At 50.0% G+C, this 143,162-nt stretch overlaps 4 protein-coding genes and 2 long non-coding RNA genes across 17 annotated transcripts; 3 read left to right on the top strand and 3 right to left on the bottom strand.

Annotated features, from left to right (window-relative positions):
• The first annotated feature begins 24,637 nt into the window (after positions 1–24,637).
• Positions 24,638–30,658, top strand: LOC122390584. Its single transcript, XR_006258181.1, has 7 exons — positions 24,638–24,861; positions 25,011–25,059; positions 25,328–25,390; positions 25,660–25,722; positions 25,991–26,053; positions 27,690–27,771; positions 30,574–30,658. It is a non-coding gene; the product is annotated as an uncharacterized LOC122390584 (long non-coding RNA).
• A 13,306-nt stretch (positions 30,659–43,964) lies between these two features.
• Positions 43,965–54,498, bottom strand: LOC122390542 (O-phosphoseryl-tRNA(Sec) selenium transferase-like). Of its 4 annotated transcripts, none has more exons than XM_043383598.1 (11): positions 54,426–54,498; positions 49,660–49,798; positions 49,057–49,186; positions 48,306–48,449; positions 47,603–47,761; positions 47,015–47,141; positions 46,648–46,785; positions 46,283–46,404; positions 45,758–45,943; positions 45,308–45,445; positions 43,965–44,926 (listed from the first exon to the last, which is right to left on the bottom strand). In XM_043383598.1, the coding sequence occupies exons 2-11, from the start codon at positions 49,771–49,773 to the stop codon at positions 44,565–44,567; spliced, it is 1,620 nt and encodes a 539-aa protein (XP_043239533.1). In that variant the 5' UTR covers positions 49,774–49,798; positions 54,426–54,498; the 3' UTR covers positions 43,965–44,564. The 4 variants fall into 4 exon arrangements, with proteins under 4 accessions (XP_043239533.1, XP_043239542.1, XP_043239559.1 ...); XM_043383607.1 differs by having other exon boundaries at positions 54,387–54,495; XM_043383624.1 differs by having other exon boundaries at positions 54,442–54,488.
• Positions 54,499–54,914: 416 nt separating this feature from the next.
• Positions 54,915–61,006, top strand: LOC122390508 (beta-sarcoglycan-like). Of its 7 annotated transcripts, none has more exons than XM_043383586.1 (5): positions 54,915–54,951; positions 56,682–56,772; positions 58,195–58,363; positions 58,804–58,935; positions 59,333–61,006. In XM_043383586.1, the coding sequence occupies exons 2-5, from the start codon at positions 56,693–56,695 to the stop codon at positions 60,002–60,004; spliced, it is 1,053 nt and encodes a 350-aa protein (XP_043239521.1). In that variant the 5' UTR covers positions 54,915–54,951; positions 56,682–56,692; the 3' UTR covers positions 60,005–61,006. The 7 variants fall into 7 exon arrangements, with proteins under 7 accessions (XP_043239521.1, XP_043239507.1, XP_043239490.1 ...); XM_043383572.1 differs by having other exon boundaries at positions 54,940–55,053; XM_043383555.1 differs by having other exon boundaries at positions 54,941–54,964.
• Positions 60,956–68,347, bottom strand: LOC122390497 (interleukin enhancer-binding factor 2-like). Of its 2 annotated transcripts, XM_043383513.1 has the most exons (10): positions 67,329–67,346; positions 66,063–66,074; positions 64,977–65,132; positions 63,828–63,956; positions 63,481–63,649; positions 63,013–63,181; positions 62,480–62,600; positions 62,204–62,315; positions 61,864–62,016; positions 60,956–61,623 (listed from the first exon to the last, which is right to left on the bottom strand). In XM_043383513.1, exons 2-10 carry the CDS (start codon positions 66,063–66,065, stop codon positions 61,481–61,483), a joined length of 1,155 nt encoding a protein of 384 aa, XP_043239448.1. In that variant the 5' UTR covers positions 66,066–66,074; positions 67,329–67,346; the 3' UTR covers positions 60,956–61,480. The 2 variants fall into 2 exon arrangements, with proteins under 2 accessions (XP_043239448.1, XP_043239457.1); XM_043383522.1 differs by lacking the exons at positions 66,063–66,074; positions 67,329–67,346 and adding an exon at positions 68,119–68,347.
• Positions 64,840–104,244, top strand: LOC122390487 (angiopoietin-4-like). 2 transcript variants are annotated; one of them, XM_043383493.1, is made up of 9 exons: positions 64,840–64,925; positions 68,912–69,054; positions 83,371–83,572; positions 83,798–84,023; positions 84,266–85,369; positions 89,784–89,908; positions 90,201–90,287; positions 90,651–90,827; positions 103,379–104,244. In XM_043383493.1, exons 2-9 carry the CDS (start codon positions 68,937–68,939, stop codon positions 103,716–103,718), a joined length of 2,379 nt encoding a protein of 792 aa, XP_043239428.1. In that variant the 5' UTR covers positions 64,840–64,925; positions 68,912–68,936; the 3' UTR covers positions 103,719–104,244. The 2 variants fall into 2 exon arrangements, with proteins under 2 accessions (XP_043239428.1, XP_043239436.1); XM_043383501.1 differs by lacking the exon at positions 103,379–104,244 and having other exon boundaries at positions 90,659–90,811.
• A 329-nt stretch (positions 104,245–104,573) lies between these two features.
• LOC122390485 lies at positions 104,574–114,438 on the bottom strand. The gene is made up of 3 exons (XR_006258166.1): positions 113,884–114,438; positions 112,436–112,547; positions 104,574–104,707 (listed from the first exon to the last, which is right to left on the bottom strand). It is a non-coding gene; the product is annotated as an uncharacterized LOC122390485 (long non-coding RNA).
• Between the last annotated feature and the right edge of the window lie 28,724 nt (positions 114,439–143,162).

Raw genomic sequence — 143,162 nt, 5'->3', positions numbered from 1 at the left:
GTTGCAAGATGGGCTGTAGCCGAATTCTCTTCCCTGTTTAGCTGATGCTCATAATACCTGAACATTTCTAATTCCAATTTTTATAGCTGTTAACAATTGCTAAAGGCCCATGTACCTAGCCAATAATGACTTAACAGAGGAAACCCCTGGCTGTGTTTCATAGGCGCGCTGCCAGCAGCTGCCAGCGCATTCCGTGGAGCTAGCGTCAACCTCTGGTAGTGTTGGAGGCATAGGCTTGTTGATGTCTATGGAAGCCAAAAGTGGCTGGCAGAGTGCCGCGTTAAACCACCCTTATTTTTGGCACAATAATGGTGTGATAACTGTTCCTGCCAAAAAATATAAGGTGAAGTGAAGTAAAATCAGGTCAAACATTTATATATACCCAAAAGTAGCAGTGTATGGAGTACCTATATTCACATTACCAATAATATGATGCACAACAGGCCATAGAAAAACCAGTGAATGTTGAATTGTACCCCAATTTCAATATAAATATGGCACTTGGCAATAACAGTTAAACACACCGTTTTTGATGTTAAATCAACAGAGAAAACTCTTGAACATAAACAACTGATCAGAATGTAAAATAAGGATAAAAGTATAAATAAAAATCGACGAATCAGCCCATCATCGCCGTTGCACATTCACCACTCCACTCCCCATTCCACGCACAGATTGTTTACCCCTTGGTTTACCCCGTGTTCGCAGTCTCCCTGACGACGGAGATTCTATACGCCGACCGACCAATCACGTTCAAGATCAGCGGGGCTTGGCCGCAGTTCTCGAACGCCATTGGCCAGATTAAGCAGGACCTTCGTCGTCAGGAAAACTGTGAACACGGTGTTACATATTTCGCTATGGTAACAAAAGCGCCAGAATTGACTACCAGAATTGGATCCGAAGGTCAAATGGGTCACGTGACTGTCAAGTTCGGATGGACAACACCTGGAAAACGGCACAACGTACAATAACGCTCTATATATCATTGGAAAGAGCATCAAAAGTTGTATATCCTATCAACTTTTCACTTGAATATGTCTTCAAGGTACAAAGTTATTAAGCAGCAAAGACGCTCCCATTGACTTTGCATGTTAAAAAAATTCTTCTTTAAACGAGCTCAAAAAGAACAAACGAATTCTGACAGCTTAACGAAGCATAACAACATGTTCTATGGTCTTTTCTCAACAAGTCCTGAAAGTTTAAACAAAATCGTATCATATAATTTTGTACAATGAGCGAATGAAAATGCCTCTGCAAAAACGCCCATTGACTTAACATGGGGAGCGAAAAAAGTTCAACTTCAAACTCGTGCAACTCAAGTTAACGAATTCTGACGTGCAACCATTTTTCGCCAAAATGCAATTTTGCATTTTGCACGTGCAGCATTTTCGCACGTGCAACCTGGGGCCCAGCTGACCTGTGCAAGGCACCCTACTGCGCGGTCTCTAGCGGTGTGCCAAATCTGAGCACAATCGGCCCGGCCGTTCTCGAGATCTGGAAGCGTCACCCTGCACGTGCGCACGTGCAGTTGCACCCCAACCGTAGCACATGGAAAGGCATGGTCCGGCGGGTGCCTCCATCCTTGTGTGGTTTCAGCAGAATCTCCCCAGGAATTACCGTGGTATTGTCATTACAACAAAAGTGACACCTCTCCGTTTTACACGTGTCACGTGCAGTGGGGGTCACCCGCATGCATCGTGCATAGTAAACTGCTTGTAAGAAGGGTATACCCTACCCCACACAAAAAACCGCAAGTGAATCGGTCCAGTGGTTGCGGAGATATAACTCCTGCAAAAACGTCCCCACGGCGGTCGGCTGCTAATATTTAGCATTAAATCGCATCCTTCAATGAGAGGTATCCCCGTCACCTGTTCGTATACTGTCTGAGCCAAGACCATATATAGGTCTGAGGTCAAATCTCGATAGAGTCGTGCTTTTTTACTAAATTTCTCAAAAACGGCACAGCGTGCAATAACGCTCTATATATCATTGGAAAGAGCATCAAAAGTTGTATATCCTATCAACTTTTCACTTAAATATATCTTCAACGTACAAAGTTATTAAGCACCAAAGACGTTCCCATTGACTTTCCATGTTAAAAATTTTCATTTTTAAACGAGCTTAAAAAGTACAAACGAATTCTGACAGCTTAACGAAGCATAATAACATGTTCTATGGTCTCTTCTCAACAGGTCCTGAAAGTTTAAACAAAATCGTATCATATAATTTTGTACAATGAGCAAATGAAAATGTCTCTGCAAAAACGCCCATTGCCTTAACATGGGGAGCGAAAAAAAGTTCAACTTCAAAGTCGTACTACAAAAAATATCGACTTCTTACGGGTATACGGTACACGGGGGCGTGTACCTGAACGTGTCGGCCATAAAATGGTGTGCAGCAAACCATACCTTGACCTGCGATTTTTCCCGCTATTGGCGATCGCGCAAAAAGTGTCCAAAACCCCGTTGACTTAACATGGGGAAAATGGAATCGCACGTGCCACGCGCAAAAGAATTCTGAGCGAGTAGCGACCGGTGCCATCAGGTAGATCGCCTGCGGGAGCCCATACCCTGAAATTTTTACGAAGATTGAGCGATTCGTCTAGGCCCCGCTCAAGTTGTACTGATTCGCTGCCAGACTTGCAAAACATAGCCCGGAGAAGGACCGCTCCGGTTGTTTTTCAATAGAAAAACACAATTCTAACGAATAGTGTTTGTCTTTTCAAACAACCTGCGGTTACCGCCGCCAAACGAGAGGATGAGCATTGCACGTGCAGACCGGAGTCGGTGTGCTACGGACTGACGTGCACGGCACCCTATTTGCCGGTCTATAGCGGTGTGCCAAATTTGAGTGCAATCGGCCCGGCCGTTTTCGAGATCTCGAAGCGGCACCCTGCACGTGCGCACGTGCAAGCTGGGTCCCAATTGACTTTTGCACGGCACCCTTTTCGCCGGTCTCTAGCGGTGTACCGAATTTACCAGCATCTGCGATGCTGGGCTCCGCATCGCGGGACCGCAGGTTGTTTGAGCAAGCACCTTTGTAAACGCAGCAAAAACGCCCGCCACCAAACGAGAGGATGAGTCTTGCACGTGCAGACCGGAGTCGGTGTGCTACGGACTGACGTGCACGGCACCCTATTCGCCGGTCTATAGCGGTGTGCCAAATTTGAGTGCAATCGACCCGGCCGTTTTCGAGATCTGGAAGCGACACCCTGCACGTGCGCACGTGCAGCCTGGGCCCTAATTGACTTGTGCACGGCACTCTATTCGCCGGTTTCTAGCGATGTACCAAATTTAATCTGAATCGGCCCAGCCGTTTCCAAGATCGGGAAACGACCCCTACACGTGCTCACGTGCAGCTGCACCCCAACCTTGGCACATGGAAATACACACTATCTGACTTGTGCACGGCACCCTACTACCCAGTCTCTAGTGGTATTCCAAATTTGAGCACAGTCGGCCCGGCCGTTCTCGAGATATGGAAGCGTCGTCCTGCACGTGCGCACGTGCAAACTGGGTCCCATCTGACTTGTGCACGGCACCCTACTCGCCGATCCCTAACGGTGTGCCAGCGTTGATCACAATCGGCCCAGGCGTTCTCGAGATCTGGAAGCGTCACCCTGCCCGTGCGCACGTGCAGCGGCACCCCAACCGTGACACATGGAAATGCATTGCGGGGCGGGTGCCTACATCCATGCCAAGCATCAGCGCAATCGGCAAACTAACTAGAGAGTTATTAGACTTGTTACCGAACTGACATCTCTTCGTTTTGCACGTGGCACGTGCATAAGGGGTCACCCATACGCATCGAGAACAGCACACTACGTGTAAGAAGGGAAGAGGCTATCCCACACAAAAGACCGCGAGTGAATCGGTCCAGTGGTTGCAGAGATATAAGGTTTGTAAAGGCATCCCACAGGCGGCCTACTCCTAATATTTAGCAATAATCAATGTCGCATCCGCACACGGGAGGTATCCCCTAGAGCACTTCACGGATAGGCTTTTTAGGATCCGGCCCGGCCCATATCCGGCAAGTCATATCCAGATCCGCCCATTATCCGCCTTTCTTTGAATATCAGAATCCGGCCCATCCATGGCCCGTATTGCAGCCAAACTTCCAAAAAATATCCGTAATAATCCGTTTCACCAATAACTGGTTTCACCCAAAACTGGACTAACAAATTCAATCAAGGGACCAGACAGCCATACATCTCACAGACCATCATGGTTCCAAAAACCATGCTTATAAACCTAAAACCACATGAAAATCACCACATTGGTAAACTAGGTATCATCCTGCCGCTTAACACATTAGGTTAATTTTTAACTTCAATGCTGAATGTTAAAATTTTGATCCGTTTTGATCCGGGTTCAACCTTCAATTCCCAAATCCGGCCCGCCCATATCCGTTCTTTTTTAACAAATTTAGAATCCAATCCTATCCGGTCCGCGGATTTATCCGTGGATAACGGATTTATCCGGCCCATGAAGTGCTCTAGTATCCCCGTCACCTGTTCGTATACTCTAATGTGGTTGGGTTCAAGTCACAGTCGAGCCCTGATTTTTTACAGTTTTTCTTAAAAACGGCACATCGTGCAGTGACGTCCTATGCATCAGTGGAAAGAGCATCAAAAGTTGTATATTATATTAACTTTTCACCTATATATCTTACTAAAGATAAAAGTTATAGAGGAATAAAGACGCTCCCATTGACTTTCCATGTTAAAAATTTTAAATTTCAAATTAACTTTAAAAGAAAAAATGAGTTTTGCCACCTTAACGAAGCATACCAGCAAGTACTATGCTCTTTCCTCTACAAGATATAAGAGTTTGGGCGAAATCTATCTCTAAAATTTTGTACAAAGATCGAATGAAAATGTCTCTGCAAAGTCTCGACATCGCCGTCCATTGACTTAACATGGGACACAGCAAAATTCCAACTTTGACCTCGTGCAAAGACACGTTCCGAGATTCTGAGGGGTATACAGCGCACACTAGCGTGTACCCAAACGTGTTTGCCATAAAATGCTGGGAAGAAAACCACCTCCTTCTTGGCTCGTTTTCCCGCTATTGGCGATCGCACAAAAAGTGTCCAAAACCCCATTGACTTAACATGGGGAAAATGGAATCGCACGTGCCACGTGCCACGAGGTTTTAAGCGAGTAGCGACCGGTGCCATCAGGTAGATCGCCTCCGGGAGCCCATACACTGAACTTTTTACGAAGATTGTACATTTCGTCTAGGCCCCGGTCAAGATGTCTCGATTCGCTGCCAGACTTGCAAAACATAGCCCGGAGAACGACCGCTCCGGTTGTTTTTCAATAGAAAAACACAATTCTAACGAATAGTGTTTGTCTTTTCAAACAACCTGCGGTTAATCTGAATCGGCCCAGCCGTTTCCAAGATCTGGAAGCGACCCCTACACGTGCGCACGTGCAGCTGCACCCCAACCGCGGCACATGAAAATACATACTTACTGACTTGTGCAGGCACCCTACTAACCAGTCTCTAGTGGTATGCCAAATTTGAGCACAGTCGGTCCAGCCGTTCTTGAGATATGGAAGCGTCAGCCTGCACGTGCGCACGTGCCAAATGGGTCCCACCTGACTTGTGCACGGCACTCTACTCGCCGAGCCCTAACGGTGTGCCAAGTTTCATCACAATCGGCCCGGCCGTTCTCGAGATCTGGAAGCGTCACCCTGCACGTGTGCACGTGCAATAACACCCCAACCGTGACACATGGAAATGCATTGCGCGGCAGGTGCCTACAACCATGCCAAGTCTCAGTGCAATCGGCAAAGTAACTACAGAGTTATTAGACTTGTAACCGAACTGACACCTCTTCGTTTTGCACGTGGCACGTGCATTAGGGGTCACCCATACGCATCGAGAATAGCACAATACGTGTCAAAAAGGAAGAAGCTATCCCACACAAAAGACCGCGAGTGAATCGGTCCAGTGGTTGCAGAGATATAAGGTTTGTAAAGGTACCCCACAGGCGGCCTACTGCTAATATTTAGCAATAATCAGTGTCGCATCCGCACACGGGAGGTATTGCCGTCACCTGTTCGTATACTCTAATGTGGTTGGGTTCAAGTCACTGTCGAGCCCTGCTTTTTACAGCTTTTCTTAAAAACGGCACATCGTGCAGTGACGTTCTATATATTGTTGGAAAGAGCATCGAAAGTTGTATATTTTAATAACTTTTCACTTTGATACATCTGCAACGTAAAAAGTTATTAAGCAACAAAGACGCTCCCATTGACTTTCCATGTTAAAATTTTTAATTTTCAAATGAACTTTATAAGAAAAAATGAGTTTTGCCAGCTTAACGAAGCATAAAGGCATGTACTATGCTCTTTCCTCTACAAGATATAAGAGTTTGGGCGAAATCTATCTCTAAAATTTTGTACAAAGATCGAATGAAAATGTCTCTGCAAAGTCTCGGCATCGCCGTCCATTGACTTAACATGGGACACAGCAAAATTCCAACTTTGACCTCGTGCAAAGACACGTTCCGAGATTCTGAGGGGTATACAGCGCACACTGGCGTGTACCCAAACGTGTTTGCCATAAAATGCTGGGAAGAAAACCACCTCTTCCTTGGCTCGTTTTCCCGCCATTGGCGATCGCGCAAAAAGTGTCCAAAACCCCGTTGACTTTACATGGGGAAAATGGAATCGCACGTGCCACGCGCAAAAGACTTCTTAGCGAGTACCGACCGATGCCATCAGGTAGATCGCCTGCGGGAGCCCATACCCTGAAATTTTTACCAAGATTGAGCGATTCGTTTAGGCCCCGGTCAAGATGTCTCGATTCGCTGCCAGACTTGCAAAACATAGCCCGGAGAACGACCGCTCCGGTTGTTTTTCAATAGAAAAACACAATTCTAACGAATAGTGTTTGTCTTTTCAAACAACCTGCGGTTACATCTGCGATGCTGGGCTCCGCATCGCGGGACCGCAGGTTGTTTGAGCAAGCACCTCTGTGAACGCAGCAAAAACGCCCGCCGCCAAACGAGAGGACGAGCATTGCACGTGCAGACCGGGGTGGGTGTGCTACAACCTGACGTGCACGGCACCCTATTCGCCGGTCTATAGCGGTGTGCCAAATTTGAGTCAGGTCAGGTCAGGTCAAACGGTAGGGGTCGTGACGGGTATTCGTAGTACCTGTCATTCGCCTCTGACAGCTTCGTAACATGTTACGAAGGCACCAAAACTACTTCGTAAACTTTCAAATGGTTGCTACTTTCGAATTCAGCTCCAAAAACTAGTCTAGAAACATGTAAAACTCGAAAAAGTGAACCGAGGTCACCAAAGGTCAGTGACCTGACCTGACCTTCAGGTGACATTGACACCCACCCTAATAGACACCCCCTAGGAAGCAACATCATATCACATGTTTGAACGTTTGAAACCACGAAAAGCTTGCAAACGCGCGGCTAATGCGAGCCGACATAGGACGCAGAATCGCGATTACGGCCAAATATGGTCTCGGAAAAGAGGTCACAGGTCAAAGGTCATTTGGGTCAGGGTCATGAAAATTTAAGGGTAGGTGTAAAATTGATCAATGCCAGGGTACTGAAAGTTTCGTCGCGCTCGGCCGCGTTTTACGCGAGTTATTCGCGAAAAAAACCCTAGGGGGTTGCATCATCCCCCCTGTGCCGACGAGGGTTAAGGTCTCATGTCAACTAGTGACCTCTGAGGTCACGTCAATTGACCCAAGATACGGGTTTGGTTTTCGCTAAATGACTTCGCAAAAATGGCCACAGAGCCGCGTTTTCTGCACCATCGTGGTTACCTTGCTAAGGCGCGTCGAATGATATTCTTTTTATTTGGTTGAGGTCAACCTAAGGTAGACCTGACCTGCCCTTGACCTCGGGTCAAGGGCAGGTCAGAGCCCCTCATGTCATGAGGTTGGTCGAATGAGGTCATATCGCATATTATTTGATTCGGCAGGTCTTTCAGAGTCCATTGGTTGCTTTTTCGACTCTCTAGCTCAATTTTATCAGGAGTTATTGGCAGAAAACTCCTATGACCATAGTGACTTCATAAATGACGTTACGCAAGGTCAACAATCAAAAATAGAGCATTGGACCTTGCAAGGAATGCATGAAACTTTTCTGAAATAAAACTATCTCAAATGAAATAAAACTATCTCAAGCGATTTCATGCGCTTGAGATAGTTTTAGATCATTCCCAGCGCCAAAATACCAGTTTCCATATATCCCTATTGACTTATAATAGTGAGGTCACATGACCGACCTGACCTCATGTGACCTTTAAAAAATACGAATTATACAAGTTAGAGACCTTGGGAGCCTACTACGTCCTGAAGTTTCATCTTTCTGTGAAAGTTCCTCCGGTACTGAAGGGGGAGCGAAGTTGCGACCTATGAGGACAGTGCAGAGATTCACTTATGACGTCATAGGTCAGTGACCTTACCTAACCAGACAATGCGGTCGGTGTCATAAGATCCGGCTTGAATCATAGGTCAGGTTTCCCAAGTTTCAGCACTTTGTCGCCGGCGTGACTCGAGCTATCACGAAAAAACATATGGGAGGAGGCGGGTGCTGCCCCCTCTGCCGGCGAGGGTAAATCAATATTGACGCAATGGTGGCGTCACGGTCGCCGTCGACGTCACCATTCGAATCAGAGTCATTGACTTGTGCCGAATATCAAGCTTAATATTGATGCTTTAACGGATCTATATCAGCCGAAAACACCTTACATTCCTTTTTACTCGCTAGATGGCAGAAGCGTCAAACGCCTGAATGTATGCTGTGCCGCAATGCCGGTTCTATTGTATATAACCGCCTAAATGAATGGCGGAGTAATGAAGGATCCGGGAAAACCACTATCTCCTTAGAACTGATGACTCGCACGAAACTGGAACTTTTGAGGACGATTACCGAGTGTGGTAAATGCGTCTGGCATTTTAGCCAAACATTCCGTTTTACTCGCTAGATGACGCAGAAGTGTCGAACGCCTGAAAGCATGTTGCGCCGCAGTGCCGTCTCTTCCGTATGTAGCCGCATGAATGAACATTTAAGCGCAATTGGCTCAGCCGTTGTCACCGGTGTGTAGCCTACATAGAGGTCCAACCATGCCGCTGAAATTGGTCTATCATACAAAGCTTTATAACAATGCGCGTAGTAATTTTCGTAACAAACGCAAAAAAAAACTAATAGGTGTGGCTAAAAACGCCTCCACCCCACTCGGGCGGGGGTTAATGTGTTTTGGTAGCGAACTCACCGAGTGTTTCCTGGTCTAGTCTTCTACAGCAATCACAAACACATTTCGATTCGCGGCCAACCATGCAAAACATAGCCCGGTGAAGGACTGCTCCGTTTGTTTTTCAATAGAAAAACACAATTCAAACGAATAGTGTTTGACTAATGAAGAAACAACCTGCGGTTACCCGCCGCCAAACGAGAGGATGAGCCTGGCACGTGCAGACCGGAGTGGGTGTGCTACGAACTGATGAACATGACACTCTACTAACCACTCTAGCGGTGTGCAAAATTTGAGTGCAATCGGCCCGGCCGTTTTCGAGATCTTGAAGCGGCACCCTTCACGTGCGCACGTGCAAGCTGGGTCCCAACTGACTTGTGCACGGCACCCTAGTTGCCGGTCTCTAGCGGTGTACCGAATTTGAGCTAAATCGGCCCAGTCAATTTCAAGATCTGGAAGCGACCCCTGCACGCGCGCACGTGCAGTTGCAATCCAACCGTGACACATGCAAATACATACTAACTGACTTGTGCACGGCACCCTACTGATCGGTCTGTAAAGGTGTGCCGAATTTGAATGCAATCGGCCCAGCCGTTTGTGAGATCTGGAGGCGTCACCCTGCACGTGCGCACGTGCAACCTGGGGCCCAGCTGACCTGTGCAAGGCACCCTACTGCGCGGTCTCTAGCGGTGTGCCAAATCTGAGCAAAATCGGCCCGGCCGTTCTCGAGATCTGGAAGCGTCACCCTGCACGTGCGCACGTGCAGTTGCACCCCAACCGTGACATATGGTAACACATTGCCCGGTGGGTACCTACATCCTTGTGTAGTTTCAGCAGAATCTCCTCAGGAATTGCCGTGGTATTGTCATTACAACAAAAGTGACACCTCTCCGTTTTACACGTGTCACGTGCAGTAGGGGTCACCGGCATGCATCATCCATAGTAAACACTTCTAAGAAGGGTATACGCTACCCCACACAAAAAACCGCAAGAGTATCGGTCCCCTGCTTGCGGAGATATAAGTCGTACAAAAACGTCCCCACGGAGGCCGGCCGCTAATATTTAGCATTAAATCGCATCCTTCAATGGGAGGTATCCCCGTCACCTGTTCGTATACTGTCTGAGCAAGACCATATATAGGTCTGAGCTCAAATCTCGGTAAAGTCGTGCTTTTTTACCAAATTCCTAAAAAACGGCACAACGTGCGATAACGTTCTATATAACATTGGAAAGAGCATCAAAAGTTGTATAACCTATCAACTTTTCACTTAAATATATCTTTAACGTAAAAAGTTATTAAGCAGCAAAGACGCTCCCATTGACTTTCCATGTTAAAATTTTTCATTTTTAAACGAGCTTAAAAAGAACAAACGAATTCTGACAGCTTAAAGAAGCATAACAACATGTTCTATGGTCTTTTCTCAACAAGTCCTGAAGGTTTAAACAAAATCGTATCATATAATTTTGTACAATGAGCGAATGTAAATGTCTCTGCAAAAACGCCCATTGACTTAACATGGGGAGCGAAAAAAGTTCAACTTTGACCTCGTGCAAAGACACGTTACGAAGTTCTGACGTTTATACCGCGCACACTGGCGTGTACCGGAACGTGTTTGCCATAAAATGCTGGGAAGAAAACAACCTCTTCCTTGGCTCGTTTTTCCGCTATTGGCGATCGCGCAAAAAGTGTCCAAAACCCCGTTGACTTAACATGGGGAAAATGGAATCGCACGTGCCACGTGCCACGAGGTTTTAAGCGAGTAGCGACCGGTGCCATCAGGTAGATCGCCTCCGGGAGCCCATACCCTGAACTTTTTACGAAGATTGAGCGATTCGTCTAGGCCCCAACCAAGTTGCCCCAATTCGCGGCCAGACTTGCAAAACATAGCCCGGAGAACGACCGCTCCGGTTGTTTTTCAATAGAAAAACACAATTCTACCGGCATCTGCGATGCCGGGCTCCGCATCGCGGGACCGCAGGTTGTTTGAGCAAGCACCTTTGTAAACGCAGCAAAAACGCCCGCCACCAAACGAGAGGATGAGCCTTGCACGTGCAGACCGGAGTCGGTGTGCTACGGACTGACGTGCACGGCACCCTATTCGTCGGTCTATAGCGGTGTGCCAAATTTGAGTGCAATCGACCCGGCCGTTTTCGAGATCTGGAAGCGATACCCTGCACGTGCGCACGTGCAGCCTAGGCCCCAATTGACTTGTGCAAGGCACTCTATTCGCCGGTTTCTAGCGGTGTACCAAATTGGAGCTCAATCGGCCCCTTCAATTTCAAGATCTGGAAGCGACCCCTACACGTGCGCTCGTGGAGCTGCACCCCAACCGTGGCACATGAAAATACATACTAACTGACTTGTGCACGGCACCCTACTAACCAGTCTCTAGCGGTATACCAAATTTGAGCACAGTCGGCCCCGCCGTTCTTGAGATCTGGAAGCGTCAGCCTGCACGTGCGCACGTGCATAACGGGTCCCATCTGACTTGTGCACGGCACCCTACTTACCAGCCTCTAGCGGTGTGCCAACTTTGATCACAATCGGCCCAGCCGTTCTCGAGATCTGGAAGCGTCACCCTGCCCGTGTGCACGTGCAGCGGCACCCCAACCGTGACACATGGAAATGCATTGCGCGGCAGGTGCCTACAACCATGCCAAGTATCAGCGCAATCGGCAAACTAACTAACCGAACTGACACCTCTTCGTTTTGCACGTGGCACGTGCATTAGGGGTCACCCATACGCATCGAGAACAGCACACTACGTGTAAGAAAGGAAGAAGCTATCCCACACAAAAGACCGCGAGTGAATCGGTCCAGTGGTTGCAGAGATATAAGGTTTGTAAAGGCACCCCACAGGCGGCCTACTGCTAATATTTAGCAATAATCAGTGTCGCATCCGCACACGGGAGGTATCGCCGTTACCTGTTCGTATACTCTAATGTGGTTGGGTTCAAGTCACAGTCGAGCCCTGATTTTTTACAGCTTTTCTTAAAAACGGCACATCGTGCAGTGACGTGCTATGCATCAGTGGAAAGAGCATCAAAAGTTGTATATTATATTAACTTTTCACCTATATATCTTACTAAAGCTAAAAGTTATAGAGGAATAAAGACGCTCCCATTGACTTTCCATGTTAAAAAATTTAAATTTCAAATTAACTTTAAAAGAAAAAATGAGTTTTGCCACCTTAACGAAGCATACCAGCAAGTACTATGCTCTTTCCTCTACAAGATATATGAGTTTGGGCGAAATCTATCTCTAAAATTTTGTACAAAGATCGAATGAAAATGTCTCTGCAAAGTCTCGGCATCGCCGTCCATTGACTTAACATGGGACACAGCAAAATTCCAACTTTGATCTCGTGCAAAGACACGTCCCGAGATTCTGAGGGGTACACAGCGCACACAGGCGTGTACCCAAACGTGTTTGCCATAAAATGCTGGGAAGAAAACCACCTCTTCCTTGGCTCGTTTTCCCGCCATTGGCGATCGCGCAAAAAGTGTCCAAAACCCCATTGACTTAACATGGGGAAAATGGAATCGCACGTGCCACGCGCAAAAGACTTCTTAGCGAGTACCGACCGGTGCCATCAGGTAGATCGCCCCCGGGAGCCCATACCCTGAACTTTTTGCGAAGATTGAGCGATTCGTTTAGGCCCCGGTCAAGTTGTACTGATTCGCGGCCAGACTTGCAAAACATAGCCCGGACAACGACCGCTCCGGTTGTTTTTCAATAGAAAAACACAATTCTAACGAATAGTGTTTGTCTTTTCAAACAACCTGCGGTTAATCGCGGGACCGCAGGTTGTTTGAGCAAGCACCTTTGTAAACGCAGCAAAAACGCCCGCCGCCAAACGAGAGGATGAGCCTTGCACGTGCAGACCGGAGTCGATGTGCTACGGACTGACGTGCACGGCACCCTATTCGCCCGTTTCTAGCGATGTACCAAATTTAATCTGAATCGGCCCAGCCGTTTCCAAGATCTGGAAGCGACCCCTACACGTGCGCACGTGCAGCTGCACCCCGAACCGCGGCACATGAAAATACATACTTACTGACTTGTGCATGGCACCCTACTAACCAGTCTGTAGTGGTATGCCAAATTTGAGCACAGTCGGTCCAGCCGTTCTTGAGATATGGAAGCGTCAGCCTGCACGTGCGCACGTGGAAACTGGGTCCCATCTGACTTGTGCACGGCACCCTACTCGCCGTGCCCTAACGGTGTGCCAAGTTTGATCGCAATCGGCCCAGCCGTTCTCGAGATCTGGAAGCGTCACCCTGCCCGTGCGCACGTGCAGCGGCACCCCAACCGTGACACATGGAAATGCATTGCGGGGCGGGTGCCTACATCCATGCCAAGGATCAGCGCAATCGGCAAAATAACTACAGAGTTATTACACTTGCTACCGAACTGACACCTCTTCGTTTTGCACGTGGCACGTGCATTAGGGGTCACCCATACGCATCGAGAATAGCACAGTACGTGTAAGAAAGGGAGGAGCTGTCCCACACAAAAGACCGCGAGTGAATCGGTCAAACAGTTGTGGAGATATAAGCTTTGCAAAGGCGCTCCCACGACGGCCGACTGCTAATATTTAGCAATTAATCAGTGTCGCATCCGCACACGGGAGGTATCCCCGTCACCGGTTCGTATACTCTAATGTGGTTGGGTTCAAGTCACAGTCGAGCCTTGATTTTTTACAGCTTTTCTTAAAAACGGCACATCGTGCAGTGACGTTCTATGCACCAGTGGAAAGAGCATCAGAAGTTGTATATTATATTAACTTTTCATCTATATGTCTTACTAAAGATAAAAGTTACAGAGGAATAAAGACGCTCCCATTGACTTTCCATGTTAAAAATTTTCATTTTCAAACGAACTTTATTAGAAAAAACGATTTCTGCCAGCTTAACGAAGGATAACGGCATGTACTATGCTCTGTCCTCTATAAGATGTAAGAGTTTGGGCGAAATCTAACTCTAAAATTTTGTACAAAGATCGAATGAAAATGTCTCTGCAAAGTCTCGACATCGCCGTCCATTGACTTAACATGGGACACAACAAAATTCCAACTTTGACCTCGTGCAAAGACACGTTCCGAGATTCTGAGGGGTATACAGCGCACACTAGCGTGTACCGGAACGTGTTTGCCATAAAATGCTGGGAAGAAAACCACCCCTTTCTTGGCTCGTTTTCCCGCCATTGGCGATCGCGCAAAAAGTGTCCAAAACCCCGTTGATTTAACATGGGGAAAATGGAATCGCACGTGCCACGCGCAAAAGACTTCTTAGCGAGTAGCGACCGGTGCCATCAGGTAGATCGCCTCCGGGAGCCCATACACTGAACTTTTTACGAAGATTGAACGATTCGTTTAGGCCCCGCTCAAGTTGCCCCAATTCGCTGCCAGACTTGCAAAACATAGCCCGGACAACGACCGCTCCGGTTGTTTTTCAATAGAAAAACACAATTCTAACGAATAGTGTTTGTCTTTTCAAACAACCTGCGGTTAACGAATAGTGTTTGTCTTTTCAAACAACCTGCGGTTAACGCCGCAAAAACGCCCGCCGCCAAACGAGAGGATGTACACCTCTGTAACGCCGCAAAAACGCCCGCCGCCAAACGAGAGGATGAGCTTTGCACGTGCACACCGGAGTGGGTGTGCTACAAACTGACGTGCACTGCACTCTACTAACCGGTCTCTAGCGGTGTGCCAAATTTGAGTGCAATCGACTCGGCCGTTTTCGAGATCTGGAAGCGACACCCTGCACGTGCGCACGTGCAACCTGGGTCCCAATTGACTTGTGCACGGCACTCTATTCGCCGGTCTCTAGAGCCAAATCTGAGCACAATAGGCCCACCCGTTCTCGAGATCTGGACGCGTCACCCTGCACGTGCGCACGTGCAGTTGCACCCCAATCGTGGCGCATGGAAATACATACTAAATGACTGGTGCACGGCGCCCTACTGATCGGTATCAAGCGGTATGCCAAATTTGAGCACAGTCGGCCCAGCCGTTCTTGAGATCTGGAAGCGTCAGCCTGCACGTGCGCACGTGCCAAATGGGTCCCATCTGACTTGTGCACGGCACCCTACTCGCCGATCCCTAGCGGTGTGCCAACTTTGATCACAATCGGCCCAGCCGTTCTCGAGATCTGGAATCGTTACCCTGCCCGTGCGCACGTGCAGCTGCACCCCAACCGTGACACATGGAAATGCATTGCCCGGCAGTTGCCTACATCCATGCCAAGTTTCAGCGCAATCGGCAAACAAACTACAGAGTAATTAGACTTGTTACCAAACTGACGCCTCTTCGTTTTGCACGTGCCACGTGCATTTGGGGTCACCCATACGCATCGAGAGTAGCACACTACGTGTGAGAAAGGAAGAAGCTATCCCACACAAAAGACCGCGAGTGAATCGGTCAAGCAGTTGTGGAGATATAAGCTTTGCAAACATCTGACGTGTTGGATGTTTTTATTTGCGAAATTGATTTTTACATTGTGTGTCAACATCTTCATTTCCATTTTCCTGAAACTTTGACCGTCGCCGGCACTCAGCGCAATCGGCCCGGTAATTACCGTGTTATTGTAGTGTGGCGTCCGAAAAATGAGGGACCACCCTGGTAAGTACCAGCCGACCACTGCCCAAACTGGATTATGACCGTTTGTGTCAATATCAACCACCTTCTCGATATCAATTGCCGAACCACTAAAGCTTGTCATGCCGGTTACCGAGTGCGGTTAATGCGGCTGGCATCTCAGCTAAACATTCCTTTTTCCTCCCTAGATGGCAGAAGTGTCAGACGCCTGAATGCATGCTGTGCCGCATTGCCGCCTCTGACGTAAGTAGCCGCTTGAATGCATACTGTTCCGCAATACCACACACACCCAACGAAATTGCTCAGATGAAGATTGGCGTTCTTGTTTGAAAGTATTTTTGGCTAACGGTGGATGTGTCGAAAAACACACAAAGTAGAATCATGTCATGCTACCTTTCTATTCTATGGTACTGGGCTACCGTTGAGCGCTATCGGCCCAGCTGGTGTCGCTGATTGTCCCAACATTTGAGCTCAATCGGCCCAGCCAACTTCAAGATCTGGAAGCGAACCCTACACGTGCTCACGCGCAGCTGCACCCCAACCTTGGCAAATGGAAATACACACTAACTGACTTGTGCACGGCACCCTACTAACCAGTCTCTAGTGGTATGCCAAATTTGAGCACAGTCGGCCCGGCCGTTCTCGAGATCTGGAAGCGTCGTCCTGCACGTGCGCACGTGCAAAATGAGTCCCATCTGATTTGTGCACGGCACCCTACTCGCCAATCCCTAACGGTGTGCCAACTTTGATCACAATCGGCCCAGCCGTTCTCGAGATCTGGAAGCGTCACCCTGCCCGTGTGCACGTGCAGCGGCACCCCAACCGTGACACATGGAAATGCATTGCGCGGCAGGTGCCTACAACCATGCCAAGTATCAGCGCAATCGGCAAACTAACTACAGAGTTATTAGACTTGTTACCGAACTGACACCTCTTCGTTTTGCACGTGGCACGTGCATTAGGGGTCACCCATACGCATCGAGAACAGCACACTACGTGTAATAAAGGAAGAAGCTATCCCACACAAAAGACCGCGAGTGAATCGTTCCAGTGGTTGCAGAGATATAAGGTTTGTAAAGGCACCCCACAGGCGGCCTACTGCTAATATTTAGCAATAATCAGTGTCGCATCCGCACACGGGAGGTATCGCCGTCACCTGTTCGTATACTCTAATGTGGTTGGGTTCAAGTCACAGTCGAGCCCTGATTTTTTACAGCTTTTCTTAAAAACGGCATATCGTGCAGTGACGTTCTATACATTGTTGGAAAGAGCATCGAAAGTTGTATATTTTATTAACTTTTCACTTTGATACATCTGCAACGTAAAAAGTTATTAAGCAACAAAGACGCTCCCATTGACTTTCCATGTTAAAAATTTTAAATTTCAAATTAACTTTATAAGAAAAAATGAGTTATGCCAGCTTAACGAAGCATAACGGCATGTACTATGCTCTTTCCCCTACAAGATATAAGAGTTTGGGCGAAATCTATCTCTAAAATTTTGTATAAAGATCGAATGAAAATGTCTCTGCAAAATCTCGACATCGCCGTCCATTGACTTAACATGGGACACAGCAAAATTCCAACTTTGACCTCGTGCAAAGACACGTTCCGAGATTCTGAGGGGTATACAGCGCACACTAGCGTGTACCCAAACGTGTTTGCCATAAAATGCTGGGAAGAAAACAACCTCTTCCTTGGCTCGTTTTTCCGCTATTGGCGATCGCGCAAAAAGTGTCCAAAACCCCGTTCACTTAACATGGGGAAAATGGAATCGCACGTGCCACGCGCAAAAGACTTCTTAGCGAGTAGCGACCGGTGCCATCAGGTAGATCGCCTGCGGGAGCCCATACACTGAACTTTTTACGAAGATTGAGCGATTCGTTTTCGACAGGCTCAAGATGTCTCGATTCGCTGCCAGACTTGCAAAACATAGCCCGGAGAACGACCGCTCCGGTTGTTTTTCAATAGAAAAACACAATTCTAACGAATAGTGTTTGTCTTTTCAAACAACCTGCGGTTATCCGCATCGCGGGACCGCAGGTTGTTTGAGCAAGCACCTTTGAAAACGCAGCAAAAACGCCCGCCTCCAAACGAGAGGATGAGCCTTGCACGTGCAGACCGGAGTCGGTGTGCTACGGACTGGCGTGCACGGCACCCTATTCGCCGGTCTATAGCGGTGTGCCAAATTTGAGTGCAATCGACCCGGCCGTTTTCGAGATCTGGAAGCGACACCCTGCACGTGCGCACGTGCAGCGTGGGTCCCAATTGACTTTTGCACGTCACCCTTTTCGCCGGTCTCTAGCGGTGTAGCGAATTAATCTGAATCGGCCCAGCCGTTTCCAAGATCTGGAAGCGACCCCTACACGTGCGCACGTGCAACTGCACCCCAACCGCGGCACATGAAAATACATACTTACTGACTTGTGCACGGCACCCTACTAACCAGTCTCTAGTGGTATGCCAAATTTGAGCACAGTCGGTCCAGCCGTTCTTGAGATATGGAAGCGTCAGCCTGCACGTGCGCACGTGCAAACTGGGTCCCATCTGACTTGTGCACGGCACCCTACTCGCCGAGCCCTAACGGTGTGCCAACTTTGATCACAATCGGCCCAGCCGTTCTCGAGATCTGGAAGCGTCACCCTGTCCGTGCGCACGTGCAGCGGCACCCCAACCGTGACACATGGAAAGGCATTGTGGGGCGGGTGCCTACATCCATGCCAAGGATCAGCGCAATCGGCAAAATAACTACAGAGTTATTACACTTGCTACCGAACTGACACCTCCTCGTTTTGCACGTGGCATGTGCATTAGGGGTCACCCATACGCATCGAGAGTAGCACACTACGTTTGGGAAAGGAAGAAACTATCCCACACAAAAGATCGCGAGTGAATCGGTCCAGTGGTTGCAGAGATATAAGGTTTGTAAAGGCGCCCCCACGGCGGCCTACTGCTAATATTTAGCAATAATCAGTGTCGCATCCGCACACGGGAGGTGTCCCCTTCACCTGTTCGTTTACTCTAATGTGGTTGGGTTCAAGTCACAGTCGAGCCCTGCTTTTTTGCAACTTTTCTTAAAAACGGCACATCGTGCAGTGACGTGCTATACATTGTTGGAAAGAGCATCGAAAGTTGTATATTTTATTAACTTTTCACTTTGATACATCTGCAACGTAAAAAGTTATGAAGCAACAAAAACGCTCCCATTGACTTTCCATGTTAAAAATTGTAATTTTTAAACAAGCTTTTAAAGAAAAAACGATTTTGCACAGCTTAACGAAGCACAACAGCATATACTATAATCCTTTCTCAACAACTCTCGAAAGTTTGGACGAAATCGTGACACATAATTTTGTACAGTGCGCGAATGAAAATATCTCTGCAAAATTGTCCATTCACTTAACATGGGACACAGCAAAATTCCAACTTTGACCTCGTGCAAAGAAACGTTCCGAGATTCTGACGGGTATACGGCGCACACTGGCGTGTACCGGAACGTGTTTGCCATAAAATGCTGGGATGAAAACCACCCCTTTCTTGGCTCGTTTGTCCGCCATTCCGGATGGCGCAAAAAGTGTCCCAAACCGCCATTGACTTAACATGGGCGAAAATTCAAACGCACGCGCCACGCGCAAAAGAATTCTGAGCGAGTAGCGACCGGTGCCATCAGCTAGATCGCCTTCGAAAGTCTATACCCTGAGATTTTTACGAAAATCGTTGCAGAAGTTTTGGCTGGAATCAAGTTGTACTGATTCGCTGCCAAGTATGGAAAACATAGCCCGGTGAACGACTGCTCCGGTTGTTTTTCAATAGAAAAACACAATTCTAACGAATAGTGTTTGTCTTTTCAAACAACCTGCGGTTACTATCACCATTGCATTGTTTGGCCAAAGAGCGGAGAGAGACGGAGAGAGAACGGAGAGATGCCTACGGGCAGGCGTGCCACACTCGGTATCGACCCTGTGTCACGGGCAAACAGCGGTGCCACGTGCCATACTCGGTATCGCAGCTGTGCCACGTGATGGCCAAAGAGCGGAGAGAGACGGAGAGAGAACGGAGAGATGCCTACGGGCAGGCGTGCCACACTCGGTATCGACCCTGTGCCACGGGCAAACAGCGGTGCCACGTGCCATACTCGGTATCGCAGCTGTGCCACGTGATAGCCAAAGAGCGGAGAGAGACGGAGAGAGAACGGAGAGATGCCTACGGGCAGGCGTGCCACACTCGGTATCGACCCTGTGCCACGGGCAAACAGCGGTGCCACGTGCCATATATCGCAGCTGTACCACGTGATGGCCAAAGACCGGAGACAGAGAAAGAGAGAGAAAGAGGGAAAGAGAGAGAGAGAGAGAGAGAGAGAGAGAGAGAGAGAGAGAGAGAGCATGAAATAAGCTGATCTAGTGACCTTATTTAACGTTACCTAGGATCACCCTTCGTTGTGCAGAAATAAGCGATTTCGTACATAACAGCCAGATAAACCTAAAACGCGTCGGCGTCCTTCATTTCCGGCCGTCATATTGTTCAGTTCTGTGGTTATGACGGTTGGTGCGGTGGTGTTCTGGCACGGTGCGTTATGAAGGCCTCGGATTGGGATATTTCGAAGGTACGTTATCTTGTATGATATTCATATGACAATGGTCGACATTTTCTTTTTTTATATTATCCTAAGCATATATGTTGAAGCATAAATTCACTTCTTGACCGTTTTGGGTCAATGTTTCGTCTGGATTCCGACCATTGGAAAACAGGCTGTCTTTCCGCTGCTGTCAAGCGTTTTTTTTTTGCGAAATATGTAAGCTGCACCTTTCATCTCACATTGATTTATCCTATGATGAAAAAATCAGTTGCTGTGGATAATATAAGCCATCCCCACTGATATGCTTAACATCAACAGTTAATTTTCTTTTCTGTTCGCAGAGTTGGTTCAAGTTGTTGGAAACTGAGTCATAAAGGTACCGGAAGCCAGCGATATGTCCGTTGGTAAGCCTGGCCCAGAAAGAATAATTGCGTGAATCTGCAAAGCATGGAAAATATTTGGCAAACAGCACAGTCTACAATGTAGGTACCTACATGGCAGGATCACCGTGCTCACTCGCCTGCTGTTTAGTGCCGTTTCGTCGCGGAACCCGTGGAGGTGCCGGATTTGTGCCTCATGCAACCGTACTATTCTGTTACGTTATTAATGGTACCTCGAATCAGCTTCTGCACCAAAACCTGGAGTATATGATCTTCTTGTATCGTATGCTAATAAACGTAATTTGTTGTTTTGTTGTTGTTTTTGGTAACGTGGCTGGTACGTGCTGTCGTTGGCCGGGTCCTCCACCAGCCGGAGGGGCGGCTGGGGAGGGGAGGGAGAGGGGGCGACGCGATTGAGCTAGTATTACTACTGGGCAGCAGTAGCAGGCATTAGTTGGCTGGGTTACCAGGCGAGTCCTGGTAACAGCCCTAATCGGCGTACCATATGCTATAATAGTTTCGTGCTCGTTTTCAAAAGAGGCACCGAATATTGAAACGAGGGACTGACAAGGATATGCTTAGTTAATGAGGCGTGGGCTGGTCAATTTCTAAAGAAACAGGCTTGTTTATCCGCGACAACCTAAAAATCAGTCAAACTACACCAAGAGTCGCCGCTTTCGTTGAAAACGTCCGATCAGCTGATCCTGATGGTGGCGCGCTTGGGAAAAGTGATGTGCAGTTCACATTTAATTCCTCTTTCAAAATAAGCACTCTGCGTGTTGCGATTACAATGACACGTCAAACTTTGCGCGGATTTCTAGCTGAACTTGAATCGTGGCCGTTTTGGTGCACCAACGCTCTCTGATGGAGTGGCTGGAAGCTGAGGCGAAAGTGTTTGGATGTTTACTAAAATCATCAATGAATTTGAAGACTAAAAATGAAAATCAACAATGCTGATATGTTTAATGACAAATGCGTCCGAGGTTTGTCAAACGAGCGTGCTCACGTGCCAGTCGCCGCCGTCGCAGTACTATTGTCGGATACAACTATGCATAGCTCATGCTATGGCATTGGTTGAGAGGTGCTATTGAAGCCTTTCAATGAAAATGTTTGAAATGTCTTGAAATTTCTATGAAATGTTTGAGGGTAAGAAAGCAATCAGCGTGAAGAGGAGCTACCTTGATATGCATACATAGATGTATTAGGACTAAAAAAAAAAAACTTGGAAATCGACGTCAAACAGCTGCGAAAACCACCTATTGGTTGATGGTTGAAATCTACGAAGCCCACCCCTTGCTTAGAATATTTTACGACTTTTACACATGTTGGCGTATCTGCGAAACTATATGCGCATTTCGCCATTTTTCTTAAATCGTCTAAACTACTTTTTATTAAATCGTAACTTTTATGTAACAGAAACTTTAAACCCCCAAAATAAAGTCACATGCTGTTGTAAATTCCGCACTCGCCATAAACTTTTTTCAGACCTTTATGAAACAGAGTGACATAGAAAAAGTATGATTCTAACACAATTCGTAAATAATCGGGTGCCGTAAGTTTTATGCAACAGTGCTCAGGTGAGCTTATTTTGCAGCATTATTTTCCGTTGTAGAAAAACGGGCTCTTGAAGATGCATTGCCATTGTAATATTTATTTCTACATTACCTTTAAGTTTGCTGATATCTATAGATTACATCTATTTTGACGTTCCACAATAAAACCGAAATTCAAAGCACTTCAAGGGCGGGCAGCGTGGTGCATGGATGCAGCCTAAGCAAAGCCAAGAGACCTACATATATCCGCACACTAAACCTGCAACCATGTTTCCTCCATCCGGCTCCTCGTGCCGCTGCCTGGATTATTAGGCGTTGCCTAATATACCAAGAGATGGAAAATACCTTTTTAGCATGAATATCGAATAATATCAATCTTGGTCCGAGGTAGATGCTGGTAATTGATATAGGTACTGTGTGTCCACTTGACCTCACACTTCACCTACCTAACTTACCTACCGTTTCACAACACGCCACGTTCGTTGAGCTTGCCTCTCTTATCCTGCCATCTGCCCCCATTATGCATCTGTATCCCGTGCCTAGTGCTCCGAACCATTGTGAGTTGTGACATCGATGCTTAACCCGCGCCCCGTAGGGCTACCGGCGGACCCTACCACTCGTAGGGGGGGGGGGGGCGTTTCGGCCCCCCCTAAGATCTCGGAAATTTACCGGCCGATTTTCAAAATTCAAACGGCGTTCGATAGCACCACCAGGGAACTACCTTGCGACCGAATTTCATTAACCTAGGTCAAACCGATGACGTCACAGGTCAGGTCAAAGGTCAGATTTTCACCGTTCACAGGCATTTCAAGACATGTGTTGTGAAATCGAGTAAATTGGTTACTTATTGAAATCCATCGATGGTACATGGTTTGTCAAACACATACTTCGCTATCTGAGGTCACTGATACCAGGTCAGGTCACAGAGGTCAGGTCACTGGGGGTCACAATATGAAAGTGTCGTGTGATACATGTTTTATGGTCCATTTTACATGACAAATGCGATTATGTGGGTCAGGCAGCCTTTGGGGTCAGTTTAGATCATGTTCCGATGAATGTCAGGTCAAGGTCAGATCAAGGTCAGGTCAAATTAGGTCAAATTTCAAAGTTGATATTTTTGCATAAAGTGGGTACCCATTCGATGCAGCTCGTCACGGGGAGTCCAATGGTGGTCTTTGTTTTGACCTACGTGGTCTAGAATTGCCAAAAAATGAGTTTGAAAATTTGACGTCATCATTTTTGAACAGTTTGTTCGCTATAACTTGACCAAAAAAGGAGATATCGATCTGAAATTTGTTATGTAGATAGAAGATGGTGGGTACTATCACATATATTCCGGTTTTTTCGAAACTCAAAAAACTTTTGGATTTTTTGGCTAATATATCAAAAAAATTGAATTTTTAATTTTTGGGGGAAAAACTCAAAACTTTTAAAAATCCGAGATAACAGTTTTGTAGCCCTGTCAATTCTACACCTTTTATGTCTTAATTATTTTTCTGTATCTTCAAAGCTGTAGGCTTGACAGCTGCTCTCGCGAAGGTCTTTTTTCGGTCGAAAATGGCAGAACATGACGTCATTCTGACGTCATTTGTGGCCAACCTAGCATAGCCTCTGGTAAAATTTTTGGTCACAATGTGTAAAATTGATGCTCGGAGGGGTCTTGAAAGTTTGGTGGCAATATCTCCAGCCGTTTAGGAGCTATCGATGGAAAAGGACAGGGGGCCATTTCGGCCCCCCCCCCCCTACGGGGCGCGGGTTGTTGCAAACAGCAAATCGATGACGTATATTATTTTGATTGATTCCATCATCAACAACAATGAAGTCGAGCGAAAACCTACTTGAGCGACCAATCTGATATAAAGAACATTTCTATAGAAGGTTAGGCACTTAGGCATGTTCTGCACCCGTACATCCTTGAATATTATTGTAAAAAGAATGCATAGTAGCTGCCTTGGGACAACTTGTGCATATTTCCCTGGCCGTCACCGGTATGGCGTCATCAATGGTTGCCAACAGAATATTCGGCCAGAATACGACATAACGGATTGTGGTTATTTCGGTCGGTTTGTACGTCAATTTCGCGCAAGGTATAGAACAAACCATGGATAAACCGCGTTTTGTGGTTCGTGACAGCGGCAATGGTGGTGTGCTTTTCCTTCGGCAAAAACTGTAAGTATGGACAGATGTTTTAGAGAATTATATAATCATAAGTGAATTACAAGATAATTATTTTATAAGTGAATTATAAGTGAAGTCAGACTGGAAACACGCGTATAGTGTGAGATGACATACACCGCTTGCAATTCCGGCAAAATATGGTCTCGAAATATAAGTCACATTTCAAAAGTCATTTTGGGTTTCCTACACGAAAAATGCCATCTATTTAGAACATGATACCTGAAATCACGCGCTCCTATATTTTGAAGAAATTAAATATCCCGTTTCGGCAAAAACCTTCCAAACCTTGCATGTCATATCTGAAAGGGCTAACAGATCCTTTTCATTTTGCATCATATATGGTAAATGGTTGAACTATGACAAGTAAATACTTTTATGTTTTAAAATGATAAGCATTAACTATGCTGTGAGATAATACATTATCCTTTAATATTAACGTTTAAGATATAACAATGTATAAATCAATTGTAACTTGCAAATACGTTGACAGGTACTTGGACCGTTGGACGACGTCCAACCGTTGAACGACTCAGCTAACGGTAAGTAGAAACATTATATTTTGAAGAAATTTAATATCCCGTTTCGGCAAAAACCTTCCAAACCTTGCATGTCATATCTGAAAGGGCTAACAGATCCTTTTCATTTTACATCATATATGGTAAATGGTTGAACTATGACAAGTAAATACTTTTATGTTTTAAAATGATAAGCATTAACTATGCTGTGAGATAATACATTATCCTTTAATATTAACGTTTAAGATATAACAATGAATAAATCAATTGTAACTTGCAAATACGTTGACAGGTACTTGGCCCGTTGGACGACGGATTAAGGACGACGTCCAACCGTTGGACGACTCAGCCAACGGTAAGTAGAAACATTATATTTTGAAGAAATTAAATATCCCGTTTCGACAAAAAACCTTCCAAACCTTGCATGTCATATCTGAAAGGGCTAACAGATCCTTTTCATTTTGCATCATATATGGTAAATGGTTGAACTATGACAAGTAAATACTTTTATGTTTAAAAATGATAAGCATTAACTATGCTGTGAGATAATACATTATCCTTTAATATTAACGTCTAAGATATAATAACGTATAAATCAATTGTAACTTGCAAATACGTTGACAGGTACTTGGACCGTTGGACGACGGATTGAGGACGACGTCCAACCGTTGGACGACTCAGCCAACGGTAAGTAGAAACATTATATTTTGAAGAAATTAAATATCCCGTTTCGACAAAAACCTTCCAAACCTTGCATGTCATATCTGAAAGGGCTAACAGATCCTTTTCATTCTACATCATATATGGTAAATGGTTGAACTATGACAAGTAAATACTTTTATGTTTTAAAATGATAAGCATTAACTATGCTGTGAGATAATACATTATCCTTTAATATTAACGTCTAAGATATAACAACGTATAAATCAATTGTAACTTGCAAATACGTTGACAGGTACTTGGTCCGTTGGACGACAGATTGTGGACGACGTCCAACCGTTGGACGACTCAGCCAACGGTAAGTAGAAACATTATTTTACCTTACTCTGAAGTTTTACCTCGCATCATTTTTATTCGTCGCAAAAAACTGCATCGGTTAGACACCGCATTGTGTCCTAACAAATAACATGAAAACTTTACCTAAGTCGATGTGAACCTAGACCTGAGTTTCGCTAAATATTGTACATTTCCCTAACTGTGTATTCTCAATATTTTTTTGGAACAAAATCGCCCATTAAACATGCTTCGCACATATCGTATTCTACTGTTCGTCTTTCGTGTCTCGACTTGACCTTCACCCTCGCCCCGTTGGGGAAGGGGGCAATTTGGCCCTCCCTGTGGTTTTTCCTAAATAGCAAGAAAACGACGGCGCGCAGCGCCGCCAAATTTTAAGTACTTTCCCGGGCATCAATTTGACACCTTCACACAAAATTTCAAGTCTTAGGTCACCTTAGGTCAGGAGTTATTGAAGTCAAACTGAGGTCATGTTCCAGCAAAAATGAGCAAAAAACATGCAATCTTGAAACGCTCACCAAATCTACAGTTACCAAGCAATTTCAAAGTTCTTTATATGGTCATGTAGACAAAAAGCATCGCTACAAAACTGTTATCACGGATTTCCAAACTTTTGGGTTTTTGAACCCAAAAAATTCAATAAATTGTTTTTTTAGAAAACTAAAAAACCAAAGAAATCCGAATTTCGAAAAAAACGGAATATATTTGATAGTCCCTGCGCTCTTCTATATACATATCAAATTTCAGATCGATATCTCGTTTTTGGGCCAAGTTATAGCGAAAAGCTGTTCAAAAATGATGACGTCAAATTTTTTAACTCAATTTTTAGCGCTTCTAGACCACTTAGGGCAAAACAAAGACCACCATTGAACTCTTCCCGTGACGAGCTGCATCAAATCGCTACCCATTTTATGCAAAAATATCAACTTCAAAAATTTCACCTAATATAACCTGACCTTGACCTGACCTTCACCAGAACATAATAATCTAAACTGACCTCCAAGGCTGCCTGACCCACATAATCGTATTTGGCATATAAAATGGATCATAATACACGCATCACATGATATTTTCATATTGTGACCCTCAGTGACCTGACCTCTGTGACCTGACCTGGTATCAGTTACCTCAAATAGCAAAATATGTATTTGAAAAACATTTCCACATCGATGATTTTCAATGAAATGCATTTTACTCGATTTTACAACGCATTTCTTCAAATGCCTGTAAACGGTGAAAATTCGACTTTTGACCTGACCTGTGACGTCATCGGTTTGACCTAGGTCAATACAATTGGGACACAAGGTAGTTCCCTGATGGGGCTATCCGACACCGTTTGCCGCTTGTCGCTAGGTTGCATGGTTCTCGAGATCTTAGGGGGGGGGCAAATTGCCCCCCCCCCCCCAACATAGCGCGTTGCTCGGCAGAGCCCAACGGGGCGCGGTTTAACGTTGATGCCAACTTGAAACATTCTTGCAACGTTACTGTATGTAAGTTTTAGGAATTATCCAAAGCCTTGCACATTGCTCTAGATCAAGGTGCTTTTTAAATACGTTGCATCGTACTATTGCCGTTCATAATGCGACATAACTCCGGGACAAACAATCACAGCCGTGTTTAACTTGCACTTATATTTACAGGTCTCTGCCTCGGAGTCGGGATCCTTCTAGAGTCAGGAAGGACGAACCCGCCCTGAAAGACGCACAAAACATGAGGCCAATGGTAAGTATTAAGTATAAACATAGCTTAAGTTTACTCTGAAATTATAGTTCGGTACTGTGCACACTGCACAGATGTATGATAGCACAAATCAGTCGAATGTCTCCAAACTACAGAATACTATTCAACTTCGCTGCAAGGGTGGTTTCAGGCCGTAGACCATATGGCCATGTTAGTAGACTCTTAATTGTGAATCGGGCTATCCACCCACCCGTTTTGTAAGATATTTCGATATCAGTTTGATCCATGGTATTATCACAGCCGGTAGACCTCGTAAGCTTCGCTCATCGCTGGCGTTTAACCTCGAGAGAGCTGCCAACGACACCAGACAGTCAACTCAACTCCGTTTACCCCGTGTAAAAGTAAACTATGGAAAAAGGCAATTAATGTACCGTGCAGTTCAAAAGTACAAGAAATTTAGCATTTCAAAGGGGTTGTCTAGTACATCCAGGCGAACGGTGCACAACAGCACACATATTTCGATTCAGGCAGTTGCAGGGTGATAGGCACAAATGTTGTGGTTTGCAAGACTTCCGTGGGATGTGTTTTATGCTTTATCTTATCTAGGATCTATCTAATGTGCCTCGACTGAAAAGCCATTACTCGAGTGGATGTCGTTGTATATTAATTATAACAATAAACAAATAAGATTTTTCCTAAATATTCATTGCGCACATTTCAGCCAAAACACATGCCGGGTCAGGTCAGGTCAGGTCACCGGAGCGGGTTTGTTGACACCACATCATAAAAGTTTGCAATCACGTCAGAGCTGGAGTTTTTCACGGAGCAATTTCCTCTCTTCAGGTCCTCATCACAGTACCAGTATGTGTAATTTGTATACCTCAGAATTTGTATATCTGTGACCTGAGGTCAGGTCAGAGTCGTGATCTTTACATTACAAGCCTATGGGAAAATATTGAAATGTTTTCTGTTTCGAGCAAACGAGTCAAAGCCCTCCAATTCTTTCAGGATTATGACACATTATCTCATCTGCAATGACCTCAATGTACTGACAAGGGCACCGGGAAGGGTCATCTGAGGTCATGTTTAATAGTTGTAGCCAATAAAACACGATATGACGGTGCTAATGACTTGTAAATGGTATCCAACTGTTTGCCTGGTCATGACGCATTGATTGGTACCCAGCGTGACCTTCCTAGTTCAAATTTTGAAGTTAACCTATCAAGGTCATGCAAGTAACTGTTTCAAACATGAAACATCTCATTTTTGATGACCTCTGGTGACCTCAATATTGATCTGACTCAAAACAAGTTTGATAAAAAAGTTGTAAGTCTTTCAACGAACTATCTAACGCCGTTTACCGTTCGAAGCTCCGATTCGTGGTTCTCGAGATCTGAGGGGGGGGGGGGCAAACTTGGCTCTCGAGGTCAACAAATTTGTTTGGATGCGGATTTACGAGATAATTGCGACGATACTTTTAGTTTAAGTCTAGCTAGAGCCCCTTATGAATTATGGAGAGCCGCAGATTGCAAAGCCAAATAGCTCTGCTATCGGGGTAATATTCGGCAGCTTTGCAGACCTTGCAAAGCCGTATTTTTTTGTCCGTTGAAAAAAATACGGTTTTTAAAATAAAAAATACGATTTTTTCGACTTCGACAATCGACTCCGACTCTGCTCCAAATCCACTTCCGACTCCGGACATTGAGCAGTCTTATGTAGTCTTAGCAGTCCATAAAATGACAGCCAAGTTTATATCAGAGATCTTTTAATCTCTCCTGAAACCACCCTTTCCGTCCTCCAAGGCCCTGCAGTGCGAATATACTTTTTAACCATCGCCCGTCCGGCCAGTTCATGCAACCCCCCCCCCTTCCCTACAGTTTTCCGAGTACTCCTTCCCTACGCAGTATTTCTTGTTGACTATCAGGCCTTGGAAGACACAGTTAATGAAGACGGGAACTGTCAAAGAACGGGATCATTATGAGCCTCTCAGTGCACCTTATTTGCCTGGCTTCCTTACGTCTTGGGGAGTCAGTGCGCTTCCGTGGAACTCTCTCTCTCTCTAGGTCTCTGAATCGTAACAAAAATAAATCCAGCTCTGGTCACAGGTCACTAAAGAGTCAATTCTAAATGTTTCTAGGACATTTTTACCGGGGATGCTGAGTCTAGATTTTTCGGTGACTCCGACTCCGACTCCGACTTCAAAAATCGACTCCGACTCCAGCTCCGACTCCACATCCGCCTCCGACTTCGGACATATCTCTTTAGGTGGCCACATAATGAAAGTAAAGTTCATGTAGCAGATTCTTTGTCTTACCTGAATCGGCCATTTGAGCGTTCCAAGGCCTTTCATTGCAAATTTACTTTTAAATAGCTTGCAGATAGGTTTTGGCGCAGACACCTGCTTTTTTCAATCGGTTTTTTCATCTCCTTTTTTCAATGACAACGCTCGTCCAAAACAGCTGTATGGCCTTAGCTTCGAGATAATCAAATTTTGAAAGGTCATTGAGCATAATATTAGCCGTTTTCACGACGGGCTATCCGGCGAATGCACCTAATTTACACCAAATCTGCACCTTATCTCTTGTAGAGCAAATATCTTCATGTAATGAAATTATTTTGGTATTTTAATCGATGATAATGTCTCATAGTTTGACAAAGCAGGCATATAAGCAATTAGTCCAACCCTAGCTGATAGCTACTAATAAACACATTGAACCCAATTTCACCAAATCTGCATCTAATCTGCACCAAACGTGCAACAAATGTGTGCCAGATGGCCGTCGTGAAAACGGCTATTATCAAGTAAACAGGTTTATTTTCACATTCTCTTCTCCTTCGTTTCAGGTGCAGTATTGGCAACGTGGTAGAGGCACGGCGCATCGTGCGACGTGGAACCGCCGAGGAGGGGAGGGGTCGGGAAGGGAGCAAGGACGAAGGGAGGGTTTCTATACGGTGAGGGGTGGGGGGAGAGGTCGGGTGCGCAGTTGGGGTAGGGGGGTACCCGCTCAGTCGGCCGCTTCGGCTACGTCCGAAGCAGGCAACACTGTCTACACGCACCGTGTTGCCTGCTTCGGCGACAGTCATGCCCGCCGGCTGGGCGAGGTGAGCCGGCCGACGACAATGATGGTTGGCAACCTAAAGATGCGCACCGAGGCACTGACCCGCAGCACCACGCGCGGTGGCCTCGGTGCGCATCTCGAAGAAGACTGCCGCTGGTTGCTTGGTGCTGCTGTCAGCAGTCATGACAAAAAAGTATCGGCGGCGGTAGTGTCTTTCGGTGTGAATGCGGTGAAAGGTAACCTCGATGACCCTGGTCACCGCGAAAATATCTTAGTGTCATGCAAGCAAGCCGTGACCAGGGTCATCGAGGTCACCAAACTCAACAAGGACACGGTACCGATCATCCTAAGCGTCATCCCCCCCTGCTACATTTCATCCGAGGGGCTCGCGCTGTGCCGAGAGCTATCATCAACCTATGAACAGCTAGCCTCCCAGCTTGATGCCGTATTCATCAACGTGGAAACGGCACTTGGCGGCCCCTCGGATGAGGGGGATGACATCCCCCTAAGGCGTTCCGCATATAGCAGCGACATGGTCCACCTCTCCCCAGAGGCCCTGCTCCACCTCTGGGAAGAGGTGGACTGGGCGCTGGTGTCGGCAAGTCACTATGTCAGAAATGAGTAGACTTGACGACTAGAGTGACTTGACGTGCCCTGTCGTCGTCGCGTTTGCCGTGGACAGGCGCGCGCCGCCGCATGTTTCAGCTGAGCAGTTGGCCGTGTGCGGGCCGCGGAGCCTGATCGTTTATCGGTTTGTGTTGTGTATTTGTGATGCTGCGCGGGGCCGGTCGGTGGGCACTGACCGCGCGATTAGCCCAGCCGTCCAGCGCTGAGGCGGCGCTTGTGTTGCGTTAAACCCTTGCTAGGAGCTGTGGGTTGATAAGCAAAGTGGACTTGACAAATCATCGCTGTCAACCTTGCTTCTCGAGAAACATAAATGATGCTGATTATGTCAGATGATTACTATCACTATGTCAGAAATGAGTAGACTTGACGACTAGACTGACTTGACGTGCCCCATGCCGTCGTCGCGTTTGCCGTGGACAGGCGCGCGCCGCCGCATGTTTCAGTTGAGCAGTTGGCCGTGTGCGGGCCGCGGAGCCTGATCGTTTGTCGCGTTTGCCGTGGACAGGCGCGCGCCGCCGCATGTTTCAGTTGAGCAGTTGGCCGTGTGCGGGCCGCGGAGCCTGATCGTTTATCGGTTTGTGTTGTGTATTTGTGATGCTGCGCGGGCCGGTCGGTGGGCACTGATCGATCAGCCCAGCCGTCCAGAGCTGAGGCGGCGCTTGTGTTGCGTTAAGGCCTTGCTATGAACTGTGGGTTGATAATTAAAGCGGACTTGACAAATCATCGCTGTCAACCTTGCTTCTCGAGAAACATAAATGATGCTGATTTTAATGGTGTTTATGCGAGGGTACTGAAAGTTTCGTCGTGATCGGCCGCTTTTTACGCGAGTTATTCGCGAAAAACCTTAGGGGGGTTCGAAAAACCTTAGGGGATGCGTATGGGTGACCCCTATTGCACGTGCCACGTGCAAAACGAAAAGAAGTCAGTTCAGTAACAAGTCTAATAACTCTGTAGTTAGTTAACCGATTGCGCTGGTACTTGGGATGGATGTTGGCACGCACCCGGCAATGCATTTCCATGTGTCACGGTTGAGGTGCCACTGCACGTGCGCACGGGCAGGGTAACGCTTCCAGATCTCGAGAACTGCCGGGCCTTTTGCACTCAAATTTGGCACACCGCTATAGACCGGCGAATAGGGTGTCGTGCACGTCAGTTTGTAGCACACCCACTTCGGTAGAGTGCAGTGCACGTCACTTCGTAGCACACCCACTCTGGTCTGCACGTGCAAGGCTCATCCTCTCGTTTGGCGGCAGGCGTTTTTGCGGCGTTACAGAGGTGCTTGCTCAAACAACCTGCGGTCCCGCGATGCGGAGCCCAGCATCGCAGATGCTGGTAACCGCAGGTTGTTTGAAAAGACAAACACTCATCTTGTAGAACCCTCAGGAGCATACACCACAGAACTTTATGTTAAGCCATCAGCAGCCCCTATCATATTACATTTTGACTCCAGCCACCCTATGCAGACCAAAAGGAGCCTCATACACTCTCAGTCGCTTAGAGCTGTTCGTTTGGGGTCTGATAAAGCAGCACAGGACCGGGGTCTACAAAAAATAACGGACATATTCATTTCCAGCGGCTATCCGATTAAACTGATTCGTAACATACAAAACGCAATCAGATATAAAAACAAACAATCTCAAAAGAAAAAGTCTTCTCCCAATATTACCTACATATCTCTACCTTACATTGACGAAACCCTCACACGTAAAGTCAACGCAGCAGTGAAGTCCTCAGATTTGGATATTCGAGTTGCGTGGAAAAGCGGACCTACACTCTCAAATCAACTGACCTCGTCTGCACTGCAACCCCCTGATTGTCCCAGGGGGTGTCGTAAGACTTGCAGTACGTGTGAGGGTGGCCTCAAAGGTAGATGCCATACCAAAAACGTTGTGTATGAGATTAAATGTAAAATGTGTGGAGATACATACATTGGTAAAACTAGACGCATGGTGAGGACTAGATTTATGGAACACTTGGGAGACGCTAGGAACAAAAGGAAAGGTACTGACCTAGGTGATCATATACTGACAGCACACCCCACAGCACAACCGATGAACACTGACTTCGAAATTTCTATTCTTCATAGATGCAAGGACGAAGCGAACCTTTTAATAACTGAATCAATTGAGATAAGAAACAAAAAACCAGCACTTAACAAAAACACATCATCATGGCGCTTACTCCATCCAGTTCCCTACACATCATCATATGCACATTAGCGCTTGTTCCTTGGCTTGTTCTGTTGGTAGCGTTATATGACACCGATACCTACATAGTAGCAGTAGTTCCTTTCGGGTCTAACAGATGGCTCCAGTAGGCAGCGCCTGTAGATATGCTGTACCGCCGAACACAGATTATGATTGGGTATTATAGGTCATTGTTAGCTGTGATTTAGAATGATGTGTATGTATTAGTGTGTGCGTAGTACGAATTCTGAGATGGAATGATAGCGTAATTCGCGTAGTACGTATTGTGTTGTCGACTGCTAAATAGGTATACGTATTTATTAACATAGACAAATAATAGCGCGCAGTACGCACTTAGGGGTCGATCTTAAAATTATTATTCGTCTAAATCTCAAGATATCTGTTAATCCTTTCACGATATTTATTGCATGCGCATGATTTGTGTCTGAGCTTGGCCTGCATCTCTGTGTTCTATTTGTTGAATTTACCTATATGTATCCGAAGAAGCCCCGTGGGTGAAACGTAATACAACTATTCTATCAATTTTGATCCTAAATAATGAGCATCTGGCTAATAATCTTCATCATCATATGTAACACAATGCTCAGTACTAGCATCTCCATCCTCGAAAATAATGGTCCCAGGCGATTCCCCGGGTCGATATCTAGCCGCACCACCACTAACTTCACACGTGCCTCACATCCCTTATCCCTTAATCGTCCCTTAAACGACGGGGCGCGCCAAAAGTGCCTCAGGGGTTCTTCTGATCGCGAAAATAATGGTCCCAGGCGATTCCCCGGGTCGATATCTAGCCGCACCACCACTAACTTCACACGTGCCTCATATCCCTTATCCCTTAATCGTCCCTTAAATGACGGGGCGCGCCAAAAGTGCCTCAGGGGTTCTTCTGATCGCGAAAATAATGGTCCCAGGCGATTCCCCGGGTCGATATCTAGCCGCACCACCACTAACTTCACACGTGCCTCACATCCCTTATCCCTTAATCGTCCCTTAAACGACGGGGCGCGCCAAAAGTGCCTCAGGGGTTCTTCTGATCGCGAAAATAATGGTCCCAGGCGATTCCCCGGGTCGATATCTAGCCGCACCACCACTAACTTCACACGTGCCTCATATCCCTTATCCCTTAATCGTCCCTTAAATGACGGGGCGCGCCAAAAGTGCCTCAGGGGTTCTTCCGATCGCGAAAATAATGGTCCCAGGCAATTCCCCGGGTCGATATCTAGCCGCACCACCACTAACTTCACACGTGCCTCACATCCCTCATCCCTTAATCGTCCCTTAAACGACGGGGCGCGCCAAAAGTGCCTCAGGGGTTCTTCTGATCGCGAAAATAATGGTCCCAGGCGATTCCCCGGGTCGATATCTAGCCGCACCACCACTAACTTCACACGTGCCTCATATCCCTTATCCCTTAATCGTCCCTTAAATGACGGGGCGCGCCAAAAGTGCCTCAGGGGTTCTTCCGATCGCGAAAATAATGGTCCCAGGCAATTCCCCGGGTCGATATCTAGCCGCACCACCACTAACTTCACACGTGCCTCACATCCCTCATCCCTTAATCGTCCCTTAAACGACGGGGCGCGTCAAAAGTGCCTCAGGGGTTCTTCTGATCGCGAAAATAATGGTCCCAGGCGATTCCCCGGGTCGATATCTAGCCGCACCACCACTAACTTCACACGTGCCTCACATCCCTCATCCCTTAATCGTCCCTTAAATGACGGGGCGCGCCAAAAGTGCCTCAGGGGTTCTTCCGATCGCGAAAATAATGGTCCCAGGCAATTCCCCGGGTCGATATCTAGCCGCACCACCACTAACTTCACACGTGCCTCACATCCCTCATCCCTTAATCGTCCCTTAAACGACGGGGCGCGCCAAAAGTGCCTCAGGGGTTCTTCTGATCGCGAAAATAATGGTCCCAGGCGATTCCCCGGGTCGATATCTAGCCGTACCACCACTAACTTCACACGTGCCTCATATCCCTCATCCCTTAATCGTCCCTTAAATGACGGGGCGCGCCAAAAGTGCCTCAGGGGTTCTTCCGATCGCGAAAAGAATGGTCCCAGGCGATTCCCCGGGTCGATATCTAGCCGCACCACCACTAACTTCACACGTGCCTCATATCCCTCATCCCTTAATCGTCCCTTAAATGACGGGGCGCGCCAAAAGTGCCTCAGGGGTTCTTCCGATCGCGAAAAGAATGGTCCCAGGCGATTCCCCGGGTCGATATCTAGCCGCACCACCACTAACTTCACACGTGCCTCATATCCCTTATCCCTTAATCGTCCCTTAAATGACGGGGCGCGCCAAAAGTGCCTCAGGGGTTCTTCTGATCGCGAAAATAATGGTCCCAGGCGATTCCCCGGGTCGATATCTAGCCGCACCACCACTAACTTCACACGTGCCTCACATCCCTTATCCCTTAATCGTCCCTTAAACGACGGGGCGCGCCAAAAGTGCCTCAGGGGTTCTTCTGATCGCGAAAATAATGGTCCCAGGCGATTCCCCGGGTCGATATCTAGCCGCACCACCACTAACTTCACACGTGCCTCATATCCCTCATCCCTTAATCGTCCCTTAAATGACGGGGCGCGCCAAAAGTGCCTCAGGGGTTCTTCCGATCGCGAAAAGAATGGTCCCAGGCGATTCCCCGGGTCGATATCTAGCCGCACCACCACTAACTTCACACGTGCCTCATATCCCTTATCCCTTAATCGTCCCTTAAATGACGGGGCGCGCCAAAAGTGCCTCAGGGGTTCTTCTGATCGCGAAAATAATGGTCCCAGGCGATTCCCCGGGTCGATATCTAGCCGCACCACCACTAACTTCACACGTGCCTCACATCCCTTATCCCTTAATCGTCCCTTAAACGACGGGGCGCGCCAAAAGTGCCTCAGGGGTTCTTCTGATCGCGAAAATAATGGTCCCAGGCGATTCCCCGGGTCGATATCTAGCCGCACCACCACTAACTTCACACGTGCCTCATATCCCTCATCCCTTAATCGTCCCTTAAATGACGGGGCGCGCCAAAAGTGCCTCAGGGGTTCTTCCGATCGCGAAAAGAATGGTCCCAGGCGATTCCCCGGGTCGATATCTAGCCGCACCACCACTAACTTCACACGTGCCTCATATCCCTCATCCCTTAATCGTCCCTTAAATGACGGGGCGCGCCAAAAGTGCCTCAGGGGTTCTTCCGATCGCGAAAAGAATGGTCCCAGGCGATTCCCCGGGTCGATATCTAGCCGCACCACCACTAACTTCACACGTGCCTCATATCCCTTATCCCTTAATCGTCCCTTAAATGACGGGGCGCGCCAAAAGTGCCTCAGGGGTTCTTCTGATCGCGAAAATAATGGTCCCAGGCGATTCCCCGGGTCGATATCTAGCCGCACCACCACTAACTTCACACGTGCCTCACATCCCTTATCCCTTAATCGTCCCTTAAACGACGGGGCGCGCCAAAAGTGCCTCAGGGGTTCTTCTGATCGCGAAAATAATGGTCCCAGGCGATTCCCCGGGTCGATATCTAGCCGCACCACCACTAACTTCACACGTGCCTCATATCCCTCATCCCTTAATCGTCCCTTAAATGACGGGGCGCGCAAAAAGTGGGGAATCGCCTGGGACCATTATTTTCGCGATCGGAAGAACCCTTGAGGCACTTTTGGCGCGCCCCGTCATTTAAGGGACGATTAAGGGATAAGGGATATGAGGCACGTGTGAAGTTAGTGGTGGTGCGGCTAGATATCGACCCGGGGAATCGCCTGGGACCATTCTTTTCGCGATCGGAAGAACTCCTGAGGCACTTTTGTCGCGCCCCGTCATTTAAGGGACGATTAAGGGATAAGGGATATGAGGCACGTGTGAAGTTAGTGGTGGTGCGGCTAGATATCGACCCGGGGAATCGCCTGGGACCATTATTTTCGCGATCGGAAGAACCCCTGAGGCACTTTTGGCGCGCCCCGTCATTTAAGGGACGATTAAGGGATAAGGGATATGAGGCACGTGTGAAGTTAGTGGTGGTGCGGCTAGATATCGACCCGGGGAATCGCCTGGGACCATTCTTTTCGCGATCGGAAGAACCCCTGAGGCACTTTTGGCGCGCCCCGTCATTTAAGGGACGATTAAGGGATAAGGGATATGAGGCACGTGTGAAGTTAGTGGTGGTGCGGCTAGATATCGACCCGGGGAATCGCCTGGGACCATTATTTTCGCGATCGGAAGAACCCTTGAGGCACTTTTTGCGCGCCCCGTCATTTAAGGGACGATTAAGGGATAAGGGATATGAGGCACGTGTGAAGTTAGTGGTGGTGCGGCTAGATATCGACCCGGGGAATCGCCTGGGACCATTCTTTTCGCGATCGGAAGAACCCCTGAGGCACTTTTGGCGCGCCCCGTCATTTAAGGGACGATTAAGGGATAAGGGATATGAGGCACGTGTGAAGTTAGTGGTGGTGCGGCTAGATATCGACCCGGGGAATCGCCTGGGACCATTATTTTCGCGATCAGAAGAACCCCTGAGGCACTTTTGGCGCGCCCCGTCATTTAAGGGACGATTAAGGGATAAGGGATATGAGGCACGTGTGAAGTTAGTGGTGGTGCGGCTAGATATCGACCCGGGGAATCGCCTGGGACCATTCTTTTCGCGATCGGAAGAACCCCTGAGGCACTTTTGGCGCGCCCCGTCATTTAAGGGACGATTAAGGGATAAGGGATATGAGGCACGTGTGAAGTTAGTGGTGGTGCGGCTAGATATCGACCCGGGGAATCGCCTGGGACCATTATTTTCGTGATCGGAAGAGCCCCTGAGGCACTTTTGGCGCGCCCCGTCGTTTAAGGGACGATTAAGGGATAAGGGATACCTGCTAGGGCAAAATTAATGTCATATTCGTGCTCCCCGTCCCCGAATTGACCAGATATGACGTTTTCAAGTGATTCGGTACTCGACGCTGAATACGAATCCGAATCCGACGCCAACTTCACGCACATCATTTACCGCACCTTTCAAAGAAGCGGGAATGTGCGTGAAGTTGGCGTCGGATTCGGATTCGTATTCAGCGTCGAGTACCGAATCACTTGAAAACGTCATATCTGGTCAATTCGGGGACGGGGAGCACGAATATGACATTAATTTTGCCCTAGCAGGTATCCCTTATCCCTTAATCGTCCCTTAAACGACGGGGCGCGCCAAAAGTGCCTCAGGGGCTCTTCCGATCACGAAAATAATGGTCCCAGGCGATTCCCCGGGTCGATATCTAGCCGCACCACCACTAACTTCACACGTGCCTCATATCCCTCATCCCTTAATCGTCCCTTAAATGACGGGGCGCGCCAAAAGTGCCTCAGGGGTTCTTCCGATCGCGAAAAGAATGGTCCCAGGCGATTCCCCGGGTCGATATCTAGCCGCACCACCACTAACTTCACACGTGCCTCATATCCCTTATCCCTTAATCGTCCCTTAAATGACGGGGCGCGCCAAAAGTGCCTCAGGGGTTCTTCTGATCGCGAAAATAATGGTCCCAGGCGATTCCCCGGGTCGATATCTAGCCGCACCACCACTAACTTCACACGTGCCTCATATCCCTTATCCCTTAATCGTCCCTTAAATGACGGGGCGCGCCAAAAGTGCCTCAGGGGTTCTTCCGATCGCGAAAAGAATGGTCCCAGGCGATTCCCCGGGTCGATATCTAGCCGCACCACCACTAACTTCACCCGTGCCTCGCATCCCTTAACCCTTAATCGTCCCTTAAACGACTTCCCAAAAGGAAACATGAGCGTCACATGCACATGCCGGGGAATCGCCTGGGACCATTATTTTCGCGATCAGAAGAACCCCTGAGGCACTTTTGGCGCGCCCCGTCATTTAAGGGACGATTAAGGGATAAGGGATATGAGGCACGTGTGAAGTTAGTGGTGGTGCGGCTAGATATCGACCCGGGGAATCGCCTGGGACCATTCTTTTCGCGATCGGAAGAACCCCTGAGGCACTTTTGGCGCGCCCCGTCATTTAAGGGACGATTAAGGGATGAGGGATATGAGGCACGTGTGAAGTTAGTGGTGGTGCGGCTAGATATCGACCCGGGGAATCGCCTGGGACCATTATTTTCGCGATCAGAAGAACCCCTGAGGCACTTTTGGCGCGCCCCGTCGTTTAAGGGACGATTAAGGGATAAGGGATGTGAGGCACGTGTGAAGTTAGTGGTGGTGCGGCTAGATATCGACCCGGGGAATCGCCTGGGACCATTATTTTCGCGATCAGAAGAACCCCTGAGGCACTTTTGGCGCGCCCCGTCGTTTAAGGGACGATTAAGGGATGAGGGATGTGAGGCACGTGTGAAGTTAGTGGTGGTGCGGCTAGATATCGACCCGGGGAATTGCCTGGGACCATTATTTTCGCGATCGGAAGAACCCCTGAGGCACTTTTGGCGCGCCCCGTCATTTAAGGGACGATTAAGGGATGAGGGATGTGAGGCACGTGTGAAGTTAGTGGTGGTGCGGCTAGATATCGACCCGGGGAATCGCCTGGGACCATTATTTTCGCGATCAGAAGAACCCCTGAGGCACTTTTGACGCGCCCCGTCGTTTAAGGGACGATTAAGGGATGAGGGATGTGAGGCACGTGTGAAGTTAGTGGTGGTGCGGCTAGATATCGACCCGGGGAATTGCCTGGGACCATTATTTTCGCGATCGGAAGAACCCCTGAGGCACTTTTGGCGCGCCCCGTCATTTAAGGGACGATTAAGGGATAAGGGATATGAGGCACGTGTGAAGTTAGTGGTGGTGCGGCTAGATATCGACCCGGGGAATCGCCTGGGACCATTATTTTCGTGATCGGAAGAGCCCCTGAGGCACTTTTGGCGCGCCCCGTCGTTTAAGGGACGATTAAGGGATAAGGGATATGAGGCACGTGTGAAGTTAGTGGTGGTGCGGCTAGATATCGACCCGGGGAATCGCCTGGGACCATTATTTTCGTGATCGGAAGAGCCCCTGAGGCACTTTTGGCGCGCCCCGTCGTTTAAGGGACGATTAAGGGATAAGGGATATGAGGCACGTGTGAAGTTAGTGGTGGTGCGGCTAGATATCGACCCGGGGAATCGCCTGGGACCATTATTTTCGCGATCAGAAGAACCCCTGAGGCACTTTTTGCGCGCCCCGTCATTTAAGGGACGATTAAGGGATGAGGGATATGAGGCACGTGTGAAGTTAGTGGTGGTGCGGCTAGATATCGACCCGGGGAATCGCCTGGGACCATTATTTTCGCGATCAGAAGAACCCCTGAGGCACTTTTTGCGCGCCCCGTCATTTAAGGGACGATTAAGGGATGAGGGATGTGAGGCACGTGTGAAGTTAGTGGTGGTGCGGCTAGATATCGACCCGGGGAATTGCCTGGGACCATTATTTTCGCGATCGGAAGAACCCCTGAGGCACTTTTGGCGCGCCCCGTCATTTAAGGGACGATTAAGGGATAAGGGATATGCGGCACGTGTGAAGTTAGTGGTGGTGCGGCTAGATATCGACCCGGGGAATCGCCTGGGACCATTATTTTCGCGATCAGAAGAACCCCTGAGGCACTTTTTGCGCGCCCCGTCATTTAAGGGACGATTAAGGGATGAGGGATATGAGGCACGTGTGAAGTTAGTGGTGGTGCGGCTAGATATCGACCCGGGGAATCGCCTGGGACCATTATTTTCGCGATCAGAAGAACCCCTGAGGCACTTTTTGCGCGCCCCGTCATTTAAGGGACGATTAAGGGATGAGGGATGTGAGGCACGTGTGAAGTTAGTGGTGGTGCGGCTAGATATCGACCCGGGGAATTGCCTGGGACCATTATTTTCGCGATCGGAAGAACCCCTGAGGCACTTTTGGCGCGCCCCGTCATTTAAGGGACGATTAAGGGATAAGGGATATGCGGCACGTGTGAAGTTAGTGGTGGTGCGGCTAGATATCGACCCGGGGAATCGCCTGGGACCATTATTTTCGCGATCAGAAGAACCCCTGAGGCACTTTTGGCGCGCCCCGTCATTTAAGGGACGATTAAGGGATAAGGGATATGAGGCACGTGTGAAGTTAGTGGTGGTGCGGCTAGATATCGACCCGGGGAATCGCCTGGGACCATTCTTTTCGCGATCGGAAGAACCCCTGAGGCACTTTTGGCGCGCCCCGTCATTTAAGGGACGATTAAGGGATGAGGGATATGAGGCACGTGTGAAGTTAGTGGTGGTGCGGCTAGATATCGACCCGGGGAATCGCCTGGGACCATTATTTTCGCGATCAGAAGAACCCCTGAGGCACTTTTGGCGCGCCCCGTCGTTTAAGGGACGATTAAGGGATAAGGGATGTGAGGCACGTGTGAAGTTAGTGGTGGTGCGGCTAGATATCGACCCGGGGAATCGCCTGGGACCATTATTTTCGCGATCAGAAGAACCCCTGAGGCACTTTTGGCGCGCCCCGTCATTTAAGGGACGATTAAGGGATAAGGGATATGAGGCACGTGTGAAGTTAGTGGTGGTGCGGCTAGATATCGACCCGGGGAATCGCCTGGGACCATTCTTTTCGCGATCGGAAGAACCCCTGAGGCACTTTTGGCGCGCCCCGTCATTTAAGGGACGATTAAGGGATGAGGGATATGAGGCACGTGTGAAGTTAGTGGTGGTGCGGCTAGATATCGACCCGGGGAATCGCCTGGGACCATTCTTTTCGCGATCGGAAGAACCCCTGAGGCACTTTTGGCGCGCCCCGTCATTTAAGGGACGATTAAGGGATGAGGGATATGAGGCACGTGTGAAGTTAGTGGTGGTGCGGCTAGATATCGACCCGGGGAATCGCCTGGGACCATTATTTTCGCGATCAGAAGAACCCCTGAGGCACTTTTGACGCGCCCCGTCGTTTAAGGGACGATTAAGGGATGAGGGATGTGAGGCACGTGTGAAGTTAGTGGTGGTGCGGCTAGATATCGACCCGGGGAATCGCCTGGGACCATTATTTTCGCGATCAGAAGAACCCCTGAGGCACTTTTGACGCGCCCCGTCGTTTAAGGGACGATTAAGGGATGAGGGATGTGAGGCACGTGTGAAGTTAGTGGTGGTGCGGCTAGATATCGACCCGGGGAATCGCCTGGGACCATTATTTTCGCGATCAGAAGAACCCCTGAGGCACTTTTGACGCGCCCCGTCGTTTAAGGGACGATTAAGGGATGAGGGATGTGAGGCACGTGTGAAGTTAGTGGTGGTGCGGCTAGATATCGACCCGGGGAATTGCCTGGGACCATTATTTTCGCGATCGGAAGAACCCCTGAGGCACTTTTGGCGCGCCCCGTCATTTAAGGGACGATTAAGGGATAAGGGATATGAGGCACGTGTGAAGTTAGTGGTGGTGCGGCTAGATATCGACCCGGGGAATCGCCTGGGACCATTATTTTCGTGATCGGAAGAGCCCCTGAGGCACTTTTGGCGCGCCCCGTCGTTTAAGGGACGATTAAGGGATAAGGGATATGAGGCACGTGTGAAGTTAGTGGTGGTGCGGCTAGATATCGACCCGGGGAATCGCCTGGGACCATTATTTTCGCGATCAGAAGAACCCCTGAGGCACTTTTTGCGCGCCCCGTCATTTAAGGGACGATTAAGGGATGAGGGATATGAGGCACGTGTGAAGTTAGTGGTGGTGCGGCTAGATATCGACCCGGGGAATCGCCTGGGACCATTATTTTCGCGATCAGAAGAACCCCTGAGGCACTTTTTGCGCGCCCCGTCATTTAAGGGACGATTAAGGGATGAGGGATATGAGGCACGTGTGAAGTTAGTGGTGGTGCGGCTAGATATCGACCCGGGGAATCGCCTGGGACCATTATTTTCGCGATCAGAAGAACCCCTGAGGCACTTTTGGCGCGCCCCGTCATTTAAGGGACGATTAAGGGATGAGGGATGTGAGGCACGTGTGAAGTTAGTGGTGGTGCGGCTAGATATCGACCCGGGGAATTGCCTGGGACCATTATTTTCGCGATCGGAAGAACCCCTGAGGCACTTTTGGCGCGCCCCGTCATTTAAGGGACGATTAAGGGATAAGGGATATGAGGCACGTGTGAAGTTAGTGGTGGTGCGGCTAGATATCGACCCGGGGAATCGCCTGGGACCATTATTTTCGTGATCGGAAGAGCCCCTGAGGCACTTTTGGCGCGCCCCGTCGTTTAAGGGACGATTAAGGGATAAGGGATACCTGCTAGGGCAAAATTAATGTCATATTCGTGCTCCCCGTCCCCGAATTGACCAGATATGACGTTTTCAAGTGATTCGGTACTCGACGCTGAATACGAATCCGAATCCGACGCCAACTTCACGCACATGAGAAAGTCCCCTATCCGTTCCAATGGCCCCGGAAATGCATCTCCCCTGGAATTAGAGGTCGGGTCGCCGCTCGGATACCGACCGCACCCGCATCATCACCCCTGCTAGCGGAGCTAGAGAGCCAGTCACCGGCACTGGGGTCCCGACTCCCAACACTGCAGCCACAACCCTGATCACTGGTAATCACTGCCGCTACCAGCGGAACTCAGTTCCGGCGATCTTTGGTGAAATGACAATGATCAGACTGGTCATGATTATATCACTAGTTTTCCCAATCACGATCAATGATCGAAGGCGGTCTCGATCATCGATTGTAAGGCTCAGCAATCACTTATGGGTATCATCTGAGGCAGATGACAGATCACATTTGGACTGACTAAACATTCACAGTACGTTACCGCTCACAACCACTCTGCACACACCACACCACGCCAGACCTCTTCTCTTGAATGTCGTAAATAAATACGCGGGACTAGACTACCGATGACATGAAGCGAAATCTCCAAAGCAAACTATATCGTTTTCCCCGTCCCCGTCATACGAGCCCAGGCCACCCCGGTGCTGGACCCACCAGCACCTGACACGTCGCCGTCCCCACGCCCCGCCTACAGCAGGGTGACTGCCACGCTCTTCTTGCTGTTCTTCTCGGGCGGCTGCGGCGACGCGGCGCCGTTCGTCTCGCGGCCGCTGGGACCCACCACGATCACCACCTTTTTCTCGCGCGGCGGCGCCCCGTCCGTCTGGCCCACGGCGCCCGGCACCGGGGACGAGGCGCCCCCGGCCGACTGACCGTTAGTTTCCGCGGGCGCCGGTGAGGGCGCCGCCGGCGGCGGCCGGTCGCGCCGCCGGCGCGCCAGCACCTTGTCCAGCTGGCCGATGAAGCGCTCCACGTCCGTCTCGGTGATGCCGATGGCGGCGGCGGCCGTCAGGTAGGCGTGAGGGTAGCGGCTGTGGTGCGCGCCCCACCCTGCCGGCAGACACGGGGAGCGATCACCGGCACCGCCGAGGATCGACCACGCAGTTCAGACACCACCGGCCGCGACAAAATGGAAATACATACGGACCATAGATGACAACAGAACAATACAAACGACCTATTGGCGATATGACATTACTCAACATATGAAGCTTTCATATAGAATCTATGAATAAAAAATGTGGCAATGTAACTGTTGATGAAGATATCACGAATTCGTGTAAGAAATATGTATTACATGCTGATGACACATAGCAAACGCCACTCGTTCAGTAATCGATAGCGCACTGCTTAGCATTGCTTTAGCGAAAGTAGCATCTTGAACAGATCAGACCGTCCTCCCTCCAGATGCGTCCTCCCCCACCGCCTCACCATCGAACTGGTGGCCGGCGATGACCTTGGTGTCGCCGGGGGCGATGACCCGAGTGCCGGACACGCAGCGCGTGTAGAGCATTGAGCCGATCTGGGTGAGCTCGGTCCGGTCACCGCCGCGCCCGGTCAGAGTCATACCTGCCGGGCACCGCCGGAGGGGCAGCCGAGTCAGTCAGACGAGTCAGTCAGGAGGAAACAGCATACACAGGAAACCGGTAAAAGGTTACACAAAAAAGGAGCAATCCGTTATTTCATCCCCGGACCAATCATTGTGACTGCTCCGGGCGTGTCTATAAAATAGCCCCCTTCCCGACGACGGGCGCCGATTGAACATAGGCTCCCAATCTCCGCTCGGATTTGGGTTATTCTCTCATCGATGGAGATTGGGTTGTTCTCTCATCGATGGAGATTGGATTGTTTCTCATCGATGGAGATTAGATTGTTTCTCACCGATGGAGATGGGGTTGTTTCTGGTGAGCAGCAGCCGCTCGCCGTGCCGCTCTGCCAGCTGCATCATGCGCTGCTGCAGCTCGGTGTACATCCGCTTCCGCTCCTGGAGGCGCGCCTTCCAGCCCTCGGCGCCCAGCGCCAGCAGGGTGATCAGCAGGTCCACCGAGGGCGCAGCGGACGCCCGACCTGCCGGGAGGACGCGGGCAGACGTCAGTCCCTCGCTGGAGAGGGCGTTTCGAGCCTGTTTGACTTTCTCTGAGGTCGCCCGAGTAGCCGTAGGCTAGGACGGGCCCACACATCCCACCGCTTGAAAGGAACTGGCTCGGAGGGGCGGGCTTTCAGTAAATTAAAATCAACTAATAAACCACTAAAATAACAGGCGGAAGCTAACACAGAGTCCGACGCTTAAAGTATTGGAAACTTCTACTGCGAATACTGCATGCAATACAATACAGAAAACAGATATAGGCAGCGACTCAACCATCCATTCACATGGCCGACTTAACTCCACTGTCCACACTGTACCTGGGTAGTTTTTGCTGATGGACTCGACCAGGGCCTTGTCGAAACCGGCGACGATGGCGCCGCCGACGGGCACCATGAAGTTTTTGTCGGTGCTCTGTACAACGACGTCCACCCGGCCGGTCCTGCGGGTCGTGAAAGATCACTGTCACCGGGATGGAAGCGCATGTGATCAATACGATAACTGCGACCATGTTATATTTTGTAGCTTCCTATAAACGTAAAATATTAGACGCCAGTATCTTCATTGTATAAACAGATAGTTTACAATGAATGCAGGGTCCTGAGTGACGACTATCCGAGTTTATCCGAGCATTGGCTGCCAGCGAGCCTCCGCCACATTTAGCCCGCGGTGCCGCGGCACTGACCTGGCCGCCTGCTGTATCTCGTGCATGCACTTTGAGCTCTGCACCCCGTAGGCGTTGTTGATGACGTGCGGGATCGAGTGGTCTCGACACAGAGCCCCGAGCTCCTCCAGACGGTCGATGCCGCGCGGCGCGAAACAGCTGCAACGTGCCGCATGAGGGGTCAGCAGCTAACCGGTAAAACAAAGCTAGCAAATAACACGACAACAAAAGCCAATATCACGTCATATGAGGGTCGTGCTACCAGGAACTAAGCGCTCCATTTTGGACAGGTCGGAACCATCTTGGCACAGACAGAGGCTAATAAATCAAAGTGGACAGAACACCTGTGAGTACGTTTTCGATTTGTTCCCAGGTGCAGCCGGCTCACCTGGTGGTGCTGAGGACACACAGAATGTTCTCGGCGCCCTTGGCCACGATGGCACGCTGCACGTCGTCGATACCCGTCCGCAGCTCGTCCCCGTCCAGCTCGTTCTCAATGACGATCGGCTCAAAACCTGCGCGAGCCAGAGCGCCACATAAAGGAAATGGAATTTATATATATATATATATATATATATATATATATATATATATATATATATATATATATATATATATATATATATATATATATATATATATATATATATAAAATCAGGTACTGGAGATGAAAATAAAGTCACATTTGATTAATGACATAAAAGAATCAAATGATGCAAGGACAAGAGCGCCCACATCACTTCTAGCATTACCAAAGAAAACAACATTAGTACCCCGTCCTCCCCATCGGATGTCCCTATCCGATCTCCCCATCCGCTGCTTCTCAGCTCTTCCGGCCCCACCAGCCGTTCCGACCTCCCAGCTGCCCCGCACCCGCCCACCATCCCTCCCAGCTACCCAATCCCCGGGCCCGCCCCACTCTCGCAGCCAGCCCCTCGGCCGCCCCACCCTCCCATCTGCCCCGCACCGGTCCCACCTGCCGTGACGATGGCCTTGAAGCAGCTCTTCTGGTCGATGCGCGGCCAGATGACGTACCGGGCGCGTGGCCGACTGTGGCGCAGCGTCAGCAGGCACAGCGTCACCGTCATACCAGTGGCCATCGGCACCACGAAACAGGCGCGCGCCGTGCGCAGGCCTGGGGACGAGGGCGGGCAGAGGCGTCAGGCGTCAGGTCACCGCCGGCCGGCAGGGCTCGCAGCACTCCACCTCAGTGCGGTATTACAAACAACGGTAACACAGGACAGCCGAGAACGGCTGCAGCATAGCATGCTGCTTCCAGCTTTGGGACCGGCCACCATCGGACTAACGGTTATTACCACACACACCTTCCGGTAACGATGTCGGTAGCAAACATTGTAAATTGCAGCCTTTCCTACCCCGTGCCGCCTACCACATCCCGTGTACCGCTACAATCGCCTCGCACCTTTCCTTCCGGCAGCTGCCAGCCTGTGTGGCGACAAGAGCAATCCCGTCATTAGCCAGAGTGCAATATGAAACACAGCGAGAAACCTCACACCACATCTCAGCATTTTCCGCCCGATATGGCGGGAAGTGTTCCAAGGGAGGAACCCCAATCGCCCCGAATGTGTGCCGCAGTCCCCCCCCCCCCCGAATGCACATGTGCCGCCGTAGGAACCCCCGGTCGCCGGTCGCCCCCAGTGAGGTCGCCCGCCGGTCACCTGCCGCCCGCAGAGCGTCCAGCGCCAGGTCGTTGGTGAGCCGATTGATGACGCTCGAGCCGGCCGCCTTGGGCTGCGGCTCAGTCAGGTCGCCCGACCGGCCGATGCCGTGACCCAGGTGGAAGTGGCGACGCGACACCAGACCTGGGAGCGAGTTTTCCACGAGTAAGGATACACGTGTGTGCATTACGCCGTATTACACAGCGCTGGCCGCTACAGACATGACTACCGACTGCCAGCGTAGTGCGTACATCGCGAAACCAATGTCGTAATCGTCCAAACGGTAAACACGCACGTATTTGAGTTTACTGCTCAAACCTGCACACTCATCAGTGCAAACGGACGCTCGGCTCAGCCGACTACTGTAACCAGGCCAAGGTCCGCGCCCCTACACTCGAACGTGCGTCAGCGAAAACGGCGAGTCGAACACAACAAACGAATCGTCTGGCAGCCGCGTTATCCACAAAGCCCGGCAGAACCCCGTCAGTGAGATCTGATGCGTACAGAGCACGTTATTAACTCGTAGTGACTATCAACCAGGCGCGTATAGCTCATGATCAATGACTGCATATCGAAATGACTCATCAAATGAAACACCAACTCAAATAAACACTGCAGTCAGAAGCTGATCGGTCCCACATCACCCTGTATCTCGGGATCTTAAACATAAATAACCCATGTGTTCCCTTTCCCACCCCGTGCTACAGCACCTACTGCACAGCCCTGGTCTACTCTACAACTGCCGACTGACCTGACGCGAGTCGGGCCTCCCGCTCGCCGACGCCGCAGTTGGAAGGGAAGTTGTTCGAGTCCATCAGCGAGAGTTCGCCGAGGAAAGACTCGATCAGCTGCTCCGACCAGCCGTCGGCAGGCAGTTTCCGCTGTGAGTGCACCGACCGGCCGCACGGTAAACCATCGGCCGCTGGGGGGGGGGGGGGGGGCGAACAGTACCCACGGCCACCCATGCCCGGGCCCGGAGAGGAAACACTGCAGTCTGGGAGCAAAACGCAGCCCAGAGCCCCGCCATCGTGGGAAATATGTTCAGTCATAGGTATAGTCGACTACAGAATGATGTTCCACTTTTCACAGGCAATTATTTGCCTGAAGTGGTAGGCTGTGGCACATCACACGGGCTGAGTTCACAAATTATAGCTTTGTCCCAATGCTCACAATCGACACGCTTAATTGCGTGGTAAACGGCACAACTTAGCGCTCCGGTCAACTGATAGCTTCTGAAGAGTGCAACGTCATTCTGTAGTCGACTATACAATGCAAATCCAGCGGTCGATGAAATTAGCTGTAATGTAAGCAGCTGTTGCAAGGGGATCAACAAAATGGAAATGTGATGCATTACCTGTTCAAGAAGTATGCGAAACACTTTCGCTCTGCTATCTTGTGCATCATTTGCTGTTGTCAAAAATGCCCTAGGAACAAGTTTGGCTGCAGCATCTAAAGCTTCCGCATCCATTTTTCAATTGGCAAATTAATGATCACTGTAAAGCAAAATAAGCTTACAGGTTATTGCGGTTCTTTTCAACAGCAGTGTTGCCAATGCGGTGCCCGTGAACACCCCTCTGGTGTGGGTCCCTTGGAGGTGGCGTGAGGGGCCTCGCAGGTGCCGTTGTGGGGGCTTTTAGAAACACTGGTGTGGGCCGTGGGGCTATCACAGACGGGTGTGGACTGTGGAGCCATTGCAGCTGATCCCTCATTGGCCGTTACTAGGGCCCTCAGGGCTCAGAGGCCGGCAAAGTCTCTCAGAAATCGGCATTGGGCCTTTATGGAGATAAATGTGGCTACTTAGGAGCGCATAACGTGCTCTCACAAGCCCTGTGGTGTCCTTCCGAGTTGAAGTGCGGCCAGAGGGTGGCAGGCCAATTGGTGGCAGACCCTCTGCCACCAATTGGCGCCGCACGGGTTCGAAGGAACCCTAAACCCGAGAACGGGCACGTACCCCTCGCTCCCTGGCTAGGCCACTGAATCCAAGTGATCAGGGACCCTGCAGGTAATCAGGGACCTCTCAGTAAACAGGGGCCACTCAGGTAACTGCAGGAGCCCCTCAGATAACCAGGGGCCGGCAAGATCTCTCAGGTCCATTTTTGACAAGGCTGTTATTGATGTCAGTTGCGAGCCCTTTGCCCCCAGCTGAGGGCCCTTTCAAGCCTTTTGATTTTTGAGGGTCGTTTAACGTCTCTTGAGTTCCCTTTGAGGCTTCCTAAGGGTCCTTTGAGCAGTCAAGGGGCCTTTGAGGCTTTCTGAGGGTCTCTTGACACCAGCTGAGGACCGTTTGGGGCCTTCTGATGGCCATTAGACGCCAACTGAGGGCCCTCTCACCTCTGACACCAGCTAAGGGCCCGTTAAGTTTGACGCCAGCTCAGGGCCCTCTGACATCAGCTGGGGGGGCTCTGACACTAGCTCAGGGCCCTTTGACACTCTTTAAGGCCTTCTGAAGTCTGTTTGACGCCAGCTGAGGGCCCTCCGACACTAGCTAGGGGCCCTTTGACGCCAGCTAAGGACCCTTGAGGCTTGAAGGCCTTCGCAGGACCGTGTTACGCGAGCTCAGGACCCTCTGACATCAGCTGGGGGCCCTCTGATGCCAGCTCAGGGCCTTTGACGCCCTTTAAGGCCTTCTGAGGTCCATTTGACATTAGCTGAGGGCCCTTTGACACCAGATGAGGGTCATTTGATGCTAACTGAGGGCCCTTCGAGACCATCTGAGGACCCTGTGACGCCATCCGAGGGCCCTTTGAGGCCTTTTGAGGGCCATTGAAATTTCACCACAATCACCCTGACTGCACTACTGGGCATATTATGGACTCATATGGGCCTGTTGAGTGTTGGGGAGCGAGCTGGGCCCTCCCGGTCTTTTCAATCATTATTTCAGCTCATTTTTACAAGGTCTTCAACGGTCTAGGGATTAGGGGCCCCCAACTCGAATGGGGGGGGGGCGGGCCCGGGTGCCCCCCTTGTGTGCGCCCTTGAAATGGACCATAAAACATATATCACATGACACTTTCGTATTGTGACCCTCAGTAACCTGACCTCTGTGACCTGACCTGGTATTAGTGACCTCAAATAGAAAAATATGTGTTTTACAGACAATTCCAGAAATAAAATTTTCAATAATATGTATTTTTACCCAATTTTACAACACAATTCAGTCATTTCCTTCTTTTGCACTCTTTTAAAACTGAAGAAATTCACAAAACAAAATCATGAAAAGAAACAATACCTACATCCTTCTAAGGTAGAAAAGTGAGATTACACATAGATACTTATGATACATTTTACACAAAACAAGATAAGTTACAGCCAACCACTCATTGAGTCGGGTAAGGTTATGTGGTGTATAAGTAGATTTAGGTTGTAGGTTAGGTTGTAGGGTACTTTGTAGGTTGGTACTTGGTAGGTGTAGGTTGGTAGGTTGTAGGTTGGTAGGTTGTAGGTTGGTAGGTTGCAGGTGTAGGTTGGTAGGTTGCAGGTGTAGGTTGGTAGGTTGCAGGTGTAGGTTGGTAGGTTGTAGGTGTAGGTTGTAGGTTAGTAGGTAAGGTTAGGTCAGGTTAGATTAGGTTTGTTTATTTCTGCTTGTATCGTACCTGATTTTTTAGCATTAAATGATTGTATGAACAATTTTCTAGGTTAATGCATGGTTTGTGACAATATGGTGTGGTTTTTATTCAATTTTGAGACCAGGGTGCAAAAGAGGGATTTGACCCGCATTTCTTGAAATGCCTGTAAACGGCAAAAATTTGACATTTGAACTGACCTGTGATGTCATCGGTTAGACCAAGGTCAATGAAATTGGGTCACAAGGTAGTTCCCTGTTTGTGTTGGGGCTATCCACCAATGTTTGCTGCTTGTCGCTATGTTGCATGGTTCTCTGGATCTTAGAGGGGGCCAAAATGGCTCCCCATCAGGATCAGGGCGCGCTCAGACTGCTGCTCGGCAGACCCCATCAGGGTGTGGGTTAAAATAATTATTCACTCACGCTCCTTGCAAAGGCACTATGTGATATCATCAAGGAGTCTTGGCATTAGTAGAGCAGACGTCACACGAAGGTTTTCCAACCGAGGAGAGGCGCTGTAGGTTTGTAGGTTGTGGTAGGTTTGTAGGTTGTAGGTAGGTTGTAGGTTTTTAGGTTGTAGGTTGTAGGTTTTTAGGTTGTAGGTTGTAGTTTAGGTTAGGTCAGGTAAGGTTAGGTTTGTTTAGGTTTTCCTAGAAAGAAGCACCACCGGGTATGGCGCCTCTCTTTGGTTGGAAAACCTTCGTGTGACGTCTGTTCTACTAATACCGGAGTCTTAACCCGGCAGTTGCTGGGGTATTTCGCCACCCACCGTTTGCTGGGGGGGGGGGGCGTTAAACGCCCCCAGCCGATAACTCGAGAACCAATAGGCGCAGCGAAACGCACGAGGCGGCAAACGAAAGAACGCGACGTGACGCTTCAGATGAGTACTTTAAAGTTGAATTTTGAGGTCAGAGGTCGGGTCAAGGTCAGGTCAAAGTTCAAACACCTGAAATCGGGCTTTCAGTAGCATGGACTTCAGGACTTCGCTATGGGCGCATCTCGTCATAAACTCTGTCAAAACGGTGCACAATCAATCATATAAGGCCTAAAAGAGGTCAGCTCCATGTAGGGGTCAGTCAAGCATAGGTCAGGGTCAAGGTCAGGTCAACCGGGTAGGCACATATCCCCGAAAATAAAAAATGATATTTGCAGCCTGTGACAAATGTTTAATGGGTAACTTGGGGCGTAGAACACGATGGTGACATTCATTTTATCATACGTGTACGTGTTTGGCTCAAAAAGTTCAATTTAAGAAATGCATGTATCATGGTCGTGAAGTAGTCACGAGAAATTGCCAAAGTTCAGTTCAAGATTTCGGAAAATGCGGAACGATAATCAATAATCGGAGATAGCCATTTGATTGTTCATGATATTGGCAGTTTAATGGCGTTTACAGTATGTCTGTATGTCTATTCTGTGATTTTATATGATTTTTTGAACATATGCCGTTTTTGGTCGAAAACTCAGAAATCATGACGTCACTAAAACCTCGATATCTCAAAAATTTTCCGACCGATTTTTTTGAAACTTTGTCACAATAAACTTCAATCAATTCCCTACAGCAGTTGGGGAAACTACGAGGCAAAAATCAAAAAATTGATTGGTCAATAAATGGACTTTTGATGACCATATATGGGCATAAATATGCAGCCCCCGCTACTAAGGGTGAAAAACGGTATAACAAGCCGGTACTTGCGGTATCGCGTCCACTTATCGGAGAGAAAAGGCTTCCATTTTCCACTAGGAATTAGTGTGATTTGATTAAATTCGGCGAATTGACTCGAAAATGGCGATAGGAAAACAGCTTTCCTGCAGGTTCTGGGCATCACAATCAGCTGGCCATTCAATAATTGGATTGGTGTTTTGAAAGATAATTGCTAAAAAGATTTAATTTAATTACAATAAACAAAGATATTTAATGTTGAAATAATAACTTCACCACAATTAGAAAAACCATAAACAAAATAATAAAAATAATGACATTTTTAAACCTCGGTACTGCTTACATTTTTTGGCGCGTCTGTTTCAATCCGCCATATTTGCCAATCACTGATTGACCTTGTGTTGTAACTCTGCGATTTAGAGCCGCCAGTTAATTGTGCACCGAGTGAGTGTGGGCCTTGTGTGGTTAAAAAACATTCTTATGCCTTATTTTTTCATTTGAATGCTAGGATGCATTGAAAAGATGCAGTTGTCTGATTTTATGACCAAATATGGTCATCGCCCCGCCCACTCCAGCCCTTGATTGGCTAATCCAATTTTTGTTTGGCTCCTCGTAGTTTCCCCAACTGACAGGTACCCAAAATTTGGCGCGCCTGTGGCGCGCCGTTATTATGCTATGGCCCGGCGAAAAAAGTGGGGGCGTTTAACGCCCCCCCCCCCCCCCAGCAACTCGCGGGTTAACTCTTTCTGGACCCACTGATACAGATATCAATTTTGTGGAAGCATCAACTGCAAAGCTTGTCATTCAAAAAATAATAATCATAACAAATCGCTGGTCTAGCAAATATTCCTAATACCCTTTTTCTATCACACACCACACCTCAACCCCCACTCGCAAAGTAGGCAACTCAAATGCAAGAGGGCCAGGCAAGGCTATAGAACTCCGGGCCAGGCACTGAACTCTATAATGGGCCAGGCAGCCAGGCGAGACTCAAATCACGCGTGAAGCATATCGTTCATAAGGTTGTAATTTCATTGGATTCTAACAAACAAAAGTCCTTATTAGCATCCTTTCGCTTCATATGTTGCGCATCTAGGACATTGAAAAATCAAGACAAAATAGGATCAACTGGACCATCATTTTGATGACGTCAGTAGTTTATCACGCTTGGAAGAGCGTTTATGAAAAATATTTGCCGTATCATAAAAGTATTTGCAGTCTTCAAATTTTGTAATAACTATTCGTCATTTATCATCAAAATATATCTCGTTTAATGCAATATTTTTTCTTACTTGTCTTTAATTAGCATAGGAGGGAAGCATGACGCGATAGAAAACAATTCCTTACGAATTCCTTTACGAATTCGATATCCTTGATATCAAGGTTTTATATCACGGTCCTTGCACATTAGGGATTTTCAGGTGTTTTTCTGTTGTAATCTTGTGTCTTTGTCTTGGGTTTATCTAAGGCATTATATACCGGTTTATATCCCTGTGTATCAGTGTCTACATTGACGTTCTTCAGTGAGCACGAGCTCTATATTATTAGCGGGATTATGGCAGTGTGGCCAAACTGGTTTAGCGTTAAGGGGAGGATGTATAAAAAAGTCGTATGAGGATGTCACTATTTTCAAAAAACTCGTCTTCAGTGTCATTTTAGGTGCAGTTTTTACAAGTTATGTGGAAAAAACTATACCTGACGTCAAGGTCTGGTGGAAGGTAAAAAAAATCCAAATATTATCATCAAAGATGTAAAAAAAAAAAATTGCAAGCGCGACAGTACGAGTATGACGGTGCAAATCGTACATCGGAACATTTTTAGTCTTTATTCCTACACTAGGTATGCTTTCACAACAAAAACGTTGTGATGACGTAATTTTAAAATTTCTGAGGATGTCATTATACTTTTCATTGGGGGTGACTTTCCCCGCAACATCACCAATTTGGCCACACTGGATTATGGACTAGGTATCTATTGTACCTACCTACTTTGTGAATTTTCCAGTTCATGTTATTTGAGATTGACCCCGCGTTCGATGTCTCTCGGACGGCGAAGATTCTACGCCGTCCGGCCAATCACGTTCCATAACCGCAGCCGAGCCCCCGCTGACCTTGGACGGGATTGGCCGGACGACGTAGAATCTTTGTCGTCCGAGAGACACCGAACGCGGGGTGAGATAGAGGGTGCAAATGCAAAAGACTGTAGCAGCCTTATCTATAATTGATAAAGATAGTAGTCAATTGCAGGCACGTAGCCAGGATTTTGCTCAGGGAGGGGCCACAGGTCGAGGCCAAGTTTGTACCCCTCCGAAGAGGAAAGCTCCTGGGATCTGGCCCACTTTTTTTGGAGGTGTAGTGGAGCTGTTGTTATTTATTAAATTTTGTATTAGATTTATTTTATTTTCTGCCTTCAGGGGGCCGGGGGGGGGGGCATGGCCCCTGTGCCCCCCCCCCTGGGCTACCTACGTCCCTGGTCCATTGCTACATACCTACCTGTTTCAGTGACCCTTTTTTCACACTTATAATATAACCTAAATTTATTGACAGGTTTTTGTCATTTATGTTTCTGTACTGCCTTGATTCAGCTTTACCAATTGTGAATCTTAAAGCATTTACTTTTTAGGGGAAAATATTATGTCTTTTTCATGCACTAACCTTTTAACCTGTTCAACTCACCTTTTTAACAGGTTAATGAATGAGAAAATGAAAAAATGCACAGTTTTGACTTACTGGGAATTCCTTCTCTGCCTTAGTCAATCTGATATAATGCCAGTTTATTTTGTCAATGTTTCATTTTCATAGGTGTCAATTGGCATGGGCCTGCTGCCCTAGCTTACCAAATTTATGAAGTTTTAACATTCATGCAATGGTGCTAACTGCTGCATGTTAAAAATGTTTTTAGTATCCTAAATGAACCATTTGAGCCCTACCAATAAGATAGATAAAAAAGTGACACCATGCAGGTTGATAATTGTAAATATTTTAAATCACCTTATGATAGAGGTTCATCCATTTGTAATTAGGCAGGATCATCATCAGGTGTCTGATTGAAACTGCAACTAATTGAGTTGCTGGTTGGTAGAATAGAATGTGCTTAAAGTTTTGTATTTGACTCCTAGCTGGCCTGCTGGTTATTAAGTTACTTTTTTCAGGAAATTATAGGATGCAGGACTACATTGTCAGCCAGAGGAGAAGAAATAGTGCCCACCAATCAATGGGCATGTATGCCCAGCCTTCAAATGGGTAAGAAGCTGTTCAGTATGTCTGTTATCTCATTAATCCCTGTCATTTCATTAAGCAATTGTTTGATTAAGCCTGCCATCTCATTAGGCAGTTCTGAGTGGCCTAATGAATACGCCATGAGGTGTCTGCCTTCAGAACTTGATGGCAATGAGTTGCTGCAGGAGAGCAGTACACTGTCCTATAACTGTTTGTTGCTGTGCCTGCGTTAACTCTTAAGCCTGCTGGGAATAGAGATGCTTAAACTGTAATAGAAAGCAGGTACCTACCATTCTGCTATCTACCTGTGAAACCTGCCATTAGATGGAAAGCCTAAGAAATAGAAGCAGAAACCCAAACTTTTTCTACACATTTATCTTATTTACTCCTTTTTTTTGAAGAATTAAATAGGCTGTTTTCCCCAGATTTGCTCTGGTGCATTGTCAGTTTGTATCATGAACTCCTTCAAATCCAGACTACCCACTGTAGGGGCATTCAGTAGTCAGTACATCTCAGTTTTTATACATAAGTTCATAACACAATACACACCAAATGTCATGATAACTGAAGTGATTTGTTCCTACAGGATCCTGCCTCTAAATTCTGCGTAACTGTAAGGTTAGGCAATGTTGAATACATTGCCAGGTGCTTGTTTGAGAGGTCTGCTTACTACAGGGCATTTCTTGTTCAAGAACACTTATGTCCTTTGACTCCCCTAAGCAGGCATTAGGGCTGCTACCACCACTGATAATGTGCTGTGGTGGTAGCAGCCCTCTCCCCCTGTAAGTGTGGTGTGTTTAAGGTCCAGACAGTGACCCTGCCACCCCTGAACGGCCCCTGGGTGCCCTCAGGGCACGGTGAACCCTGCCGCCCCTGTCTGGTCCCTGTGTGTGCTCAGAGTTCAGTGGACCCTGACCAGCCCCTGTATACTATATACTTCAGGGTGCAGTGAAACCTGTCAACCAGGGCTGCAGAGTCGATTAATTTTTGGTGACTCAGACTCCGACTCCGACTGACAAAAAACAACTCCGACTCCATGCGAAACTGTCGACTCCGACTCCGACTCCGCAGCCCTGCCAAGTCTGTGGAGTCTATGGATTTTCGGTGACTCCGACTCCGGCTCCGGTTTCCAAAAACAACTCGGACTCCGACTACGGTCAGGACTGTCGACTCCGGCCGACTGCGACTCCGACTCCGCAGCCATGCCGTCAATACTGACCACCCCTTCCCTCCAATATACCCATGGTGCAGACAGTGAACCTCGGTCTCCTCTGTGATACACCCAGGGTGCAGACAGTGAACCCCAGTCTCCCCTCCAATACACCCAGGCTGCATTGAACCCCAGTATCTCCTCTGGTACACCCAGGGTGCAGACGGTGAACCCCGGTCTCCCCTCTGATACACCCAGGGTGCATTGAACCCCAGTATCTCCTCTGATACACCTAGGGTGCAGACGGTGGTGACTACCGAGCCACCCGAGTCGGCCGGCGGCGGCCGCTCGTACGCCTTCTGGCTGCTGGTGGCCGTCGTGCTACTGGTAGCTGTGTTCAACCTGCTCATCACGCTGACACTCATCAGCGTGCTGCGCATCTCGGTCGGCATGGAGAGCGTCCAGGTACGGCCCGGCTGGGTGGTGCCGGGCTCGGGGACTGCTTCCTCATTTTTTTGTGATTCGTTTTTAATCGCAGCAATTTATCGATAAATAGTCGGTAGACGCGTATGCTATAAATGATGGTGCAGGTGACGGGCAGAGGTATGTTTTATGGCCTTGGGCAATGGGCAGAGGCTCGCTTCTGGGACCAGGTAGGATACGATATGATTGATATATGATTCGAAGGGGTTTTCACAAAGTTTAAAGCTCATGCCTATGCCTGGCTGGGAGTTTTGGGTTATTTCCAATGGACTGCTGATTTTCAAAGCCGCTCATGGCTTGATCGAATATCACGGCTGACGCAATCGTGTTTCATGCATGCAATACCAACCATTCTCTGGTCACTGGGCAGTGCACTGTATGTGTACGTCCGGCCGCCCTCTGACATCCCCTCGCTCCGGCAGTTCGTGGACGGGGGCATGGTGCTGCCGGGCACCGTCAACCTCGACCGGCTCTACAAGCCCGACGGCAGCTTCATCGGCTTCGACGGCGACCCGATGACCGTCACCGGCGACGCGGGTCAGGTGGACCTCCTGGTGAGCCCCCGGCGCGCGCCGCGGCGCCGCCGATCGGGCGACTGCCTACACGGCTGCTCGTAATATAGGTACTCCATCGTTGGCGATAGATGTGACGTGAAAACTGAATTGATGGCACTTATTTTTGTGATCAGAAACAGATCGTTACGGTGGAGAATATAATTGCGGAATGTTACGTAGTTGGAGAATGGAGATGCTGGGTGATATTGTCCGCCACGATTGTCTTGTCTAGCGCTCTTTATCGTCTGCTGAGTGACCATGTCTAATGTCTTATGTCAGTAATGCCTTCTGTACCCGACGCCGAGTGTTTCCGGTGTCTGACAGCCCGGACACTTCCGTCGTTTATTTATCAAGTGTCTCGCAGCCCTGACAGCTCCTGTGTCTCCCGTTTCACCAGGTTTCCGACACCCCGGACGCCGGGTTCGAGCCGGCTGAGAGCCAGCGCGTGCGCCTGTCCCCGTCCACCCGGGACTCCGCCAAGGCCAGCCACGGTGTGCGCGTGGAGGGCGTGCAGCGAGCGGCCGTGTTCGCCGCCGCCCCCGGCTCCTCGACCGGCGCAGCGCCCTTCTTCAGCACCGACTTCCCCAACTTCGGCCTGCCGGACGGTGTGCGCAGCCTGCACGTGCAGAAGGTGCACACCCGGCGCGTGGTCAGTCCCGTGGACCGGTCACTCAAACTGGAGGCGTCCACTCAGGTGCACCTGAAGGGCAGCGAGGGCACCTACATCGACGGCAAGGAGATCGTCATGTCGGCCGATCAGGAGCTCCACCTGAAGAGCGTCAACGGCAGCGTGGTGCTGCGCGCCGGCGCCGGCGTGGCGCTGGACGTGCGCAGCATCCCATGGGCGCAGGGCCGCGCCGGCGCCGCCGACAGCCAGGGCTCCTACCAGCTGTGCGCGTGCGTCCACTTCCCGCAGACGAGGCCCGGGGAGGGGGCGGCCAGCGGGCCGGCCGTGATTGGCCGCCTGTTCCGGGTACACGTGCCGGCCGAGAGCGGCCAGCTGCCGACCGGTGAGCGGGTCACCTGCGGCCAGGCGGCGCTGCACGGCGACAACAACCCGTGCGTGTGAGCGGGGCCCGCCGACCGGGCTCCACAGCGACCGACACAGGGGCTTCCGAGGGAGAAAGGCGGCCAACGACTCAGAACAGGTGACCGTGCCCGGATTTTGTGTCAACCGCATCTAGTCACTAATCATTTATCATGTGATAGCTTGAGCTTAGATCTGAAATGTCCTCGGTGTGTTTGTCTTGTGGTCTTTAATGGTAGACTTGCTCCCTGTGGTGTGCCAATAACAAGGCTTGTGTTACGAGGCATCTACCCAATAATATGCGGGATTAATGATCCCAAATGTGAAACAAGAAGTGATCATTTGAATTGACCGAGTCGAGATTAGTCTTTTTGAAACCTTCTCTCCGCCGTTATACTGGTTTTCGATTGATCTACATTCTACAACTGATGTTCCCTTATGTTCTACACGTTAAATGTTGAACCTCTTATAGTCAATGTGTCACTGTCGCAGCATTCGCAGCACAATTGAATTTGGGGCGAACCCCTAGTCCCCTACATACATAGATCCCAAATATCACACCACGTCTCAGTGTCACATTATCCTCGCTTCCCAGCTACTTTGTAAGACTAACTCGTATATTTCACCAGGATAAATGCATTCATAAATGCGCGGATAGGTCACCTCGCGCAAGGAGTTAATCTGCTATAGCCAAGCTGCTCCTCATAAGACTGTGTTTGAGCGCTAGTCATGTCCCATACTGAAATCCTAGTCATGTCTGAATCGGAGACCCGTTTATCGTGTATTTTAGTTAGCTTCGTTTCGTTCATCACATATTACTATGTGATGTGCCGTCTTATACTCGTTGCCTCTGACGAAACGACGGCCAGTAGCATTGAAGCTGCTGTATCAGGGCCGCCTAGTACATCTAACGATACCAGTGTTAGCGCTGCTAGTATGCCGTATGCTGGTACTTGCATACCCGTCTTTGGTTTTGCTGCACAAGACAGTGTCTAGTCTGTATGTTTGTGACGTGATGTATTCGATAAAGATGAACGGTTTTATGACGAGCGTTTCTGGCAGAATGGAAATAAAGGCGACCCGCTGCATTCGCGCGGTGTGTACAAATGCCGAGTCACGACAGTGATTACCAGCCCCGACGCAACAGACCTACACACGACAGGCTCCCTCACATGCGCACACGCAAACGCACTGAACGGGCCGCACAACCGAAATCGGGCACCACGGACACTGATTTGCTTATAAAAGCTCATAAATTCACGCCAGCGAACACGACAACGGAAAAGAAAGTCACATTTTCGTAAAACATTTTAAACAGTTAAGCAGATAATCGGCGCATATGGTCCTAAATTGAAACACACACTTAGCCTTGCGTACCACGGTCGCAGGACATTAAAAAGAACACAATACATGCACACAAACTCGACCTGCCACGCGTCCGTCCGACCACGCGCGCCGCACAGCGATAATACACGAGTACATGCCGCCAGCCGCAGTCCCCCCAGCCCCGGCCGGCGCTCAGTTGTCGGCCATGTCCATGTCGTCGTCGTCGGCCAGTTCGTCGCCCGGCTCGCCCTCCTTCCTCTCGGGCGGCTTCTCGTAGGCCTTCTCCAGCGGCGAGACCACGATACCCTCCCAGACGGTCATGTCGGTGGCGATACCTGCCGACGCGCCGGCGGCTTCATCAGAATCGAAACCATGCTTCAATAGCTGAACGGAAGAGCAAATTTTACCCCGATCCGCATCAAACACTCAAGTGGATAACTCGACTGTGCACAAGAATCGATAAGAAATGTCCTTGCAGGACTTAACCTGACATCTTAAGCAGCAATATACTAGCTTCCGAAAATGCCAACTGACACAGACGAAGGATCGGCTCTCAGCTGTCGGGGAATACTCACTGGCGTTGCCCTCGAGTCCGATGACCTGCTTGTAGCCGCCGTGGGAGAGCGCGCGCAGCAGCGTCTGCGCCGTCAGACACACCTGGTCCTGCTGCTCCAGCGTCATGGCCGTGTGCACGCGGATGTTGCCGCCCTCGCACGGGTCGGCGATACCTACAGACATCAGGGGGACGGGCCCGGCACTCAGCGCAAGGACGCATACCAACAGCCCGCAGCCCACTTAGCCCTACGGGTGACGCAGATTTTATATTCATTTTCCAGTTCAATCTTTGTTTCCATTGATAATCAAAGAACAGACTGACGAACCGTTTCCTATATTCTATCGGCCCCGCGGCCCTACCTGCCGATCCGGGAAGGAAGAGGCCGGCAGCTAGCAGCTGCAGACAGCGCCGGTACGCCTGGTGCACCGACATGGCCTGGCGACTCGGGTTGTTCATCACAGCGTAGTGCGCCTGCACACAAACACACACGCAGTTACAAGCAAGTCGGCAATTGCATACGAAGCGAGGACCACAGAGTCTTACTAAGACTACTTGGCTAAAACGCAGCCACCAAGTCTGCTGGCTGTGTGTGATTCTGAGAACGTATACCAGTCATGTAGCTAAGCTGCACTCACCAGGAGGTCGAGCATCCAGGGAGAGAGCGGCTCGAAGCCCTCGAATCGGTTCTTGAGGTCGCGCAGCAGCCGGATCAGCACCTTGATGGAAGAGTGGTGGGCGTTCTCCTCGAACCAGCGACTGGAATACGAGCGAATTTGTCAAATTTCATTTTAAAATGATCAATAGCGTTCAATACCTAATTGAAAGTATTATTGAAATATGATTCACTGCAGTCATGACGCGCGCTGAAAAGTGAAAACAGCATAAAACATTCCTGGCAACATAATTCAAGCCCACACTTCTGCGTACAGGACTATGGAAATTCGTACGCAGGCGATGGATGGGCGGCTCAGGCTGGCGGCACACGGACGGCACGCACCAGCCGGTAGAGAGCTGGAGGATGTCCTACTGTACCGCATCGCGACATACGGTGGTGGCACACACCTGCCAGTGTAGCTGAGCCCCGCTGGTAAGTCCCCCACTTGTGCCGTATCGCCGCCAGGTGACGGCAGAGAGTAACTTCTCGGCTGATGAGGCCGAGGACACCCACCTGTGCCGTATCGCCGCCAGGTGGCTCTGCAGGATCTTCTGGTCGAGGTGCAGCTCGGGGTCCAGCTTCCGCAGGTTCTGGTGCACCGTCGTCACCAGCACCCGCACCGTCGCCTCGCTGTTGCTGATCTCGAAGCCACGGTCGTTCGGCAGCATCGCCATTACCAGCACTGTGGGAGATCACCATATTATTCAACCCGAACGTCAAAAAATCGAGATGTCGGTATCGCAAGCACTGGAGGCGATGACCCAATTAGTTAGCCTTGTGCTACGACTGGTCGAGATGCCTGTATAAAGTAACGGCTGATACTCAGGGATGGCGAAAAATAAGTCAACTGTGACATCGAATATAACGGATATGCTCACTTTTTTTTGCAATCCAGAGCCTATCTGCCCATGGAGGGTTTCGTATCGACCCGCCTCAGCTCTCACCCGTCCGCCGCCCGTCCCGCCTGCCACCCCGACCCACCGTCCGCGGGCTCCTGCTGGCGCAGCTCCTCCGTGACCTGGTTGCCCAGCGCCTCCACGGCCTCGCGCGTCGGCAGCGTCTTCAGGATCACCACCACGTCGGCCACGTTGTGGTTGGTGCGCATGGTGCCCTTCTTGTAGGAGCCCACCTGGCGGTGCTCCTCAATTTGCTGCCCCACAGACGAGCATGTCAAAATCAGCATACTATATCAGTCCTCACCAAAAGCTGAATACCAACAACAGAAAACATGCATCACAAGGCCAGCGCTGGGGCTATCTCGAGCGCGCGCACACTGAAACCAATCAGTCCGGCCCGTCCGAGTGTCCCGGGAAGGAGGCGCCACTCACACAGGCGTCGAAGGATCCGGGCGTGACGATCAGCGTGTCGAGCACGGTGGCGATCTTGGTGACCAGGTTGAGCACGGCCGTCTGCTCGGTGGGGCTCGGAGACAGGTCCGTGTTCCGCTTCAGCAGCGCCTGGCAACCACAATCGGGAACCAGAACGTAAAAAAGCATGAACACAACTGAAACATACTTACTTTTGCATGTCTTATACTTGGCAAGTTAAATGGCGATAAAATGTCAGTCACGCATCGCAAAACAAATGTGCTCGGTCGTTTACCGTGTCCTTATGCGGCTTCAATTCCACAAGATACAACTGGGGCAACGTAACGCTGTAAAAACGTTAATACATCGGTTCATTCTCCTTAGTACGGTCATTGGGAACCTCGCCGTGAATTCCGCGGACGGCCATGCATCCTGACCACTCGTCACATATCTCATATGTACGAGTTAGTGCCAGCTGGCCAATGGGACCATGCAGCGCGCCGACCCCACAGCTGCTGGGGAGAGATGAGTCAGTCGCGCGCCTGCAAACCTCCGACCGTGGTCAACACAAACAGCTACCTCCGTCAAGGAGGTAACCCGGTGACGTGTCACAAAGAGGCCCGATCTGCGGTCCGGACCGGATCCAGTCGTGCTGTAAACAAACCGCCGCAGACCCCGCACAGCTCTGCAAGACTGTCCCAGTTCCCCGCCACTGTGCCGCGCAGCCCAGGGGACCTTCGCGGCAGATGTCTGGCATATCTAGTTACACCACCGCGACAGCGTCCGGCTTGTAGGTCAAAACAGAAAACACGCCGATCATCCCTCCTGCATCCAGCCGAGCTGGACGCAGGGCGAGCTGAGCTGCAGAGTGATACGCACCCCATCTGGCGCGGCCACCGTCTACCGTCGCACGTGCTGCTGTCCGGACGGGGCGCGCAGTCTGGCCATGTTTGTGTTACGGCCGGACACCGGCTGCTAACGTAAACAGGAGCGGCGCGCCGGCTGCGGCGGCGGCGCGCACGGCGGCCAGTGACGGCGCGGCGCGCGCTGACGGCCGCCGCCGCCGCAGCCGCTGTGGACGCCCGCACCGGCTGAACCCCGCCGAGCACAGCGACTCCGGTGAGTGCACGGCCAGAGGGCCGCCGGGACGGGGGCGGGCCGACCACCCACCTGCTGCAGCGGCGTCTCGTCCGGCGCCGGCTTGGCCCGCTGGAACGCCGGCTCACACAGGTAGATGTCGAACGGCAGCCGCGGCACGAACGTCTTCATCTTGTAGCCGCCGCGGCCCATGCGCGGGCCGCCGCGCCCCCGGACACCGCCGCGCATCTGGAGCGGAGCGGAGCGGCGCACGGTCAGGTGGCGCGGCGCGGGCCGCCGACAGAGTGTCAGCAGCGGGGTGGCGGGCCGGCGCGGCCGCCCGTGCCGACAGCGGGACACTGGTAAACAGGACGGGCTCGGCCGCCGGCACGACGGACGGACCGCACCCCGCCAGTCACACAGTCCACTCAGTTTGGGAGGGGGAGGGGCGGTCCACCAAACTATCATATCCTGGTGACGATGCATCCAAATTGGTAGACATGAAACATACCTAGCGATGTGATGCTGTTTGCATATCAATTCAATATAGCATTACAAAGTTATGCTATATCATTGCTTAAACAGGAATGTCATTACTGAGCAAAATTGATCTTAATTCAAAGTGAGACTAACAGCAATACCATTGCTACAAGTAAACATCAGAGGCCTCTTGCACCAAACTACCTAGCTAGGTAAAATCGAAAAACCGGTTTCAGAATAAGCTAATCTAACGGTGGTAAATTTGTTTGCAATAGCCCAATGCATAATCCTACATGTGCTTGCTAAATTTTGCACGCAAATTGTTACATTTGAGACTTGGACTGGGTATACGATGCAAAATAATCCCACCTTTGGTGCAAGAGGATTTTGGTGCAAGAGGCCTCAGCTCATTTTTAGGGCATCAAAGTATTTATTAAAACTTTCCTTCTATTCAACAATATAACATATCACAAACTTTTGAGCAATTTCCTGTAGGTGGTGCACAAAGCGTATCATTTTGTAATTTGTTACTATCGTTTTGCATATCGCAGCATTCATCATAGTTTTATCAAGAAGTTCTATCATAATCATTACAAAACACATGAAGCCAATATCACTCATTTGAATGCATAAGACTCATCTGAATGCAGAAAGACAATAAACTAGCTAACTACCCACAACTAGCAAGCAGTAGCTTACCATGGATTGCTCCTAAGAAGTGTCAATAGACATTTGAGGCACATTATGCCTGGATAGAGGTAGCAGTAGGTAACAGAGAACTATCTTTTCACTCATCTGGGCATGTCAGATGTGATTCTTTGTTACACTGTATTTTAAGAAACCAGACCATTTATTGAAAAGATGCATTCCTTTCTGATGAATATGAGTTGGCTGTTACACCTCAACCAATTCAGTTAAGTCATACATTTTTCTATCATTTATACAGTCAAGCTGAAAGATCAGTAGTTAATAGTCAAAGATGTTTCATTTTGCTTAGTAATTACAAAACGATACACTGAAAACCTGTGGAAAAGCCAAAGGCAAAGAACCAATCCGTCAATCTAAATAGTGAAAACCTTCAGTCCTCAAATGCAACATATAGCAATTTTGACATCTTGATTGCGGGACACTCAGTCAATTGATGGCAAGGTGAGAAATTATCATGGCATGCCATGAATTTCATGTAGTGGTGTGGGCCTTAAAGGAAATAGTTCACTTTTAACAAAGGGGTTTGAACTGGAATTGGAATAGCAATTTCATAGCTTCAGCTGAGACTAGCACAAATCAAGAGCTTTTACGGCTAACGATCACCCTAGACGAAGATATTCAATTTCCTGTTGACTGTTCCGTAAAGGGTGCCTTGCAGAGGAATGCATGCCTTGCTGAGGAATGCAGCCATGTCATCGTCAGCCAATCTGCGTGCTGCTTACAGCCAGTATGTACTACACAACATGATTGGTCAACATGTAGGTAAGCTTCAGCGTCAAAAATTATTTTAGTTAGAATATAGTTCTTCCTATGTCAAAATAAAAGTTTCAGAATATTAAGGCTGATGAAGATGTTCATAAGGTGTTCAGATATGACATGATGAATGAAGTAAAGTGAAGGACGAAGGGGCTAGTTGGTTGGTTTGGGTTAAGCACCATATCTGGTGGACCAAGTGCTAACCGGAACTCTAACGTTATTCCAAGCGGTCAGGCAGCGGAAATGCCACATGCAAGACGAAGGATGCTATCACAATCACTTTGACTTAATTCGGACGACTGTGAAAACAGGGCGCCTGGGGCGATTTGATCAAGGTTCGTGAAATTTACACGTGACGTTTGGCATACAGAAGGCCCATTGAGGGGGAGGGACGCCGGTGAAAACAGGGCGCCGGAGGGCATATTAGTCACGTGACATTTGGAACTTCTCCCCCTTTCTGGGCTTTCTATATGCTAAATGTCACGTGTGAATTTCACAAACCTTGATCAAATCGCCCGAGGCGCCCTGTTTTCACCGTCGTCCAGGGGGAGAAGTTCCAAATGTCACGTGACTAATATGCCCCCCGGCGCCCTGTTTTCACCGGCGTCCCTTAAAGTGACCATCCCACCTTAACATTAGTTTTGAGTTGAGATAGCCAAATTGGTGGCCATGGCCTGCAAATACCGGTTTGGGCACTCACAACATCGAAAAATGCTTTAATTCGGAGATATGGAATTTCAAACTTGCAGTTTTCGGATTCTAAGGGGCTAATGCATTGAGATGCCCCCTTAGAATTTGTGACGTCAGTGGTGATCTAACGATTTTAAAACCTTATACTAACATCTTTGTAAAGCAGTGGTGGTATATGCTATTTGCGCGCAACATCTGCCGCGAACGCCGCACTTCCAAAATGAAGTCGCTAGGAACAGCGGAGATCCCAAAAAAGTAAACAAAAGTAAAAGTCTAATATCTTGAAAACCGGTGAATATTTTTCGGTGAAATTTGGTAGATATTCGTTTTTACTCTTTCTGAATCGAGCGACATCACTTTCATGCCAATTCATTAACTTTTTTGAAGGTGGGAGGGTCCCTTTAATTCGGACGACTGTGAAAACAGGGCGCCTGGGGCGATTTGATCAAGGTTCGTGAAATTTACACGTGACGTTTGGCATACAGAAGGCCCATTGAGGGGGAGAAGTTCCAAATGTCACGTGACTTATATGCCCCCCGGCGCCCTGTTTTCACCGGCGTCCCTTAATTCGAGCTCAAACACTGTAAACGCTTTGGCTTACCATCTGTTGGGCGTGAATAGAAACTCGACGAAATGGCTCAAAACCCTGAAGCGGTATTTGGCACCTTGGCGGCGAAAACGTGTTACGCTCCTCTACAAAGAATTACAATTTTATTACGAGTCCCCCCACCAATAAATTTATCGATTGTAGCTGTACAATTATGCCGGGGCACGAGCCAAGCACAAGCGTGCGCGTTTTCAACGTGTCGAATTATTTGCGCCATACATGTAACATGCGTCGGAAAAGGCATACAACTCGAGCTACCAACTCACCAATTGCTACCATATTGCAGTTATCCCTTTACAAGTTATCCTTTCTTCTATTTCCTAGGCTCATATGACAATAACCCGGTTTACATAGGGTTTGTTGCAAGCTTATATCTCCGTCCGTGATGTTGCAAAAGATGCCAATGGTGCTTAACAATTTACAAAATGATCCCCTCTAAATATTTGAAGACCACTGCAACGAAATTATCGCCAAATTAACGAGCTAGAGCCTCGTCAAATATGCTATGTAAACCGGGTTAATATGCGTATTGTGTATTGTGTGAGCATAGGGCATGGGCATTGCAACTTTGAATTACTGGCAAGTGGCAACAAATAAAATCGGCTATGCTTGTGTTAACCTCGGTATGATCTGTTTAGAATTCAGGTTGTCGAAATCCTTCTTCTCCCACTCCGCCATCATTTGAGTGAACTTGATGAAGCTGTCGTTTTTCGAAAGCCGAAAAGCATCCCTTGAGCATCTGACTGTCGAAGTGCTGGCAACTGCATCCCCATACGTGTGGTTTCAGACGTTCCGCTCCTCAGACCGCAGCTATGGGCTGGCTCGCTGGAGCCGCTGTCACCGGCGCCATTGTCCTGGCTCTGGCGTCGGCCAACGAGGTCACCTTCTCCACCGCAGCCTTCGAACAGCGCGTCATCCAGGAGGTCGGAGGTAAGCCGACCGTGTATTTAACCCGCGCACCGACGGGGGGCGGATATCCGCCCCCCCCCCCTGAGGTTTTTCGCAAATAGCGGGAAAACCGCGGCGCGTAGCGCCGCGATGGTACGACTATTCTCTCATCAATTTTACACATGGTGTGCAAGTTTGAACCTCCTAACTTTTAAGGTCAGGTCACCAGGTCACTTTGAATGACCCAACCTCAAGTCACTTTTTTGCAACTTTGTCACCGTGCCAGAGCTACAGTAGATGTCGGAGGCCTTTGAAAGTCGCAGGATGTTATTAGGTCATTAGAAGCTACAATTTGTTTATCTCGGAATTTTGATATCGGTGACCTAAGGTCAGGTCAATTTCTCGACCTCCCCATTATAAGTCAACGGGGGAAAATCAGCTCCCTGTTTTTACCACTAAAACGGGTCGGAATGGCCCCATATACCATACATGACTTCACATACGATCGACCTTCAATGTCCGTGAAGTTAGCGTCAGCAACAGCAACGAATACAGCGTCGGATTCAGAATCGCTTGAAAAACTCATATTAGGTCAATTGGGGGACGGGGAGCAAGAATATGACATTTATATGGCCCTAGCTCTTACCCCTTACCCCTTAATCGGCCCTTAAAGGAAGGGGCGCGTCAAAAGTGCCTCAAGGGTTCGTCTGATCGCCAAAATAAGGGTCGCAATCGATTCCTCGGGTCAATATCTAGCCGTAGCCTCGGGTTCCAGATATGTGCAACTTACCCCTTACCCCTTAATCGGCCCTTAAGGGAAGGGGCGCGTCAAAAATGCCTCAAGGGTTCGTCTGATCGCCAAAACAAGGGTCGCAATCGATTCCTCGGGTCAATATCTAGCCGCAGCCTCGGGTTCCAGATGTGTGCAACTTACCCCTTACCCCTTAATCGGCCCTTAAAGGAAGGGGCGCGTCAAAAGTGCCTCAAGGGTTCGTCTGATCGCCAAAATAACGGTCGCAATCGATTCCTCGGGTCAATATCTAACCGCAGCCTCGGGTTCTAGATGTGTGCAACTTACCCCTTACCCCTTAATCGGCCCTTAAAGGAAGGGGCGCGCCAAAAGTGCCTCAAGGGTTCGTCTGATCGCCAAAATAAGGGTCGCAATCGATTCCCCGGGTCAATATCTAGCCGCAGCCTCGGGTTCCAGATGTGTGCAACTTACCCCTTACCCCTTAATCGGCCCTTAAAGGAAGGGGCGCGTCAAAAGTGCCTCAAGGGTTCGTCTGATCGCCAAAATAAGGGTCGCAATCGATTCCTCGGGTCAATATCTAGCCGCAGCCTCGGGTTCCAGACGACACCCACCGGACACGATTTGGTAGCCGAGGTCTGTGACGTCAGCCGGGCGTGAAGTTTTCCCTTCACCATAGGCTCTACACACAAACTGGCCAAAGTTCAAGCCAGGATAGCCCGGCCTGAAAGTGCAAAAATGATTAAATTTTGCCCTCATTAGATTCAGTGCTTCATTTTATAACTAAAACCGTCCGTTATTAGGCCTCAATGAAGGTACAAAGTACTCAAAATCGAAATTCAAGAAGATGCTGTCGGAGCACAATCTGGTAGCATCACGTGACTTCTTTTCAGCAGATTATAGATAATTTCAGGATATATTCACACGATTGCTGCCTAAAACATCATAAATAATACATTTGTAGCATTTATTACTTCCATTTAAGTCATAACCTTGTAAAATGCAAAGTGTATCATGGTAGTCACGTGACCAAAGGTATAACAGGGGGTTGGGACAGACACTCAAAGGATTTCGAGTTTATTAATTAAATTATATAATTTTCATGGTGGAATTGAAAGATTCTATTTTTTCCTAATAGCATACAAATTTTCGTATGTAAAATATTTTCCTTATGGGTGAAATTCTCCATATAAGAAATATCAGTGACGTCACCAGGGCTTTACTCAAAACATCGGACCTACCTGTTTCTTATAGGTATCTTAGTTCCAGATGTGTGCAACTTACCCCTTACCCCTTAATCGGCCCTTAAAGGAAGGGGCGCGTCAAAAGTGCCTCAAGGGTTCGTCTGATCGCCAAAATAAGGGTCGCAATCGATTCCTCGGGTCAATATCTAGCCGCAGCCTTGGGTTCCAGATGTGTGCAACTTACCCCTTACCCCTTAATCGGCCCTTAAAGGAAGGGTCGCGTCAAAAGTGCCTCAAGGGTTCGTCTGATCGCCAAAATAAGGGTCCCAATCGATTCCTCGGGTCAATATCTAGCCGCAGCCTCGGGTTCCAGATGTGTGAAACTTACCCCTTACCCCTTCATCGGCCCTTAAAGGAAGGGGCGCGTCAAAAGTGCCTCAAGGGTTCGTCTGATCGCCAAAATAAGGGTCGCAATTGATTCCTCGGGTCAATATCTAGCCGCAGCCTCGGGTTCCAGATGTGTGGAACTTACCCCTTACCCCTTAATCGGCCCTTAAAGGAAGGGGCGCGTCAAAAGTGCCTCAAGGGTTCGTCTGATCGCCAAAATAAGGGTCCCAATCGATTCCTCGGGTCAATATCTAGCCGTAGCCTCGGGTTCCAGATGTGTGCAACTTACCCCTTACCCCTTAATCGGCCCTTAAAGGAAGGGGCGCGTCAAAAGTGCCTCAAGGGTTCGTCTGATCGCCAAAATAAGGGTCGCAATCGATTCCTCGGATCAATATCTAGCCGCAGCCTCGGGTTCCAGATGTGTGCAATTTACCGCTTACCCCTTAATCGGCCCTTAAAGGAAGGGGCGCGTCAAAAGTGCCTCAAGGGTTCGTCTGATCGCCAAAATAAGGGTCGCAATCGATTCCTCGGGTCAATATCTAGCCGCAACCTCGGGTTCCAGATGTGTGCAACTTACCCCTTACCCCTTAATCGGCCCTTAAAGGAAGGGGCGCGTCAAAAGTGCCTCAAGGGTTCGTCTGATCGCCAAAATAAGGGTCGCAATCGATTCCTCGGGTCAATATCTAGCCGCAGCCTCGGGTTCCAGATGTGTGCAACTTACCCCTTACCCCTTAATCGGCCCTTAAAGGAAGGGGCGCGTCAAAAGTGCCTCAAGGGTTCGTCTGATCGCCAAAATAAGGGTCGCAATCGATTCCTCGGGTCAATATCTAGCCGCAGCCGCGGGTTCCAGATGTGTGCAACTTACCCCTTACCCCTTAATCGGCCCTTAAAGGAAGGGGCGCGTCAAAAGTGCCTCAAGGGTTCGTCTGATCGCCAAAATAAGGGTCGCAATCGATTCCTCGGGTCAATATCTAGCCGCAGCCTTGGGTTCCAGATGTGTGCAACTTACCCCTTACCCCTTAATCGGCCCTTAAAGGAAGGGTCGCGTCAAAAGTGCCTCAAGGGTTCGTCTGATCGCCAAAATAAGGGTCCCAATCGATTCCTCGGGTCAATATCTAGCCGCAGCCTCGGGTTCCAGATGTGTGCAACTTACCCCTTACCCCTTCATCGGCCCTTAAAGGAAGGGGCGCGTCAAAAGTGCCTCAAGGATTCGTCTGATCGCCAAAATAAGGGTCGCAATCGATTCCTCGGGTCAATATCTAGCCGCAGCCTCGGGTTCCAGATGTGTGCAACTTACCCCTTAATCGGCCCTTAAAGGAAGGGGCGCGTCAAAAGTGCCTCAAGGGTTCGTCTGATCGCCAAAATAAGGGTCCCAATCGATTCCTCGGGTCAATATCTAGCCGCAGCCTTGGGTTCCAGATGTATGCAACTTACCCCTTACCCCTTAATCGGCCCTTAAAGGAAGGGGCGCATCAAAAGTGCCTCAAGGGTTCGTCTGATCGCCAAAATAAGGGTCCCAATCGATTCCTCGGGTCAATATCTAGCCGCAGCCTCGGGTTCCAGATGTGTGCAACTTACCCCTTACCCCTTAATCGGCCCTTAAAGGAAGGGGCGCGTCAAAAGTGCCTCAAAGATTCGTCTGATCGCCAAAATAAGGGTCGCAATCGATTCCTCGGGTCAATATCTAGCCGCAGCCTCGGGTTCCAGATGTGTGCAACTTACCCCTTACCCTTTAATCGGCCGTTAAAGGAAGGGGCGCAGCAAAAGTGCCTCAAGGGTTCGTCTGATCGCCAAAATAAGGGTCCCAATCGATTCCTCGGGTCAATATCTAGCCGCAGCCTTGGGTTCCAGATGTGTGCAACTTACCCCTTACCCCTTAATCGGCCCTTAAAGGAAGGGGCGCGTCAAAAGTGCCTCAAGGGTTCGTCTGATCGCCAAAATAAGGGTCGCAATCGATTCCTCGGGTCAATATCTAGCCGCAGCCTCGGGTTCCAGATGTGTGCAACTTACCCCTTACCCCTTAATCGGCCCTTAAAGGAAGGGGCGCGTCAAAAGTGCCTCAAGGGTTCGTCTGATCGCCAAAATAAGGGTCGCAATCGATTCCTCGGGTCAATATCTAGCCGCAGCCTCGGGTTCCAGATGTGTGCAACTTACCCCTTACCCCTTAATCGGCCCTTAAAGGAAGGGGCGCGTCAAAAGTGCCAAAAGTGCAAAAGGCTGCGGCTAGATAATGACCCGAGGAATCGATTGCGACCCTTATTTTGGCGATCAGACGAACCCTTGAGGCACTTTTGACGCGCCCCTTCCTTTAAGGGCCGATTAAGGGGTAAGGGGTAAGTTGCACACATCTGGAACCCGAGGCTGCGGCTAGATATTGACCCGAGGAATCGATTGCGACCCTTATTTTGGCGATCAGACGAACCCTTGAGGCACTTTTGACGCGCCCCTTCCTTTAAGGGCCGATTAAGGGGTAAGGGGTATATTGCACACATCTGGAACCCGAGGCTGAGGCTAGATATTGACCCGAGGAATCGATTGCGACCCTTATTTTGGCGATCAGACGAACCCTTGAGGCACTTTTGACGCGCCCCTTCCTTTAAGGGCCGATTAAGGGGTAAGGGGTAAGTTGCACACATCTGGAACCCGAGGCTGCGGCTAGATATTGACCCGAGGAATCGATTGCGACCCTTATTTTGGCGATCAGACGAACCCTTGAGGCACTTTTGACGCGCCCCTTCCTTTAAGGGCCGATTAAGGGGTAAGGGGTAAGTTCCACACATCTGGAACCCAAGGCTGCGGCTAGATATCGACCCGAGGAATCAATTGCGACCCTTATTTTGGCGATCAGACGAACCCTTGAGGCACTTTTGACGCGCCCCTTCCTTTAAGGGCCGATTAAGGGGTAAGGGGTAAATTGCACACATCTGGAACCCGAGGCTGCGGCTAGATATTGACCCGAGGAATCGATTGCGACCCTTATTTTGGCGATCAGACGAACCCTTGAGTTACTTTTGACGCGCCCCTTCCTTTAAGGGCCGATTAAGGGGTAAGGGTAAGTTGCACACATCTGGAACCCAAAGCTACGGCTAGATATTGACCCGAGGAATCGATTGCGACCCTTATTTTGGCGATCAGACGAACCCTTGAGGCACTTTTGACGCGCCCCTTCCTTTAAGGGCCGATTAAGGGGTAAGGGGTAAGTTGCACACATCTGGAACCCGAGGCTGCGGCTAGATATTGACCCGAGGAATCGATTGCGACCCTTATTTTGGCGATCAGACGAACCCTTGAGGCACTTTTGACGCGCCCCTTCCTTTAAGGGCCGATTATGGGGTAAGGGGTAAGTTGCACACATCTGGAACCCGAGGCTGCGGCTAGATATTGACCCGAGAAATCGATTGCGACCCTTATTTTGGCGATCAGACGAACCCTTGAGGCACTTTTGACGCGCCCCTTCCTTTAAGGGCCGATTAAGGGGTAAGGGGTAAGTTGCACACATCTGGAACCCGAGGCTGCGGCTAGATATTGACCCGAGGAATCGATTGGGACCCATATTTTGGCGATCAGACGAACCCTTGAGGCACTTTTGACGCGCCCCTTCCTTTAAGGGCCGATTAAGGGGTAAGGGGTAAGTTGCACACATCTGGAACCCGAGGCTGCGGCTAGATATTGACCCGAGGAATCGGTTGCGACCCTTATTTTGGCGATCAGACGAACCCTTGAGGCACTTTTGACGCGCCCCTTCCTTTAAGGGCCGATTAAGGGGTAAGGGGTAAGTTGCACACATCTGGAACCCGAGGCTGAGGCTAGATATTGACCCGAAGAATCGATTGCGACCCTTATTTTGGCGATCAGACGAACCCTTGAGGCACTTTTGACGCGCCCCTTCCTTTAAGGGCCGATTAAGGGGTAAGGGGTAAGTTGCACACATCTGGAACCCAAGGCTGCGGCTAGATATTGACCCGAGGAATCGATTGCGACCCTTATTTTGGCGATCAGACGAACCCTTGAGGCACTTTTGACGCGCCCCTTCCTTTAAGGGCCGATTAAGGGGTAAGGGGTAAGTTGCACACATCTGGAACCCAAAGCTGCGGCTAGATATTGACCCGAGGAATCGATTGCGACCCTTATTTTGGCGATCAGACGAACCCTGGAGGCACTTTTGACGCGCCCCTTCCTTTAAGGGCCGATTAAGGGGTAAGGGGTAAGTTGCACACATCTAAAACCCGAGGCTGCAGCTAGATATTGACCCGAGGAATCGATTGCGACCCTTATTTTGGCGATCAGACGAACCCTTGAGGCACTTTTGACGCGCCCCTTCCTTTAAGGGCCGATTAAGGGGTAAGGGGTAAGTTGCACACATCTGGAACCCGAGGCTGCGGCTAGATATTGACCCGAGGAATCGATTGCGACCCTTACTTTGGCGATCAGACGAACCCATGAGGCACTTTTGACGCGCCCCTTCCTTTAAGGGCCGATTAAGGGGTAAGGGGTAAGTTGCACACATCTGGAACCCGAGGCTGCGGCTAGATATTGACCCGAGGAATCGATTGCGACCCTTATTTTGGCGATCAGACGAACCCTTGAGGCACTTTTGACGCGCCCCTTCCTTTAAGGGCCGATTAAGGGGTAAGGGGTAAGTTGCACACATCTGGAACCCAAGGCTGCGGCTAGATATTGACCCGAGGAATCGATTGCGACCCTTATTTTGGCGATCAGACGAACCCTTGAGGCACTTTTGACGCGCCCCTTCCTTTAAGGGCCGATTAAGGGGTAAGGGGTAAATTGCACACATCTGGAACCCGAGGCTGCTGCTAGATATTGACCCGAGGAATCGATTGCGACCCTTATTTTGGCGATCAGACGAACCCTTGAGGCACTTTTGACGCGCCCCTTCCTTTAAGGGCCGATTAAGGGGTAAGGGGTAAGTTGCACATATCTGGAACCCGAGGCTGCGGCTAGATATTGACCCGAGGAATCGATTGCGACCCTTATTTTGGCGATCAGACGAACCCTTGAGGCACTTTTGACGCGCCCCTTCCTTTAAGGGCCGATTAAGGGGTAAGGGGTAAGTTCCACACATCTGGAACCCGAGGTTGCGGCTAGATATCGACCCGAGGAATCAATTGCGACCCTTATTTTGGCGATCAGACGAACCCTTGAGGCACTTTTGACGCGCCCCTTCCTTTAAGGGCCGATTAAGGGGTAAGGGGTAAATTGCACACATCTGGAACCCGAGGCTGCGGCTAGATATTGACCCGAGGAATCGATTGCGACCCTTATTTTGGCGATCAGACGAACCCTTGAGGCACTTTTGACGCGCCCCTTCCTTTAAGGGCCGATTAAGGGGTAAGGGGTAAGTTCCACACATCTGGAACCCAAGGCTGCGGCTAGATATCGACCCGAGGAATCAATTGCGACCCTTATTTTGGCGATCAGACGAACCCTTGAGGCACTTTTGACGCGCCCCTTCCTTTAAGGGCCGATTAAGGGGTAAGGGGTAAATTGCACACATCTGGAACCCGAGGCTGCGGCTAGATATTGACCCGAGGAATCGATTGCGACCCTTATTTTGGCGATCAGACGAACCCTTGAGTTACTTTTGACGCGCCCCTTCCTTTAAGGGCCGATTAAGGGGTAAGGGTAAGTTGCACACATCTGGAACCCAAAGCTACGGCTAGATATTGACCCGAGGAATCGATTGCGACCCTTATTTTGGCGATCAGACGAACCCTTGAGGCACTTTTGACGCGCCCCTTCCTTTAAGGGCCGATTAAGGGGTAAGGGGTAAGTTGCACACATCTGGAACCCGAGGCTGCGGCTAGATATTGACCCGAGGAATCGATTGCGACCCTTATTTTGGCGATCAGACGAACCCTTGAGGCACTTTTGACGCGCCCCTTCCTTTAAGGGCCGATTATGGGGTAAGGGGTAAGTTGCACACATCTGGAACCCGAGGCTGCGGCTAGATATTGACCCGAGGAATCGATTGCGACCCTTATTTTGGCGATCAGACGAACCCTTGAGGCACTTTTGACGCGCCCCTTCCTTTAAGGGCCGATTAAGGGGTAAGGGGTAAGTTGCACACATCTGGAACCCGAGGCTGCGGCTAGATATTGACCCGAGGAATCGATTGGGACCCATATTTTGGCGATCAGACGAACCCTTGAGGCACTTTTGACGCGCCCCTTCCTTTAAGGGCCGATTAAGGGGTAAGGGGTAAGTTGCACACATCTGGAACCCGAGGCTGCGGCTAGATATTGACCCGAGGAATCGGTTGCGACCCTTATTTTGGCGATCAGACGAACCCTTGAGGCACTTTTGACGCGCCCCTTCCTTTAAGGGCCGATTAAGGGGTAAGGGGTAAGTTGCACACATCTGGAACCCGAGGCTGAGGCTAGATATTGACCCGAAGAATCGATTGCGACCCTTATTTTGGCGATCAGACGAACCCTTGAGGCACTTTTGACGCGCCCCTTCCTTTAAGGGCCGATTAAGGGGTAAGGGGTAAGTTGCACACATCTGGAACCCGAGGCTGCGGCTAGATATTGACCCGAGGAATCGATTGCGACCCTTATTTTGGCGATCAGACGAACCCTTGAGGCACTTTTGACGCGCCCCTTCCTTTAAGGGCCGATTATGGGGTAAGGGGTAAGTTGCACACATCTGGAACCCGAGGCTGCGGCTAGATATTGACCCGAGGAATCGATTGCGACCCTTATTTTGGCGATCAGACGAACCCTTGAGGCACTTTTGACGCGCCCCTTCCTTTAAGGGCCGATTAAGGGGTAAGGGGTAAGTTGCACACATCTGGAACCCGAGGCTGCGGCTAGATATTGACCCGAGGAATCGATTGGGACCCATATTTTGGCGATCAGACGAACCCTTGAGGCACTTTTGACGCGCCCCTTCCTTTAAGGGCCGATTAAGGGGTAAGGGGTAAGTTGCACACATCTGGAACCCGAGGCTGCGGCTAGATATTGACCCGAGGAATCGGTTGCGACCCTTATTTTGGCGATCAGACGAACCCTTGAGGCACTTTTGACGCGCCCCTTCCTTTAAGGGCCGATTAAGGGGTAAGGGGTAAGTTGCACACATCTGGAACCCGAGGCTGAGGCTAGATATTGACCCGAAGAATCGATTGCGACCCTTATTTTGGCGATCAGACGAACCCTTGAGGCACTTTTGACGCGCCCCTTCCTTTAAGGGCCGATTAAGGGGTAAGGGGTAAGTTGCACACATCTGGAACCCAAGGCTGCGGCTAGATATTGACCCGAGGAATCGATTGCGACCCTTATTTTGGCGATCAGACGAACCCTTGAGGCACTTTTGACGCGCCCCTTCCTTTAAGGGCCGATTAAGGGGTAAGGGGTAAGTTGCACACATCTGGAACCCAAAGCTGCGGCTAGATATTGACCCGAGGAATCGATTGCGACCCTTATTTTGGCGATCAGACGAACCCTGGAGGCACTTTTGACGCGCCCCTTCCTTTAAGGGCCGATTAAGGGGTAAGGGGTAAGTTGCACACATCTAAAACCCGAGGCTGCAGCTAGATATTGACCCGAGGAATCGATTGCGACCCTTATTTTGGCGATCAGACGAACCCTTGAGGCACTTTTGACGCGCCCCTTCCTTTAAGGGCCGATTAAGGGGTAAGGGGTAAGTTGCACACATCTGGAACCCGAGGCTGCGGCTAGATATTGACCCGAGGAATCGATTGCGACCCTTACTTTGGCGATCAGACGAACCCATGAGGCACTTTTGACGCGCCCCTTCCTTTAAGGGCCGATTAAGGGGTAAGGGGTAAGTTGCACACATCTGGAACCCGAGGCTGCGGCTAGATATTGACCCGAGGAATCGATTGCGACCCTTATTTTGGCGATCAGACGAACCCTTGAGGCACTTTTGACGCGCCCCTTCCTTTAAGGGCCGATTAAGGGGTAAGGGGTAAGTTGCACACATCTGGAACCCAAGGCTGCGGCTAGATATTGACCCGAGGAATCGATTGCGACCCTTATTTTGACGATCAGACGAACCCTTGAGGCACTTTTGACGCGCCCCTTCCTTTAAGGGCCGATTAAGGGGTAAGGGGTAAATTGCACACATCTGGAACCCGAGGCTGCTGCTAGATATTGACCCGAGGAATCGATTGCGACCCTTATTTTGGCGATCAGACGAACCCTTGAGGCACTTTTGACGCGCCCCTTCCTTTAAGGGCCGATTAAGGGGTAAGGGGTAAGTTGCACATATCTGGAACCCGAGGCTGCGGCTAGATATTGACCCGAGGAATCGATTGCGACCCTTATTTTGGCGATCAGACGAACCCTTGAGGCACTTTTGACGCGCCCCTTCCTTTAAGGGCCGATTAAGGGGTAAGGGGTAAGTTCCACACATCTGGAACCCGAGGCTGCGGCTAGATATCGACCCGAGGAATCAATTGCGACCCTTATTTTGGCGATCAGACGAACCCTTGAGGCACTTTTGACGCGCCCCTTCCTTTAAGGGCCGATTAAGGGGTAAGGGGTAAATTGCACACATCTGGAACCCGAGACTGCGGCTAGATATTGACCCGAGGAATCGATTGCGACCCTTATTTTGGCGATCAGACGAACCCTTGAGGCACTTTTGACGCGCCCCTTCCTTTAAGGGCCGATTAAGGGGTAAGGGGTAAGTTGCACACATCTGGAACCCAAGGCTGCGGCTAGATATTGACCCGAGGAATCGATTGCGACCCTTATTTTGGCGATCAGACGAACCCTTGAGGCACTTTTGACGCGCCCCTTCCTTTAAGGGCCGATTAAGGGGTAAGGGGTAAGTTGCACACATCTGGAACCCGAGGCTGCGGCTAGATATTGACCCGAGGAATCGATTGCGACCCTTATTTTGGCGATCAGACGAACCCTTGAGGCACTTTTGACGCGCCCCTTCCTGTAAGGGCCGATTATGGGGTAAGGGGTAAGTTGCACACATCTGGAACCCGAGGCTGCGGCTAGATATTGACCCGAGGAATCGATTGCGACCCTTATTTTGGCGATCAGACGAACCCTTGAGGCACTTTTGACGCGCCCCTTCCTTTAAGGGCCGATTAAGGGGTAAGGGGTAAGTTGCACACATCTGGAACCCGAGGCTGCGGCTAGATATTGACCCGAGGAATCGATTGGGACCCTTATTTTGGCGATCAGACGAACCCTTGATGCACTTTTGACGCGCCCCTTCCTTTAAGGGCCGATTAAGGGGTAAGGGGTAAGTTGCACACATCTGGAACCCGAGGCTGCGGCTAGATATTGACCCCAGGAATCGGTTGCGACCCTTATTTTGGCGATCAGACGAACCCTTGAGGCTTTTTTGACGCGCCCCTTCCTTTAAGCGCCGATTAAGGGGTAAGGGGTAAGTTGCACACATCTGGAACCCGAGGCTGCGGCTAGATATTGACCCGAGGAATCGATTGCTACCCTTATTTTGGCGATCAGACGAACCCTTGAGGCACTTTTGACGCGCCCCTTCCTTTAAGGGCCGATTAAGGGGTACGGGGTAAGTTGCACACATCTGGAACCCAAGGCTTCGGCTAGATATTGACCCGAGGAATCGATTGCGACCCTTATTTTGGCGATCAGACGAACCCTTGAGGCACTTTTGACGCGCCCCTTCCTTTAAGGGCCGATTAAGGGGTAAGGGGTAAGTTGCACAGATCTGGAACCCGAGGCTGCGGCTAGATATTGACCCGAGGAAGCGATTGCGACCCTTATTTTGGCGATCAGACGAACCCTTGAGGCACTTTTGACGCGCCCCTTCCTTTAAGGGCCGATTAAGGGGTAAGGGGTAAGTTGCACACATCTGGAACCCGAGGCTGCGGCTAGATATTGACCCGAGGAATCGATTGCGACCCTTATTTTGGCGATCAGACGAACCCTTGAGGCACTTTTGACGCGCCCCTTCCTTTAAGGGCCGATTAAGGGGTAAGGGGTAAGTTGCACACATCTGGAACCCGAGGCTGCGGCTAGATATTGACCCCAGGAATCGATTGCGACCCTTACTTTGGCGATCAGACGAACCCTTGAGGCACTTTTGACGCGCCCCTTCCTTTAAGGGCCGATTAAGGGGTAAGGGGTAAGTTGCACACATCTGGAACCCGAGGCTGCGGCTAGATATTGACCCGAGGAATCGATTGCGACCCTTATTTTGGCGATCAGACGAACCCTTGAGGCACTTTTGACGCGCCCCTTCCTTTAAGGGCCGATTAAGGGGTAAGGGGTAAGTTGCACACATCTGGAACCCGAGGCTGCGGCTAGATATTGACCCGAGGAATCGATTGCGACCCTTATTTTGGCGATCAGACGAACCCTTGAGGCACTTTTGACGCGCCCCTTCCTTTAAGGGCCGATTAAGGGGTGAGGGGTAAATTGCACACATCTGGAACCCGAGGCTGCGGCTAGATATTGACCCGAGGAATCGATTGCGACCCTTATTTTGGCGATCAGACGAACCCTTGAGGCACTTTTGACGCGCCCCTTCCTTTAAGGGCCGATTAAGGGGTAAGGGGTAAGTTGCACACATCTGGAACCCGAGGCTGCGGCTAGATATTGACCCGAGGAATCGATTGCGACCCTTATTTTGGCGATCAGACGAACCCTTGAGGCACTTTTGACGCGCCCCTTCCTTTAAGGGCCGATTAAGGGGTAAGGGGTAAGAGCTAGGGCCATATAAATGTCATATTCTTGCTCCCCGTCCCCCAATTGACCTAATATGAGTTTTTCAAGCGATTCTGAATCCGACGCTGTATTCGTTGCTGTTGCTGACGCTAACTTCACGGACATCGACCTTCACTACCTTGAGGTCTGTTTTGTTGTTGGGCAGCTGTAAGATCATGTGACGTCATCAAAGGTCAACAAAGTTTTTTTGCTAATAACTCCGTACAGGAACAAGATAAAGCAGCGCGGATGATCTCATTGTGTTCAGCTCGTCAAAACGCATCAAATGATATACATGATGACCTCGAGGTCACGTGACCTGAGGTCAACCTTTGACCTTGACCTTTCGAGGTCAACATATATATCATTCGATGCGGATTGACAAGAGGATCACGATGATGCTCTTAGTTTTTTCCTATCTTGACTAATTCGAAAGTTATTCGAGAAAAACTCCATATCCAGCGCCGCCATTTTGACTTTGACCCCTGTGACGTCATCTTTGACCTAACCTGAAAATGACCTGCGTAAAAATTGTAGACCTTGTCCGTGCGTATCCGATGCCGTTTACCGCTTGTCGCTATCTTGCTTCGTTCTCGAGATCTCGGGGGGGGGGCGGTCATCCGCCCCCCCCCCGTCGGTTCTAAGTTGGCGCAGACCCCCGTCGGTGCGCGGGTTAAGTACGCCTACTGCAGTCTCACCCCTCTTTCTCTCTCTCTCGTTCTCTCCCTCTCTCTCTCTCTCTCTCTCTCTCTCTCTCTCTCTCTCTCCTCTCACTCATTAATTTTTTTAGTGCGCCTCTTCCACCAAGAACGCGCGGTCCCAGCTCCGTGTTTCTTTCATCTGCCACTAGATGGCACTAGCTGTAAACGCCTGAAGGTAGGCTGCACCGCACGGCTCCGCCGACTGCTGTCGCCGCGCCGGTCGGTCGGTTTATTACCGTCGCCCGTCACAACTAGGGACATGGACACAGACGGTGGCAAAGGACACGGACAGGGCCGCACGTGCCAGTACCGGTACCCTCCGCATTTATCGCCAGTAGGTATTCCTTCTCCTTTGACGTCCGTGTTTCCCGGGTCTGACAAACGTCCGTATTTTTCGCCTTTGGGTGTCCGTATTCCCATGTATGACGTCCGAGCTACCCGGATCTGACGTTCGTATTCCCGTCCGTACTTCCCGTGTCTGACGTCCGTATCCCATGACTGACATCCGTATTCCCCGTGTATATCGTCAGTATTCGCCGTGTCTGACGTTCATATTCCCCGGGTCTGACGTCCTATTTCTCCTGTGTCTGACGCGGTGACCGATGTGGGCAGCGCGGTGTCTGACCCGGTGACCGGTGCGGTGTGGGCAGCGCGGATGGAGCAGTTCGGCCAGCAGTACCTCAGCCGGATAGAGCAGCTGCAGGTGGGCACCGCGCGTACGCTCACCCGTGTCGAGGACAAGCTGGGCCAGCTGCAGGAGCGCGCGCGCGTCTGGGACACCTTCCAGTCGGTGATCACCTCGTGGACGGACCTGCTGGTCGGCACCGACCGCAAGATGGACCTCCTCAAAGAGTCAGTACCTGTCGATGCACTCACTGCTAATGCTGCTAATATGAATGCCTTACCGAGACACGAGTCATGATCCGCTAGATGAAATGACGATCAAAAAGTGTGCCGCTCCAGCATCAGGGTATTTACCACGCTGCTCTGTTATAAGGGACGCTTTTCATCAGTTATCAGGGCGTTGACCGTGCCGTTCCATCCTTAGGAGCAATGACCGTGATGTTCCATTGTCAGGGGCATTGACCGGACGGTCGAGCTGTATGAGGACATCACGCCCTACTCGGCCGTCTCGTATGCCGTCGATCAGCTGAACGCCCAGCTGGCCCGCCTGGTGGCCAAAATACCAGAGTCTTCCGGTGCCATGGTCAACGACTTCGCCATCAAAGGCGTCATGGCCACGCTCCGAGAGCTCAAGACCAAGATCGAAGGCATGAACCGACGGAGATTTGTCATCAAAAAGGTAATCACGAGATCAATTAAAACAATAGGTATAAACTAGATTGAATGAAGTAATAAATAACATAACTGTGTATAGACAATTAAAGTTACCATTCATACACGTCCTAAGTAGCGCTTTGTTTCACCAGTGCTCGCTAATGTTTTGTTTCTCGCCCGCGCCCCTGGGTACACACAACTGGCGGATTCCCGTTGCGGCCCGTGCTGTCGCCCCCTGAGCTCTGACCTGACGGTGCGCGGCCGCAGGTGGTCAACTCTGTGGAGTCGGAGCCGGGCGTGGTGTCGGCGGGCCCCGGCGCCGACATCCAGTACCGGGACATCCAGGACGAGCTGGAGGAGGCCATCAGCAGCAACAACATGCTCAACGCCATCGAGGTGAAGCTGGACAGGATCGCCGCCGTGGTGACGGAGCGCCGGCCGCCCGAGGTGCACGCCGCCCGCCGCCGAAACTCCACCGAGAGCGTGCTGCGCCAGGCACGGCCGCGGGTGCACGGCGAGCCGCGCGGCCGCCGCCGCCCGCCGCCGGGACGTCCGCCGCCCACCAGCGCCGCCGCCGCCGCTGCCGGCGTGGACAGCTCCGACGCACCGAGCTGCGACAAACTGCTCAAACAGTGGACTCAGATGGAGCTCAACTTTGACCAGTTCGAGTCGGTGCGCGAGGCCGTGGGTCGGATGGAGGACGTGCTCGACTACCGCACCTCCACCATGGAAGTGAAGCTGGACCGGCTCGAGGACGTCCTGTTCCGACAGGGCTCCAAGCAGGACAAGAGCGACCTCTCGCTGCAGCGCCACCAGGAGGACGTCGTGGCGCGTCTCAAGACCATCCGGCAGGCCGGCTCCGAGACGGTCGAGGCGTTCCGCAACGTCTCCGACACGACGGCGGCGCTGGCGGCGGGCCTGGGGCAGCACCGGGAGCGCACCGAGCAGCGGCAGGCCAACATCAGCCGGCTGCTGGCTGAGCTGCACGACCACGGCCGGCAGGCGGCGACCAACTCGTCCCAGGCGCTGCAGGCACTCACCGAGGCGGTCAACAGCACGGCCGTCACCACCATGGACCGGCTGTTCGCCGCGCTCGACCTGCTGGCCAAGCCGGCGGCGGGCGCGGAGGCGGCGACAGGCACGGCGGCGGCCGGCGGTCACCAGGCGGCCGGCGCGGGCGCGGCGCCCACCCAGCAGCCGCCGCCGCCGCCCGGGCCCGGCCTGCCCGGCCTGCGCGGCTGCGAGGACCTGGCCGAGCTCGGCATGGAGAGCGACGTGCGCTACCGGTTCGGCGACGCGTTCGGCCCGCCGGTCGGCCTCGACTTCATGGAGCGCTACTGCGACATGGACACGGACGGCGGAGGGTGGACGGTCAGTGGGACGGATGTGGGGAGGGGGACGGTCAGTGGGACGGGTGTGGGGAGGGGGACGTTCGGCTGAGCAGGGTAGGTGGACGGTCAGTGGGCATGGCGGAGGGGAGGTGGATGGTCTCAGTGAGCCGAAAGGACGGTCAGTCGGGCAGAGCTTGTACAATAAACAGTCTCTCTTGAAAGTACCGCGTAACGTTGCGGTGGATTCATCAAGCTCGACCGAGGAAGGGCTGCTAAATTTAAGTCACCAAACCAAGTGTCACCTTCATCCATTCCCCACGTCAATTGGTTCAGTGACTTTCAAATTTAGCAGCCCTTTCTCGGTCGGGGGGACTGATGAATCCAACCGCAACGATGCACGGCACTTTCAAGAGAGACTGTACTTACTCACGTTGATGGTTTGGATTAGATTGGATCTCTTGAAAGTGCCGTGCATCGTTGCGGTTGGATTCATCAGTCCCCCGACCGAGAAAGGGCTGCTAAATTTGAAAGTCGGTTTGATTACCACTTCGATGGTATTTCTCGCAAGGTTGGCAACTTTTCCAGTGGCGGTCGCAGGGGGGGGGGGGCTTTTCAGGGCATGCCCCCAAGGCAAATAAGGGGGGCCATCACATCATTTGCCCTCCCCCCCAAGCAACCGATGGGCCCCCATGAGCGCATGGGGCGCTGGCCCTTATTCGATTGTCACAAGGCTCAAGAAACCCACGCCCAGCTATGAATAGTTCCCACACCGACCTTTGAGCGTCCTACACTGATCTCTGAGGGCCCTTCAGTGGCGGTCAAGCGCCCACATTGACTGCTGAGAGCCCACATCGACCTCTGAGGGCCCTCCAATGGTCTTTAAGGGCCACTAAACCGGCCTCAGGGGGCCCCAACCGGCGTCTGAGGGTCTCACACCGGCATCTGGTGGCCTCATTTCTGTCTCTGGGATCCCAAGACTAACCTTTAGGTGCCTCTGAGGGCCCCACACTGGCTTCTGAAGACCCGATGCCGGTCGCTAAGGGTCCGCATCGGCCTCTGAGGGTCCATCTTGGCCTTTGTGTACCCTCTGCTTGCCTCTGGGGTCCAGCGCCGGCCCATGCCGATCTTTTAGGGCTCCACGCTGACCTCTGAGGGCCCCATGCTGGCCTGTAAGGACCTACATTAGCCTCTCAGGGCCCAAGTCGGTCTCTGATGGTCTCAAACTGCCCTTTACAGGCCCTGTAATGATCTCTGAGGGCCCTAAACTGGCCTCCAAGGACTCAAACCGGTCTCTAAAGGTCCCACACGGCCCACTAAGGTCCCACGCCGATGGTCCCATTTCCGTTTCTGGGACCCAAGACTGACCCTATGTGCCTCTGAAGGCCCCGTACTGGCTTCTGAAGGATCGATGCCGACTTCTGAGGACCCACGCCACGCCGGTCTTTAAGGGCCTCACACCGACGTCTGAGGCCCCACACTAGCCTCTGAAGGGCCCAAACTGGCCTCTATAGGCCCCCATGAGGTCTCTACACCGGCCACTGATGGCCCTATTATGTTCTCTGGGGGGCCCAAGACTTACCTTTGGGCGTCACGCACTTGCCTCTGAGGGCCCACATCAGCCTCTGGGGCCCCATCTGGGCCTTTGAGGCCCTTCGCTGACCCTTGGGTCCAACGCCGGCCTCTTGGGGTTTGACTTAAATTACTTACCTACCAGTTACTCACAGTTGTGCTTAAGTAAAAAAAAAAGACAAAACGAAACACATGTGATTGAACACATACCCAGCTAACAGGAAACGTTAGTACAACGTTGTCACAACGTCGTGTTTCGGTAAGTTGCGAAATTACGTTTTAATTACGTTCTAGCAACGTTCTGAACGTTGTGAAGCCATGGTTTGGTCCTAAAGTTGTGGTAAAACGTTGTGACAACGTTTTATTGGTACGTTGCAGCAACCGCACACTTGCAACATTATATTTTGATAATGCATGGTGACATATATGGCCATATAATGCATTTCCTTTGACTTCCAATGCGCATGTTCAGTTTTCATCGTTAAATTTGACATGTTTTAACACTAGGACTGTTCAGTTGTTCACGTTGTCAGCTGGTGGTCGCCAACACGTTGTTAAAACGGTTTTTCACAACCTTGACATTATAGGTACTGAATAATCAGCGGTGTTTTTACAAGTAAATTCTGATACCTCTCTCTCTCTATCTCTCTCTAACATATATATATATATATATATATATATATATATATATATATATATATATATATATATATATATATATATATATATACATATATATATGTATGTATGTATGTATGTATGTATAGCATATAGTTAAAAGGCGGGTGGGTATTAATTTGATGGTGACTCCGGTTGCCAGTCTTTGCCGTAGCGCTCCGGAGTTAGTATGGTTTCGGACCGCCAAGTCCGGCACAAATCCGGCTCCCTGCTACCCAAACAATATGCCCGGTTACATAGCATTTTTGTCGGGGCTGTTGCTCACTTCTTCTGCGATAATTTTAATGTAGTACTTTTCGTATATTTAGATGAGATCATTGTGTAAATTGCAAAGCGTCATTGGCATGTTTTGCAACATCACAGGCGGAGCTAGAGGCTTGCAACTATCCCTATGTAAACGCGGCTGTTATCCGCGGCTGCCAGCGAACCACGCCGGCAGCCAGTGTCGAGCGGAGGCGGCCGCCCTGACCTCGCCGGAGGGGCCGTGACGTCAGTGTCACCGGCCGGCGTTCAGAGCCAGCCGGCCGAGCCGCAGTCTGCGCGACCCGAGCAAGCAGTGAGGACCGGCGGCGGGCGCGGCAGAGGTAGCTGGAAGATGAAAGATAGCGCCAGTTGTCTGCGCTTGATGTGATTGTTGTTTTGACTGGTAAGTCAAAGTACCATTTACGAGTAGCATTTGCAAGATTGTGCCTTGTAATATCGTGCGGTCTAGGCTATAGTTCATTGTAGCTCTAGCCACTAAGGTGTTGACATGTTTGATCTAGCCTGTCGCACTGTTACGGGAAGTGGTGAAGGTATTTTTGTGATTTTTTTTTCATGAATTGAATATGTCTGATTTTCCCTCATGTCTTCCCGCAGACGTCCTGCAACTCGTCAGCGCGCCTTGTGGCAGGCCTACTATCGGCAATGCGGTAGCGAAGTGGCTGTCCGGAAGCTGCGACCGGAACGGGGGGCGTGCAGACCGTCTGGTCAGGCACTGCCAGCTGCCGAGGGACATCGAGGCCGCAAATGAGCCGGTGCCTAACGGTCCGCCGAGTGATCCTCCCAGCGAGGGTTAGTGAAGAAGTGAACTTCCACCAGTTCTGGCGTGCTAGCGGCTAGCGCTAGAGCCGGTAGAACCCAATTCCGTCCCACGCACCCATGGGGGCGCCCCTGGGCCCCATGCCCCATTACCGATGCCGCCGCTGTCGTTTTTTTTTTTTTTTGTAAATTGACCTGTGTGATGTATTGAAATATACACTTCTTACATGCCTTTTTTACAAGTCTAGAGAACGGGAAGAGAGCGCCGGAAACACATTCTGAGTATGTTGCGAACACGTTAAGAGGACGTTGCGAAAATGTTTAGGACGTTTACTCGGGGTCGCAGGGACGCGATACGAAGTAGCGACAACGTGGTGCGCACGTGATAAAAACGTTCAGAAACGTCGCAGAGACGTTGCCAAAGCGTTCTATTCTCGTTGTAGTCACGTTGTGGAAACGTGGTGACAACGTTCCAGAAACACTGTTGGCACGTTACAGAAAACATTTCATAACGTTGGCGGGACGTTGTGAGAACGGTTTTGGGACGTCACGGTCACGTTACCGAAACGTTGTGATGACATTTAAATGCATGGTCGGATGACGTTGTCACGCCGTTGTCTGGAGTCTACAAAATTACGTTGTCACAACGACAAATCGGAACGTTGTGGTAACCATTTGACAACGTTTAAACGACGTTGTAACAACGGCAAATTGTTAGCTGGGTACCTACTGATGACCCAATGTCAAAAGTTTTAGCGGGATGTCTTCGAAAATGGCTAAATTAGCCGCGTTTACTTTTTACGGCAGCCAATTCACAGTTGCGTGAATTATTGACATTATCAGTGCTTCAAAATGCACTTATCGATACCTGTTCGACATGGTACACTCTCAAAGTTCGCAATGAGCCCCGCTCGGGTGCCGCTCCCTACCCCCCCCCCCCCGCTTCACCGGCCATGGCTGGATTCCTGGCCCCATTCACCCCCAATGTTTCAGCCGCTCCTACGCCCATGGGCCCCTTTAAGCTAGCACCGGGCCCCCCGGGTCAACGCGGGGGCCCCTTTGCCAAGTTGACCCCCCCCCCCCAAACGCCAAGTCTGCGACCGCCCCTAAACTTCTCGCCTTTATCTTAGGTGCACTGACATGCATGTCAGTGCATGCGCGCTAACACCGAATCTCCTACCTAACAGGTAATTCAGCGACGAAATGATTTTGGAACGCCAAAGCTAAACTTCAGTCAAGCATGGAATGCCTACAAACACGGCTTCGGAGACCTGGACAAGGAGTTTTGGTTCGGAAACGAAAACATCCACAAGTAAGGATTAATATTTTCTCAGCAATGTTGGATTGGCTGGCAACTAGGCACTGAAGTAGGCTTCGTAAATAGGCTGAACAATTTACAGATATCCGTCATTCGGTACCTACAATAACATGCCGATTGCCGAACATCCCTTTTATCAAGGCCGCATATTGTTTCTCTATTTTGAAGAATCGTTTCACGGGGATTCAGGGTGATTTATCCGTTTGAGCTTCAGCACGAACTGCGAGCGGCGAGCATGTTATACTTGCAAGCTCGGCACATCTCATTTGATGTTGTTCGTCCTCAGGCTAACGCACGACCAGGATGTGACTCTTCGAGTAGATCTCGAAGACTTTGACGGAAACACCGCCTACGCCATTTACACCAAGTTTAAGTAAGTCGTGCATTTTACTAATTGTAGGTAGGTACCGTGGGTAAATACATTTCGGAACTCAGTGCAGTTATGCCAGATGGTCCACGATATACGCAATGAAAAGGTGAATAAACATTTCAACGGAACCAATGCATAACACATTTATAATCGACTAGGATACTCAGGTTACTAGTTAGACGTGCAAAGATTCATTTTGTTTTCGCTGTGAAATGTGCGAGTAAAAATTAACATGCGAGCACCTTGTTTTCGGTAGGGGTGTTTGACAAAGAGCACATATCACGTTCCTTCTTTTTAACCTTTTGTGTGTGTTTTGCTTATGACTAATGTTCGGAGTGTAGAGGCCTGGACATTGTCATTGCTCAGAGTTTCAGGCGAGGACGACGGCTATTACCTGGAGGTGGCTGGTTACCATGGGAACGCGTCTGACTCACTGACGTCACACAACCTGAGCAAGTTCTCCACGTGGGACGTGACCAACGACAAGGCGCCGCCCTGCTGTCCCTGTGCCAACGCTTACGGAGGCGGCTGGTGGTTCAACAGGTACATACGCCTCCATATCCCGGACTCGGAAGCAGTTGTGAGAAGTTCCTGTAGAGGGGATACAGGCCAGAATAGTCCCCATTGCACTCCCAACAACGATCTGACACCTATCGTTAATGACCATGAGCCACACCGAACCGGAAAGCTGGGGTGCATGGTGGCCACTAACGCTTTTATCATATATTTATTATTGAGCAATTAGCGTGCACGGTAATAAAAAATGCGGCGTCGACAGGGCCACATTGTAAATCGCTCCCCGAAACGTTCAGCATGCTCCAACACACGCTAATTGGCTGCCTGCCGCGTGCTTCAATGTCACGAGCGGGAGACTAGACAGTCGACAGCCACCGTGTGCCGTGCGGCACAGCATACCTACGGGTGTGCACTGCTAACGCCATCTATTGGTAGCTTTCTGCGTTCATTTGTATTCATAAAAAAACATCACAAATACCATTGGTAGGTCCTGGTGATGGTCGGCGGATCGTACTAAATTCGATTCGTCTGGATTGGTCGTAGCATGAGTCTCCTCTTTCAAAAAAACATCGAACACAACATTATACACTACAAGTACACACATTACAACATCGCTTTGAAGTCAGAAAGCGTCTCTATTGCGGCTAAATTTACATCAAGTTGGTTCCATTCTCGGATAGTTTTAGGAAAGAACGAATTGTGGTATGATAGTAGTCGCGATTGTATCCGCCTTATCTTTTTGGGATGATCGTTCCTCCCTATGTAGTTAGGCCTAAGAATAATATTATCAGTGTCATGTCTACTCTCGCCATGGTACAATTTGAACAAAAAACACAATCTGGCAACTTTGCGTCGTCCTTCCAGCGTGTCCCAGCCAATTGATGACAACATATCTGTGACGCTGATATCCCTACTGTAATCGTTCAAGGTAAAACGAGCTGCACGCCTCTGTATCATCTCTAAATTGTGTTTCATTCCTTCTGCGTTGGGATCCCAAACACAACTTGCATATTCTATTAATGGCCTAACTAAAGATGTATACACTGTTTCTTTTACTACTTGTGGACAGCCTTTAACCTTCCAGGCGGTGGGGGGGGGGGGGGCATTTTTTTGCCCCCCCTTTAGTTTTTTCGATATATCTCGAGAACCGCTGCGCCGATCGTCACCAAACTTTCAGTACCCTCCCGGGAGCAGCTAGCGCACATGGTGACCAAAAATGTTTCCAAAGGCTATGATAGGTTGGCCGCTAATGACGTCAGAGTGACGTAATTTTCGCCATTTTCGACCCAAAAAAAGGTTTCGCGGGAAGAGCTGTCAGGCCTACAGCTTTAGAGATACAGAAAAATGTGTCAGACATAAAAGGTGTGAAATTAAAAGGGCTACAAAACTGCTATTTCGGTTTTTCAAATTTTTTGGATTTTGACCCCAAAAATCAAAAAATAGATTTTTTGAATATAATAGCCAAAAAATCCAAAAAGTTTTTTTGAATTTCGAAAAACCGGAATATATGTGATAGCCCCTACCGCCTTCTATCTACATACCAAATTTGAGATCGATACCTCTTTTTTTTGGCCAAGTTATGGCGAAAAAACTGTTCAAAATTGATGACGTCAAATTTTCAAACTCAATTTTTAGCAATTCTAGACCTCGTAGCGCAAAACAAAGACCCCCATTAGACTCCCCGTGACGAGCTGCATCGAATCGATACCCATTTTATGCAAAAATATCAACTTTGAAATTTGACCTTTTTTGACCTGACCTTGACCTGACCTCCACCAGAAAGTGACCTAAACCGTACCTGATGGTCTTATAACCAACACCATTGAGTTGGAAATGAAAAACTGGCCATAAAACATGCATCGCATAACCTTAGTAAAGTTGGGCTCATGTGGTGACCCTTGGTGACCTTTGGTGACCTGACCTGTGACCTGACCTGGTATGACCAGTGACCTCTAATAGCAACATATGTACTAGACAACTGACGCCTTATCGCTGATTTTCGACAAAATGCGTTTTACTCGGTGTTATAGCGCTTTCCCTAGAAGCCCCGTGAACGGTGAAACATTTTATCTTTGACCTGACCTGTGACGTCATCGGTGACCCCGAGATCAATGAAATTTGGTTTCCCTCGACAAATTTGACAGGGCTATCGAACGCCGTTTGAATTTTCCGGATCCGTCCAGTAGTTTCGGAGATACGGGGGGGGGGGCAAAAAAGTGCCCCCCCCCCCCACCGCGCGGAAGGTGGCTGGTAGGCCCACCGCCTGCCGGGTTAAAATTTCTTTTCACAAATCTTAACATTTGGTTACCTCTACTAGCCACATACTGTATATGTCTTTGCCAGCTACAAGTATTCGAAATGAACACTCCTAAGTATTTGAACTCTTCTACTACTGGGATTGCTGAGTTATTGAAAAAGTACTTTGGGACTGCCGCACGCTTGTTTCTTGACATTCTCATTATAGCACATTTATTTACATTTACTGACATTTTCCAATCCTTACACCATTGCAATAATGCATCTAGGTTTGTCTGCAACTTATGAGTAGAGTCTATGTTACTTACAACATCTGTGTATAGTACAACATCATCAGCGTACATGCGTATCGAGCAATCAATTCTATCAGGCAAGTCATTTATATATAAGAGAAACAAAATTGGCCCGAGTAGGGGAAGGAGGGTGAATTGCGCCACCTTAAGGAAAAATGCTAATTGCAAGAAAACCGCTGGAGATATAAGCATGCACTGGTAACCATTTCAAAGAGGAGCTCATTGGCTACGATTTAAGAGCCTCCCGATCAATTAATAATGTTTCGTTTGCTTCTGACAGCTGTTTTTCAGAAACATGCAAAAGGGCGCATTTGCCAACAACTGCTGTAAATTGCGCCAGGGGGATGGCGCAATTAGAACCCAATCGCGCCCTATATTTTACATGGCTAAGTGAATGAGACGGAATGCATACACCCCGGCAGTCTAATGTCATTGCGGCTTACTTAAACATTTATAATGTTATTCAGGCTGGATGAATAATAAATGTAGATATAAATCGCGATGTCTTTTGCCCAGGTAGATAACTTTACATGTGTCCGTACGCTTGTAAAAGTGCAACGAAAACGTTTACTGTAACCGACTAGATATATGTGAACGTATGCGCCTATACAGTTAAATTTTCAATCGGTTCTCTCAAAATTAATAATTTTATAGTTTTGACAACTTAATGATATCAGTTTTTACTTTTTCATCATAGCTGTCACTTCTCACGCCTGAGTGCATGTTGAAAATGTCGTATTTTGTCAATTACACCACAAGTCGTAGCCTAAATGGCAGCTGCATTATAAGTTTGACGATAGAGATAATTTGCGGACTGACGACAGCGGGCTGCTCCCTTGCCTGACATAAAACTCCTTCTTTATTGCAATCAGTTAATGATGCATTCATACTGTCGTGATACAATGGCTACACCATTATTCTATTTGCGCCCCCCTGGCGCAATTGCCATGGGCGCAATTAAAATTGAGATACTTTTTGATAAAAGCATAGAAGTTATCATAAAGATGTTGCAGGAAGCTTACGGTTTCAGTGAAATACAATGAAAAAAAGGATTTTTCTTTCTAAATATCACTCTGAAAATCACACAAATATCGTAAATTTTTATAGCCAACGGTTCAAAATACTGCAAAAAAGTTAAGAAAACGCCATAACATCTTTGATGGCGTATTGAGCCTTGCTGATTGGCTTCATCGGAGTGTTTGGGCCATAAAATGAACAATCCAGTGGTGAAAATAATGTTTTCGAACACAAAATTCTAAACATGCTATTGAATCCGTGGGAATGTTGGTGGGCGCAATTGGTTAGGAGGGCGCAATACACCCACTTTCCCCTACACTTCCCTGCGGAACTCCTGACGTTACCTGTATCTCGTCAGAATGGCAATTATCTAACACAACACTTTGTTTTCTGTTACATAGGAATGCTTTAATCCAATCAATTACTTTTTTATCTAACTTGTACGTTTCAAGCTTCTTTAAGAGGTGGTAATGTGACACTTTGTCAAAAGCTTTGCTGAAGTCGATAAATGCAAGATCTACACTATGTTTTTGGTCAAGTGACGAGAAAGTATCTTGACAAAACATTATTAATTGTGACTCACACGATAAGTGCTTTCGGAATCCAAACTGAAACCGCGAAAATAGGTTTGTTTCTTCTAAATAAGTTGTGATTGCACAAGTTAAAATGCGCTCCATCAATTTACAGCAGATGCAAGTAAGGGATATTGGACGGTAATTCTCGGGCTGCTTTGAATTACCACCTTTAAAAACTGGGTGAACTGATGCCCTGCGCCAGTCTTGGGGCACATCCCCCGTACTTAAGGACTGTTCAAATATAATCTTTAAAAACATTGCAGCAACCCTGGCACAATACTTCAGAATAGCGCCAGAGATGCCGTCAGGTCCAGGGGCCTTGGTTACGTTTATGTTCTTTAATAGACCTACAACACCGTTATAGTCTATTTCTACGGGCAGCATAGACCCCATTGACTCAGTTACACGATAGTTCGATGGAACAGTTTCAGGTGCATCACTCAAGCCACAAAACACTTTTTTGTACTGCATATTTAACACATTGGCTATTCCTCTTGGATCTACCACTAGTTCACCACTTTGAGACCGAATAGAGGAGATTCCTGTTTTTTGACCGCGCATAGTTTTTACGTATTTCCAAAAGCACTTACTATTTTCTTTAATCAGGGAACCAAGCTTCCTTTTATAGTTCATTTCTGCTTGCCTATGGGCTCGTTTTACGACCCTTTTCAGTTCTTTGTATTTACGCCAAAACTCCTCTTGCCTACACGCCTTAGCCTTTTGATGTAGCTTTCGCTGTTTGTCATCAAGGCGCCTGAGTTCGGGGCTATACCACGGGGGGTCAGCACTAGTGTTGGCTTTACGACTTGGGATACATTTTTCTACTTGCTTTATAGATGCTTTAAACTCGAGCCAGTTTTCGTCTACCGTTCTTCCTGGTGCATTATCGCAGAAGCCTAGGTATAACTGATATAACTGATAATTAATCAGATCAAAATTTGCCTTATCAAACAGCTTGACCTCTCTCCTAACCTTTCGCCTTCGACAAACATCATCAACTTGGAAAAGAACTGCCAAGTGATCACTAATACCGATACAGGTTGTGATGTCACTCACTAGTTGCGGTACGTTTGTTATTACTAAATCTAATGTGGAGTTACAGTTTTCAGATATCCTGGTTGGTGCTAGAACTAACTGCTCCAATCCACAGTTATTGAGAGTGTCAAGTAAAATATTACTTTTGGCATGATACCTGCCTCCACTCCTCGACGTCATTTGGCTCCAGTTTATATCTGGGAGGTTGAAATCGCCTCCAATAATGATTCGCGTGTTTTGTTCTCGGGCCTTTTCTTCAAGGGCACACAAAAGTTGGGACAACGATAAATCACTATCACTAGGTGGGTCATAAAAACAGCAAAGTAAGTAATGCTTTTGGAACTTATCAGTTATATGACACCAAAGTGCTTCGCACTGGTCGTCATTATTGATATCTTCCCTGTAGCTGGCAATGTTATCCCTGATGCATATGAACACTCCTCCCCCTCCCTTTTCTAAGCGGTCCTTTCTGTAAGTGACATATATTTGTGGGAACACTTCAGCGTTACTAATATCCGATGACAGCCAGGATTCAGTCCCCATAATAACGTCAGGATTATGCTCCCTTACAAACATTTGAAACTCTCTTGACCTTTCTTCCGATCTAATACTTCTACAGTTCAAAACGGCTATTGTTAATGTGCTATCCTTTCTTATGCTGCGATTATGTCCATCGCTACCGTAGATGACACTTTTATTCTTTGACTGAGCTCGCATTAGCTTGCAATAACTGTCATTCTGGCTTGCGCGATTTAAATTGTCCTTGCTAGTTTGACTATCAGTGACATCTAAATCTATGCTAAAAAATCACTGACGTTGTTGACAATCGTACGGATAGTACAAGACGCACCGGCTTTGTTATAGTGCAGTCCATCTTTTGTTAGGCCATCGAAACGACACTTTTGCAGTTGTCGTCGCAAGTCAATGAACTCAATTCCTGGATTTTTATCGCAAAAGGAATGAAGTCGGTTGTTAATGCTCTCTGACCTACTGAAAATAAAGGAACCTTTATCTTTCTAGTTGAGGTTTATTTGCCATTGGGTCTACAGTGCAGGGATATTTCTATCTCGCATTCCTCTGAAATGCAAAGATAAGAATTTGTTATCTCTGCATCCCTCTGAGATGCAAAGATAAGGTCTCGAGGGTTCATAGCGAAAAATCAAGAGTTCAAGTGATGATGGGTCAATAACCGAACGACTTTGTTTATGGATGAAACTTCTCAAATAAGAACAAACTACTCTGCATCTATTTTTACATAGATGAATGCATTTAAATATAATATTTTATTAATTAAGAATAAACCTCAACATAGAAAGATATAGGATTCCTCATGGCTCACTCGTGGAAGATCGGATATCTTTTCCTCGCGTGTTACAGAAAAACCTCGCTCCTTCGTCGCTCGGTTTTTCAGTAACCCGCTTGGAAAAGATATCCTTATCTTCCACTCGGAGCCATGAAGAATCCTCTATATCTCGCCTCTGTGTTACACTGCAAATGTACACACGCTTTACCCCAGATCGAGCTTTGGCAAGCTGAGCCAGTCTAACTATGTCGGCAGCTACTGTCTCTGAACCTTTGAAAGTCAAATCATTTGTTCCTACATGTAGTACGATAGCTGGTGCGATAGACCTGTCCGGGATATCAGAAAGTTCTCGTTCTATCTGCTGAGTAGTGGCACCAGATACTGAGTGGTAAGAGACATTTACCTGACCATTGGTCTCCTTCAATCGGCGGACGTTCGAGTCCCCGACAATGTGAACGGCTCGTTTTGGGACGTGGATGTTTGATTGATCTCCGGTCCGACCTGTTCTCCGTTCCGTCCCGACGTCGGGGATAATTGGATGATCTCGTAGATTGGGATCCTCACGGTGAGGCGGTGGTGGTGATGGTCTGCAGTCATCTCTGGCTAACAGCGCATGAAGAAGGTGTCTCAGGTCTACCAGATCATCTGATATCTTATCGACCTTCATCTGCGTAAGGCGCAGTGCTTCCATGACATCCATCACGCTGGCTGATATAAATGATGGGCCAGGGGTCGCCTCAGGCTCCGAAAACGAGTGTCGTGCAGTGGCACCATCACGAGCAGTGTGTGGCTGACCAGGCTGACCAGGCGTCGAGCGGCGCTCAGGCCCAGAACAGCGCTCAGGCAAAATGCCACACTCGGGCGGATTGCCGCGCTGAGGTGGAGCGCCGCGTTCAGGTCCGGAGCAGCGCTCAGGCGGAGTACCACACTCGGGCGGAGTGTCGCGCTGAGGTGGAGCGCCGCGCTCAGGTCCGGAGCAGCGCTCAGGCGGAGTACCACGCTCGGGCGAAGTGTCGCGCTGAGGTGGAGCGCCGCGCTCAGGTCCGGAGCAGCGCTCAGGCGGAGTACCACACTCGGGCGGAGTGCCGCGCTGAGGTGGAGCGCCGCGCTCAGGTCCGGAGCAGCGCTCAGGCGGAGTACCACCCTCGGGCGGAGTGTCGCGCTGAGGTGGAGCGCCGCGCTCAGGTCCAGAGCAGCGCTCAGGCGGAATACCACACTCGGGCGGAGTGCCGCGCTGAGGTGGTGTGCAGCGCTCAGGTCCAGAGCAGCGTTCAAGCCCAGAACAGTCTTCAGGCTTAGAGCAGTTCTCTGGTGAAATGCCGCGCTGGGGTGGAGTGCCGCGATCAGGCAGGGAGCAGTGCTCAGGCCCAGAGCAACATCCAGCCCCAGAGCAGCGCTCTTGTTGATTGACTGAGCTGTCGCATGTCCGCATCAATGATCCTGTAGGCTGGTGCTGCGCAGGGGTGTCCTCACGGGCAGTGTGTGCAGGCTGATCAGGCGAGGACCGACGCTCAGGCGAGGATTGGTCGCCGCGCTTCTGCGTCAGCGGTCCCGTCGTAGGCGGATGTAGTGCGGGGATGCAGCTACGATGGGTGGGCTGGGCAGGCAGAGAGCAGTGCTGTCCATCGCCATGACAGCCGCAGTTCCATGAGGTCTTGCTATTGTCTTGTCTCTCGTTGAGGCAGTGGAGGTGTGCGTGCTTCAAGCAGTCGGCTACAGAACATTTTACTAGCGTGGGTGTCACGACACGGGATCTCAGTAGTAGAGGTTCGGCTGGCTCCTTGCACACCATGCAGCTCGACCCGATTACATCGTCATCTCCTGCCCCGAGGTGACTGAGGTCTGTGACTGAGGGCTCCTTCTGCACTGCACTAGGCCCCGGGTTCAGCTCTATATCTCCGGCCAGAAGCAATAGGAGGACCAGGTATAGCCTCTTGTTGTTGTGCTTTCGGCTATGTCTTGTACACGGAGCCGAGCGCGGGAGAATGATTGTGAGCTGAGCCGGTACTTTGCAACTACTTCCTGGTGAGTATTCAACAGTGTCTTCCACTCGGGTCACCGCTGTCCAAAATACTACGGCGAGCAGTGCCCACTGATGGACTTTTCCAAGCATCTTCGTTTTTCATTCACACCGTAGACCGTAGTTAACTATAAGTCAGTCACTAGATGTCGCTAGTGTCGCCGAGGAAATTCAGCACTTCTCGGCGAGGCATACATCTAAACAAGTCGCGTGCGTTTTGCTCACTAGGCTCACTAGGTCGAGAGCGGGAGTGTCTAAAAAGCAGACGAGATTAGCAGACGAGCCCATGCTCAGTAACTACTGGACCGATTTTGATAATTCTTTCACCATTCAATAGCAGGGAACTTATATAGGTGCCGTTTTTCGTTTTTTGGCGATTGGTTCACTCTGACTGGACCAATCGGACCAAAATGGTCCAGAACCATACACCCCCTTAAAAGCAGACGAGCCCATGCTCCGAAACTACTGGACCGATTTCGATGAAACCTTCACCATTAGACGCGCCGTGGTCTGAAACGGTGCCGTTTTGGATAATTTTTTGATTGGTCCACCCTAAGTGGTCCAAATCGGTCCAAAACCGCTAAAATCTGTTGCAGACGAGCCCATGCTCCGAAACTACTGGACCGATTTCGATGAAACCTTCACCATTAGACGCGCCGTGGTCTGAAACGGTGCCGTTTTTGATAATTTTTTGATTGGTCCACCCTAAGTGGTCCAAATCGGTCCAAAACCACTAAAATCTGTTGCAGACGAGCCCATGCTCCGAAACTACTGGACCGATTTCGATGAAACCTTCACCATTAGACGCGCCGTGGTCTGAAACGGTGCCGTTTTTGATAATTTTTTGATTGGTCCACCCTTAGTGGTCCAAATCGGTCCAAAACCGCTAAAATCTGTTGCAGACGAGCCCATGCTCCGAAACTACTGGACCGATTTCGATGAAACCTTCACCATTAGACGCGCCGTGGTCTGAAACGGTGCCGTTTAAGATAATTTTTTGATTGGTCCACCCTTAGTGGTCCAAATCGGTCCAAAACCCCTAAAATCTGTTGCAGACGAGCCCATGCTCCGAAACTACTGGACCGATTTCGATGAAATCTTCACTATTAGACGCGCCGTGGTCTGAAACGGTGCCGTTTTTGATAATTTTTCGATTGGTCCACCCTAAGTGGTCCAAATCGGTCCAAAACCCCTGAAATCTGTTGCAGACCAGCCCATGCTCCGAAACTACTGGACCGATTTCGATGAAACCTTCACCATTAGACGCGCCGTGGTCTGAAACGGTGCCGTTTTTGATAATTTTTTGATTGGTCCACCCTAAGTGGTCCAAATCGGTCCAAAACCCCTAAAATCTGTTGCAGACGAGCCCATGCTCCGAAACTACTGGACCAATTTCGATGAAACCTTCACCATTAGACGCGCCGTGGTCTGAAACGGTGCCGTTTTAAATAATTTTTTGATTGGTCCACCCTAAGTGGTCGAAATCGGTCCAAAATGCCTAAAACCCGTTTGTACTTTGACAGAGTCCGGATAGATTTCTGCAGCACAGAGGTGCCCCAAACCCATTGTCATGCATTTTGCTTTCCAAACTAGAGCAAAAATGCATGCTAATTGGGCCTGGGGCACCTCCGCGCTGCGGAAACCAGCTCATCAATTGACTACATGAAAACGTATTTTTGGGCTGTACTTGAACCGATTTAGACCACTTAGGGTGGACCAATCAAAAAATTATCCAAAAGCGGCACCGTTACAGACCACAGCGCGTCGAATGGTGAAGGTTTCATCCAAATCGGTCCAGTAGTTTCGGAACATGGGCTCGTCTGCAACAGTTTTTAGGGGTTTTGGACCGATTTGGACCACTTAGGGTGAACCAATAAAAAATTATCCAAAAGCGGCACCGTTTTACACCACGGTGCGTCGAATGGTGAAGGTTTCATCGAAATCGGCCCAGTAGTTTCGGAGCATGGGCTCGTCTGCAACAGATCTTAGCGGTTTTGGACCGATTTGGACCACTTAGGGTGAACCAATAAAAAATTATCGAAAACGGCACCGTTTTACACCACGGTGCGTCGAATGGTGAAGGTTTCATCGAAATCGGCCCAGTAGTTTCGGAGCATGGGCTCGTCTGCAACAGATCTTAGCGGTTTTGGACCGATTTGGACCACTAAGGGTGGACCAATCAAAAAATTATCAAAAACGGCACCGTTTTACACCACGGTGCGTCGAATGGTGAAGGTTTCATCGAAATCGGCCCAGTAGTTTCGGAGCATGGGCTCGTCTGCAACATATTTTAGGGGTTTTGGACCGATTTGGACCACTCAGGGTGGACCAATCAAAAAATTATCATAAACGGCACCGTTTCAGACCACGGCGCGTCTAATGGTGAAGGTTTCATCGAAATCGGTCCAGTAGTTTCGGAGCATGGGCTCGTCTGCAACAGATTTTAGCGGTTTTGGACCGATTTGGACCACTTAGGGTGAACCAATAAAAATTATCGAAAACGGCACCGTTTTACACCACGGTGCATCGAATGGTGAAGGTTTCATCGAAATCGGCCCAGTAGTTTCGGAGCATGGGCTCGTCTGCAACAGATCTTAGCGGTTTTGGACCGATTTGGACCACTTAGGGTGGACCAATCAAAAAATTATCAAAAACGGCACCGTTTTACACCACGGTGCGTCGAATGGTGAAGGTTTCATCGAAATCGGCCCAGTAGTTTCGGAGCATGGGCTCGTCTGCAACATATTTTAGGGGTTTTGGACCGATTTGGACCACTCAGGGTGGACCAATCAAAAAATTATCATAAACGGCACCGTTTCAGACCACGGCGCGTCTAATGGTGAAGGTTTCATCGAAATCGGTCCAGTAGTTTCGGAGCATGGGCTCGTCTGCAACAGATTTTAGCGGTTTTGGACCGATTTGGACCACTAAGGGTGGACCAATCAAAAAATTATCCAAAACGGCACCGTTTCACACCACGGCGCGTCTAATGGTCAAGGTTTCATCGAAATCGGTCCAGTAGTTTCGGAGCATGGGCTCGTCTGCAACAGATTTTAGGGGTTTTGGACCGATTTGGACCACTTAGGGTGGACCAATCAAAAAATTATCAAAAACGGCACCGTTTCAGACCACGGCGCGTCTAATGGTGAAGGTTTCATCGAAATCGGTCCAGTAGTTTCGGAGCATGGGCTCGTCTGCTTTTAAGGGGGTGTATGGTTCTGGACCATTTTGGTCCGATTGGTCCAGTCAGAGTGAACCAATCACCAAAAAACGAAAAACGGCACCTATATAAGTTCCCTGCTATTGAATGGTGAAAGAATTATCAAAATCGGTCCAGTAGTTACTGAGCATGGGCTCGTCTGCTAATCTCGTCTGCTTTTTAGACACTCCCTCGAGAGCGGTCGAGAGGGTGATTTTTTCGACCAGATATTCCCAAAACATGCAATTCTTGAACGGTTATTCTACAATATTTTCTTACATTCTATTGTCATCTGTACGGCCCATAGCAAATAAGACATTGCTCTATTAATTGCCGAAGGAAGTAAGGTGATCAGTAACTTCGCTTCAGCAAACCATAGCGGTAAAGAACAGCGCCATACCTCGTCTTGTCGCGCCGGGTTTGCCGGTGAGAGCGAGTGAGTCTTATGTAGGCGTTTCAGGTATTCATATGAAAATAAACAATGTTCTTCGTTCGAAAAAGTCAGAAGAAAATGTCTGAATCCAAGCCTATCAGCGAACACGCTCTAAACGCACTATATCGCTCGGACAAGTCTAAGGGCTACAACCAATCTGACGTCAACCGACGAATCTGAACCAACGTGGCTAGCGCTAGCGTTGGCGCTAGCCACGGAATAACATTGCACATTGTGCATTGTAAAGGCATCTCCACTGGGTAATACTTTCCAGGACAACAATAATAATATAATTTATAATTAATAATTTAATCTTCATTTATCGGATAATTATAAATGGTAATATTGATATTGAAGTAAATGCGAAGCTCCACCAGGCAACCAGCGAAGTTCTAATATCGCAACGAGGGAAACAATAACTCAGCACTTACCTGCTTTCGCTGGCAGCTGTTTCGAGTCCAACTTGAACGGCGAGTACCACACGCGGCCGCGTGACAACGACCACTACCACGGCATCATCTGGGAGCTGTGGAAGGGCGACTACTCGCTGAAGTCGTCCGAGATGAAGGTGCGCGCCATGTCGTACGTCAGGGAGCCGGCGCTGGCGGACGGGCCGGGCGGCACCGCGCCGCCGCCGCCGGCCGACCCGGCCGGGCCGTCCGGGCAGCTGGGTGTCGGCACGACGAGCGGTCCGGAGCCGACCGCCGCCGAGCCGCCCGTCACCGAGACCGCTCCGCCGGCCGTCAGCACGCCGGTAGATCTGGGCGTGGAGCCGCTGAACGCGTGAGACGGCCCGCGTACCACAGCCGGCGACCGGGCGGCCGCACCGCGGGCGCCAGAATCAGCATACCATAACACAGACGGGAGCACAGCTCGCTAAAATGGAACGGAACAGCCCGACAGACGACAACTTTAATGTAAATAAGCGTCTTACACCTGTATCAACACCATATACTGTTATATCGCGTTTTGCTGACCCTCTTCGGCGTCATATTCGTGCGCATGCATGTTTTCGCTGTGCGACCTATTGACAGCCCATACCATTTTCGTTATTACCATATCACTGTTTCTATTAGCCATGATATGCCCAACTTCAACAGGCAGATCGAGGCAAGTCGATCGGGTCAATAAGACCAAGAGATTTGTCAACTCACTCATCAGTGTAGCTTTTCATTGACATGTTTTGCATGTTATTGGTGTTAAACTTGTGCTTAGGTAGCGCACTGTTTATGAAGAACTTCATGCCAGTTACGCACATGTGTCTGAATCTGAATAGTGTATAAAGTATAGAACAATCTATGCTTGTGAATTTGTCTGCGTGGTTGTGTGGATCGAGGCAGAACAACGTTTGAAGATCGCCATGAACGCAGCAAGTTACACTGAAACACTCAGGAATGCGTACCACGTATTGTATTACAGCATTACAGAAATAGACACTGTACTGCACATTTGCACTATGAACGTTAGGGACACCGGGATCTCTGAATTACTATCCAACGTCCTATCACCACGCTTTCTTCGCCCACTGATAGCAATGTTTTCGGGCAGGGACGGCGGGGGGGGGGGGGAGGACAGGGCTGCCTCTATCGCCACATGTCTACAACACCCAAAAAAACAAAGCAAAAAAAAAAACTGAAAGGTGCACCAGCTCAGCTTCATCTCAGATGCGCAGGCAGTTGCCGGGAGGAGCACCCAAGTTGCACCCTAGCACCCATTTTTCTCCCGTCGTTTGTCCGTGATATTGGTGCGCTCATGGTCTCTTCTGACATTATCAGCCTGAAACATAGATGAAACGTGTTATAAACTTATGTACCACTTACACAGAAGGTACAGGTCTCGCGAGATTAAGCGGTAGGTTTTGCACTTTTACATTTCCGGTTATATCTCAGAAACTAATCGATCTACGATGAAGCCATTTTACACGATCATGGCCGGCTTGTTACCCAACAAGTCGATCGCATCTTCAACACTTAAAAGCTTAAGACGACGAAGATATAGCCTGAAGTACACTAAATTTTCTAGGTGCAAAACCTACCGCTAAAACCCGCGAGACCTGTAGGGGAAGCCGGGGGAAGCCCGGCCACCCCGTTTCCGGCTAAATTATTCACAATAAAATGCTCAACTGTTTGTCCTTTCAGCGTGGCAGCTAAGGTAACGCCAGCAAAAAAGTTAAGGCTAACAAAAATTGCATATTGTTGAAGTTATAGAGCAAAAATGATATTTTAAGGGTTTTTAGCTAAAAAGTGAGATATGTTGCACTGTTAATGTTATACCATACAGTACTAATATTTATACGAATGTTATGTAAGGACCGTTTAAGTGTTTGTAGTGAGGCGTGACGAGGCAGGCTGGCTTAAAGGAAACAGTCCACTTTCCTGAAATCAGTATTTTGCTATTGATTTATGATTTTTTATGCTCAAAATAATCATGAAATAAAATAAAACCTTTTTGTAAAAACAATTATTTTCTTTATTTTAATATAGGGCGAACTATATTCTATGTAAAATAATGTTTCACGCGGAAGCTTATTACGCATTGACCAATCATATTGCGTAGCTCAAACCTACGAATACTGCATTGGCTGTAAGCAGCACGCTGATTGGCTGACGATGACGTGGCTGCATTCCTGTGCAAGGCACGCATTCCTCTACAAGGCACTCTTTTCGGAACGAGAAATGGAATTTCTTCGTCTAGGGTGATCGTTGAGCCGTAAAAGCTCCTGATTTGTGCTAGTCTCAGCTCAAGCTACGAAACTGCTATTCCAGCTCAAAACCCCATGTTAAAAGTGAACTATTTCCTTTAAGTATGACATTTTTCGAACATCGCTGTTCTAAAATAAAAATTAGCACATTGGGGTAGCCCCGGGCGAGTGGCCAAGCTTACCCCCAACCGAGAGCAATGCCACTAAACCACTGTTTTCCATGAGATAATAGGTACTGAGCAGGTTTGGTTTACACCTAGATCAAAGATAAATTTCGAAAATAAACATGTTATCATAGACAAAGCCAGTCATGTCACTTAAGGTCAACTAGGGTCAAACTACTTTTTTGCAGATAACGCGACAGACAATGAAGCTAGAGCTTCAAAAATGGTGTCGTTGTGTTCTTCTTCATCAGCCGAGTCGAATGATATGTAATATGATGCATTAAGGTAAAAAGAAAAATAAATTTTAAGGAATTTTGAAATAGGTACATATTTTTTGTCAATTTTGCATCACGATTTTCATCGACCTGAGGCCAGTTTTACCAACAGAAAAATAGCAGCCCGGCGCAATTTTTCTGTCAAAAACCCGCCGACGAGTTTCACCAACCAGGCGAAAAAATATCCGCCGGCGTGAAAAAATATCAGCCAGAAAAATAGCCAACGAGTTTCACCAACGGCAAATGCGGCATTAATGGAGTGTTTATCTGCGCCATTATATGTAGAAAAACAGCCCCAAAAAATAGACAGGCGACCCCGTCTATTTTTTTGATGTCGTGTTGGAATAATTGGCCCCATTTGTTACTAATTATCGTGATTTGCGCTTCTCAGTTGATATAATAATTTAGTATCATTCATGGCCAATTTGTAAAGCATCTGGGCTTCAAGATTAGAAGAGGAATACTGATGATATTGCGTAAAGAAAGAGCCTTTGTCACCAGGCAGGACCAAAAGGAACCAACAAGACGGGTGTTTGGTGTTGTGGTGTTAGTTTTTTTCGTTTTATATTATTTTTTTTGCTACAAGCACCCAACAGCAAGATGATAGCGCATTAACTAGTGGTCAGCTTACAAGTTCATTGCTCGCACGGAAGTGGAAAATAATGATGGAAGGTCATTTTCGAAAATCGAAGGTGCTTGAAGATATCAATATGCTGGAAGGAAAGGCAGAGAGGGTAGGCTCATTGGACTCAAGATTTTAAATAAATATGTCCCTGTTTTCACATATTCAGCTACATTTGACATTGGAAGGCACCAGCTACTAATGGCACTACACTACTACTTTTGGGTGGAACTTCTTGAGCTGTGCGGAATAGGGAAGGTGCATTGACATTGCTAAGACCAAAATGGCAAGATTTTCAAGATAAATGACAATAAATTTAAAAAAGAAATTGAATAGCATGAAAGAAATGTATAAAGGCTTCTTTTTTAAGCAAAACGTGCAAAGTTTGCATGGTTGCGAATCCGAACAAACTTGCTGAATGCTGTCATAAGATTGTGCCACTCAACTCAGCAAGTCATGCTGCCGATATTGAAGGAAAAGAAAATAATAGTATTGTTGTAAAATGTAAATGAATCCATAACTGTTGTGTGTGCACTGTGCTGATATTGAATGCATGTGTATGTTGCATGCATGAGTCATGCAGGGGTCATGTTAAAACTGGCTGTAAGTATTGTGAGTTAGTTTTGCTAAATTGTGGAGGCACCAGGCAAATTGCGGCCAAAATGTTAGTTGTTCACCTCAGCGCTGAAATTACTGCACACAGAGTTTTCAGATCATGCGCCGAAATGTTCATGCAGCCCGTCCGTTACACTGGTCATGTTGACAGTGACAAGGATTTTTTCCCAGTCTCATGTTGAAATACAATAATAATTCACTTAGCTTGATTTTTGCTTATGTTTTCATGCCAGTTCCTAGAATAAAGCAGCCAATATTTTCTGTCATGTGAGAAATATAATGAAAATATGCACAATTGCAGGCTGTGGCATGTTGTGAAGTTTTTCCTTGTTTATTGCTGAGGTTTTTCCAGTCTCTGCTGCAAAAACGGTGGTGAATCCACCGTCGTCCGACGGTTTCGATGACGCCAATCATCGGCGAGTGTTGCTATGATGGCCGACCTGACTGAGCGCACAGCGGCAGCCGCCGTCGCCAATAACGACAGTGAGGACACCTCCGAGTTGGACGGAGACGCCGCCGCGGACGACTTCACCGTGCTGGACGAGGTGGAGCGCTCGAGCCGACAGGCCGTGCACCGCGTGCGCTGCCCGACTGGCTGGCGCACCCGCAGCCGATTGGCGACCGGCGGCCGGCGCCGGCCAATCTGCCGTTCCTGGTGCAGGTGACGGTGCTGCCCGAGCTGCTGGCGGCCGCAGAGTCGCCGCTGCCACCGGCCGACCTCTGCGTCTCGGCCCCGGCCGGCCGCGGTAAGACGCTGGCGCTCGCGCTGCTGCTGGTGCAGGCGCGGCGCCGCGGTGCGCCGGCCGCCGGGTGCGCGCGCTAGCTGTGCTACCCACACAGGCGCTGCCCGCTCAGGTGCCCGCCGTGTTCCGCCAGTACGACGCCGACACGCCGCTCTGCGTCCGGCTGCTGGGTGGAGACACAGTGGCACGAGGGGGGCACCAACTGGTGGCGGTGGGGCCGCGCGGCCCGGTCTCCCCGGCTGATCGTGGTGAGCACTCCCGGCTGGCTGATGGATCACATAACCAGCGCCGAGGGCTTCTCGCTAGCGCACCTGCGCTACCTGGTGATCGACGAAGCCGACCGGGTGATCGAGATGGCCGAGACGGGCTGGCTGAAAGCGGTGGAGCGGGTGGCGGCGGCCACGGCCCGCCGCCCTGCATCGCCGGCCGGCTGACGGCCGCCGCCGTCTGCGCGCCTCACCTGCCGCTGCAGAAGCTGCCGTTCTTGGCCACCCTGTCACAGAACCCGGAGGCCGGAGAAGCTGGAGCGAATGTCGCTGTTCCAGCCGCGACTGCTAGGCGGCCGCCGCCGTCGCACTGCCCGGTCAGTTCGTCGGCAGGTTCACCACGCCGGCCGAGCTGAGCGAGTCGTTCAACGTGGTGGCGCCGCAGCCGCAGAAGCCGCTGCTGATGCACAGTTTGCTCCGACATCCCGACTGGCGGCGCTCGCTCGTGTTGGTCAACTGGAACGAGGCGGCGCACCAGCTGGAGCTACCGCTGTCGGTGCTGGGCGCGCGCGAGGCCGAGTTGCCTGGGGCAGTGCCGGCGGGCCAGCGGCGGCGCGCGCTAGCTGAGATGGCCGCGCTGGTGTGCTCGAGGCTATGGCGCGCGGTATTGACGTGGACGCCGTGGACGCGGTCGTGTCGTACGACATCCCGGCGCTGTTGAAGGCACACTGCGTGCGTCGGACGGCGCGCGTCAGCCGGGCCGGCCGGGCGGTCACGCTAATGTTTGAGCGGCAGCGCAGCCATTTCCAGCGGCTGATGGCGCAGGCGGGCAAGGCGGACGGCCGGGTGCGGGAGACGCCGGTGCCGCTGTACGAGCTGCGCCAGCACGAGGCGACCTACGTCAGTGGATTTCCACACTAGCTTCTAGTTGATCGCTTTTTTCACCTTTTTACGCTCATCGCTCATGATTTATTTACATTTTAGAAATATTACAATGAATAGGTGTTTACCTTGTCATCAGCCTAGAAAAGTTAAAGTAAGTAAGGCGTTTTTAGTTGCATAATGTATATTTGTTCATGAACACGGATTTAACGTGTCCTAACTCCCAAATACTTCGATATTAGACCCGAGTTTTGCAAACCAGTCGAAAGGCTTAGAACGATCATTTGGTTGGGGCGTAGCCAGACGGCTCGACTGGGCGTGGAAGCCGGCGAAAAGGTGGTCACCACGCGATCATCATGTAAAGCGGTCTCCGTCGGACGATTGTGTCCGTGCGCAACGAATGATCTCGGCACACGTGGATGAGTTCGGCAGGACTCTCCACTGAGCGGTACTGGGCGCAGTCGAACGACGGTCGACGAAGCTAGCGCAGGTATTGTTACGAGCCGGACCAGTGTAGCGGGGCCGGAGCTTATATTGTTTGCTGTGTGGCGTTCCTTCGTCTTGACCGGGCCCGGCAAACGGGGCCTGCATATCGGCTGAAACCACCTAGCCGGGCAGCATGACCTCCACCTCGCCGAAGTGGGGCGAACGACCGCCCTCAGCCCTGCAATGACCGCGGTGCAGTTAATCTGGGTAGGTATCTTCCTGAGGTATGACACTCGCCTTGGCACAAGGCTTTATATAGGCCTTGGCGAATCCTTAGCCCTCTTGGTCCTAGAAGTAGGTGTAATGCAGTGCGCGCGAAGCCGCCTCGCAGCACCGCAGTTCACTCGCTCGGCAGCGGAACTGTCCGTCCAGCTTCAGGTGGCGCCTCTGGGAACAATGTTTGCCGCTTCTTCCCCACTCTTTTGACATCTAGGAAAGAGATGCGACTCCCGGATCCGTCGGGAGCGGGTCCCATCTATTATAGTCCCCACCTCATAAAAGGTGGGAGTGGGGGTCCATACATTGCGTGCACGTTCGACACGATTATTTTCTACAAGGTGCGACTAAAAGCAGACAAAAAGGTTAATTGCAAGTTAAAGGTATTGTAAAAATGAAATATAATAGGCTGACAGGAAAAAAAAAGATCCACTAAAACGCACGCTTCCTATCGTGACCGTCATAAATGACGTAGATTTACAATTTGGTGGTCTTGTATTGGCAAGTTTATTATGGTCTATTTTGTGGTTACAACTCTTAAAAATATATGTTATGTATTCCAATAATAATATTTCTAAATCTTTGTTGTATTTGCATTAAAAAACACGCTTAACTTTAATTGAAACATGTTTTAAATAATTTATCAGTCTCCTTGACCATTATCGATATTAAAATATCAGCTGACTGCCGGCGACAAATATTTCCGGCCGATATTGGCTGGAACTTTTTTGTTGGTGAAACTCGTGGCTGTGTGGCGTCTATTTTTTCGGCTGGATATTTTATTTCGGCGGCCGGCTGGTATTTTTTGGTAAAACTGGCCTCTGTACTGTATATGTGGTAGACGCTAGCTAAAATACCAGTAGTGACATAAACTCTAAGATGTCCAGAGCTAATCAGTACCTTAATATTTCACTTTCCGTTAATATTTGGAAGACACATAATGGTTTCATCAACTCGTTGTAAAGCGCTGGGGAGGTGTCCGGCGTTACCCCTATGCCGGGCTTACCCCATAAAAATCAACACTTTTTTAAAACTCGATTTTCTCAACCTTATACTTATTCCACGAAACCGAATTTTTGGGGAGACACGGCCAATGAACTTAGCTAGCTAACAGGATATCAACATTTTATACAGCACGTATGGTATGTAATAAAAATGAAAAAGAGCTTACTATGCCGGGCTTCCCCCGGCTTCCCCTACAATATACTTTCGACTTTGACTTATCCAGTAAACATGCCGACGTCGGGCCGAGGCTCGGCCCGACGTCGGCCCAACGTCGGTTCAACCTCGGCCCGACATCGGCTGGACGTCGGATATGCCCGCATGTTCGAACGTCCAGCCGAAGTCCAGCCGACGTCGGGCCGAGGTCGTTTGCCGAGGTTGACGAGATCGTTTGTCGTTGGACCGACGGGGCCGACGTCGGCATGTTTATTGGGACAACGCGCCAAAAATATCAACCGGCGGCGGGATTCGAGCCCCCCAGTCGCCGACGTCGGCATGTTTACTGGGACAACACGCCAAAAGCATCAGTCGGCGATGGGATTCGAACCCCGTGTCATTTGAACGCGAGGTTAGTGCGCTAACCACTACACCACGCAGCCAAACAGCGAATTTAGTTTGTTTTGTTGGGTTATGCCCTTTAGGTCTGACAAGACCATTTCAGAGCCGGAAGGATGATAGGATGGAGACATTGGTCTTCTTGGCGAGCACCCTGGGTCCAGTTCATATAGAGTCCCTGGTCCCATTGCTGTTACGTGACACTTATTGGAAAGGGCGACCCAACAATGGATTCATATAGCCACTCTTACACACCTGCACCAACGTTTCCCAAAGTGTCCCTTTGATAAGTGGCACTTTGGCAAAGTGACACTTGCCGACTGGCCTTTCTATATGAACTGGGCCCGGCCCTGGTGAGTTGCCGGGGCTGAGCCTGACCAAAGGATAGGCCGAGCAGCCCCCAAGCACTCACCGCACCCGGCTACGGGCGAGCTCGGCTTACGGGCAATCCCAAATGGGATAAAGTTTCCCGTCCAGTCCGGATCAGGTTGTTGCGGCGTGGAGGAAGATTTGAGTTTCCTGAGGATATTTTGGATACAGAAGCTCTTTATGAAACATGAAACATGCATTTTATATTATTTTAACGGTCAAAACAGCGGCCGATGTCGGTCCGACGTCGGCCCGACGTCGGCTGGACCTCAGCAATTGATCTCGGTCCGACGTCGGCCCGACGTCGGCTGGACCTCGGCTGGACGTCGGAACATGCGGGCATATCCGACATCCAGCCGACGTCGGGCCGACGTCGGCATGCCGATGCCGAGATGCCGACGTCACCCCGACGTCGGCCGACGTCGGGCCGACGTCGGCATGTTTACTGGGTTAGCTACCCGCCACCCAGATACTGAGTCTTTATAATAAAAGCGAATCGCCAAGATCGATTCTCTGAAACTGAACAGCTAACTTCGCGGCGGTAAGCGCATTTCGCAATTACTTTGAGGAATTACAAAAATGACATCGCCAACCAGATGCACTGGTGTATGTCTAATGTATGAGTCAATGAGTCAATGACGTGGCGAGCCAGCTTGCAATTCACCCACCACTTTCGAATGTGTGACACAATCCAGTTGCTGATGCTGTGGCGAAAAACTTCCCGCCGCCGATGCTGCGCTGGTCATGGTGATGATGCCGTGGCGACGCTTTCCACTAGACCTGGAAAATAAGAGCTAATGTAACAGCAGTGAAATGCTAGCACACAAACCCACAGCCCACAGACCAGGTACACAAGAAACAGATGGACAATGTAAGATGTCCCCTCTTCACTACACCCTCGGCCACGTCTGGGAAAAGGATTATCGCATGCTCAGACACTTTAGTTATTTCTAGAGCCTTTCAGCCGCGCTAACGTTCAAATTCATTCGGAGTATCACACGACTGAGCTATCCCAAATCAACGTAATAAATATATTGCGGCACCTACCACAAAAATACGCACTTGTGCTCACCTTAACCCTATTAGTGGCAGGGGGGGGGGGGTTGTTTTCATCCACCCCTCAGGTTTTTCGGGAATATATCCGAAACCGCTGAAGCTACGATGCTGAAATTTTCTGACTTTTCCTAAAACTAAATTGGGCACATTCCCTGAAAATTTCAAGTTCATAACTTTACCAGGGGCGGCTCCAGAGCACTGGGAATTGGGGGTTCCTATTCGTGAAGCGAGTCATTTGGGCGAAGATCACGATGCTGATGTATTATAACTGTATGCACCAGTTTTACGAACAGTGAATGAAAGGTATCATGTGATAACATATACAAAGTTATTGTGCACCCTCTTTTGACACGTTTTTGCTATAATAGGCGGATCCAGGCGTCCAAAAGGGGGGGGGGGTTCATACTGAAATGTACAGTACCATTTGATGAGCGGTTTCGTAGTAGTTACATTGCCAGAAAGCGATCAAATGCACCATACCATGTATTTGTGAACACTTACAAGCGATGTTTTCCCCTAAAATCATAGGCGCGTCTAGGTGCTGAATATTGGGAAATAATTAGTAAATTCATCTGTATCCGCCTATGATTTTTGAAAATGCATATTTTTAGGATCCATGTGAATTCCTGGTTCATTCTCTATCGATCGGCAAAAGTTGCGTTAAGATTGGTTCAGAAACCTGGCCGTGATTAACACTAAACGGTCTAAAATGTATCTGCAATTTGCCCGTTTTCACCCCCTCTACCCCCCTATTGACATTTTTTATTTTTTATTTTTTAGAAATGTAGATCACGTTGAGCGAAATCGAATGCCGTTTGAATTTTGAAAATCGGCCAGTTAGATCTCGAGATATCAGGGGGGGGGGGTCGTAAACAGCCCCCCCCCCCTGCCACTAATAGGGGTAGCCAGGAGCCTGCCACTAATAGGGTTAAGCCATTGTCAGTTATCAGAACATCACTCTCCAACATGCATTATACCGTCTCACTGAACCCTTCAACTTTCAATCCTACACGTCATTCTTTCCCTGCAGCCGACGTCTGAACGGCCATCTGGTTCTCACCGTCTCACCCTGGACCAAGGAGGTCGCCGTCGGGGCGGCAGCACGCTCCTCCAGCGACCAGCCGTTATGCAGAGGTGACCCGGTCATCATAGGCGGTGGAATGATTGGAGACAATGGGGGGCACCGACTAGAGGGGTCAAACCTAGGGTATCCCAAATTCGTGCTTTCTCATCGGATTAAGGCCACTTATTTTTAGTCACAGCCCTGGCACGCTGAAGATCACCAAAAAAAAAGAAAAAAAGAAAAGAACAGAAATGGTACCCCATCCAACCCATGCTTTTGTATTAGTTTGTAGCCCCTCAGTTTGCTCCACCAGACGTTAAGAAAGCTTGCTTCTTTACATCCGCGGCTGGTAGATCACCCGACCCAGATTCGGGTCGGTGTGACAGGGACCGGGGTTACATGAGCAAAGCAAACACGTATTAGGAACGGATTCACCGCTAATGCGAAATAAGAGCGCATTACCGACTCATGTAACTACCTGTAGAAAAATAACCACCTAAAAATAAACTTATGCCCATCTGCACTGGACCGCATACAGTCCCGACCTGTCCTGCCTGGATTTCTCGTTCTGGCCCCAAGCTTTGGATCGCGTGGTGGAATCGGAGCCGGAAACAATCAAAGAACTGAAAAAGGTCGTGGAGGACTTCGCCAGAAGCATAGGCGAGGAGCAGCTGAGGAAGATGGCACGGCACACACGGCGCCGGGCTGAGCCGTGGGTGGCGGGGCGAGGTGGTTACTTTGAGCACCTTCTGTAGGAGACACAAGTGGCAAGCGGTGATCGCGATGATGTCATCATAGATGATATAACCTCCTGAAAATGCATTGAGTTATTTGATAACGTGAGATGAAAACATATCTTTCTGGTGCCTGCCTACTTCGTTCCATTCATTAATGAACACCCAGTATATCTTGTTGTTGTTGTTGTTTGTCCTCCCGGCGTCTAGCGACGCGAAGCCTCGCGGCTTAGCATCCCTCTGCGCGCGGCCGCCACGGCCGCGATGTAGCTTGTGCTCCTTGTAGTCTCTCTGGTTGGGGCGTGTATGCTTCCCGTCAGGCGGAACCGAAGCCCCATCTGCGCTGGGCACCGCAACAGAATGTGATCTGGGGTGTCGGCTTCCTCCTTACAGAGTGGGCAGAGGGCTCCGCCGCATGCTCGTTCATTGCAGGCGTCGCACTGCCGTGTGGGGCTCTTGCCGATGCGATGTAGGTATTGTTGCGACCCTGACCAGTGTCCGGCTCTCAGCTGGTGGACGTCGATAGCCGTCAGACGGTCCAGGCCAGACACTGTGGGTGGGCGCGTTGTCCCCATCAGGGTTCGGAACCAGCCTGGGGGTCGCTGCTCTCGTGTGCGAGCGTCCGCCGCTCGCGCCGCTGCTCTATGCACTGTGCGCATGTCCACCGGTACCTGCTCTTGGGGGAGAGATGCCGCCTCCTTGGCTAGGCTGTCGGCCATCTCATTCCCAGGCAGCCCGCAGTGGGACGGGACCCATTGTAGGCGCACTTGCCGCTCTCCATTGTCGGACACCCGGGCCAGAGCGTCCCAGACAGCTCGGTTCAGCTGCGTCCTTTGCTCGGCCGGGCCACTCCGTAGGGCAGATAGAGCTGCTTGCGAGTCGGTACACAGTATGATGGGGTCCTCCTCATGATCAGTGTGGTTGCCGATGTAGTTTAGTGTCTCGCGGAGTGCCACCATCTCCGCTCGGTAACTCGAGCAGAGCTTGCCCGCTGGTGCGCGGAGCTCGTGGCTCTCCCCGTCTGGCCACTCGACATAGCCGCCCGCTCCACCGTCCAGCACTCCTCCCGTGGCGGATCCGTCCGTCCAGGCCCAGGTCGCGCACTGGGGGAGGGACGCCAGGTGCAGGGCGGCCGCCTGTCGGCGGGTCTCCGCGGACGCTCCGGAGGGGGGTGTGGCTCCTATCCCCAGGTCAAAGACCACCGGGGGGGCCTCTTCCCACGGGGCGACGCTGGGCGGCAGCACCGGCTCGATCGGGGCCACGACACCTGCCATGTGCCAGGCCTCCAGACCCACCGTGCGCCAGCCCGTCACCGCCTTCAACCGTGGGTTGACGGTCGCGTCCGCTACTCGGCGTAGTGGGTCCTCTTCTGGGAGGGCTCTTGCCTTCGCGAGGAATCGCGCCGCCAGGGTGGTTTTCCGGGCCGTCACCGGAGCCAGTCCTGCCTCCGCCATCAGGGCTTCGGTGGGGGTTGAGCGCGTGCAGCCCGTTATGACGCGGGCGGCCTCCCTCATCTCCCTCTCCAGTACTTCCACGTGGGAGGGGGACGCAGCCGGTAGCCACGCTGCGGAGGCGTGCTCCAGCGCGCCTCTGACGTAGCCGTTGGCCAAGATGCGGAGTTGCCGCTCTTCCAGCCCCCAGTCCCTGCCCGTCAGTCTCCTGAGGTGTTGCAGTCTCGGTCGGGTTCTCTGTCGCATCCTCTTGCAGTGCGGGCCGAAGTGGAGGAGGCGATCCAGCGTTACTCCGAGCAGGTTGAGAGTCTCGCGGGCCTCAACTCTCGCTCCAGCCACCCTGATGGACAGGTCCACTGCGTCCTTCGGCCACTGCGAGAGCACCAGGACCTGGGTTTTCTCTCCCGAGACGACCATCTTTGATGTCCTGGCCCATCTTGTCAGCGTGTCAGCGGCTTGCTGGGCTCGGTGTCTGGCCGTCTCGATACTCGCACCCGCGCACAGGGTTGCAGTGTCGTCGGCGTACATGTACGGTGTACATCCTTGGATGGCCTTGAGGGAGTGTGCGAGGGGTGCCGCCCACAACAAGAACAAGAGCGGGGACAGGACGCTACCTTGCGGTAGGCCCGCCCGAAACACCCGTTCGCCACTCTTCGCTCCGTTCACCTCGACGGCGACTTGCCGGTCTCGGAGCCACTGCCACGTCCACTGCACCATGCAGCGCGGGAGTCCCAGCTCTAGCAGTCTCAGACGTAGGAGGCGATGGTCCACCACGTCATAGGCGCGCGCGAAGTCATACGCGACCAGCACGTACTTCTGGGCGGTGGTGCCTTCTGGTGGGTCTGCACGTCTGGACTTGGGCCGATTCCATCCGTCTTGCACCTGCTGGACGAGCCTGGCGATGCTATCCTCGACCGATCGGCCAGCCCTGAAGCCGACCTGCTCCGGTGGGACCAGTCCGCGGGACTCGGCCAGGAAGGTGAGACGTCGCTTGATGAGTCGCTCAGCCAGCTTGCCGACGTGCGAGGTCAGAGCGATGGGGCGGTAGCTCGCGGTGAGTCGCTTGTCCTTCCCCGCCTTGGGGATGGGGACCACCGTCGCTTGTCGCCACTGCCTGGGGACCTCTGCGGTCCGCCACGACATGTTGATGATGGTCAGCAGGACCTTGCGAGCCACCGGTCCTAGATGTCGGAGCATCTCGTTCGAGATGCCGTCTGGTCCGGGGGCCTTCTTGAGCTGGAGTCCGCTGAGCTCTCTGACCAGGTCCTGCAGGCTGAAGGGACCGCATGCTCCTTCTCGTCGATCGCCGCACCCGCGGCAGGAGCGGTGTTCTTTCCGAAGCTGCCTCTTGGTATCGCGGTCCAGCTTCGGTATGCGCACCTGCTTCGAGACCCTCGCATACTCTTGGACGAAGGCCTCTGCCTTATCGCGGTCAGTTACGATGAGGCGGTCTCCCTTCAGCATCGCTTGGCCGTCCCTGGGCTCATCGTCACAACATCGCTCCCACTTCTTCAGCGTCTTGTGGACCCTGCCGACGTTGGCTGGCCTGTTCAAGGTGGTGGAGACGAAGTCCTTGAAGTGTGCGATGGTGGCCTTCTTCTCCAGTTCGGCCGCGCGTCGCTTGGCCGCGATCCAGCGCTCCCGGGACGGTGTGTCACCATCGCGCAGGGCCGCGCGCGCCGCGCGCCGTTCTATGATCGCCTCCTGGAGGTCGGGGTCCAAGGCCCACGGGCGAGGATCCGCCCTGGCGCCTCGCGGGATGTGGCGCACTGCAGCCCGTTGCAGCGCCGACTCGAACCGGTCCGCCAATACCTGAGTCGTCAGGTCCGGCTCCAGTTCGGCCAGCGACTGCTCGCAGTCGGCCGCGAACGCCTGCCACTCCGCCTTATGGAACGCCCACTTGGTCTTGCGGACCCTCCTGGGGGGCGCCGTCTCGGACCTCACCTCCACCACCATGGGAAGGTGGTCGCTCCCAAGGTCAGGGCCGAGAGACCACACTGCCCTGCGGGCCAGGGGGGCACTGCACGCGGCGAGGTCTGGGGCCGTCTGAGCACCTGATCGGTAGCTCGCGAAGGTGGGTTCTCCGCTGTTGAGCGGGACCCATCCCTCCGCTTCCATCCAGTCAGCCATCCTCTCCCCCACCGCGTCGGCCGCTTCGCAGGCCCTGTCCCAACTGGGGTGATGGCCGTTGATGTCGCCGATGATGATGGTCTTGCTGTTGTTGGGGAGGCATCGCGGGTCGAAACGGTCCTCACGGTCGTCACCCGTCGCCCGGATGGGCGGTCTGTAGATGTTGAGCACATCCAGTGTCTGCGGTCCTAGCAGACGGACTCCACAGAGCTCCGTGGTGTCGTCCGCTGCCGCCAGGTACCGGTCGGAGAGAGGTGAGAAGTGCAGTCCAGCTCGGACATACACTGCGACGTCTCCTCCCTTCGCCGACACCGCGCCGGTCTGTCTTCCGCGCGCCCTGCGCACTACGACGGGGGGCTGGAACCCTGGTATGCTCGGCACCGCCTTCGGCAGCTGAGCCTCTTGAATGGCCGCCACATCTGCTTTAATCGCGGAAAGCCAGCCTCCCAGTTCTTGCACCTTGGTGCGCAAACCTTCGGCATTCCATGAGACAAGCGTCACGTGGCTTCTCCTGGCCCGATTCTTGCGGTAGCGGCGATTCTTGAGGCGGCGCCTACTGCCAGTCCCCACCCCGTCGGTGCTCCCTCCTCCGGCGACGGAGGGGGGCGCGGCCGGCGCGCTAATCACTCAGCGGGCCGGGGCCGCGCTGCGAGCGCGGCTCCCAGGCCCGCGGGGGCATTGAGCGCTGCCCAGGCGACGGACGACCCTCGGCGAGGAAGAGTCGGTAGATGGAGTACGTGCCACCATGGCAGTGGCCGCGCGCAGAGGAAGAGAGGCAAGTTGAGTCCGTTTGGCGTTCCGTCCACGGCTGTCCACCGCAGACGGCGGTCGCAGGCGACCACACCCCCCACCACTTGAAGGCGGACTCGTCCAGGGGGCCCCAGTATATCTCGTCAGGCCCTGTTGGCCACATTAAATGATGCAAGACGTCAGCACACACACAGCTATACAGTCATGCACTGAGTCAAGTTGAAGAGAGTCTGCAACATTTTCTGGTCCTCCGGGCCAGATCATCCCGACCAGAAGTGAGAAGTCAGAGGAAGAGGTCCAGGGGAACAGCCCGCAGTAGCAGCCCTCGCCAGTGTTCGTCAAGTGGTACCAATTCGCCCCCTGCGATCTCCAAGCGAATGAAGGCTGATGGAAGATCCGCAGAACAGAAGGTGCCGCAGAACAGGGTCGATGGCGGAATGAAGGAAGGAAGAGCCGCCGGTGAGCTGAGGGTCCTGAAACTGCAGCATGGTCACAAGGCGGCCGTGCCTCGTACCTGTAACAAGGTTGAGGTACAGTTCGCTCCACGTGCAAACGAAGAACAACTTAGGAAGCGGCTTGAGACCCTGACTGAACACGGCACTGGAAGGCTTCCTGGAGACAAACGGTGATTAGGTATGTGGAGAAGGTGTAGGAAGTGTGTGAGCTAGAGCTGAGGCAGAAGAGTATGCCACCCGGTTGACGGCACGGCACGCCTCAGCAATCAAGGCTACGAAGAGGCCATCAAGTTAAAGTCCGCAGGCTGCTCAGCGTCCGAGACAGAGGGGAAGCCGATGTCGCTCGCAGTCGCTTCACGGCGAGGCGGAAGTAAGGTCAATGGGTTCCGGGCATCAAAATGCTCAAAGGCCTGAACGGTATCAAGAGAGGCTGACATAACTGCGGAAATGAAAGCCCTCGAGCTGAAGCACCCCAGGGCAAGAAAGGAACAAGAAAGGCAGAAGAAGAAGCAAGAGGACATGCTGAAGGAGCAAGAGGACATGCTGAAGGTGCAAGACGACATGATGAAGAAGAAGGCTATGGAGGAAGAGGTTGAACGAGCGCTTGTGAAAGCAGTCTCTGCAAGGCGGCTGAGAGCGACCTCGAGTGGGAGAGACGGCACGATTTCGATGGCGAGAACGTCGCTCTGGTCCCCAAGGAGTGCAATGTGGCAGAGGGTCTAGTAACGGTCGATCTGCCTCAGCGTAGACCACCGCCACTTGAAGAGCGCAAAAAAACGCCATCTGAGGAGCAGATGGCCGCAAACAACGCCAGAATGCCGAGCAAGAACGAACAACATCCAGCTAACTGGATGACAGATGTGCTCTCTGGGCAACAGCCTGTTTTCCATCAACAATCGGCGTTTGTGAAGAGCATATCCCACGTCTGGCCCTGCCGACGTTCCTAGGAAGCGCTCAAGAGTGGCCACGCTGGATTGGGCTGTTTAAAGCTTTGGTGCACAATCAGCCGTCGTTGTCAGACTCCGAGCGCATGGCACACCTTCAGAACGCGGTGGAAAGACCAGCTGCCCAAGCAATCAACGGCATGCTCTTCAACGGGGAACTCTACCAGGAGGCTCTCAAGACCTTGCAGGAACGCTTCGGCAGAGAAGAAGACATCATGCAGGCCCACCTGCGAAAGATCTTCACCTGCACCCCGCCATCTCTCATGGATCTCCCAGCCATGGAGCAATTCTACTCAGTCGTCCACAACACGGTGACAGTTCTTCGTAATCTGGGCTACTTAAGTGACCTAGCGAGCGGCGAAAACCTGAGAAGAGCGGTGGAGAAGCTACCAGCCGAGCTCGGTCGAAAGTGGGGCCGAGAAGTGAATATACTCCGACCAGTGCGACCTACCCCGGAGGCGTTCAGCTCATGGTTGAAGACGGAAGTTGATGTCCTTAGCCACTCTGGTAGCCAGTTTGTGACGAACGGCAGGACAGGAGCAGCCAAGTCCAGGGACGGTGGGACGGCAAGAAAGTCGGCATTCGCGACAGGCGTCACGTCTCCGGCAGATCCAGAATCACGACGGGCTTGTGTGGTGTGCAAGGACACGCACAGGCTCCCCAGACTGCCCGACGTTCAAGGCCAAAACTACCGAAGCGAGAATGGATATCGTGAGCGCCGAAACGCCGTGCTTCTCGTGTCATGGTAAAGGGCACTGGAGCCGGAGGTGCAGGGTGGTCAGGAGGTGCGGTATCGAGGGCTGCAAGTTCAGGCATCATCCGCTGCTTCATGGCAACAAAAGACAAGCGGAAATCAACAAACCTCGGAAGGAATAAGGCAGTGGCAGCGTACCGTTTGTGGCGGCTTCACTGAGCGAAGGGACGGACACACTGCTCCAGGCAGTTCGGGTCCAAGTCCATGGCACCAGAGGTTCAAAAGAGGTTCTTGCGCTGCCGCTGCTCGATACCGGGGCGCAAACATCCTTCTGCCCATGGGTGGAGAATTGTAAAAATCCACGTGGGTGTTGAGTCGGTGGTGGTGTTGGGTGCCTTGCCGATGGCGCATGTCGGTCGACTCTATAGCAAGGTAGGGTACTCCCAAACCGGCTTTTCTCATCGAATTTCGGCTTCCTTTTGGTCCTGGTCGTCAAAATGATAAACGGAAATGGGTGCAACATTGTGCTTACCTAAAACCTCAAGTTAGCATGCCACGTCGTTAATGACAAGTTAGAAGAATGGCCATTCAAATCAAATGGAGCTTGCACGTTGCACATTGCACAGTGTACACGTGCAGAGGCTTCTTTCATGTCTCAAAAACTGCTGGGCTGATTGCGGTCTTATTGGTAAAGCACTACAGTTCGGTTAGATATGGTGGTCTGCAAAAATCATCACATCACACTTACGCATGTGCTGTGAAGGGCTCACTATTCGGCTTGCTCATTTCTCGCTACTGATCTACAAGAACTATTAACCCGGCAGGCGGTGGGCCTCCCGGACACCTTCCGCGCGGTGGGGGGGGGGGGGGGGCATTCCCCCCCGTATCTCCGAAACTACTGGACGGATCCGGAAAATTCAAACGGCGTTCGATAGCCCTGTCAAATTTGTCAAGGGAAACCAAATTTCATTGACCTCGGGGTCACCGATGACGTCACAGGTCAGGTCAAAGATAAAATGTTTCACCGTTCACGGGGCTTCTAGGTAAAGCGCTATAACACCGAGTAAAACGCATTTTGTCGAAAATCAGCGATAGGGCGTCAGTTGTCTAGTACATATGTTGCTATTAGAGGTCACTGGTCATACCAGGTCAGGTCACCAAAGGTCACCAAGGGTCACCACATGGACCCAACTTTACTAAGTTTGTGCGATGCATGTTTTATGGCCAGTTTTTCATTTCCAACTCAATGGTGTTGGTTATAAGACCATCAGGTACGGTTTAGGCCACTTTCTGGTGGAGGTCAGGTCAAGGTCAGGTCAAAAAAGGTCAAATTTCAAAGTTGATATTTTTGGATAAAATGGGTATTGATTCGATGCAGCTCGTCATGGGGAGTCTAATGGTGGTCTTTGTTTTGCGCTAAGAGGTCTAGAATTGCTGCAAATTGAGTTTGAAAATTTGACGTCATCAATTTTGAACAGGTTTTTTCGCTATAACTTGGCAAAAAAAAAGAGTTATCGATCTCAAATTTGGTATGTAGATAGAAGGCGGTAGGAACTATCACATATCTTCCGTTTTTTTCGAAATTCATGAAACTTTCTGGATTTTTCGGCTATTATATTAAAAAAACTATTTTTGATTTTTGGGGGTCAAAATCCAAAAAATTCATAAATCTGAGATAGCAGTTTTGTAGCCCTCTAAATTCTACACCTTTTATGTCTGAAACATTTTTCTGTATCTCTAAAGCTGTAGGCCTGACAGCTCTTCTCGCGAAACCTTTTTTGGGTCGAAAATGGCAGAAATGACGTCACTCTGACGTCATTAGCGTCTAACCTATCATAGCCTTTGGAAAAAAATTTGGTCACAATGTGCAATAGCTATTCACGGGAGGGTACTAAAAGTTTGGTGACGATCGGCGCAGCGGTTCTCGAGATATATCGAAAAAACTAAAGGGGGGGGGGGGGGGGGTAAAAATGCCCCCCCCCCACACCTCCTGGAAGGCTAAACTAAGAGACCCCATTTGTCGGCCCGACGTCCCACACCAGTCTCTATGGATCTTACGCAGGGTTCTGCTGGTCTACGCCAATCTTCGAAAGCCCCATTTAGGCCTCTGAGGGCCACCACATTGGTCATAGAAGTCCTATCCTGGGACCTCTGAGGGCCCCACGACCCTTGTGGCCTGGGTCTCCCCGTCTCTGAGGTCCCAGTCAGTCGTTTGAGGCCCCATACGGCCGCCGAACCGTTCTCACCGGCCTCTAAGGCCTTATTCAAGGCCCAATTGTTCCGGAGCCGTTTTTTTGTTTGCAACATTGCCCACAGATAAAAACATGCCGATCTCTAGCCACTCTGAGGGCCGACGGAGGTCTCTGAGAAACTCCAGGGCGGCCTCTGTGCTGGACCAAGCTTGCCTGGGATGATCCCACACAGGTCTTTGAACAGGGAGCCCCACAGGGCCGGTGTGCACCTCAAAGTCCTGTGCGCATAGGGCCCTCAGAGGCAGTGGCGGCGGAAGAGAGGCAGCAAAGAGGCTGTGCAGGTGCACCCCCATTCAATATGAGTGGCCCTGGTTGCGCAGTCGGTTAGGCGTCTACCCGCGGTGCACCCGCGGTGCGGGTAGTGCCAGGATCGGGTTCGAGTCCCGGTAGCGCCCGTCCCGCGAGCGTCTTCCCCGGCTGTGTCACGTGTGGGGTAGGCTCCCACTTCAGCCGTAGCCTGGGGGGGGGGGGGGGGATCAGGACCGGGAGGAGGAGGAGCCCTCTTGTAATTGGGCCGCCAAGTTGCCCGTTGGAGGGAGGTCTGAATAAAAAGCGAGCAGTGGTGCAAGCTGCAAACAACACTTCTTGCACCCCAAACCTGGAAGGGTGCCCTTTAAGCCGCTCATTCAACATCATCATGCATTTTTCCAGGAAAACTGCTGACCGGGCCCATAAGACAGATGTGGGACCCTAAGAGAATGGCATAACCCCGACGTCCCAGCCCCAAGTAGACTCAGCTGGGATCCCACACCGACACCTTGGGATCAACACAGGCCTCCCCTACTGACTCTGACTCTGAGGTCCACATGACAGTTTCATAGGGTCTTATGTCGTCTCGTCAACTGGGCCCAATCTTATTAATGCCGTAGAAAGAATTTGGTAGCACTGGCTGATGTTGAGCTGCCGAAAACGACTATAACTGCGAAATATTTGTTACGCCCTTCAGTCCATTGCATGTTGACGGTCCCTAGAGCTGTTTTGTTGATTCGGACACGCATTTGCGAATTCAATGTTATCAATATCATCGTACCTACCTATATCGACGTGTTTTTTTTTCAAACCCCATATCTGCTCTCCCGTGAATTTCCGGGAAGCTCGTAAGATCTCATTAGTGTCCACTCATTCGATCCTGATCAAATATGTACATATGTTAGCGAGCTTGTTCTGACATTGCTTGAGCTGCGAATACAGACAAACTTGAGAAAAATCGAGTCACTGTACCTTTTTTGAAAGTTTTATTTTAACTTGTCGGAAATTCACGGAAGAACAGATACGGGGTTTGGAAAAAAACACGGCGATATGTTACCTTATGCCGTGAATATAATAGTACGGTGCCTCATCAGATTAGAACCTGGGGCCTCAACTGTTTCTTTGGGCCCTCCTCCAGAACCTGAGTCTCCACACCGGGCTATAAGGGTTCCACGCATGCTTCTGAGAACCCACATCAGCTCCTACGGGCATCACGTCAGACTCTGAAGTCCGCGAGGGCCCATGCCGGCTTCTGAGGACCCCACGCAGGCTCCTGTCCTCTCCCGCCTGCCTTTGAGCGTCCCCACGCTCTTGTTTGCCAGCGTGCCCTTGCGTCTCGTGAGCCCCCCAATGGCGTGTTCTTTGGGGTCTCACGCAGTCTCCTGAGAGGCCCTCACGCCGACCTCTATGGGCCCTATGCACACAGATGTTAGCCTCAAAACGCTTTTCGCAGGCCTATCTACGCAGTCTATTAGTTCTGGAATAGCTTTGTAACTTTCTTAGCATGATCGTTGGCAGGACCTGACACGGGTGTTTCGACACCAACACATGGGAACAATTTTTTCGGAATGCTTTCTTCTAAAAGTCACTGAGCAAGGTGTACATATCTTACAAATACATGATAAGTACAAAAAGAGATAACTATTTCGGGTGTAGTCCATTATCATGTCTGACTTGATCAATAGACTTGATAATGGGCTAGGCCAGAAACAGTTGTTTCGTTTTGTCTTGTATCAATTGACAATATATTCAACTTTATCACGAGGTTACAATTTTTAATTTTTATTTAAGTGTTATGGGTGTTGAGAGTTTGACGTGGGTGTTCATTTATTTGGCGTGGGTGTTGGCTGATCACGTGGGTGTTTGGACACCCACAGTTGAATACAATTCTCCACCTATGCTTCTGCCATAAAGAAGTTCTGCACGACCCGGAATCGCCAGACACCGTCGCCAACTCCGAATTCAGAACGTGGAAGGAAGTGGCGTCCAGAAGCCCTCGCAGTGCGTCTCACTGACCATAAGCGCACTGGACTCTGATGGAAGGAAGAGTGACATCCAAATCCCTGAAGTGTGGTCCGTTCCAGCTCTCAACGTGACTGCGACTGTGGTAGCGAGAAGCCAGCTCAAAGGATGTGAACATCTTCAAGGACTTGAATTTCCACAGTACGACGGTGGGCAAGTGGAACTGCTTATCGGAGCGAACGTCTTGGAAGCGATCCTGCAAAGAGAGACGCGTGTGGGACGCCCGAATCAACCAGTAGCAGTGAAGACCGACGTCGGATGGGCACTGACAGGATCGGCTTCGGCCATCGTTCCCAGTAGCTCGCGCCACGTCATGCCCACGAAGCTGCTGTTGACGGAACAGGAGGGTGAGCGGTCTGTTGCTGTCAGTAAAGAGTGCTCTAACGAGCTTTTGGGGACCGGATGCTGCCATACAAAACCCAGGTCAAAGGAGGGAAAAAGAGTGGTCAAACCGTTGGGAGAGAGCACAATCAGAAGCCAAGGACGGTATAAAACCGGTTTGCTGGGGGCTCGACCGTCACCAGGCATCGCCAACTATGCATGTCCTTAAAGGGAGATAATGAGCTTCCTTTTTCTTACATAAAATTTATTCGACATCCATGCTATTTTTACTGTGGTTTCTATAAAAAAGGAAAATTTCCTAGCACATTTTCGTATGTGAAAAATGATTTTTATTTTTGCAAAAAAGAAGCAGTACTTGCAGTACTTGCAACACCCACCGAAATGCGTTGTCCTTCTCTATAAAAACGTCGCAGTGTATGGCGCTTTTGTTTCAAACAGCGACGCTTGGGTTTTTGTTTATGTTACCGTTTGTTTATGTTGTTAGCTTGTTTGTCAGTGTCGTGTGTAGGGCGTTGGTTGTAGGTGCATAGTACCCTACAACCAACGTGTGTAGGTACTGTGGCCATTCAAATCAGATGGAACGCAGCTACGAAATTTATGTCATCCGGTACACATGTATTTCGACTCACTGGTATTCTAAGAAAGGTAATGTATTTGTATCAATAGGTATATGAAAAGAATCTTTTGACATACTGACTAATGAAATAACTTATACCAAATTCTTCCAAAAATAAAGAGCCAGGCTGTGCTCTCATTCGTTCCTTATTTAAAATGAGAAATGCTGCAACTAAATTATGTATTGTCCGGTACCTAATAATTAAAGTGACCATCCCACCTTAACATTAGTTTTGAGTTGAGATAGCCAAATTGGTGGCCATGGCCTGCAAATACCGGTTTGGGCACTCACAACATCGAAAAATGCTTTAATTCGGAGATATGGAATTTCAAACTTGCAGTTTTCGGATTCTAAGGGGCTAATGCATTGAGATGCCCCCTTAGAATTTGTGACGTCAGCGGTGATCTAACGATTTTAAAACCTTATGCTAACATCTTTGCAAAGCAGTGGTGGTATATGCTATATGCGCGCAACATCTGCCGCGAACGCCGCACTTCCAAAATGAAGTCGCTAGGAGCAGCGGGGATCCCAAAAAAGTAAACAAAAGTAAAAGTCTAATATCTTGAAAACCGGTGAATATTTTTCGGTGAAATTTGGTAGATAATCGTTTTTGCTCTTTCTGAATCGAGCGACATCACTTTCATGCCAATTCATTAACTTTTTGGAAGGTGGGAGGGTCCCTTTAAAAGCATTCGTACACGTCGAAAAAACAAATGTATAAGAAAACCTTTTATTCACGAATCGACCATAAAGGCAGCAATCAATTAAAATAAAATTTTCAAATATTATTTAGTTTTTACTCACCGATTTTACTTAAACCTGCAAGTACTTCCTCACCCATCACTACCAAGCGCGGAGCGCTTGAGCTACTTCAACTTAAAAAGAACATGGTAATTTTGTGATTTCGGCAAAATGCAATGAATTTACATTACATTTATACATTTTCTACTAAAAAATGGTCCCAACTCCAATAAAGTGGGAAAAGGTCATAATCTCCCTTTAAAGAAACGCCCCAAGAGCACTAAAATGAAAGATAGGCAGTGCCTCCGAGAGACCCCGAGCAGATCCAGCGAAGCTTCTACATCGATGACTTATCGCCGCATGACGCGGATGTAGATACCGCCCAGCACCTGAAGGAAGAGGTCGCCCGAGCCCTCTCTGAAGGAGGATTCAAGCGGACTGATGTAGGAGGAGCAATGGTAAAGCAAGGAAATGGAGCAATGGTAAAGCAAACAGAAACGGAAGACTGCGACGGTGAGACAAGAAGAAAGAGACCACGGGCGAGGAAGGAGGAAGATCGTGAGCGGCTAACTGTTCCCGACCGCGCTGCAAAACAGAAGTATACGGCAGTCACTCTGTATTATGTCACGAAAAGGCATATCGAACAGTGCACAGTCATAGTCTCTGTCCAGCAAGCCAGACCAGCAGCTGCCGAGCCGCCCTGCGAGCCCTGCTGCCGTTACTGTGGCCGGCAGCCGTCTGCCGCAAGTGGTCAGCCAACAGCGGAGGCAGCATCGGAGGCGCCCGGGACCGGAAACACTCGACCGTCTCTGCAGCCGCCAGCTCGGCGGCCTGCGCTGCAGCCGCGCCGGCGCCCAAAGCGTGCCGCTCAACCCGCCGGTGCGCCTCAGTCTCGTCGAGCCGCTGGCGCAGCAGGGCTATCAACCGTTCAGCTGCCATCACGGTCTTCTCCATGACAGACCCTCCTTTTCCGCCGCGGCGCACCTCTGACGACTGACGGCACTCGGCACCAACCTCTAGCATCTCCACCCGCAGGAGAACCTCCCGGGCGGCAAAGGAGTCGAGCTCGGCCGCAGCTGCTGTTGTTCCAGTTGCAGCTGGCGCTCGCGGACAGCACTGGCGTCTAGCTCGTCCTGCACCCGCCGCCCGTCAGCGGCGATCAGCAGCGAACACAGAGGTACAGGCCCGGCCAGAGCAGCACGTGCCAGCTGCGCCACCCCCACCTCGCTGGCCGCCCACGCTCGGTATGCTGCCCGGTGCTCGGTCAGCCACTCGGCCGCGATGTAGATCAGCCTGTGGCCAGAGAGCATGAACAATGTGAGCGAGGGGCAATTCGTATACGAAGGCCGCACAAGTGAAACAGGCAGTAAACCAAGTGTACTGACACTAGGAACCAATTCTGTCCAAGTGTATTGACACTTGGATAGAATAGCCGTGAATATGGAGTTCCAAACGAAATAAATGATGATGATGATGACTTTTATTTCGTGAGATTAAGTGCCTGCCGTGCGATACATGGACGATAAGGGTTAAGTTGAAAGCTGCGTAGTTAACAGGCACGTACCTGGACAAGCATCGGCTGCCGGTGCGACGATCCGGGTGGTATACGTCATCTGCAGCCGGCGAACCGCGCGCCGCACCGACCGGTCCAGTTCGGGACCATCCTCCTCCGCGTTCACGCCCAGAAACTGTTCCGGCGAGGACAGCAGCTGGCCCGCGGCGTCAAACAAGCTTTCAGGTGACCACTCCGGGGCGACGGCACCGGCCTCACCGGGAGGGATAAAGTAGGCTAAGCACATGATGGCCTCTTGCTTGTAACTGAGCCGATCGAGTGTCGTGTGCTACTCCTTGTGTCCCCTGTGGCCGTTAGCCTCGCATCTAGCCCTGGGTCCACCCGTGCCATCCCAACCCAGTCGTCGATGACCGTTTCTTTATGGCACGGCTGGGACGACGCTCGACCCTGGGTTTCTGAAGATCAGGAGGTAAATAATCGAGCACTGTTCACGCAATTAATTACGGTGTACTAAAAGAGCAGAACACGGATATACCGTTGGTGAATGTGCCGGAAAGTTTGTCGTCCCCATTGTGTGTGTGTTTGTAGTGCATATTCAAACACAGTGGGGAGTGGTGTTGCCGACAAACCGCACATATTTAATGTTGTGACTCATTGTCGGTACCAATTGTAGCTGCCGGGCCGGGCCGACTCGTGGTCCCGGCCGGCTCCGCTCCGCTCCGCCCCCCCCCCCCTGCCCTGCCACGCCGTCGGCAGATGGGGCGTCCACGAGAGAGTTTATGGCAGCCATCGGGTAACGGGACGCTCCTCTTTCCCTGCAACCGTGTCCTACAGCTGCAGTTGTATAAAAGGATGTGCTGTTGCCGGAGTGACTGATCGGCGGGAGGGGGTGAGCTGGCGTGGCGCCACACGTGGTACTGTGTCCCCAGCGGGCTTGAGCCGTTATATCCTGTAAAGAGGTCTCTATATTTAGGTCTTAACCCTATTACTGGTGGGCTCTCTGGACTACGCTAACTGTTGGGGGGGGGGGGGCGATTCAGCCCCCCTTGATACCTCGAAAACTTGGCGATGCAGAACGCCTGGCTCCCTCATCGCCAGACGGTGGGCCCGAGTGTGAGCCTGCTGCAGTTCCGACGCGAGGTCTGCCCGGTGTACAGCCACAGCGGCTGCGCCGGCGCACCCGCCACTAGCAGTCGTGCAGCCGTGTGCCAGCTGACATCAGGTACGACTGCCTCGACCACCTGATCGAGTACCGTGGTACTACGAGTAGCTGTGCGGCTAGCAACTGCACCGGCAGATCGCTGTATACGTGTGCCAAAGTGCCGAGTGGGCCTGCACCCTCAGTGCTTTGTACGCTTCCGTCTAGAGCTAAGACGACTGCAACCTGGTGATGTAGGAGCTGTAAATGGTGAAGCTGGCATACGTGCGTCCGTTTACCTTGGGGAAACGTGACATTCTATTGTGTGTGTGTGTGTTTTTTTAAGGGAAGATGGGATTGCAGCACGTCAATCCAGAGCTTATGCTGGCTGTCCAGCACGGGCGTCACTTTACGAAATTTATTGGTAGGGCTCTAATGGTTAATTTCGGGATACCAAAGCCATTCTTACCATGCACCGCAATAGGGTTAATGTTAAAATTCTGAAATTATTGCTAGGGCTCGGGCCCTACCAAGCCTATACAAAACGACACCCATGCTGTCCAGGACTTTCTTCTCTTGTTTCGCGAGAAAAACAAAAACAAAATTTGAGCCAGTGAAGAACATCATTCATGAGAGAACAGTTTGTTCACAAACGAGCGCAGTACCCTAAAGAAAGCATCACTGACTACCTCTCAGCCCAGCACACACTGGCCCGAAGCTGTGGGTTTGATGTTCGGGAATCTGATGACAGAATCAGAGATGTCCTGATGGGGGAAATGGCTGACAAAGAATGTGCGATGCAAATACAGTTCCGAAAAGACTGCAAGCTGCAGGATGCTGTCATGTTGGCCAAGCAACACGAAGTTGTCAAAGCTCAGATGAGGAACCAACATGAAGTCCAAATGGTGGATGTCTGCCACACCAAGCAAGCTGACATGCACCGACACACCAAAAGGAAGAAACATGAAAGTAAATCAAGTGTGACGCCCCAGAAGTCCACTTCAAGACAACCTGGCGTGATCCGCAACTGCAAGTTCTGTGGTCAGAGTCACAAACTGGGAAAAAGATAATGCCCGGCATCTGACAAAACCTGCACTCAGTGCCGTATGAAAAATCATTTTGGCACTATTTGTATGTCTGCTGATGTTTGTAAAGAGGATACTATGTTTGGCAACTGTGTTTTTCACCGTATGACAATAATAGCTTGAACGATATCGGAAATGGTGCCCGTTCGTAAACGTTCACAAACTGTTCGTGAGCAGAGCATTGCTCGCGAGCATATGACCTTCAAGGAGGGAATTCGTCAACTATCAAACAAACAAACGTTGTTTATGACCTGCTAATGAACAAATATACTAACATCAAACCCTGATTAGCAGCGGCATTATCCATGCGCGAACACATAGTTAGCAATGCAGATGAAGTTCGGGTTTCCGCTGAAGGGTTCACCGGTACCTAAACTATAGAGATACACACCGGTCAGATTCGGGTTCAGAGGTCATTTTTGTTCCAAAAACCATCCTTTGTCCAATTTTGCGTTACTCAGCCCAAAATCGGACCTGTTTCCCCCACTATACGGGGCGTGGGTCAAGCTACGTGGGCAAATCGATTTCGCTGGGTGGGTATCTCAACGCAGTGGCTGGGCAAATGACCACCAAGTTGCCATATTAGACGAGGAGAAGCTATTGTCGAAAAACGTGAGGGATGGGGCCGACTCTGCTCCAACAACGAGTGTGCGGGGAGTGGAGAGTTTGTGCATACAAACGTATAAACATGTGAAAGTGTCAAGCGTCATCTACTTTGATCGTGCTTTAAACTCACAGGCGCTAAAGAGAGCATGGAGTTGGAGGTGGATGAACTTCGGCGAGATGGGCTTCAACGACACTTTTGGAAGCTGGTCGTCGGGAAAATTCGACGTTCTACAAATAAAAAGAACGGACATCAAACAGGAGGCGGGCGGAGCGATATCGTAGCTGCTTTATTCGTGACCTTTCCTCCAAAAGGTAATTAACCACGCAGGTTACCATCCGGTACATGTACCAGCAAAACGCTTTTTGTGTCTACATCGATGTGGAGGCGTACGGTCGTGAAAGCGACGCCATCATCTTCGCGACATCGACCTACCGCGGGGAGGGGGGAGGGGGCTGCATCTCCCCACTGCCAGTGAAGGGGAGCTGGAGTACGCATTCGCTGGTGACGCACCGTTCCAGTTACAGAATCACGTGCTGCGGCAGTACCCCGGCTGTAGATTGGGCGGTGCTGAGGACAACTACCATCAGAGGATGGTGTTCAGCTACCGCCTCAGCAGGACCCGCCGCATTGCTGAAAATACCTTCGCGATCCTGGTCAGCAAGTGGAGGATTTTCAGGCAGCCGGTCATCGCAAAAATTGAGACGGTCGACCTAATTGTAAAGGCAGCTTGCGTTCTGCATAACTACCTGTAGCGCAGAGACGGCACCCCCAACGACCGGCGGTATATCGCGGAAGGCGAAGTTGACAGCGAGGAGAGCGGCAACCTTACTCACGGAGCCTGGCGCCAGGAATACAGCGTCAGTGAAGGAAGCTGCTTCCGGGACATCGACCGCCTCGGAGCCAACAACTCGACGCGGAGGGCTTCCGAGCTGCGGGAGCGTTACGCCGCGTAGATCGCCGGAGGGCAGCGTTCCCTAGCAAGATCGAGCCGTTCACCGCGGAGTGACGCTCCCCAGCAGATACACCAGGCTAGCCACTTTTGTCTGTCACAGGGTGGATAAAATGACGCTTAAAACACGTATGTTTGACTGTTGGACACCATACAGAAAATCATATCAATTTTAGGAGTTATGCTCCTGTCACCACCTAACATTACACAATGTCACCTAGACTGCTGTGCGAGTTTTATTCTTGTGTGTGTTTGTACTGCTTTTATTTCCAAAAGGGTGATGCTAAAGCCATAACGACGAAACGCGTTCACCCTATGAGCTGTATTATCCGTCTCAATATATATATATATATATATATATATATATATATATATATATATAATATTTTTATAATATTTATAATATTTATATATATTCAGTAGTGTGTTCTCTTTCATCAGGCATGGTAAAATAGTTCCATGGCCAGCACAAACTGGAAATTCTCTAAAGGACATGATGTGGAGTTTGTTAATGTAATAAGTGAATGAGGACTTAACTCCGCAAAAAATCGTTGGGGTCGCACGGGTCAACGACCCGAACGATTTCTTGTGGCGTTAAGTCCTCATTCACTTATTACAAGCTGAAAAGGCAAGCCACACACGTCCAAGGTGATGGTGGTACAGCCCTCAGCAGACTGCGTGGTAGGTATTCTTTTTTCGACAAAACCGGTAATAACTCAAAGGCTATGCCATCAGTCGGTCGGAACTCACTGGAAATTGAGGTGCCTTGCTCCACTTCTTCGATTGGGTCTATCGCTTAACAAAGTATATGCCTTGTGTGGCAACAAAATGCAAAAGTTTGTTTTGGGGGCAAATATAAACTTTTGGGTTTTGTTGCCAAACTGAATGAAAAATGAATACGATGGTAATGCCAATCCAAGGTACGGAGTCTCGCGCGTCTTGCTGTTACGATTTCCGAGTGACCGATAACATATCCCTCGCCGGACCTATTGGTTTTCTACATACGCGCCGGCCGAGGGGGGGGGGGGCGGGTACGACCCCCCCTCGCCGTTTCGCCCCTGGTGGAGCTAGCGCGTCGCGGAAAAAACGGGCGTGTGCGCCGTTACGAGACGCAGAGATTGGTACCCGATTTTAAGGTCCTAGGTCAACCGGTGACCTCTGAGGTCAGGTCAAGTGCCCCAAGGTACGGTTCAGTTTTTGGTGAATAACTTCGCAAAAAACGGCCGCAGAGCGCCGATTTTGGCAGCATCGTGTTTGCCTCGCTCAGGCGCGTCGAATGATATACTTTTTGTCCGGGTCAGGTCAACTTGGGGTGTTGACCTCAGGTCAAGGTCAGGTCAGCACCCCCAGGTCACGAAGTTGGTCGAAAGAGGTCATGTCGCATATCATTCGATTCGGCAGGCCTTCCTGAGTCCATTGGTGGCTTTCCCGACTCGCTAGCTCAATTTGATCAAGAGTTATTGACGAAAAACTAATATGACCTTGATGACGTCATAAATGACGTCACGCAAGGTCAACATTGCAAAAGTGACGCATCTAACCTTGCAAGGAGTGCATCAAATCACGATTCTGTGTGCTTGAGATAGTTGGAGATCGTTCCCGGCGCCAGAATAGCAGTTTTCATTTTTCCCCATTGACTTATAATGGCGAGGTCACGAAAATGACCTGACCTCATATGAACTTTAGGAAAAATCCGAGATATACAAGTTGTGGGACTCATAATGGATACTAGATCCTGCAAGTTTCATTTCCCTGTGACATCTCCTCTGGCAGTGAGGGCGTTGCGAAGTTGCGACATCTGAAGACCGTGCAGAGGTTCACTTATGACGTCATAGGTCAGTGACCTGACCTGACCCAAAAATGCGGTTGGTGTCAAAAGATCCGGCTTGGATCAAAGGTCAGGTATGCCAAGTTTCAGCTCTCTATCGCCAGCGTGTTCGGAGCTATCGCGAAAAAACCCTATGGGGGGGGGGGCGGCACCCGCCCCCCCCCCCTCGGCCGGCGAGGGATATTATCCGCGTTATTCTCGGTTTTGTCGAAAAAAGAATACCTACCACGCAGTTTGCAGAGGGCTGTACATGGGTCGCTGTCCAACAGGCTCTTGGCTTAAGACTTGGCCGTCAAGATGGGCCTAGTGGCCAGACTGGAGGAAGTAGAGATGAAAAAGGTGGGCCTGATATCCACAGAACTTGTGAAAATCGAACTCCGACAACATGCTGAACCATCCTGCCTCTTTACTGCAAGAAATGTTCTATTCCCTATCCCCTATGATGGATGCAGTGAAGCAGGAGCTGGGCAGGATGGTGGATTCTGACGTGATCAGGCCTGTAACGGAACCGACCGAGTGGTGCCAGTTCCCAAGCCAAACGGAAAGGTGCGCATCTGTGTGGACCTGAAGCGCCTGAACAAAGCGGTCAAAATGGAGCATCGGGTTCTCCCAACACTGGATGACATCTCGCTCCGAGTCTGGCAGGGTCAACACTATTCTGCAGCCTGGATTCAGAAGTTTTTTTTTTAAGATAAATTTAGTCCGAACCTTTTGATTGGAAGGATTCACAAGGACAGAGCCCCCGCTAAGCGAAGCTTGTTGCGTTGGCCCTGCCCTCTTCTCTCCGATCGCTGCAGGACTGGGTTCTGGCAGATCCCACTGGAACCAGAAAGCCAAAAAACTGACAACGTTTATATCTCCATGTGGCAGGTTCTGTTTCCAGAGACTGCCATTTGGCATCACATCAGCAAGTGAAATCTTGCAACGAAAGATGCAAGAACTGCTGCAAGACCACCAGGGAGTAGAGGTCATTGTAGATGACATCCTGGTCAGACTTGTGCCAAGATCCCAAAAAGATCCGAGATCCAGGATCTGCAAGATCCATAATCCGGGATCTTGAATGATCTTGGATCCAGCACTTTAGGTTTTGCCGAGGGATCCTGGGGATCCAGGACTCTGGTCATCATTTTGTCGAGGGATCCTGGGGATCTTGGATCCTGGCTTTTGATTTTGTTGAGGGACCTTGGAGATCTTGGATCCAGGTTTTGGATTTGTCGAGGGATCCTGGGGATCTTGGATCCTAGTTTTTAACAGAAATATTTTACACATCAGTCTACCATGATTAAATGCCTACCAAACCTATCTATTGCTGGCAAATTCAAATCTTGTGAGGATGAATATCTAGCCAGGATTGTACAATTTAAACTCACTTTATACTGGAAGGAAGACATACTCTACTAACTAAGGTGCTCAAGGTTTCAAAGTATATGTCAGCATAAACACAACTTAGGCTTTGTGGGCCGTAGGTACTATTAACTGGATTAGGTATTCGCCAGTTAGCGTCGTATGCTGGTGCTAGCAGAGCTTGTGATATATCAATGATAGATACAAAGTTTGGTCGGTATCACTTTGGCATTGGTTTCGAAAATTTCTTAAATTTACATCACAAACATGTGCATCAAAAATTTCTGAAATTTTCTTGGGGATCTTGGATCCTACAATTGTGATATTGCTTGGGATCTTTGGGATCTTGGATCCTGGAAGTTTAATCTTGCGCGGGATCTTGTGGATCTTAGACCCTGAAATTTTGATTTTGCGTGGGATCCTGGGGATCTTGGATCTTGTAATTTGATTTTGAGTGAGACCTTGGGGATCTTGGATCTTGAAATTATGGAATTGTGTGGGATCTTGCGGATCTTGGATCTTGATTTTTGGTCGAGGCACAAGTCTGATCCTGGTCCATGCTCGGAACAGAGAAGAACACGACACACGCCTCAAGAAGGTTCTAGACTTAGAGACAATAAACAAGTCGGGCCTAAAGCTGAACTATCAAAAGTGCCAGTTCATGAAGCAACAGCTGAACTAGTTCCGTCATGTGATCGGTGCCAATGGCATCAAGCCGGCCCCAGTGAAAATCCGGGCTCTGGAGGACATGCCTGCTCGGACTAATGTGGAGGAACTCCGCAGAGTCCTCGGCATGCTGAGCTACCTGGGGAGGTTCATAACCAGCCTGTCAACCCTGGCAAAGCCCATGTCAGACCTCATCAAGGCTGATGCAAGCTGGGAGTGGGACCCACATCAAGAACAGGCATTTGAAGGCGGCAAAATCCTCCTGAGCAAGGCAGCCAGCTTGCAGTACTATGACGCTTCTCTGCCCAGTCGTCTCTGCTGATGCAAGCTCCTATGGCCTGAGAGCTGTTCTGCAGCAAGAGCATGCTGGAGTGCTGAAGCCAGTAGCATTCTGTTCTAGAACCATGACGGAAGCAGACCAGAGGTAGGGGAGAGCGGGGTTAAATGTAACACGGGGCAATTGTAACAGTGTTAATAATTCATAAACTTACCAATAGAATAAGCTGATGCTAAGACAGAAAATGCGTAATTCTATACTGCCTTTCCCAACAGAGTTTGAGGCGAAAGTGCCGGGTATGTCGATGGCTGTGCACAGTAATGTGTTTTTGAGAACATTTTGTAAATTTTTATACCGTTATATTTGATTAGCTCACTCCCGCCATTGAAAAGATATCGACTTCAGACTTTGTGTAAGCGTTAGCAGGCTTGTTGCCCATAAATTGAAAGCATTAAATGCTGTACATGCAACATCTTTTTTGCGCCAGTTTCGGCTAAAATATGTCAAGGCGCGACGGGGACAATTGTAACATTTTTGCAGGGGTCAAATGTAACAGGCTATAGGTCAGTGCCCATTATGTCACAGTCGTCAAATTTTCAAGGAACGATAGGCGTTATCACAAGTGTATTCGCGGCCATTGGGGCGACGTAAGAAAAGAAGAAAACAACTGGCCCCAAGAACTTTAAATTATCAGTTAGCATGCATCTTTTCCTTGATCTGTAGAGAATTTACCATTAATTGCTAGAGAAAATTGCATTTAAAATCTTCCATCTATGTTTTTCCATCGTTTGCACAATATGTTCTTTTATTAATCTAGAAACACTAATAAGAAATAGTTCCCGCATCATCAAGAACAATAGGGAAGGCTTGAATTGAATACAATAATCTAAACGGTGTTGTAATCTATGTGAAGACACTTCTAAAATTGCCTGTAGAAATATTGAAGGCAAAAGTTCAACTTTTTCACAAGACGGATGTCTATAAACCTATTCAACGTGTGACAACTCAGCCGGTATTTCGTCGCCTACAGCCCAGCTTTCCCTAGTGACCGATAGAGGCGCTGCTATCGATGTCCGCCCGTGCCGCCTAACGAGACGAAACATTGCTAGAATTAAGAGAACTGTAAGTTTAATCGCAATCGGCAGCTTTTTACGCGATTTATTTGCGAAAAACCGAGGGAGAGGAGGTCGATCCAACCCCTGCATAAGTGCGAGGTTTTAAGCCTTTATTCCTGAGAGGAAACGTACCTACCAAGTCTTGGAAGATGAACAAGTGTCCAATACTTTCGTTAAGTCAAATTTTTGGAAAAAATGTGTTGCTGTAGCCTGTAAGTTAACATGTTACAATTGTCCCCGGGTGGTGTTACTTTTGACCCCGTATCTGGGGTGAATTGTAACAGCTGAATTGACTTTTTCAGACAACAATTTTGACCCGAAAAAGAAGATATTTCGGAAATGTTTTAACTGCATTTTAAAGACAATACATCGTAGTTTTTGATAATAAAAGAAAGAACTTTATATCTGCAAATGTGTTTGCACCAAGTGATAAAGTGCAGAAAATGTTACAATTGACCCCGTTCTCCCCTACGCACAAATCGAAAAAGAATGTCTAGCGGCCGTCTGGGCCTGTGAAAATTTCGCGCGACACCTGGTGGGTCTCCGCAACTTCACGCTACAAACAGATCACAAGCCGCTAGTGCCTCTACTTAGTACAAAACCTCTCCATCAAGCGCCAGTTCGCTGCTAGCGGCTCCTGCTAAAGATGATGCGATTTTGCTTCGACGTCTAGCATGTGCCCGGGAAGGACGTGGTCGTATCGGACGCCCTATCCCACAGTCCACTGGACAGTACTGAATCAAACAGTGAAGATCTAAACAGCGAGGTGGTGGCCTACGTAGACGCCGTGAAAGCTTCCGGTGTTGGGAGGTACCGTAGTAATGTTCTCCAATTAGACTTTGGATCGCATGTAGTATGTACAGAGGATCATGTGCATTGTTTGATAAGAGGTTCGTACATTGCTTGATAGTGTTTTCTGTGTACAGCCTGAGTGCGTGCTGAGTGTCAATTGTTTGCCGTATGTAGCTGTCATTTAGGAACTTCGGCGTTGAAAGCGAGGACGGGGAGTGCGTGCTGATTGTCGATCTCTCGGGATTTCTGCAAGATTGCGGGGGCTAACGAGGACGGGGTATGCGACCGATGGAGGCCAGCGTGATAGAAACCGGGCGCGCCGGTTAGTCGGCTTTAGCCTCGGGTCGACTAAGAGGGGCGTTTCCATCTCGAGCCAGTATAAAAGCACGGCGTGAGGAGTAGTCAGGCGAATGTCAGTGCTGTCTAAGTGCCGTGACGCTGCGCGCCCGACTACTCATCTGCTGCTGGCTGGCTCGAGGTAGGTTCCTGTCACGCCGGGATGTCGCGGGCTCACGGACATCCCTTAGTTAGGGTAGGAGCACCGGGGTGGATGATTAGGTTATTTTGCGCGGCGTAGGGTATTGCTAGGTTAGTTTTGCGGTTAGCGGAAAATTGTCATGGTCGTGTAAAGGCGATAATCCGTGTGCAGTCTCTTATAATGTTCGGCATTAACAATATAAAGAGTACCTATGAATTGACCAGTTGCCTTTGGAGATGGGTTGAGTCAGAGGAGAACGGGAATTAAGCGGAGTCAGATTCATTCGGTACCTTAGTTAGTCATCATGGCTCGGGAGCTTGGCTCCAAACCAACGAGGGCTCGTTTGTTTGTTTATTGGGGCTTTAGGGCGCGCCGACTGCGAAGGTCATTTTGCGCCCATAACGTCACACTAATAAAACAAGTGTTTCAAAACAAGAGACCTTCTATATACCAAGGCTAGAAAGTAAAAGACTTGATAAAAACGACAAGGTAAGATAGAACAACGCAAGAGCGTCGTAACAGTCAACTGACTAGACAAGTAGACTAGAGAGGAATTGGGTCAGGTTGAGTAAATCACTTGGAAGTTGACCGAACGGATAAAGGAAAAAATATTGCCGGATAAAACCCAGGGTGACTCGTCACCCAGTAGGTGGCGGATAGTGGTACCAGGAGCAATACAGCCCAGGTAGCGTGTCCGGTTCCGTTCAAAGAGTGGGCAAGATAAAAGAACGTGAGCGACGGTTAGAGGCACGGAACACCTGTTGCACAAAGGCTGCTCACCTCCTGAAAGGAGATAGCTGTGCGTCGCGTATGTGTGACCAATACGGAGTCTGCAGAGGACCACTTCCTGGAAACGATTACCTTGCAGGCAAGACTGCCAAGGCTCTAGAGTTGGTTTCAACTCTCTCAGCTTGTTCCTTACACACAAATCCCACTCTGTCTGCCACTTTGAAAGCATGAAGGGTCGCACCAGCGGATAAAAATCCCGGGCAGGCAAAGGCAAGCGCCGAGTGCAGGGTGCTGCGGCGGCGCGTCTGGCAGCAGCATCAGCAAGCTCATTGCCTTCAATGCCGACGTGACTGGGAATCCAGCAGAAACGGACTGATTTTCCAGATTGCTCCACCGACGTAAGCCGAGTTAAAATGTCCTGCACGATGGGGTCAACTGAATTAAAAGTACGTAAGGCCAATAAGCTGCTAAGAGAATCAGATAAAATCAAGTAAAATGGACTGCCAGAAACCTCGATGAAACACAAAGCCTTCTCTATAGCGACTAGCTCTGAAGAAAACACCGAGGCGGAAGGTGGCAGAGAAAACGAGCGGGTGTCACGACCAGCGACAAAAGAGCAGCCCGCTCCCTCGGTTGTCTTCGAGCCGTCTGTATAAACCGTGATAAAACCATCATAAACGGCAATGTGCTCTAAGGCTCTGGCTCGCGCCTCAGCAGGCAACAAGTTGTCCTTCTTAACAGTCGATAGTGAGAGGTCCACTTGCGGATTGGCGTTTTTCCAGGGTGGAGGGGGCGTGTCCCAGGTACGCCGAACGCCACGCAAAGATATGTTAGCAGCTGAAAAAAGACCTCCCATGCGTTCTCCAAACGACGGTCGTACCCTCCCGTCAGATCGAGTAGCGTGACGTGAAAAGACGTACGGGTACGTCGGATGCGTTGGGTATTGGCGAAGTTTCAAAGTGTAACGCATCCCCAGCATCTGGCGACGAAGAGCTAGAGGTGGCTCATTCGTTTCAGCCAGAAGACTACTCTTTGGAGAAGTGCGGAAAGCCCCAGTGGCAACGCGGAGCGCAGCGTGATGTACTGCGTCCAGGGACTTCTTGCTGGACTCACTTGCAGAATCGTAAACAAAACACGCATAGTCCAGCTTCGATCGGATGATCGACCGGTACAAGAGGAGCAGAGTTTTGCGATCCGCACCGTATGATGTGCGGGCAACACACTTTAAAACGTTCAGGGATTTAAAACATCGTTCCCGAAGCGTTCTAAAATGTTCTTTATACGTCAAACGTCCGTCAAACGTCATACCAAGAAACTTCGCCACCGGCTGCGTGGGGATCGTCTGTCCGTACAGACGGATACCCAATGTAGGGTCGGCGCAGCGGCGGCGACAGAAATGAATGGCAACAGTCTTCCTCGTTGAAAAGCGGAGACCATTGTCGCGGCTCCATCTCTCAAGCCGTCTGACTGCAAGCTGCAGTTGTCTAGCCATGTGCCGAGCGCTGGAAGCGGCGATCCAGATGGCAAAATCGTCAACAAAAAGCGATCTGCCGATAGAGACCGGGAGATCATCGGCGATATCGTTAATCGCCACTGCGAATAACGCCACACTAAGCACCCCTCCCTGAGGGACTCCATTCTCTTGGATAAAACTGCTAGACAACTGGTTACCGACTCGGACTTTAAACCGACGACCCGATAAAAAGTTCTCGATAAAGAAGCCCATCCGGCCGCGTATGCCGTACTTATATACTTTGGAAAGTATGCTGTGTCGTAAGACTGTATCATAGGCCGCCTCAATATCAAAGAACAGTGCTCCAAGGTGCTTCTTTTCAGTAAAACAGGTGCGTATCTCGGTGTCAAGGGCTAAAATGTGGTCAACAGGGCTGCGGTGCTTTCTAAAACCGCACTGGGCGTTTGTAAAAACACCATGATGTTCCAGAAACCAGCTAAAACGCACATTGACCATCTTCTCCATCAGCTTTGATAGCGATGATGTGAGAGAGATGGGCCGATAATGGAGAGGGTCATGTCCCGACTTGCCAGCCTTCAAGATAGGAATGATAGTGGCTTCCCGCCAGGTCTCAGGGAAAGTGCCAGTCTCCCAAAGCGAATTGAAGGTTGCTAGCAGCGCCTCGAGGGCAACTGCTGGGAGATGACGGAGCATGTCGTTGTGGACAGCATCCGGACCTTCTGAGACGCTGCGCAACGAGCTGATGGCAGACGTGAGCTCAGCCATAGAGAAATGCTCGTTGTACACCAAATTTTCAGCTGTGCTGAAGTCCACGGCGGCTGGTGCAGGTCGTGAGGACGGCTCTCCTCGGCAGCGCTGATAGAGTGCACGACCTATCGTCTCTGCGACGTCTGAAGGGTGAGATATGTCCGTGTTGTTCACTCTTAAAACCGGAAGCGGAACAGAGCTGAACCGGCCTTCAATGCGCTTCATGCGTGCCCATATTTGGGTCGTAGGAGTAAAACGGTTTAAGGAACTTACATACGTGCGCCATGAAACAGCCTTTGCCTCCTTTAAAACGCGTCGGGCAAAAGCCCGCGCTCTCTTAAAAGCGATGAGGTTCTCAGTAGTACTACTCCGGTCAAACTTTCTAAAAGCGCGTTTCCTGGCACGAATCGCATCTCCGCATTCCTTAGTCCACCACGGGACCGGAGAACGACGAGGCTGACTCGACGTCTTGGGTATGCACCCGTTTGCGGAGTCATTGAGTAAACATGTAAAATCCTCTGTAGACATCACAGAGGCGTCGGCTCTGGCTAAAACAGAGGCCTCTACAGCGGCCTGGAATTCGTCCCAGTCGGCTTTCCGAACATTCCACCTAGGTGGACGGTTGCCCGACACTGGGGACTCCTGGTGCTCCAGCCACACTGGGAAGTGGTCGCTCCCGAGTGGGTCGTCATGGACGGACCAGGTAAAAAGCTGAGCTAGCCGTGGACTGACTAAGCTCAGGTCCAGAGCCGATGTTTGACCGGAGGGTGTTGTAAAATGGGTGCGCTGTCCTGTATTTAAAATACACAGCGCCTCATCGCGGATAAAGTATTCTAAAAGTCGACCACGAGTGCCAGTCGTGTCGCATCCCCACGCTAGGCTATGGGCGTTAAAATCGCCGACTACCAGGACCGGAGGTGGAAGCTCATCGACAAGTCGATGAAGCTCAACCACCGGGAGCGCTATACCTGGTGGAAGGTATAAGGAGCACACAGTCAGTTCCCGGTGGTTGAAATCAACTCTGGCGGCCACCGCCTGCAGGGGAGTCTGCAGCGGCACCTGGCGCGCAGGTACGCTGTGGTGAACCGCCAGAAGCACACCTCCATGGGCAATGGTAGGGGTGTCCAGGTCTCTTCTAAAAACAGAGTAGCCCT

The sequence above is a fragment of the Amphibalanus amphitrite genome, unplaced genomic scaffold, assembly GCF_019059575.1.
Source record: "Amphibalanus amphitrite isolate SeventyFive unplaced genomic scaffold, NRLGWU_Aamphi_draft 000020F_arrow, whole genome shotgun sequence".
In the NCBI taxonomy this organism is placed as follows: domain Eukaryota; kingdom Metazoa; phylum Arthropoda; class Thecostraca; order Balanomorpha; family Balanidae; genus Amphibalanus; species Amphibalanus amphitrite.
This window is presented reverse-complemented; position numbering and strand designations above follow the sequence as displayed.

Bases quoted from the DNA above. Each gene is read 5' to 3' on its own strand.
- LOC122390542 (XM_043383598.1), bottom strand. From the start codon at position 49,773: ATGGATGCGGAAGCTTTAGATGCTGCAGCCAAACTTGTTCCTAGGGCA. The intron at 49,187-49,659 runs GTAATGCATCAC...GTGCACTCACAG, and splicing joins TTCGCATACTTCTTGAACAG to CGGAAACTGCCTGCCGACGG. The intron at 48,450-49,056 runs GTCAGTCGGCAG...ACTCGCTCCCAG, and splicing joins GGAGGCCCGACTCGCGTCAG to GTCTGGTGTCGCGTCGCCAC.
- LOC122390508 (XM_043383586.1), top strand. From the start codon at position 56,693: ATGCAGGACTACATTGTCAGCCAGAGGAGAAGAAATAGTGCCCACCAA. The intron at 56,773-58,194 runs GTAAGAAGCTGT...TGATACACCTAG, and splicing joins TATGCCCAGCCTTCAAATGG to GGTGCAGACGGTGGTGACTA. The intron at 58,364-58,803 runs GTACGGCCCGGC...TCGCTCCGGCAG, and splicing joins TCGGCATGGAGAGCGTCCAG to TTCGTGGACGGGGGCATGGT.
- LOC122390497 (XM_043383522.1), bottom strand. The intron at 63,650-63,827 runs GTGAGTGGCGCC...TCTGTGGGGCAG, and splicing joins CCGGATCCTTCGACGCCTGT to CAAATTGAGGAGCACCGCCA. The intron at 62,601-63,012 runs GTGGGTGTCCTC...CTCGTATTCCAG, and splicing joins CTGGCGGCGATACGGCACAG to TCGCTGGTTCGAGGAGAACG.
- LOC122390487 (XM_043383493.1), top strand. From the start codon at position 68,937: ATGGGCTGGCTCGCTGGAGCCGCTGTCACCGGCGCCATTGTCCTGGCT. The intron at 89,909-90,200 runs GTAAGGATTAAT...GTTCGTCCTCAG, and splicing joins GGAAACGAAAACATCCACAA to GCTAACGCACGACCAGGATG. The intron at 90,288-90,650 runs GTAAGTCGTGCA...GTCATTGCTCAG, and splicing joins GCCATTTACACCAAGTTTAA to AGTTTCAGGCGAGGACGACG.